The following is a 121,896-nucleotide window of genomic DNA, read 5'->3' on the forward strand; positions in this document are numbered from 1 at the left end:
TGCCCAAGAGCTTAGACTCAGCTAAAACCAGCCAGCTGTTCCAGTTTACTTTAAGTGAGCACAAACCTGCAACAGGTAAAAATGGAGAAACATTTTGGGAGTTGTTGCTTAGAGTTCAGGTCTTCCCTTCCCCATGCCCTCAGTTCCTTTGCATCAGGCTGACAGAGCTTTGGTCTCTTCCTGCAAATCACCATCAAGCTACATAGATAGGAGATGACAGACAGCTCTGTGAATTAAAATGACAAGGAAAAACTCCCAGCCATGGTCCTTAATGCCTTGGTTTCAGTATAATGACCTTGATTATTCTTATTAAATTATCTGCCCACTGCAGCGAATCAGCCAATAGAATTTCTCTCATTTCATTTGTCTCTGTGAGCCAGGGAAGAGTTTGTTGTTGACAGAATGAACCCACATTTTGCCTTAGATAATTCAGGATTGTACAGTCTAGTGTGGCAGTGAAACTTTTAATGTCCTTGATGTTTATGGTCCAAATCTTCAACCATGAATCTGGTAAAAGGTAGGAACAAAATTTCCCTCAGAAACAAGATCAATGCACTATTGACAGATACTGGATTGAGATATGAAAATACCATGGAATTGCTGCAGTATAAGTCTCTAAACAGCTAAGGAGAGAAATTAAGTTAAAGTAAGTTGCTGAGAACCAATGGAAACATTGTGAGATATCACCAGAAAACACCTGACAAAAGGGCTTAGCAGGCATTGCAATAAATTCAGAAGGATGTAGCGAACATACTCCAGGAGCAGCAGACATATGATAAAGAAGCGTGTTGAATACAATCAAATTGCAGGGTGGGCAGTGGTTGAAAAGCCAACACCTGAAAAAACTACACAAGCTCTAAGAGGAGGCAGGTGGAACAGGCTGATAATAGGACTTCAAGGTATTTGTATCGGGATTTCTGGATATTCATGCTGATGTTTCTGAATTCCTATCTCAGCCACTGAGTACGGGTGTAAACAATCAGTCAAAAGATGCCATAAGTCAAAAAATATGTCTCATTCCAACAATTTGGCAATAAGTTACAAACAAGTCTGATGTGTAAATGACATACATACATTATGTTCAAATGTTTTATTTCATTTAAATTTCATTTTTCACCCTCAAGTAGGGATTAGAGTGTGATTTTATTACTTCTGTAATAAAATCTTTCCCTAGAAACACATTCACAAGTCCAGTGCCTCACTGAACTTTTAGCCAGGCTTCAGCCAACCCAGTTAAAAAAGTTATTGGCCAAACGTTAATGAGAAATATTATGGTGTTCACATAGGACACTACAGGCAAAGCAGGTCCTCTTCACTATACTACAGAGTGAAACCCCTAGAATGCCAGTTAGTTGTTGAACTGTTCATATCACCACACCATTGTGCCTCTGGAGAGGACAATGTCTGTTCAGAAGTGCCACGTTTTCAGCACTAGAGCTGAGAAACTCCTTACGTTTTTCTAAGACTTATGTTTCAAAGCAACAGAAGTAATTTTTTTGGCAAGTATTCTCTCCAAAATGTGCAGATAATTCCTATACAGTAAAAATGAACAATAAAACTGCACTGTACCAAGAGGAAAACTTATAAAACAGACCTTGCTGGGAGAAGCTAAGCTAAATGTGTATAACCCTCTCCAGGAATGTGCCCTGCTTCAACTCCTTTTGCCCAAACCACAACGTGGTTGATGGGGCCAGAGGCTGCCCCCATCACACAGCTTTGCCGGTAGAGCACCACATCTCATACTCTTTGTTTATTTCTAAAGTTTCTATCACACTTTCTCTGGCCAATATCTTACCTTGCCTATTGTCTTTCCCAGTCTCCATATCCATTCCAAAAAAAAATATCCTCAAGTTCAGTCTTCCTCCATCTTCTCCAGTGAGCCTCCATCTTCCCTCTTTGCTTTCTTCACAAACCTCAAGTCCGCCCTCCTAGTGACTGTATGAGCTCAAATATCTGCCCAGATCTTAGATGGTCTACTGAAACACTTTATCTATGGTTCCAACCCTTGTCTAGCCTCCTGCAAGCTTGTGTCTTCCTGTTCTTCCTACTGGGTGACACATGTCAAACCTACCAAGTTACATCTGCTTTCACAAACTAGACGAATCTGCAAGTTTCTCTTTGCTTTTTCATGCAACCAGAACCAGTTTCTCTCACAACCAGGCTTAAGTTTTTCAAGGGTTTAGAGCAGAGTTTTTTCTGGAGTTTAACACATAAGGTGAAGAGTGTGAGGTCTGAAATCCCATTGCCAGATGTTTCTACCATTGTAGGGAGGATGGTGGACACACAGCTTGTGCACAGCTGCAGTTGCACTGAGACCTGACCCACTTCCCCCTGCACTTTGCCTTTGCTGTTGTTGCCAAGTTAATCTGAACCATCTGGCTGCTGCCATCTTCTAACAGCCACACCTTTTCTGCATATTTTCTTGTCATTGCTAGTGCTTTGTTCCGGTGTCTTTGAGAAAACATCTGCTCTGAGGATCCCCCTTTTATAACCTCTTTAAAACATGTCACCATCTGCTTGCTTTTCAAATCTCTTCCTTGATAACTTCACTAGTGACTGGCCCTTCAATGACCTCCCAATTCATAGCAAGACACTCAAGCAAGAGTGTTCATTCCTTTGCTTCTGTATCTATATTCTATATCATGTTTTCATCCAATTGTTTATTCAGTGTCTGGCAGATAAATGCCTCTGTTTTAGCAAATGCCTCTTCTCTTGGTTGTCAGAAGCTCTCCGCTTCCTGGCATTTATGCAGTGTTAGAAGAAGACCCCCACCACTTTTCTCCCTGCACCAGACCAGCTCCAGGCACACAGTACTTGGGTTCTGCCATCCTAAGAAACCATTTCATTGCCCCAAAGCCCATCTGCACCAAACTCCCAGATACAAACACTCTTGAAGTCTTCACTGCTTGTTTTTCCCCCTTGTCACCTTGTTTGTTTAAGTCCTTCTCTGCTGGGTACATGCCACACTCTTTTGCTGCTCCCTCTGACTGACACCTCACCATGTGCTGTTTCCATTTACTTGACCTCTTTTCAGCCTTGTTGTCTCAGTCAAAGCCAAAAGCATTTCTTTTCAGCACCACCAGGATCCACAAGAATTTCCTGTTCCTTTTTCCATATTGCATTCTCCAATCCAGATTCCCAACTTGCCTCTACTCTAAAACCTTCATAAGATTCTTGACTTGGGATTGCTTTCTCTTTCTACATGACACATGTCCACATAAAGCTCTATTTCTGCAGTGACTCTGCCACTGATAACACAGTTTTTTTTTGACTGCCTTAATTCTCCCTTTCCTCATTTCTGCCCGAGGTTCAGATATTCAATAAACAAAAATGTCACTTCATTTTTTTTCTGCACACACAAGAAACATAACAGTACTGTAAGCTCCTATTGCTATAGTATTCTTTGTGTTTTAAAACCTCACAGGTACTCCCCAGATAACTTTATAGTCTTCATCTTTAGTTGAATCCTACCATGCATTTCCCCCCCACACCATTTTACCAGTGTTTTTCACATCTTACAGCAGATTGTGTCCGATTTGCTTATGCTTCTTAGCTCCTCTCTTCATCCTCGCTACCTTAATCATAGTTTTAATACTCTGCAGTATTTTGGATTCAAAGATTGGAGGGAATATTCTGTATCAAATGTTCGTGACATCAAAAATAGGTCCAAAGAGAGCCAGGAGTGACTTGTGCTGCTCTGCTTACCCTGAGCAGTCTGTGGGAATGGGTTCTTGTTTGCAAAGAGATTCTTTCAAAAATAACTTGGTTTTGAAGACAGGGACTGAGCAACAGAAATTTGTATATTTTCAGATCCACTCAAGTGGAAAGCTGAACTGAAATACCAGTAAGTGGAAGTAAGCTGTGTATGGGACTTGACACAGTGGTTACGATTAAAGCCAATGTGTGTATGATGCAACAGTTACTTTGCAATGTATTTTACTTCATTTTCCTCCAGCTTTCTTCTGATTGCCAGACGTGGCTTTGAACATCCTGAGAACCTTTGGAATGGATTTGAGATCCCAACATGACCCTGCTAGGACCTAACTCTGTAGGGTGCTCCTATCCTCCACCTGTGTTTAGCATTTGTCTGGTACAAAGAGCTTATCCTTTAGAAAGAGCTAAATTACCTGTTTTGCATGAAAATATAGGAAGATCAGAAAAAACAGGAAAAATCCTCAAGCAAATTTCTACACTAAGGGTGATTGGCTGCTCTGTTGGATGAAGCTTTGGGCACTCCTTATGGTGAAGCAGCCTCTCTTATCTGCTCTTGGCCCTTTCATTACACCATGGCTCAGTAGGCTCCTAAAGAAAATGTTCTTGTTCCTGAAGAAAGCTGGTTGATTCAGTGGAACTGAATGGGCATTTTCTTGCTTTTCCTTACCATTTTTTTACTTAAAAAAGTAACTTTCTTTTACTTAGCATTTCATCCTTTATGCAGCAGAGGCTTAATGGTGTTTTAAATGCTCCACCCCAAAATAAGTGTGACTGCTTTTCTAGCCCAAAGAGAGGTTGGTTTGCTTTCCAGTTCTGGTGTCCAGATAGCCATCTGCTACCTACATTCTATTGGAATTTATCTTGCTCTATATTTTTTCTTTAAATGCAGCATTTTGACCACATAGGGCTTACGTGAAGCAGAAGTCTAGTATTCTCCACATTGCTCACTAGCATGGGTTGTGGAACAGATTTTTTGATATCTGGGGAAATATTCCCCACGTAGACAGACTTCTGAGCTTCAGACTGTGAAACGACTCTTTTCTTCCTCCCATGACATTTACTACTCCCCCAGCAACATATTTTGGGAACTTCCATGGCCAGCTACCTCTTACATAGGAAAACATACTTGTTTTTTGCTGTCTTTTTATTTTGAACCTATCTTAGGAAGAGAGAGTGCTAGGTTTTCTAACTATCACTTCTTTCAAAGTCACTTCTAATCTACCCATGATACACTACTATATTTGTCTTTCAAATAGCTTTTTGTTAAATTTGTGCAGCACACAGTAATTTTCTTTTACAGAACTTGCATTTCCCTCTATTAACACAGTATTTCCAGCCAACATCAAAGTTCCCTCATCTTTAACAAGCCTTCTGGGGATATAAAAGTTTTTGGCATTGCTATAAACAGTTCTAATCCTATCTATGAAACTCTTGTTGCCATTTGGCTTATTGGTTTTGAGTCTGTACCACTCTAAGCATTCATTTTATCTGAACTGCTGGTTCCCCTTTTTCTTCTCTCTTGCTAGCACTCTGCTTGACATGGTGGTGTGATTCTAACAAGATCATTGAATAGGTTGTTGTCAACCTGTTGCCTTGTTAGACAATCCTATAATAGCTGAAATTACTAAAAAGGAAGATACTGTTCTGGATGGGGTCTGCATATGGTGCGCGGTGCAAGGGTTGGAGTCCTGCTCAATGACACAACACCCAGGGCTCGCAGCATCTAAAAAGCTATTGATGCTATTTTTTTCTTATAGTGTTAGCTTCAACAAACATTCAACAAAATTTTAAATGATACCTTACAGAGTATGAGAGCTGTTCATACTGGGATCATAATGGACCAGCACCTCCTGGTGCAAAACATGTGGCTGCTGTTTGAGCGGTGTGTTGGATCTGCCCACCACCAGTCAAAAGTTACCTACAGCTTAGGTGGAGGAACTACATTCAGATCATGAGCCCAGGGATTTCCCTGCTTAGGGAGAGTTAAGAGCCATCAACAAGGATACAAAGGGAGAGCGTGTTGGATATTGGACCCATCTAAGAAATGGAAAGAGCAATTAGCCATTTGAAAGTGCCTTGTGTATACCTACTTCCCTGTTTTTTCAGGAGAAAGCACCCTTCCTGGGTTTCTGGAGGACTGAAAACCAGAGGGGAAGGGGAAGGGGAAGGGGAAGGGGAAGGGGAAGGGGAAGGGGAAGGGGAAGGGAAAGGGAAAGGGAAAGGGAAAGGGAAAGGGAAAGGGAAAGGGAAAGGGAAAGGGAAAGGGAAAGGGAAAGGGAAAGGGAAAGGGAAAGGGAAAGGGAAAGGGAAAGGGAAAGGGAAAGGGAAAGGGAAAGGGAAAGGGAAAGGGAAAGGGAGGATGTTGTTGGCCTTACTCAAGATTCTCGAAAACAGAAAAGCCATCACCATTTTCTGAAGGGAGCTTTTAAAGCATTAGGACTTATTTTGCAGCTGCTGTAAGAAAGTGAAGACAAAAAAGGAGTATTAAAAAAATAATGGAGCACATGAGGCACACCTCATGCCTCTCAAAACAGAAGCTCTCTGTCATCTCTCAGCAGCACCTTAAGCATGCCGAGAGTCCTCTCTGAGGAGGGCTGCCACAGCCACTCATGGAAAATTCACTTCCTTTTGGGTGAGGATATCACAAAATCTCCAGACTCAGGAAGGCGGGCACCTCTGAAGGCCACCTAGTCCAACCCCACTCTTGACAAGCAGTAAGTCTTGGAGCAATCCCCACAATGGGGAAGCACATCCCATACCTGGGGTCTGCTCCAGTCCTGCAGTGCCTCCTGAGGAAAATCTGTTCCCTACTGTTAAATGAAATCCTAAAGTCACAATCTGTGACCGTTGCCCTCTTTTGTATCATCTGGCGCAGTGAGACCAGTTTGGCTCTGCTGTCTTCATAGCTCCATACTCTTTCTTTGCTCACAGATTTCTGCCTGTTCAGCCAATGCTTTCCATGGTGTAGGTAGCACCCAGCACCAATAGGGGTTCGGGCCAAGACCTAACCAGGAGTCAGCTGTTGGAAACGTAATGCTGAGCTGCTGGTGGGGCCACACAGCCACCTGAATTTGTCACCTTCCCCACTGTTAAGGTAAAAATCTGCCACAGGTGGGCTGCAGCTTAGATGCCCCAGGAGTCCACCTGAGACCACTCCAACTTGTGACCTGTGTTCTGATTTTTGTCAGCAACAACTTCTTGTTTCCACTCCTGGACGTCAGCTGAAATCAAGTTATTGTGGGCTGAATCAGGTTGCTAAGGGGGTCAAAGAAGGGTGAAGGCTGGCGAAGGGGAGGGAGAGCAGTCCTGTCCTTTCCACCTCCGTGAGCTATTATACAGGCTCAGATCAAGTCAGTAGTGAGCAGATGGGTGCAGGTTAATCTGGGGAGGTACCAGCCTCTTTCATGTACTGTAGAGTCAAGCAGATGATCTGCGTGTACTAGATGTCTAAGTTACAGACAGTAAAGCTGGATGAGATGACACCCATGTTTTTCCAGGCTTTTCTAACCATATGGGTTATAAAACCCATTTGGGTTAGAAATACTGTGTTTTCATAAGAAATGAAAGTTGAGATTTCATCTAATCCAGATGCTTTCAGGAGTGGGGACTTCATTTAAAAATTTGCAATTGTATGATGAGTTGCTGATACTGAAAAGTAGACAATGCCAAATTTCTGTTTGCCAATATTTTTAGAAGACAAATTAAGCAGTGAACAGTGGTGGGAACTGCAACATTTTCCTCATTTTAGAAATGGTTGTAACTCCCCGAAATGTCCATGGGACTCACCTGCTGACATTCTTTGGCTACATTTTCTCATAGATTAATTTATACAAGCAGTTAATTTCTCTGTCTTGATGAGTTCTGGTTTATCAATGACAAATTCAAAGCGGAAAACAGATATCAATGCCCACAGAAGAATAACAAAGGAAGCCAAAGTATATGGAATTTAAATAACATGATATATTTAACCTTGTTTAATGTATGTTAGCAATGAGGACAGTGGATGTTAGATTTAATTGGATTCAGAAAAATGATGAGTCCCTCTGGAATTATTCCTGGTGAGTCTCCAGGAAGATTCACAAGTATTTTAAGAAATTAAAGGCACACGGGGAAAAAAGGAAAGAAAATACATTAGCCAATATCTTCTTTGCATCTCAAAGATTCTAGACTCAGATCCTCACAGTCCCACAAGTAATGTTCTAGGATGCTGCATTCAAACACACAAACAAACAAACAAAAGTGTCCAGTGAGAGAATTAACTTTCTCTGGGTCTCTAAGATGCTAAAATTTGTCTCTAACGTACTGTGATGCTTTCCTTAACCAGGGCCAGCTGGCTTGCTGGTGTAGTGCTCACAGGTACTGAAATACACCTCTTCTGCCACGAATCGGCCCTTTGCTCTGCTAAGTGATGCCCAAGGGGCTGTGTGTCCATGGCTGCTGGAGCAGGCCCCCATCCAGAGCAACGTGGTGCTCTCTTTGGTGTTTCTGCTACAAGACAAAGTCTGGGGGCTTTCTCACATGTTTCTCTGCAGAAGGAGAAGCCTGTGCCTGCATGGGCTGCAGCCACCACCCTGATGCTGAGGGAGTAGGCTGAACTGCAGAGGAAGGAAAGCTGGGCCGTGGGGCTGGAGGTGGGGACAGAGCTGGGAGAAATGCTCTGTCACAGCAAGTCCAGCTCCCCAGACTATGGGCAGTGGGGCATGCAACTGCTTTGGGGAGCCAAAGGGACTCCACCCAGTACCTGGTCAGCTGCTTGCATTTGTCTGGTCCCGTGCTGCCGCACTTGCTGTCTGGAAATGCTATTCAGCATGGCAGCACGGCTCACCTGACATCCTCTGTTGGGGTGTGGAGGGGCAAAGGCAAGAAGGAGAAAGGCTGTGACACAGCTGAGATGGGGTTATGGCACATTGTCATCTTTCTTGGCCATTGTGATAAAGTCTCATCACCCTGTTTACAACCAGGGCTTCAGTTTGGACTCAGACTTTTCTCCAGATTCCTGCGCCTAGACTACCTGCATCCTGCACCTGCAGTGTGCTGACCAGTATGTCTGGACAACTACCTATGAAAGCATTTTCTCACATCTTAGAATTGTAGAATCATAGAACAGTATGGGTTGGATGGGACCCTTAAAGGTCAGCTAGTCCAACTCCCCTGCCACAGGCAGGGACATCTTCAACTAGATCACGTTGCTCAGAGCCCTGCCCAACCTGACCTTAAGTGTTTCCAGGGATGGGGCATCTACCACCTCTCTGGGAAACCTGTTACAGTGTTTCAATAACCTCATTGTAAAAAATTTCCTCCTTATACCTAGTCTAAATCTACCCTCTTCTAGCTTAAAACCATTACATCTTGTCCTATTGCAACAGGCCCTGCTAAAATGTTTGTCCCCATCTTTCTTCTATGCCCTCTTTAGGTATTAAAAGGCCACAATAAGGTCTCCTCAAAGCCTTCTTTTCTCTAGTCTAAACAACCACAATTCTATAAGCCTGTCTTCATAGGAAAGATGTTCCACTCCGCTGCTGATTTTTGTGGCCCTCCTCTGGACCCTCTTCAAGAAGTCTGTGTCTTTGCTGTGCTGGTGTCTTGCCCTCCTTTCTTGATTTCTTACACCTGGAGATTGAGACACCTTATGCTCTGTAGAAAGCATCCTTAAAGATCTGTCAGCTTTGTTCTGCTTCCTTGTCACTGAGGGAAATTTCAGAAGGGGTTCAATTTACTGATTCCTTGAAGAGCTGGAAGTTTGTTTTGTCAGAATTCAGGGTCCTGACTTTACTCTTTACCTGACCCGTATCCCTCAGGACTGTGAGCTCCACTGGTGTGTGATCACTGCTGCCCATCTGCCTCAATTTTGATGTCACTGATTAACAGAGTTATTGGACCAGTAGGTCCAGTATTCCATCCACTCTGGTAAGGCTGCCTATTAACCTGGTTTAATAAGTTATCCCCAATGCATTCCAGGAGTCTCCTAGACTGCCTACAGCTTGCCATGCTACTTTTCCAGCAGATTTTGGGGTAGGTGAAGTCCCCCAGCAGGATAAGAGCCTGCAAGTGCAATGTCTCCTGTAGCTGGAGCAAGATTTTGTCAATAGCCCCCCTGATCAGGTGGCCTGCAGTAGGCACCAATTATGAGGTTCTCTTTGTTGCCTCAGTCTCTAAATCTTACACATAAGTTTTCAACCTGCTCACTGCTATTCTTCGAAGAGAGCTCTCTATGCATTTCTTGATGTAGAGGGCAGCACCTCCACCCCTCCTTCCTTGCCTGTCCTTTCTGAACAGGCTACTGACTGGAGTCATCAACAGCTGCACACTGGTTGCAGAATTCGTTCAAAGAAGTTTCAGTAATAGCAACCAGGCCATAGCTTTCTAGCAGCACGATGAGTTCCAACTCCTCCTGTGTGTTGTCCATGCTGCATGCATTTGTATAGAGGCACTTCTGCTGAGCTGTTGGCCATGTCACCTTCTTAGAAGAACACACCTTAAATCACAGAATCATAGAATGATTTGTGTTGGAAGAGACCCTAAAGATTATCTTGTTCCAACACCTCTGCCACAGGCAGGGACATCTGCCACTAGACCAGGTTGCTGAAAGTTTCATCCAACCTAGCCTTGAACTACACTGAGGATAGGACTTCCACGACTTCTCTGGGCAACCTGTTCCAGAGCCTCACCACCCTGATAGTAAAAAAATGATTCCTAATATCTAATCTAATTCTCCCCTCTTTCAGCTTAAAACCATTGCCCCTTGTCCTGTCACTGCACTCCCTGACAAAAAGCCCTTCCCCAGCTTTCCTGTAGGCCCTCTTTAAGTACTATAAGGCATCCCCAGAGCCTTCTCTTCTCTAGGCTAAACAAGCCCAACTCCCTCAGCCTGTCCTCACAGGGCAGGTGCTCCAGCCTTCTGACCATCTTCATGGCCCTCCTCTGGACTCACTCCAACAGATCCATGTCCTACTTGTGCTGAGGACTCCAGAACTGAAAGAAGTAATCAAGGTGAGCTCTCACAAGAGTAGAGGAGGAGAATCACCTCCCTTGATCTGCTGGCAACCTTTCTTTTGATGCAGCCCAGGAGAGAGATGGCAAGTGCACATTGCCAGCTCATGTTGAGCTTCTCATCCACCTGCACCCCCAAACCCTTCTCTGCAGGGCTGCTCTCAATCCGTTCTCTGCCCAGCCTGTACTTGTGTGTCCAGAACATGGTCCCCTGGAGAATCAACGCAGTTAAGGAACATATCCAACAGAAGAAGCATCAGGCACCAGTGCAGAATTAAGCCTTAATAATCTTCACAAACTTGAAATCAAGGTTGTAAATACTAAGCTGCAACACCCCAGCCTTAGCAGGAGTAGCAGGCACAGCATTCTGCTCAGGATATATTGCCAAGGAGATCTAAAAGGCCTTCAACAGTTCTAATGTTCAGTTGGGACCTGAGAGTAGAAAGTAGCAATGGTACTTATTTTCAGCTGCAACGGAGAAATCTTCCCTGGCTTTAGGAGGGCCATTTAACTCTTATCAGAGGAATGGGGCAGAGAGACCCTCACCACACCCACTTGGAGCTTTTGGTTGGGAGTGTGGAAGAGGACAAGCCACTGCTGGACAACAAGCAAAGCAAAGAATGCTTTGAAGGGTATCTTCACAATGTTTTTTACATTACTTTGCTGGCTGGACAGCAGCGTGGAGCATCTGTTTCCAGCTAGAGAACTGCTCATGGAAAATACTCTGGCAGCTGCAGAGGCTCCATCCCCCTTCCCTGTGGCCTCCCCAAAACCACACCAGTGCGGGACTGCAGCCTCCATTGCTCGGGCATTTTGCCTGTAATCACTGGCAATAGATTTATACGTGGCGTCCAATTATGTCCTCAAATTTATAATTATAACAGAGTGATTTATACTGCAAACAAAAGACCTAAGGGGTCGAAGACCTGTCTTCCTGTGTTTCAGTTAGTTTCCCTGATGCTTGCTTTCTTCTTCCACTTTTGGGGAGTCAGGGTTTGGGGGTTTGTTGGGGTTTTTTTTCTGCCAGAGAAGCTGCTTCAACTTAGCTTCACTGTACAAGGCAAGAGGGACAAGGCAGGCCAATAGGAAGCAGTGACTTGCCATCACTTGTGAATTTAATTGTTTCTAATTTATGAGCTGCAGGCAGACGGTGGCGGCAACTCATTAAAATTTCTTTAGAAAACAACACAAATATTTTTCCCTAAGGTACGTGAAAATTTTGCATCCCAAATCAAAACTGCAAGAGAACATAGCCCAGCATTGGCACTGGCGTAGCATCCACGTACAACTGACAAACTTTAGGCTCCATTGTTACTCAAAGCCTTTTCTGCATGAAGGCAACTAAGGGAAAGTACAAAAGCTCCAATGAAATCAGAAAAGCTGATGACAATGAATACTTGATCTGAAGATGTGCACTCTCTCTCACCCTGTGCAACTTCATCTCCATATCCACTTATCTTCCCTGAACTGGTGAGAAACCTCAAAGGAAAAAGAACAAAGTGAAAAGAAACAGGATCTTGGAAAAGAAGAAGAGCTGCTGCAAAATAAAGGAAGCCAGATGAGAAAATCACTGCACAGAAATGCACTGTGATTCACTACAAGGGGAATTATGGCTCTTTTGTTATACCTGGACCTCAGAAGGCAGCTATAGCTGCAGACACAGTGTGTCAGAAGCCTGGCATATATTATTACTATTACTAAATATTTCATCTTAGGTCATTTGGAACATCTGGCTCTAAATAAAATCTCTGCAAGAAGACTGAGTAGCTCTCTGGATCTCCCTGCTGACAATAGTGAAAAGGCAGATAAAACCTTTAATTCTGTTCATGGTGTACGGAATTCACCACCAATATTCTTTCACCCTTGCTCTTGGCACAGGATGCTGCAGGTGTAGAAGTCTACTGGGGTTCAAGGGACAACTTTAGAAATTCATGAATCAGAAATACATCAAGAGCTATTACACGCAAATTCACTCTTTTCTGGCTCAGACACAAGCTGCTGGAGGATGAGAAAAACCCCTTTGCATTTGCCCCAGTCCTATATAATTCCCTGATTTCCAGTATTACCAATGGTAGGACACAGCTTGCTGGACTGAGTAAACCTCTGGCCTTAACTGCCTGGTTGCTCTTATGTTCATATAGATGCATTTTATAGCAAGTCTGGTCAATTACTGGTAGATCATTCCCACACCTCCTCTAGGATCATCCTCCCATGAAAGAGCCTCTCAGGTTTTCTCTACACGGTAGTTTGCACTAGTGTAGCTATTAAGTGTTTTAATGAGCCTGATTTAGCCAATGAAAGCTTACACACAGGCATCCAGTACTGTAATACTGTAATTTGGCTTTGCTTAAACCATTTAGTTTGTTTTCCACTGTTTAAAAGAAAGCAGAATAAGCCACTCATAACCCCCGGTAGCTTGCATCTCTGCTGTCCTACCTAACCACGCAAGCTAAAATACACAGTATTTTGCATGCAACACAGGCTTTTCTTGCAGCTCCCTGGGGACACTTTGCTAAGCACCATGAAACTGCCGCTGCTGTAGACAATAATTACTTTTTGAGAGGATATATAGATGTGATGCAATGCTAGGGTCTAGGATATCATTCCACATACCCCCAGGGTGACAGCAAACCCCTCTGTGTTCGCTGGGGGTGAAATACTGTAGCAGTGACACTCAGCACTCATGCCTCAGATTCAAGCCTCTGAGGAGGTGGAAAGCCATCTTTTCTGTGGAAACACTGCTTCGAGTAATAGGATGCCTTTGATGCACCCAGGCCCCATGTGGAATGAGCACTTTGTTCCACTGCACTAAGAAAAGCAAACTTAAAACTTGGATTTTGAACTGATTTGGAATACAAGTATAAATAGGATTTATACCCAACACATGCTTCGCACCTTGCAGTGACAGAATGTGTTCAGAATTGTTCTTTCCGTTTGTCTGTCCCTGCTTCCAACAAAATGATTCAACCTCACACACCATTCAGAGCTTGAACCTTATAGGGTTGTTTTACATCCACATGCCTGCAGAGTTGAGAAAGTCTTTTGGCCATAAGGCTCTACTCAACGTCTAAAACAAAATCATATGGAAAATATATTGGGAATCTTGAACCTCTGAAAAGACAGTACTTAAAGCAGCTGGCTTCTAATAAACGAGAGTATAGAAGCGCTTGGTAAAGACTCTTTATATCCCAAATGAAGCTTCAAATTTAATACAACCCCTTTCATAATCCCAGTTTAATGTTAACCAGCCTTCTAACACTACAGGCATTATACACCCCAAGGAAACCAGATTTCCTGGGTCAATCTGCTCACTCCACCCTTATGCCCCAGAAGAGAAAGCATTAAAAGCCTCTTGGGCTGGTCCCAAAGAGCAGGCCTGTGCCAGTCCACATCATTAACAAAGAAAAAGTGGAGCAGAAACACAGTTTTTGTTGGCACCACTTTGTGTAACTCACTCCTTGGTATTCACTGCTGTGGAGCAAGAGCACAGCCACTGTGGGCAGCCTGCTGGGGAGCCAGTGAGTGGCTCACACCAAACACACCAACAAGGGCTAGTGCTCTTGTCCATTGACATCGTACCTCCATCCATGCCCTTGTCACCTGCGGGTGGGACAGCTGCCTTGCCCTTCTCCTGGCCTGCAGCTCTCGTGCAGGGGAGGCAAAAGCTGGCAGAGGCTGAATCACAGCCCTGCCCCAGGAGCAGGGAGAGGGGAGCAGATCTTGGGGGTCCCCTTCCCGGGGGCTGAGTTTCTGGGAACAGCGTGGTCCCCATCCGGCAGCTCCTGCCAGCACCGCTGTTTTCTCTCTGGGCTGCTCTTGGCTTCCTTCTGTGCAGCTGTGCTCTCCACATCAGAAGGGACTTTTCAGAGAAAAGTGAAATTAGTAAAAATTAAGATAATTGAACACATTTTGTTTGACCAGAGAGACTGCTTGTGGTTAGCAAACAGACATGAAATGTTATAAGATATTTTCTAACAGTACCCTATAGGGATGACTTGTCTGTAAAACATGAAATAAAACTGGCAGGAAACCACCACATTGACTTAATAAAACATAACATTAACTGACACCAAAAAGAAACATAGTTAAGAAGTAGAAAACTTTACAACCTCAGTTATTTGAAAAATACAGAGGTAGCCTAGCTATTAAATCAAAAGGGATCATTAGGGTAATTTGCACTATTTGGTTCACTGCTATTAAATGTAATACTATGAATGCATTGGGTTGGAATTTCTTTGACTCTATCATTCTCCTGACTACGCCTGCTCAAAAGAACATTAAAAGGCTAACTGCCATTTTAAAACCGTACAATGTTGTGCAAAACCCATTTAGAAATATTTCTAGCTGAGTCAATCAAGGCTTCAGAGTTTATGGAGCATATATCTTCCCAGTGCACAATGGTACATACATTCTTGACATATTCCACAGCTCAAAACAGGTAATTAGAGCTACTGCCTGGGTCTAACTGAGGCCCTGGAAGCAGGTATTGTTAATCCTTTCTGTCTTTTAACTGAGATTTTGCAAGAACATTTCTTCATAGAAAAGGTGAGAACAATATCAGGATGCTGACCTTGAAGGTTCACAACTATATTTTTGTACTGACATAGTCCATAGGAACCATGCAAACGAGCTAGGACTCCAGCATGGCTGGTGCTACACAGATATGAGACAGATGTAGAGCCTGGGAAAGGTTTCCTCCACATGCTGTGCTGGGCACCTGCATCAGATGCATGAAAAAGAAAAGAAAAACAGTCAAAGAAATTCTTAGGCATTTTTTAACTATTGTGGTGTTTGATAGCTCTTAAGAGGCAGTCCAGAAGCACCTCTCAACAGGAACAGCAAAAACATCAGTATTTTTCCTAAATAGGAAACCCCTCATGCCATCAGGCCCAAAAGATCATCACAGTCTCTGCTGTTCTGCCTGTCATGAGCAGCTTCCTGGAAAATCAGAGGGTGTTCAAATGGCTGATGAGGTGGAATTGATATGAAATCAAAGAGAGAGGAGAACATCACTGCTCACGCTGCAAGTAAGCCTTTGTGATGCTGCAGCTGTTACAATTTTATTTGCAATACCACAGCCCCAGCTCTTCAGTTTTCAGGTGGGGTATCTAAGGTACCAGTTTATCATTATAAGACCATCAACAAGAGGCTCAGTATAACTTTTCCTCAGCTGGTGGATGATCCCAAAGTCTTGCTGAACAAGTCTATCCCATACCTGGATGGGTCCTGACCCTGTTCCTCTCTATTGTCCTCACTGTCTGAAGTGTCTCCATTTTATCTGCTTTAATAGCACAATTAGTCATTTGTTTGCTTTTAGACACACAGCTTCCCTGGGAGAGTTAGCTATTTCTCCTTCTCTTTCTAAAGAAAGACAAGTTCAGCACATGATAGGATGTCAGGGGTGCTTCCACCACACAGACGCAATATTTGAAAGATGTGAAACAACAAATACAGCTACTGCAAACTTTTTTCCCTAAACAGCCACGGAAAGAGAAAAAGATGGGGTGTTTTGTTGGTGGTGTGTTTTAAGACTTGTACTGTGGATTATAGCAAGCAACTAAGTCTTCTAAATGGTAAAATAATATAAATAAATCAAATAGGAGAATGAAGTAAAAGTATAAGAACAATTAATGTAGCAGTACCTCTTAAACTGTTAAGTGGTGTGCCATTGTTCTAAAAAGAGAAGAGACTGAATGCCGACATGCAAAGATTTAATATGCTTTTTCCCCTAGGCTAAACTAAAGAAAAATTGGCTGCACTTTCCTGGAGTTAACAGCATGCAGGTCACATTTATCATCCTGCCACTTGTGTTCAAGAACTAGCAATTTAACTGTTCCTAAATGGGTTGGTTTGGCTCTCCTGAAACTGCAGATGGGCTGTGGTTTATATGCAATCGTATCTGCTAGAAGTGACTAATAGTAGAATAACACTGCATTGCAATCTTGCCGTTCTGGAAAGCTAGTGAGATCCTAGCCCCAAATTCTGGTGCTTAAATGCTGCTGGTAATTTCAGCAGTATTTGTGTTATTACTATGATTTATGAATATAGGTCCTAGATAAGTTACCCGCGAAAGAAAAGATAATTGACAAATTCTCCACTAGCCTTCTCAGTTGTTTTTTCCCCTCCTGGGATCAAAATTTTTTAAGAAAATGATGATTATTCTTTCCCCACAGCTATAAATTCCTCAGCCAGCTACTCTGTTACTATGCAGTCTGCTGGGCATATTCCAGAATTATTTCTGAAGTTTTCTCAGACTTCCATATAAGTCCAAAAATTCCACAGCCCTGCTCCGTGCCAGCATAACAGCCGACCCTAACCACTTGGTATAAATTTTTTAAGCACCCAGTTCTGCTGATGCTGAGCAGCCAGTTGCACTGATCGGTAAATTAAGGACACAAAATCCACATAGGACTTTGGGCAAGCGCTACCACAGTAATCACACCCATCTCTCCAGCAGCTGCAGTGTTTTGTAGCAAGATAACCTGCCCCAGAAACCACAGGAACAGGAAACATCCAGCTATCCCCACATGGTCTAGCATTGATTATCTCCAGAGAAAGCTGTGTTGTGGGGCAATTATAAAAGAGGCAGAGAAAAATCCCAATATCTGCAAAAATAAATGAACAGTACAAAGCAAAATAACACTCCTCCATCGAAGGCAAACAAATTACTCTCAGGCAAGGCAAGAATCAGCTCATGGCCTGTGCATCCCTGTTCCCTGCTGAAAGAGCAAATTAGCCAACAATAACAGTGTTTGTTTTGTTGCCATCTCAGTAGACACACTAATAGAGCTAATAGGAAAAAGAACCCTCACCAGAGAAGGGAAAGGTTAGAAGGCTAATAAAATAAATGCAGCTATTGTGCATTCACTTGGCAGTTCGTAAGGGAATGTGATTTTCTTTCCTTTCTTTTCCTTTCCTTTTCTCTTCGTCGTAGAAGAGTACACTGATGAATCCAAAATGAAATTTCAGCTTTCACACAATATTTGTTACTGAGAACCATGCTGTTACAGTCAGGAATTTTACAGATTTAGGTTTATACTTGCTACATTTCTCCCCCTTATTTCATTTCTTCTCTTGATTTTTTGAGTTTTATTTCCAATCTGCCCTTTCTCTCAAAGAGAAGCAGTGTCATCATGAGAAAATGTCATCAAAAAATATAATTTTACGGCACAGCTGGTCAGCTGCTGCCCTGTTTTGGTCTTGTCCAGCTAGGTAATTCATCATTGTTTTTTCTTCAAGCTGGTGAGTGTTCCTCTGCTTATAATCAAACACCTGCTGAAGTGTTTGACTGGACTGGGGCTTTCAGTCGACAAAACACACTTGGATAAATGGTTTACTTCTGAGCACACTCCTCTCCAGCACTGTATCAACACTGTGGTGCTGCTAAATCCAGGGACCTCCGTGTGCCTGAGAGTGAACATGCACATGGATGCACATACTTATATCCCACGTATCTGAGAGTCACCAGGTACACACAAGGCTGGAATTTCATCCTGTTAATAGCAGAAAAAACAGTACAGTGCTGGAAAAGATGTCCCTGTGGATTTTAATGCCGCCGCTACCCCCTTCTGGAAGGAGTCCTTTGCGATCCCCTGCTTTACAGCAAGGGCAAGGGCTCTGAAGCAGTAACAGCAGCGTGGGTCTGTGAACATGTGAGCACTTCCAGAGGATTTAACCTTAGAACCTGCCCTCTACCCAGGCAGGACACATGACTGAGGCAACACATCTTCCTGTGCTGCCAGACCTTGGCGCTCCTCATAGTCAGGCAGCCGTGACTGCAAAGCAAGGCAGCTGTTTTAACACATCTAAACACAGGCCACAGTACTAGAAATAGGTGATCACCAGCACAACAGAAACGGAGGGAGAAAGCAACCTGACAGGCTGCAAAATAAATTGCATGGCCACAGTTGAGAGCACTGGTTTGTTCCCAGGAACCAAGGCAGGGCATCTGCTGCAGTGGAATTCTCCCGGTTTTGTGGAAGGCTGAACTCAGGGTGGATCCTGCCATGGACTCCAACACAATCGTCAGCCAAAACAGCAGCATCTGCAACTCTTCTAACAGCCCAAGAAAAAGGCCTAGTTTAAAAATCGGTCAAATACATGAGAAGGCTCCACCCTGACTTCTTGTACAGCAGGCTGATGCAAGTAAACAGTCCCATGTCCTGCAAAGGGAGGAGGGAAGTGTTTTGGTGGGATAAGCTTGCCTTCCCAAAATATTAGAGTAGAAACTCACCATAATAGAGAATAAAGAACATCTATCAACCCAGCCATCCCTCTGCAGCAGTGGAGCTTTTTTCCTAGGCAATATGCTTGTTGTTTTAAAGGGTCCACTCCGGGGATTTTCACATTGACTGTTACTGAAGTTATGCCACAATCACAAACCCTATTTTTTACTCGTATGTACTATCTAGTATATATATTTCATAGGCAACAATACATCCTGCCACGATTTCTCTTAACTTTACTTCATTCCTCTAAAAAAACAACAGCCTGAAATTCCCCACAGAGTTAATGGGATGGTGTGGTAAGTAAATGAAGGATTAAGCAGGTGCTTTTACTCTCTGCACACAATACTAGTGAAGGCAGTACAAGGAGACCTGTAAGTACCAGGCTGACAATCACACACACAAAGGGATACTGGAAAAATAAAGCTTGTTCATAGATAGCTACAAGAAAAATTTCATCTTTGGTTGCTCTCCATATTCATGCAGTTGGTGCCAGACCATATAGGAGATGCCTTTTGGCAATTCTGTTACATGAAACAAAGCATGGGAACACAAAACTGGCTTGTGAACATCTTAATTATTTTTTTACTCTACAGAAAAAATCCATTGCTTGCCACTTATAACCTATCTTCCTGGCAACCTGAACCTCCTGCCTGCATTAGTACTGCAGCTTCTTAGTTTTCCCATGAGTTTCCTATCCAAATTCCTTATTCTGCTGAAAAAAATAAATTATATTACATCACTGTGATTCAGATGGGGATTAATTGTTATTGTCTCTAGAAGAGAGATCATCTTTTCTTTTTGAGGCTTTCTTGTATCACGTGGGATTGGTTGGCCTTGGAAAACCTGGCAGTTCCATTCACTTCAGTGCAGAGGCTCAGACTAGCCAACTAATGCCTGTTAGGCTTCTCACTAACCTACAGGCTTACGTAAATTATTAAGAGGGAGGAAAGGATTTGATCAAAGCTCTTAGACGTCTGGAAGGAGAATTCAATTTCTCATCAGGGAGAAAGACAGGAAAGGTAAAGAAAATTATATGGGAATTGAAAAAGGAAAGAAAAATATATTAAATTTACTGGCTTTAAAACACAAAGAAACACCGTGATCATCCATTTCCTATAAATTTCTGCATTAGCCAGGCCATGACATGATTGATTATGTCCAAAGAAACACATGGTTCATTCCTCTACAGTTGTAATTACAGGTATCCTCAGAAAAAGAACATTTATTTGCATGCCAACATAGCAGTATTTTACCAGCATCACCCATTCTCCTCTTGGGAATACATTCCTACACCTCTTTCCAGATGTTGGATGTGCATTCTTGTGCAAAAATACCTCAGGCATGGCCAATACATCCACTTGGGGACCTCAGACAAATACAGCATGTCCCTGTTCTCTTTATTAGAGTGCACACACTGCTACTCAAAATTATTCTAAGTCAACTTTCCTCAGAGGAAAAACTGTCTCAGATTTTTCTACAAGCTCTCATTACAACAGCAATACCCACAGCGGTGTGTTAGGGGGAGCAAGCAGACATCCGAGTCTGTCCCACACACAGCTAGTGGTCCCTAAGCCCTAATTATACAGACTATTCTTTTAATACTAATTCCCTTTCAGGCCAAGGGTTCAGGCAATGACCTTCTAGACACTCCTACAGCCCCATCACTAATTGCTGGGACAGAATTCTATGTCAAGATAATTTTCTTAATCTGTTAAATGGTACTGAAAGAATAACACATATCCCATTTGCCCATGGTTGTTTTAATCCAGCATTATTGATCAGATATTCACAGACCATCATCATGCTGGATGGGTAGCCCCTTTTGGCTCCAATTTAAAAATACAAAAAAGCCTCTCAAAATATTCAGGCTTTCTCCAAATACATACAAATCGGATGTGTTTCAGAAAGCAGTAGGAGCAGCATCATCTTTCTGTTTGCTGTTGCTTGTGTCCCTTCTGAATTATATCACCATCCTGTCTCTAAAGGGAATTGCAATAGAAATTTCCTATAGGCCTAAGAATTGAAATTTTATGTGTTGGACAAGACTGACAGTCAGGACCTCATGGACTTCTGAAGCTTTAGAGAATTAAGACTTGCCTGACACAGAGATCACTGAAATGCAGCCGACTTCTTACTCCACGACACTCCTGGCTATTAATACCATATTTTAATAACTTAACGTAAATTTTAGTTAAATATATTTGTTCAGAATTTAGTCCTCTACGTACCGACACCCCAAATTCACCTGTTTCCTGAATTCATTTTTTAATCAAAATCATAGAATGCCAGGTTGGAAGGGACCTCAAGAATCATCTCGTCCAACCTTTTTAGGTGATATATAGATTAAATGAGATGGCCCAGCACCCTGTCAAGCTGAGCCTTGAAAGTGTCCAGTGTAGAGGAATCTACCACTTCCGTGGGAAGGTTATTCCAATGTTTAACCGTTCCCATAGTGAAAAATTTTCTTCAGGAATTCAAGCTGGCTCACGACAACGTCTTTGAAAATAAGAGTATTTAAGTAGAGAATATGCTGATAATACCAGCGCAAAAAGCATAAATTGAGATTAGATGTGTTAAATTTGCCTTGGTGATGTTGTATGAGGAGAGACATATGGTGGAGTAACCTATGCAGCAAACTCTGTTATCCCTAATGAAGTTTGTGATGTTCCTTTTCCCCAGCTCCCCCCTGCAAGAAAAAGACAATTACTATGGCATTTTTACCCTGTTTCACTAGACAGTCATCAACAAGTTTACTTTCATTGTGGATACATACGTTAGATGAAGCACGTTGGGTGAGTGATGGTGTGTGTGTTTTGTTACATGTGGTGTTTTTTTCTTTTATAGTGCATGCACTTTGAAGAGCCTGTAGCAGAAGCTTGTGGTGAAAACAGTACAAGCTATGTTGACATCAGTGGAGAACCTCAGGTCAGTGACAGTAAAAAAAATGTTGCTTTATATCAGGAGTCTGTTAAAGGAGTATTTGTTTAGTGTGTTTCATGTTTGTGCTAATCTTTTTAAACATGAAGACAAATTCTGCCTCCTGATCTTCACTTTTAAGATGCATTAATTATTTTTAAGTACATTGATGTGTATTAGGTGTAGAGTTTTTTTCACTTTTAGACAAAAGCCTCTCAGGCTCTCCCTGGAAATCCCAGATTTTTTAATTCTGCTTCAAGTCTTGGTTGTGATTCTATGTAGAAATTCTGTGTACACAACACTTTTTGCACCGCTGTGACAGTTTCATGCCATAACCCAGGAATAAGAGGTGCCTATCTGAAAGATGCTTTTAAGTGTTTTGAAGTATGTAGGGTGCTATGACAGGACAGTAAAGTGCTGATGGCTAATATTGGGTATGGCCAAATATGGAGTTCTGCTTGAAATCCTTGCTCTGACTGTTTTAGTTTCTGGAAGGAATGTAAATAAAATAAAAAACAAACAAACAAACAAAAAAACTGTGGAAAAGGGAGTAGATGTCATTGGAAGCTGTGGCTTTGACTCCATACCAGCCATTACAGGAGTACTGTACACCAGAGACAAGTTGAAAGGTGACTTATTTCAGTGTAACCTTATGCTGAAAAGGACAAGGAGATTCTGCTTTCATCTCATTTCCTAAAGCAGCAATGCTTATGTGGAAACTCTTCCAGTCTGTCTTTTTGCCTGCCTTTGCCAGCTGACCAGTTCACCTAGACGTTGCGTTGTTTCCATTAGCAGGTGCTTCTCTGTAGTTTAATGCATGTAATCATCCTACATTTATGTAATAATTGCGCTAATACATAATATATGTAGTTAAGTCTAAGGTCATTATTAAAATACTGCAACAATTACCTAAACCAAGCCAGCGTTGGCGCCTAACAATCAAACATCCTACTTCTCCTGTCCTGAGCAATGGGGCCAAAATCATAGTCTGTTCTTATGAACATTTGGAGGAGTGAAGGGAGCCCATTAAATGAGAGAGCAATATCTATCTGTTAAAGGACAGGGGACAGTAGTTAATGAGGATGTATAAATTTGCATGTTGGGTATGAAGATGGTTTAAGTATGTAGTATAAGTTGTCAGTGTTGCTAGGAAGGGATTTCAGTAATGAGAATTAAATACAATGGGATGGTAGATGAAAGATAGATATTTCTCTCTCTCTTTGTGTATATATATATGGATGTATGTATTAAATTATGTGGGACCCAAGCAACAGGGCAAATTGTATACAGTAAGGGGTGGAGACTGTATTGTTTCTGGCTGAGAGGAGTTAATTTTCCCCATAGCAGCCCTCAGAGTGCTGTGCTTTGTATTGACAGGTGGAAAGGTGCTGGCGAACACCCCAGGGGTTGGCTCCTGCTGAGCAGTGCTCACACAGCATCTAGGTGGTCTCTCCAACCTTCCGCCCCCTTACCCAGTAGGCTGAGGGTGGGCAAGATCCTGTGAGGTGACATAGGACAGCTGGCCCAGACTGACCAAAAGAACATTCCATATCATATGCCGTCTGCTCAGCTATAAAAGCTAAGAGAAAGGAAGCGGGCTGGGGGGCATTTGCTAGAGCGACGTTTGTCTTCTGGAGCAACTACCATACATACTGAAGCCCTGCTTCCCAAGATGTGGCTAAAGATCATCTGTTGATGGGAAGCAGAGAGTAAATCATTTGTTTTCCTTTGCTTCTGTGTGTGGCTTTTGCTCTTGCTTTATTAAACTGCCTTCATCTTAACCCACAAGGGGTTATTTCAATCTTATTTTCTCCTCCTGCTACTGAGGAGGGCAGCGATAGAGCAGCTCGGTAGGCACCTTGCGTTCAGCCGAGGTCAACCTGCCCCATTTCAATATACTTCAATGTGTGTGACCATAATAAGTATATGTAGCAGTTCTAATAATGTGCAATATATGTAGTAATCATAAGGTCATCACTAAAATAATACATTAAACCTTTAGATACTGAATTAATTACTGTTTCATGATATGTCACCAGGTTTGTACACAAACATGATGAGGAAGTCAGCTGTTTATGGAGCAGAAGACAGTCCACAGAAAGGTTACAGGAAAGCAGTAGATCTGCCTAATTTTCTACTACAGCAATGCAAGACTGGACATGACATGAAAGGTCACTTCAGCATGACAGGGGACCCAAGAGCTGAGCTCTTCTCCACTAGAGGAGTAGCCTGGCCAGGTTCGTGTGCACCTTTTATTGGTGAGAGAAGATGAAGACAGTTCAATGATGCATCCTTTGAAAGATTGCACTTGCCCTCCTCCCTACAGCCTCCTACTCAATTCCGCATAAGGGCTAAGAGCAGTGGTAACATCCCAGTGAAGCATTCAGTCAGAAGACAGATACACAGATAGAGAAGAACAGCTTGCTGAAACACTACCTTGGTGAGCCCAAAAGGCTTTGTTTGAAACAGCTCTGTCTGTGGAGAAGCCTGAGGCTTGAAGAACACCACAGCTGCCCCAACAGACAAGAACATCAGACCTCCCCAGTAGCTGTACCTGTAGCTCTTCCCTGGGGAGCTTCTGGATTCCTGGAAATACTGACAAGTTTTCAATTCTGGACAGTTTTGACCAGGGCCAAATTTCAAAATTCCTGCAAACTGAAAGACTTAGCTTTTAGCTACCTCAAATCCAGATTTCTAGAGGCAAATTTCCAGAGGTTGCAAGATTACCCATTCCTGTTAATGCCAAATTCTGAACCAGTACAAGTCAGTCTTCCTCAGAACTATGGCATTACTGTCAAATTATGACAATGAAATTAACAGATGTTCTTTCTCCTTACCTCCTGGTTTGCATACCTCCAATGTGACAGTGATAATCTTTGCAATGAGTGTGAAAAATTTTAACCTTCTCCTAAAAATAAGGAAAACTTCAAATTCCTGTGCAGTGATCTCCTGATGCTGCCCATGTTGCAAAACTCATTGATAAAACCAGATTAATTACCATGCTACTTGCTTCTAGATCTGACTTCTTAGAGCTGGAGCTCTATGGCCAGTAGCATAAAGGACAAGCCCTTCAGATGCAAGCACTATACAGTCAGAAGGAATCCAGATACAAGGAACTAAAGCATTGCAGAGGTCACTTTGAAGCAGGACACCTTCAATAAGGGACCTCAGCAAAAGTAGGGAATAGCCAGGGAAGCAGAGATTTGGTTCCTCCTTAGAAAAAAAAAGGTGGTAAAAAAAGCAAAAGAAAGAACTATGGAATTGTAATCCAACTGAAGACAGATGCAGGATTTTCAAAGTTTTTACCTTTCCCTGGCAGGGTAAAACTCCTCCAGACGATGTTAGGTTCTGGAAGTCCCCAGCATGTCCACAAATACCTAGTGCAGCAACTGGCAACTTTGCCATATTTCCCCAGAGTTTTGGAGAAATTGATACCTTCAGAAAACTGTCATTTCTTCTGCAACTTTATGTGCAATAGAAGCCCACAACCATGGAACTTCCAGTCATTTCACATAGCCCTAATGCTAAGACTTTCCAACTGCTGCACTGTAGCAAGTTCTCTGTGTTCCAGGGATTTGTCATCAACAGAGGTGCTTAAAAGCATTGCAGTGGGACATGTCTGCCAGAGAGCTGCTTCAGTGGTGGCACAAGGCACAAGGTGGGTGTGGGTCCACCACAGGCTCTGGCAGGTCCAGGCAGCAGGGTTGCTGACTTGCCCCGGTGTTCTGTATTCTATCCATCTCTTCGGGTGTTTGAATTTCTCCAGAGCAGCAACAGCCCTGGGTAGGCAGCACAATTGTAACTACAAACCTCGGTGCCTCAGGTAGCCAGGTGCATAGTCCACAGAGTCTTGGCTTAATTACAGCAATGTAATAGATTTCCTCCCCTGTAGTTAAATCGCATCTCTGGGCTTGAAAAAACGTTCAGAACACCATGGACATCATACACCCCTACACAGACATAGTTAAGAGCCTGATGAGGCAGCCAGCTGGGGACCCTGGAAGCACCTTCATTTTAATTTGGTGTACTATCCTCTAGCCTTTGCCTGCCTGGCTTTAGTTATAGCAAGACCTATATACAATTGTATGTATTAAAATAAAGTGTCTTCTCTACAGCAGTGTTGCCCCCTCCCCACATACTGACACATAACTTCAGTGCCGGGGTAACCCTGACGATTTAGAAAGTGGAAGCAACAGCCCAAACAGCTCCTCTCTTGTGCAATTAGAGCACGCAAACAGTTCCTTAACCTGTCTCTTGGAAATTCAACTCAGAAGCCACTGAGAAGAGAGTAAAGTAGGTACACACCCCCACCTAGTGGGAAATGCACAGCAATGGTTCTTTGGGAAAGGAACAGCTTCAGCTCTAAGAGTCATACATATATATACGTACCGCATGCCCCCAGAGCAGCTTTGCTTTTTGAATTAGAGATAAAAACAGCAATGATGAAATCTGAGGGCATTACTTCTACTTGTTAAGGAGAAAGCACTCTAAGGAAAAGGCAGTTTAAGCTTACTAGGTTACCGGTATTTTACCTGCTTGGTATTAGACGCTACTGCAAACAACATTGTTGCTTCATACTGGCGCAATCTTCTGCCAGGTCAACACAGTAGGCATGTAAACTGTTAGCCGAATGGCATAGCAGCATTTTAAACCTATTTTGCTACACTAGAGAGAACTGAATTCTTGAATGCAAACCAAAGACAAGCAAGTCTTCTGTAAATAAAGAGGTTAATATGTTTGTAAGAACCTACCAGCTGAATCATTGGCGGTATTTTCTGGAGGCAGTTTGGTGTTTACTACTACTATTTTTTCAATACATGCTCTAGATAAAGGTTGAATAAATAATGTGAGGTGCAAAGTAGAAGCTGGAGGAAAAAAAGCATCTTTTACATATTACCACTTCCAACTGCTCAGTAAAGAAATCCACAAAACCCTCCTGTCCCAAGAGCAGGATGAAGGCGCCACCCTCTGGGCTGGCCAGGACCAGCCACCAGCAGCAGCCACACTACCCAACACGGAGGGACAGATGAAGAGTGCAAGAGCTTGGCTTGGCTGGCCTTAAACTACTTCAGTCTTTCCTAGTACAGACTGAAATACACACGTTTCACAAGTCATATTAGCCTTCAAATATCCTTTTACAGGTCAGAAAAACACGGCAAATGCGCACTTGTGTTTCGCAGCAGCACATTGCCCTTTGAGACCTGATTGCACCTGTTTCTAAAAAGAAGTTAAGCCATTGAATCTTTTTGTAGTTTGCAAATCAGTCTCCAAGTGCAGCAGCTTTGCCACTTGTAAGCATTTCTTACAGGATTACCCTGACACACTTTGCTCTTCCAACTCATAACAATCATTTTCAAGAGGATTTGGATTAGGTACTGCTTTTTTCTCCTCTCTTGAGAATGATTCTCATGTAAGAGATCCAGGAAAGGGTAGGGATGACTGAAGACGGTCAAGTCAGGAGGCATAGCAATTCCCACTTTCCCTTTCACCTGTCCTTTTAACCTGTAAGAAAGCTCCAGAGCCTGTGTAAGAGACTGATTCTTTTTGCTGCCTTAAATAACTTATTTTCAGATGCTGAGGCTGCAGCAAAGGCAACATCCTTCACTGCTTTATCTCACTCTCACAAGCAGCCTGGCTGTGTTTGCTGCCCAGAGGTCATATTGCAATCCTGCCAGTGGGGGAGCAAGGGCAGAATAGTACCCTTGAAGGAGCATACCCAAAACGCAGTTCCAGAACTTTCCTGTAATAAGTAGTGTGCAGGCCCAAAGATTGTAAATAATACTCTGCAGAAGGGTTCATTTGCACGCCTACCATCCTGGAAGGAGCCATTGGCGTTGGACCCCTGGGGTGGTGAACCTTTGCTATTTTTTATTTCCTATTTATTCTCCTTCTTTTCTTCTTTTTTAATTCTTCCATGTTGTCCTTACTGAGGGTTTGATAACCCAACACTGCTCCTATTCCCAAGACTTCTGCCTGTGAGAATATATTTCTATCAACTGTTGGTGTCATTTTCACCTTAACTGAGCTGCGTGCAGTCCCTAAATTTTTGGGGAGGCCTAGGGCCCAACACGGGCATCCTAGATTGGACCGCAACAGCCTGCAATACAACAAATTACGAAAGGCGTTTCTCTTCTCCAAATACTTTCAAATGAAGTAAGTGACTGGACAAGCTATTACTAAAAATTAGCCTCTTGTGACAGAAGATTGTTCTTTTGAGTTTTATTTGTTTAAGGTAACATTAAGTACATGTTTCTACTTAGGTATTTTAGTACAACAAGGAAATCCATTACCTCATTAAGTTTCAGCAAGGTGACCTATGTTTCTCTGTGCAATGGAAAATATTATTTAAAGTGTCTCCCTTTGTTGCACAACAGTTTAAAGCTTCAAAACCCTAAGTAAATACTTTTCATGGAATTAAACAAACACTTTGCTTGATTATGAAATGTTTTGTTGGATGAGCTAAGTGTTTTCTGCAGTAGAGCAACTCATTTGTAAGCCACAGGCACTACTACGAGAGTGGTATCAAGAGTAGAAGTGGTGACATTTTAATAGTCTGTGCAAGAATTCCACTCTACTTTTTGCAAGCTGCGTATCTTGAAGATACATTCTCCCAGTTGATCACATTCCAGATGGCTTTCAAATAATCAGGTCGAACATTTTTATACTGAAGATAATAAGCATGTTCCCATACATCAATTCCTAGCAAAGGAATGAGACCTATAAAAAAAAAGGAAGATAAATGAAAATACACTTTACATGTAAAGTCTTATATTGCATCCCCAAGTTGTAATCAATTTCTGAGCCTTTATGTGCAGGAAGACAAAATGCTCTCCAGCACACAGATGTGTACCGCAACATTTTTCAAAACTGTTCACTCTCTACACACAAATCTTTTGCAGAAACTGAAAGACCCGATTTAGATAAACATATATGAATGCTCTAGAATTGCTCTGAAGATATGACTGAAACCAGATAAGAGTAATTTTTAAACGGTTTACATCTTTTGCATAATTATGCAAGCATTATAATTGAAAGTTACATCATGAAAGAGTCTCTTGCCATGCCAGTTTGCTTCCGATATTTTAATTACAAATTATTTGTTACGTGCTTAATTACTTTCCTTGCCTTTGTGCTAAAATATCCTTCTCATTGAATTTTTAATGGGGAGGTTCCGTGGGTGAGGGATTAAATTTACCCACATTATGCCGTATGTGTCTATAGTAATATTATTCCTTTTTTGTCTCCCTACTGATGAGCGATACATGGACTGCTGCCAATACATTAAACTCCTTGCCATTCCAAATGGATTCTACAGAACATATTTTAAAGATCTGCAACAGGATTTGTACAACCAGACACTGCAAGCAGGATTCTCATTGGCCATGAGCATTTCTCTCTGTGGAGGATGTCCAGCCTGCCACTATCACTGTCATTATCTCTCCAAGCAAGTAAAAATATCTTCAAAAGAGATCATGGCCAGTTTTATGCTGCTTGCCTAGCTGTAAGATTTATCCCTATCCAAGGCTTATTTAATTCACACCCTCTTTACCAATATTTAGGAAGCAGATTATAAGCCTTCTGTTTTAAACCCAGCCTACATAGTAACAAGAGTTACGATGTGCATCATCCCCTCTGCTGTTGTCTGGCCTACACTGGCAGTTCTGTGAGTAGTCCCTCTGCCGGAGGAAAAAAACCTAAAGGCAAAAGAGTCTTGATCTTTCTCAATACAAGCAAGCTACTCCAGTTGCTCAAAAATAATGCAAAGGGACCCAAGCTAAAACTACCGTTTAAGAGAGCACATTTTCACAATATGTCCTATCTATTTCCCCTTTGACTAGACAAATTTAAACCCTACTGCTCTTCACAGTTTAAATCCTGCTTTACAAATGCTGTTTTAAAAACTGCAACTGTTTTTCACTTATATTAGTAGTGGCACTCAGTTTTCTTGCCCTTTTTAACCAGTAACTTCTTCTCAGCATTTGTCCACAAACCCCTTTTTAGATCTCACATATTTGCCTATGGAATCTACAAAGAGAGAGGAAGAGGGGAAGAAATCTGACCTGTTGTTCCTTGCAAAGGGTCTTGATTTGCACAAGCTGCTATTTGTAGGCGCCCATGCTCTTTGTTATAGCCAAGCCACCCCCAGCCTGATCCTTGAACACCAACTGATACAGCTGTCAGCTTCTCCTTGAAGTTTGCGAAGGAACCAAAGTCACGCTTGATGGCTTCCATCAATTCTCCTTTTAAAAAAAGCACAGAAATATCACAGAAGGTCAGATACTTAACGTCTTTCACCTTCAAAATATCATCTGGAAATATAAGGAAAGAGGAGCAAAAGCATAATTAGGCTTTGTGGGAAGGAACTGTCTAGACAAACAGAGTAGCTGCATCATTAATTAATAGTTCTGTCCCAACCTGCTTAAGAGGGCAAGACATTAGTGCAGTAGTCAAACATGCTGTCTTCAAAGATACAGTCACGATGCCATCAACAGGACATTCAGAAGTTTACATTTGTGTCTAAAAGGAAAAAGAACAGCACATATGTGGACTAGGACAGAAGATCAAGAGTTACTTTGGATAGCCAAAAGGACAACGCTAATCGTCTGGGATTTCTTTGCCTTAATACAGAGAAATATTTGACATCTTTGACACCAACATAATGAGCCTAAACGTAGTAAGAGGTGTTTAACCACTTCCCTCAGATTTTAGATTTACATCTGCTTCTACACCTGGGCAGTCTATTTGATGTGGATAAGTAGGCTCTGTGACTAGATTCCTTCTTTATTATACAGTTAAGATAACCTGTGATGAGGCAAAGGGAACAGAAACTAGAATCATTTAGTGTAACAACACACTCTCAAACTACTGCCTTTCCCCTACACCCTAGCACATTTGTGGTTGTCACATATTTGTTTGCAAAAAATCTGAAAGTACCTAGGCTCTTTTCTAATTAGCCTTCAAATTACCATATGTAAGAATACTTATATAAATACTCCAGTGCAACACTGGAGAATTCTTCGTGCCTTCCACCTTCAGACAGATGGTCTTGAAAATCCCTTGGTGATAACTGCAAGTGCATCTTAAGACAAGCTTTAGCAGGCTTCCTACAAAAGACTTGCAACATTCAGTTGAAACTGAAAGATGGTATTTTATGCTTACCAACTCACAGAAATCTCACAGAAATTGGGAAACAAAAATCAAGGCTTTAAAGCATCTTTTCTGACAACGTCACCTAAAAAAGGTCTATCAGAAATGGACTGATATCAGAACTGCTTGTTGAAATTTCAGCTTTGAAGCTTCAAAATTTTATGCTCTAGTCTTAATTAGATCAGCTTCAGAGCATCTTTGTACTTCCATGGCAGAGCCAAGTCACAGGCAGATGTCAGCTATGAATGCGGGAGTACAAAGCACCTGACGCCCAACAATTTACAAACAGGCATATAGACCTCACTCAAAACCCCTCAAGTTTATTACAAAGGCTTTTAAGTGATCTGTATTACAGGGCCTTTACATTTAATTGCAGGTAACCTGTAGATGATCACTACCGTGTCCTTCTAGAGGGGATTTCTTTAGGCTTTAACAGCTAAACTATCCCTATTTCAAACTGGCGCATGAATTCAGCCACTAGTTTGCGTGGTCTGCAGCACAATTCTTCCTTGTCTGTGGATTAAGTACGTATATGGCAGCTTAAATAGCGTAGCTCTGGAAAACCAATTTCTTATAGGAAGATGGAAAAGACAATGCGCAGCAATAGCCAAGTATTTTGCAGCATATGGGATTAGATTTAGAAATTAAAAACACTTAGCATGTGGACAGCTTATTTTGTTCTTGGCTTGCACCTGAAAAACATCTCAGAATGGTGGTAACTGCTGCACAGACAAAGTAACTCTGAAAAATCAAAATCCTTTAGATTCTTTTAAAGGGAGAAAATGGTTCAGTCCTACTGGTCCATTAAAACAGATGCAATAAACTATCATAACAAGTACTAACCTTTAGGCTCTCCTCCTCCATTAGGAGAAAGGTTTGTCCAGAAGATGGTGTGATTGATATGACCCCCACCATTGAACTTGAGTGCAGGCTGAAGTGACACTTGAGCTGTAACATCACCTAAGGATTCAGGAGATAAAAATACCTAGATAAATAAAAACATCGTTATCACCACAGCAGCCACTAAGTTGCCACTAAGCCTCCATCAATCTCCAGAATCTTTCAAGACTTAGTAGTCTACAACATGTCTACGGAAACAATAAGGTTTGTGACTGTTACCCACATTTCAGATATGCAATAAACTACATTAAAGATTTCTTTATCTGTGACCTTTTCCTATCATCTTGTAATGATATGCAATCTGCCAATATAGCAACTATCAGGCAAAACACAATACACGCGTAAGATCTACTGTCATTCTACAGCAGAACAAAGGAACTAGTAGAGCCAGAACATTTTAAGGATCCAACATATGTAAATCGCTCAGAATTACCACTGCAAGACAAGAACACCGTTCACCCATTAGGTCACTGATTTGCAAACCAAGCATATTAAACTTCTTAAACAATTTACAGGGCAAACAGTTTGTGCTTCAGAAAAAGCAGAAACAAACAGTAAGCATGTACACAAACAAAATGTTCTTCTTCCTCCTATTTTTGTCTAGGTTTTTTGGAATGAGGTATTGCAGGAAGAGATAACGACCCAGACCATTTTACTCCATATTATGGAACCTTGCATCTGAAATAGAGATCAGACAGCCCTGTATAATCTCCCTCTCCACGAAATGTTGTATTCCTTGAAGAACTGCCTGGTGCCTTGTGCCTCTAAATGATGTTGCACCACTTGAACACAAAGATTTTGAATGCTATTTTGGCTTTTAAAAGAACTGAAATGTTGCAAAGGTTTTTGAAGCTTCTTCCACCACTCCAATACATTCTCTATTAAGAAATCAGTACAGGCAGCTGTTTCCTCTACTTACTTTCAGAAGTGAGCAGTAAAAGTCTTCCTATACCAATAAATGACTCATCTTAACACAGACATGAAAGCAAGCCACAAAACAGCAGCACACCTATTACTAAGGGTTTACAGGATTCCAGGCTCTCAGCATCTCTTCATGCCTTTCAGTAACTACAACAGCCTTGGTAAGCTTCATACAAATAAAATATTTAGACGGAGCTGCTCCAATATAACTCAACAGTCGGCCAAACATACAGAATTCAATGCTTTGCTGAAATAAATTACAGTAGGACTCAATCACACACCCATGGCTTTTTTGGATTCGCTGGAAATGACACTGTTACAGTAAAGAGTTTCCTTAAGATGCAGAAACTAAACAGTTTCCAATAAACTTTTCTTAGGAATAATTTTGTCCCTACACCAATTCACTTTCACATGCAATATGTTTGTGGGGGAGGAGGTGTTCATGGCTTGTTTCATTTTGTTTTAAATTCAGAAAAATATTTAAGTTAAAAACCAGCCTGTGGCTAACGCATGATATCTGCATCTCCAGTCCTAATAACACACAGAACAACAAAACCATAAAGGTACAGGACAGGAATAAAGCATCCAACACAGTTAGTGCAAACACTGTTTATTGAATTCAAGTATCAAATAATGGATGAGACATCTCTTGTATCCACTGAAATGGCAATCTTCGGGACATTTTCCTCGAATTTTGCATGCCTTAGTAACACTTTTAAGGTACCCCAGAGCAAACAACATATCACAAGCCAGAAGCAAAAAAATAACCCAGGATGTGTTTAATGTCTTTAATCATTGTCTATTCCACTATTTCTTAGAGGAACCTATTGCCCAGGACTAGTAGGAATCAGAAACGGCACCTGACCTTTGCCCTTAAAACACAGTATTTGAGGAGCTGCCAGATAAGACCTGCTGAACTTTGCACTGGAAAACACAATGAAAAAGAAGTAACTTGCCCTTACATCACAGAACAAGTATCTTGGCATTTACAAGTATACAGAGTCCCTGGCTTTTGCTACAGCTTACCACGCTCCTCCACATACCCACAGAAGACAATTCAGTAAACCATGACAGGCAGCAGTCAGTTTCTCCCTCTACCAAGAGTCACTGGTTCCCTTGTAAAAGCAGAGAAGCAAAGCACCACAGTTCGCATGACTGTCAGAAAAGAGCAGAGGAAATTCTGATAGGCACAAGTTTTCACAGAAAATAAGTTTCAAGTTTATATCCTTCAATTAGCAAATCCTGCACATTTTCATGAACCAGGCATCAGAACCAGCTTATGCTGAAACGAAGTCCTGTGCTGCACCCCATTACAGAAATGCATACTCATTTTCAAAAGAGCTGACAACATAAGCCAACAGGACTCAACTCAGGACAGCTTTATTTGAGCTTTCTAAGCAGATATAGATAGATAAATAAGATGTTAAAGATGATCTGAAGAGAATACTTCCTATTGCTGAACAAAAGTCATTGACAAGGTTGTGATCCAGAAGAGATAGCAATTAGACATGCTGTGCAACCCAACGCTGAATTGAAGCACAGAAAGACTTTTTATCATTCTCAGTTTTTAAGTATGGAGAAAGAATAATTCTGAGAGAATGAGGTTCAGACTTTGCCCTTTCGAGACAAAATACTACACACTGTATACTGGGATACTAGCTAGAAAGTAAAGCTCAAAACACACACCTACACAAATACCGCAAGCAAATATTTGTCTGCTTTGATGATTTGCGTGACCACCACAAATTCTTTTTCTATTTGCAAAATAGTGCCTGTAAAATCCTTAAGGAAAGATTAACCTCTGCCTCTACAAAGACTGTTTCCAACACCAAGCAATAAGAGTCTGTCAAACTACAGTATTTTTAAAAAATGCCACAAAGGATTCACAACACCTCAGATGTTTCTGCTAACCAGAAATACAGCCTACACCAGTGGCTGAAGCCTTGATCATTAAACAGCATCAGTAACATCAGCAGCAGATACACTGATAGTTCAGATTCCCTCCTCAATTCTGTTTACGCTAATTAAATCTCTGGAATACAACTTTCCTAGATCCACCACTGGCAGGAAAAAGCAGCCAAGTATATTGCCTGATTCTTACCCAAATCTCATTAGTTCATTAATTCAGACTGCATAAGCTATTTTCAGGCTTGCTTAGGCACTTGAAAATCTCTAAATTTTAACAGGTAAGCAACATTCTCTATTCAGGCACACTGGTAATTCTCAAGGGCTACACGGTTCGAGTTTACTCAGACATTGACAATTCTCACTTTCATCCAAGCCCAAGCAGTTTAATTACACTGTAAAGCCACCTGGCACCACAAAGAAGTGAGTTTATAAAGTAATCACTTCTTAGAGGTACTCTTTAGAAAGATCATCATCACAGAAAAAAGGTCAGAAAACATTCCATCTTCTTAAATGTTGACAGCTGTCAAGTTTTCACAGAAATCAGCATCTTAAGTTTTAATTTGAGATCTTAACAAAAAAAATTCCATGATGGCTTGATATATATTTTTAATGTCTTACACTGGCATACAACCTACATGACCCCTTCCCTCTGATCCAGAGGAACAACTGACAGCTAAATTCAGATCTCTTCACCGGGTGTCACATATACTGATTGCACATTTTTCTTACCCTCACTTGCAGCAACAAAGATTATTTCACAAGAATCAGCAGAACATCTGATGTGAAAATCATCTAGGTGCACAAATTTTTCTTAGGTAAGTTTGTCACTGCCTTTTCATTACAAAGTATTTGTTTAGTAAAATGACTGCAGTTTCCTACTACCTCAGTCTTTGTTTCAAGTCACTAGTGTAAATATAGACTAAGATCACAACAATCAATTCATTTTCTTCTAGCTTTACGGTACTACAGAGAACAGAATTCATGCTTCTCAGTTACACTGAGCTTCCAAATATCAGCAGCACTGAGGCTAACTATGAAAAGTTACTACTAACAGCACTTCATTTTATTTTTAAAAAGAAGAAACAAGAAGGAAAGCTTGAATTAGCTAATCCAAAACTTTTAAAAGAAACTATTTCCCCTGAATGAAGGGTTATCCATTTTTTAATTCTTTATCATCTATGTCAACTAGCTTCTGCCTTATCTGTTCACTGTGGATATACAGACCTTTTGACAGCGCCTCTTTGTATTTCTCCTCTGCAACATTCAGGTTGTTCACGTAGGTAGCATGATGTTTGCTGTGGTGCAGCTGCATGATCTCTGCATTAATATGAGGTTCCAGAGCGCCATAGTCATAAGGCAAGTCAGGAAGCGTGTGCTTTTGCCTAGAGGCCAGGCATCCCAATGGTGCTATCAACTTGATCCCACTCCTAGAAGAGAAAAAATATAAGGTAGTAGTCTTATTCAGTACTTGGGCTTTACTACCGAAGCAGATTTAAACCATTACTGTTATATCAGCTGCTTGAAGCACACAGGTTATTAATCTTAGGTGAAGAAGTCAAATTTCCATTTTTCAGCAGATCAAAGCAAGCACACTCTGTAGCTTAACTGCAAAGATTAATTCATATAAGGGTTACAGATGAAAGGCTTTGCAACGCAGAGCTTCTCAAACAGAGCCACACAAACCACTGGGAAGACTCACATGCCCTCCCACACAGGCAAGGTAACGGTGGGCGTAGAAATGGCATGCCAGCAGTGATGTGCTGACATTCAAGGCTTCATCTAATCTCTATTTACTAAAACCAGAAGCTAAGATGTCCCTGAAGTGTCCTTCCCTCACTATGTGCAAGGTCCCTGTACCAGGAAATAAAAAGGCTGAAAATCCCACTCACCGGGTCCCCAGGGCTGAGGCTCTCCAGCACTAATGCCAACACACGTGCTTCCCTGTCCCTGTAGGCGGGGACTGGAAAACCACGCAGTGTGTGACAGCAGGGCAGCCGCGATCTACACGGGTAGAAACTACACAGCGCAGAAACTACAGAGGTCCCACTCACCCTTCCCCATTTCAACACCTTGCACTTGGCCTGAGACGCAACAGCAGACACAAGGAAAGGACACTCGCTAGGCCAGGTGGAAGGGCAGCTCCCTAGGCACTTTTTAAGTTTCGCTGGTGACCTTGGCATAAAATGGGTTCAAACCAAGAGCAAATCCCACGGGGTTCCACAGGGCCTGGCTGACAAAGCTAAATGGAGCCAGCAGCGCCATTCCAGGTGCCAAGAGCGCCTGGGCTGGGGGCGAGGGCACTGAGACCGAAAAAGCAGCAAATAAACTCTCGAATACTCATTTCACCAGGTCTGGGCAACATGAGGGAGCGATCTCCATCAATGATGTGCAGTGAAACAAGAGCTGGGGACAGGATGGATTTCCCACTTAGGATGGATAAATTCTCCCAGAAATCTTATGCATGTGCTATTACCTTCCAAGGCCTAATTTTAACGTTATGATGAATTTCACAACAGTCAAGTCTCTTGCTAATTTGGAGCCGACTCCAGCTCTGTCTGACCTTGCCTTTGAGATGGGGAAAGGCTGCAGACAGAGGTGGTCTCAGAGGACACATCTGATCAGCACAGATCACACTGCACACAAGGTGCTATCATCTCTGAAGAACGAACTGTGCCTGGAAAAACACAGCTTGAAACAAAACATGCTGTCAGAGGGACCTTCTGTCTGACTTTCACAAAATATGATTACTTAAACTCTGCTTTAGCTTAAATAAAAAATATTCTACTGTGTCCAGAGAAGAGCAACGAATCATAGAATCATAGAATCATAGAATAACCAGGTTGGAAGAGACCCACCAGATCATCGAGTCCAACCATTCCTATCAAACACTAACCCATGCCCCTTAGCACCTCATCCACCCGTGCCTTAAACACCTCCAGGGAAGGTGAATCAACCACCTCCCTGGGCAGCCTGTTCCAGTGCCAAATAACCCTTTCTGTGAAAAATTTTTTCCTAATGTTCAGCCTAAACCTCCCCTGGCTGAGCTTGAGGCCATTCCCTCTTGTCCTGTCCCCCATCACTTGGGAGAAGAGGCCAGCACCCTCCTCTCTACAACGTCCTTTCAGGTAGTTGTAGAGAGCAATGAGGTCTCCCCTCAGCCTCCTCTTCTCCAGGCTAAACAACCCCAGCTCCCTCAGCCGCTCCTCATAAGGCCTGTGAATAACTATTTTAGATTCTGGAAGTCAGTTTCAGTCCTTCCAAGGAAGGAATTTCAGCAGGATTACCTAGGTCCTTTCTGCCTAACTCACAGCAGCTTACACTTATCTCAAATTCCATTTGAAAGACACCAGCCCCGTAACGAAGCTGGTGAAAGGGCTGGAGAACAAGTCTTATGAGGAGCAGCTGAGAGAGCTGGGGTTGTTTAGACTTGAGGAGGCAGAGGGGAGACCTTCTTGCTCTCTACAACTACCTGAAAGGAGGTTGTGGAGAGGAGGGAGCTGGCCTCTTCTCCCAGGTGTCAGGGGAGCTTCCGGCTTGATATCAGGAAAAAATTTTTCACTTGAAGGGTCGTTGGGCACTGGAACAGGCTGCTCAGGGAGGTGGCTGAGTCACCTTCCCTGGAGGTGTTTAAAAGACGGGTGGATGAGGTGCTGAGGGGCATGGCTCAGAGGTTGACAGGAATGTTTGGACTCGATGATCCAGTGGGTCTTTTCCAACCTAGGGATTCTGTGATTCCATAATAGTATCTGCTCCTTGTATCAAAACTCTTGCTAGTTGGGAGCTCTGGAGCCAGCTCTGCCTGACCTTGGCTTTAAGATAGGAGAGGCTGCAGACAGAGGCGATGCCAGGGGACACATCTGCTCTGCACAGACCGCACCGCACGCAAGGCGTTAATATCTCCAAAGAACCAACAGCGCCCGGGGAAACACCGTTATAAAGAACCCTCGCTGCCCGAGGGACGTTCTGCCCCGACCGCCTTCCGAAGAACACAATTGCTCAGACGGAACCTCACTCTGCTTTAGGTTATGTATCAAAAAAACACCCCGCTTTCTATACCAACAGCTGCCTCCCCCCCCAACCCCGATCCCCATCCCATCCCGTCCCCGACACGGCGCTGAGGGGCGACCGCCCTCCCTCCTCCCCCGCCGCCTCGCGCCGCGGGGCTCGGGGCGCGCGCCCGCTCCCCGCCCCCTCCCTCCCCTCCTCGCTCTCACCGGCGCGCGGCGGCGAAGCGGCACAACATGGCGGCGGCCCGGCTGCACCCGCGGCGCGATGGCGGCTGCGCCCGCCCGCGGCACCGCCCCCCACCGACAGCCCCGGAGGGCGGGCGGCGCGGGGGCTGAGCGTCACCGGGTTGAGCCGGGCACGAAAGTGGGGCGGGGGTGGGGGTTGGACACACAAATACCATTCTTTATCAAGGATTCACGCGGTATTAGGAAGAGAGCTCTGTACGGAGCCGTTATCTCAGAGCTCAGCCCCGCGGTGCACGGCTGGAATCGCAGGGTGACCTTCTTGGCAAGGACCCGCCAGGATCACAGAGTCACGGGATGGTTCGGGTTGGAAGGGACCTCAAAGATCATCCAGTCCCACCCCCCTGCCATGGGCAGGGACACCGCCCACCAGCCCAGGCTGCCCAAGGGCCCATCCAACCTGGCCTTGAACACCCCCAGGGATGGGGCAGCCACAGCTTCCCTGGGCAACCTGTGCCAGGGCCTCACCGCTCTCATGGTGAAGGAATTCTTCCTTATGTCTAGTCTAACTCTGCCCCTCTCCAGTTTGTACCCATTAAGCTATCAGATCGTCGAGTCCGGCTCCTGTCCCTGCAGAGGACACCCCAACACTCACGCCCCGTGTCTCAGGGTGTTGTCCAAATGCTTCTTGGTTATTGCCAGGCTTGGAGCAGTGACTGCTTCCCTGGGGAGCTGTTCCAGGGCTCCACCGCCCTCCGAGGGAAGAACCTTTCCCTCATATCCAACCCAAACCTCCCCTGGCACATCTTGCCGCCATTCCCTCGGGTCCTAACACGGGTCACCAGGGAGAAGAGCTCAGCACCTGCTCCTCCTCCTCCCTCCGAGGAAGCTGCAGACTGCGATGAGGTCTCTCTCCCCTCCTCCAAGCTGACAGCCACCCAAGGCAAGAGATGAGTCCTAGTTTCTTCCAAGCAGGAAAATGCTTGCCAGGAGCTTCTGCCTGTGTGGGCATCACGGAGGACACAGCAGCACGGGGTAGCAGGAGTAAGCGCTGCAAACGTGCCTGGCAGAGAGATGTTTCTGCCAGCTTACTGACAGGACAAGCAGCGCTTACAAATACCTTTTCGGCTATTTTATCTACAACTTAGTTTTTCTTTTTCCTTTGTTCTTTTACGTCCTTTTCCTTTTTGTGCACATTTTGTTTCCTCAGCTTCTGTTTTCCTGGTAGCAATTCAAGGGCCTTTAGTGCTGACAGAAGTCCTTCCCACTAGTACCTTAACCCCATGGGCTAAAATGACGGGCATCGTTAAGTGCGAGTGTGCTCAAAGACCTGTCAAAAACTGGTTCTGCAGAAAAGCCAGTGGGGAGATCGCTTCCCTCAATTAGGAGGCACTCTGCAGACAAAATAAATATTAAGTAAAACTTCAATTGTATGGAAATAATCTGTTACCACAAAATGCCCCATCTTTTGGGTTTTGTCTTTCGAAACAAATTTGTATGTTCCGGTATCTTACAGAGCCCACCTTTATCAGACTATAAAAACAAGGTAGAAAAATTCAATAGGGGTGAGGTTTGTACAATATTCTTGAAAATTAAGCACCAGATCTTGGAAACTGCTAGGAAATCCACCTTGAGATGCACAGGGGGCATTTCAGTCTACTGCACAGCACAGTAGCGTGTGTCCATCCCCCTGCCCTACAAAACCATGCTGACCCTCACCTATCCACCAGCAGTGCTCTCTGGAAGTCTGAGCAATGGAAATAATCGCTTTATTAATGGAGACAATAAAAAGTGAGCTCTCCAAAATGAACAGGAGGTTTGGAAACAATATTTTCCCTTGAATGCTGAAAATATGTACAGCAAGATTTAGGCAGTATCTAATAGTAAAGAAGAACACGTTGTATTTATTGGTGATCAATAAGATGTCATCTTTTGTTAAAAAGAACTAACTACATCCAGAATTATTAAATGACTTCACATAAAGATTGACAGCCAGGCAAGAACATGAATATGCATTTTAGCATTTCTCTATGCATTATTATACTGCAAATCACTAAAGCTTTGCAGTAGTGTTCAGAGTCAACTAGGACACATTTGGTTATTAACTGGTGCAGCAACTGGGTTGCTTTCATTTTGAAAATAAAAATAAAACAAATAAAAACACCAGAGCCTGCTTAAGACACCCTCTAAGCTGAGAAAAGATCTTGCTTTATAACCTTCCTTCAAGTTAAGCTAACTCCTAGTCCGAGGGTATAATTTGTATTCCTATTTTTTTAGCTCTTTAGCTAAACTTAGTTTTTGAATAGTAAAAAATTAAAGTACTATACTCTTGAGAAACCTAAAATAATCTTTGTGTGTTTTAAGACATGAATGTCCTAGATGTGTATATGTTCCTTTCAGTTGGAAGGGGGAAAGATTTCAATTATACATTAGGAAGAAATTCGTCACGATGAGGGTGGTAAAGGTGCTGGCACAGGTTGCCCAGGGAAGGTGTGGATGACCCCTCACTGGAGATGTTCAAGGGCAGGTTGGGTGGGGGGGCCTTCGGCAGCCTGGTTTAGCAGGATGCATCCCTGCCCACAGCATGGAGGTTGGAAGTAATGATCTTTGAGGTCCCTTCCAACCCAAACCATTCTATGATTCCAAACTGACAGATTTAAGTAACAAGCTGTCACCACCTGAAAGCTCTGCATTTTTTTAACCTTAGCAGAATAGCAATTACTAACTCCAAAGACACTTTACAGCCTTCTAATTCCTTACACTAGGGGAAAATGTGTAGCATTTTCATGGCATAAGATGCTTTTGTATTTCAGAGAAAACTGAACCAGAATGCTTTTTAACATCTGTATTGTCACATAAAGTCATTGTTATAACTTATTATCAGCATTTTAATTTTCTTACAAATATTATGTATATTATTGACTATGTACAGGATCCAGGAGATACGCATACATGCACTATGGATAATCAAGCAATACAATACTAAGACCAAGTATGTATCACCAGCAGCTAGATACAGATCACCATCATAACTTTTGTTAACTAGAAATTACTTTAGGTGCCACATGCTGGTACTTTTTTTGTATACATACTTGTTACTGAAATGCAAGAAAGAAGTGACAACTACTACCTTTCAGGCAATGAGGGCTTCAATAATGTTTAAAAACCAACCAGGTATCACCAATGGAATTTACACTTCCAGTGACTACTACCAAGGGGTTTTAATATATTGAACCCTACAAAATGAGAATAGCAGTGGTACACATGACTAGGATGTCTCTTAACAAATGACAGTAGCTAGTAGTATTTTAATTACATCCATTTATCTTGGACAATACTACTGCAGATGACAATTATGTAACATGCCACTTAAAAATGACAGCACAGTGAAACAAATTCAGGTATGTCCTAGAACTCTGGAGAACTACTGCTTTCTTACAAGAATCTCACTGTTTCCACAGTGAATTTTAAGGCTAGAAGCTACTTACTACTTTTTTACTGGATACACATGAGAATTATTAGTCATCTGGTAATTACAAGATTCACAGGTAGAAAAATATTGGAACTGGACTAGGTCTACCCAGAGGTGTACTACTATTATCTTCCCTTTGAAGAATGGTTAGAAGCCAGTGTTTTTTTCATCTCCTTGCTTACATACTATCATCACTAAACTACTGGATAAAAAACCCCAAACCACTCGGGATACAGGTTCTGAGAAATCTAAGTTATTTCTACTTATGCTTAAAGGTAATTTTATTTCCATTCTCAGTTAGGATGTTGGTTTCCTCAGTTAAGCATTTAAAAAAAATAGAAGTTACATGTGGTTTAAAAGGCTAAATTCAAATTTTGTAGTTTTAATTTCTACATTTATCTATCTGATACTCATAGACCTTCCAGTTTTTTTCTTTATAAAAGCCATGTTCTGACTCTAAGGCTTACTTTTATTAACGTTCTCCTTTTCTTTTTTTTCTACCCCCTTATCTGCCAAGTATGGAAAAAAACCCAAAATAAGCACTATTAACCTGGCCTGAAATTAGTATGATGTGCCAAACACCTGAAGTTACAGGTGTGTGTACTAAGCTGCATCAAATAGGACTGACACAGGAACAAATGCAATAAAAAAGCAAGTAGTGTAAATACACTGCACACAAATAAACCATATCAGCCAATGCAGAACAATAAGGAAATTACATTATTAAAAGTTTTTATTTAGGTTTGGTCAGTACAGGTAAGATAATATTGGAGTCAGAGCAATATGCATAAACAGGATACAACAGTTCTTAAAAACTGAGTAACTATGCACACAATTCAGTCACCTAAGGAGAAAATGCACAGATGTATGGTGGGAGAAACTGTAATTAACACTGAAACTACTACAGGACTCCTTCAGTAAGTCCATCTTTTAGTGATAAAACTACTGTACTGGGCAAACTTGGCAGTCATAAACCCACAGCTATTATGACAAATCTTGAAGGTAGTGAAAGTATGAGTAAGAATGCCCTTACACAGCACAGGTTCTAGATATACACAGATTTGTACAGACATCATTTATGTTATACTTTATGGAAATAATTTCCATTTCAACTTCACATTAACTCATATAAAAATAACTTGAGCTACACAAACGTCCTTTTAGCAACATTCAACGTAATTAACTGTTAAAATTTCCAAAGTGGCAGAGGTATTGAAGCAAAAAGAAACCCACAAAAAGGCAAAATTGTGACAAGTATGCACTAATTTAAACGGCTTCTGGACAGTATCCTCTCCCAATTTAAATGACACTGTATAAAAATGCTGCAGAAAAATGTTACAAAACTGAACCCTGCACATTTACACTGGAGTCCAAACCATTCTGGACATGACGAGAACCCACAGTTCTGTTACCTTTCATGCTCACCGCTTTTTCCTCTTGAGGATCATGATTGGAGTCTGTGTCATTTGAGTGGTGAGTGAGAGAGTTTTCACTGCCAGTGGGAGAGTCTACACTTTCATACCCAGTACTGAGTTGGTTTATGTAGCTACCACCTCCTCTACCAGTTCTATCTTCAGAGTGGTTGGACAGCTTGTTACCATTCCCTGGAGAAGCTGGGAAGTCATCTTCCGTGCCGCTACCCTCCCTATAAAATCCAGGCCCAGACGTCCGCTGATGGGAGGAGCTACCATTGCTTGGTCCGTTTGCCAGGCGGCTGCAGTCTTTGCCCACAGCCTCTCCCTGGTCTGTAGGCTCAGAAGACGGAGTCCTGCTGGTACCTGGGTTGGAGGCCTGGGTCTGCTGCTGCTGGTACTGTGCCAACTGCTGGCGAGTCTCCTTCAACTGCTGCTGAAGAACTAGAATGGTACTCTGCATACCCTCTACCTCCTCATCAAGCTGGATGATGAAGTCATTCAATTCTATATAAAGAAAACACATTTGTTGCAAATACTTAATAGCCCATATATAGCTTGACTTCAAGACAAAAAAAATAAAAATCACATAACTATTTTTTATGCTATATTTTTTCAGACTAATTTTCAGCCATCAGGTATGCACTCATTTTGATACTCTGCTCCTGAAGGAGGAAATGCTTAACTCATCTACATACTTTTTATACTGTTACTTAGAATATGTAAGAATATACTACAAGTTTATTTATGGGCAAAAAGAGGAGGATGTATGGGAAACAGCTGAATTCCAACAATTAACATTTTGCTAATAATTCCTCGCATATCTACTTTTACTCAATTATAAAACTTCAACAGAAACACTGTAAAATTGACCATGAACCACTTACGTATCTAACAGAACTGAACAACTACAAAAGACTATTCAGTGACAAAAAGATGGTTTTGATCACATTTCAAGGATATTTCAGCTCTTAATCCTCTAAATCCTGTGTAATGGGACATTAACAAAATTACCAACAAAACTGTTAAGTAATTCCACAGGGTGCATTACCGCTTATGCACCAAGAAAAAGAACTTTATAAGTAGATTGCATATTGGAGTAAAACAAAACAAATTTGACCTGACAACAGTAAAAGCACTGAAATCCCTTAATCTTCAAATCAACTGCTCCACTGATAAGATGCAGCAAATAAAATGCTAGCTATTTAATTTTATGAATTTTTACAATAATAGAATATTCTTGGTGCTATGAAAAAAAAATCATTAGGAAAAGTGCTATTGCAGGATTAGTACAGTCTTTGTTCATCTGGGCAAGTATCAACTAAGATGCTAAGAATGCATCCCAGTTCTGGAGCCTGCTTTATGACACTGCATTCAACAGCTGAAAGCCTTCAAGAGTGTCCATGCTTGCTTCAATTATGAACTTGATAAACTTAGATGAAGTGCATTATCTAAATAGTTAAGAAGCAAAAGAGTAACTATTCCAACACGTCATTACAGACAGAATAGTTTACCTTAAAAACTCTAGTTATGTATTATTTTATACAGTTACTTGCACAAAAATATGGTCCTACAGGGGAGTGGAACTACCCTTAAAATACAGGCCAGGTCAGACCTAGATAATGCCAAATCAAGTCTATGCTACCTTACAAACGTCAGCTGTAAAACAAAAAAACACACCCAGGTTTATGTGGCCAAATAGCTCATGTCCCAAGACGTACTGTAATGATCTAATAACTTACTCTAACACTCTACTAAAGCCACACAGATTCTATGCAGAATTCTCAACTAAAGATTTTTTAAAATTTGCATTTCCCCCTCAAGTTACACAAGAGCTCAGAGCTTATAGGCAATGTTAATTTTGGCTTACACTGCTGTAAAATTTGGACTGTTAAAGCAATAATGAGGTATTTTTGTTCATCTGAGTTACCTAAACAATAAAATCTACTCTATAAAATGAGTCAAAGTTAACAAGCAGTTCTGTTCTCAGTGCATGCTTAGCTCCATGCAACATTAACAGCTTTCATCTTACCAATTCACCAACAACATGTGCAGGTTAAGTACTCTTTAGTAAACAGCAAGGCCTACAGTGTGAAAACTGTCAATTTCAAATACAGATGCTGCATTACTGGGGCTGCAAATCCCACCAGTCCACTTAATGTTAAGTTTGTGGGGCTTATATATTTATTTTTATATGTATACACACATACATATTGTTTTTTAATTAAGACTACCAGTGAAGACTTAAAATTGTCATATTTTACTCAATACTGTCCTTTCATCCTGGCAAAAAGTCGTACAGTATGTGTATCATCAGGAAATTAAACAGCAGAAGCACAAGGCAACTTCCATTTTCTTAAAAAAATCCCTTACCATCCTGACTGCTTTTAAGTTCCTCACTATATTTCTTCTGTAAAGCCAACTCTGCCTCAAGCTGTGCAATACGTCCTTGGGACAGCTGCCTTCCAAGCTCTTGATTCTCCTGGATAAGCATTCGACACTTCGCCATTAATTTTTTGCCTGTTTGGCTGCAAAGGAAAGAGCCATCTATCACAAAATGAATAAAAAAACTTCAGTAATTTTCCTCAAACACAATTACAGACAAAAAGGAGATGCAATTTCTGCATGTCACAATTCAAGGAACATTATGCCTCAACATAATTGTCATAGCAGAAAGTCTCCCCATAGTTACCACGTGCTGTTCCAATGCCAGTTGATCTTCTGTCGCTGTCCCATAAAGTGGAAGGCAAGTTTTATTACTGCAAATATGAATAAGCATATTGTTCTTTTTTGATACCAGTATCTGGATTATCAGTATGCACAACCTTGCAGGTGCTAATTATTAATGGAATTAAATATTTGATTAAAGATGTGCCTTGTATTTCAAATAACAAGTACATTGCATAAAAATTACAGGTGTAAACCAAATTATAAATAAAAACCTTAATTTAGTGCGCTAGTAAAATTTTAATTATTAAATTTGGGTGAAGAGAACAAAGTTGCTTGGGGAAAATATTAAACCCCATGTTCACTTTTCATAGATACATCGATTTTTCAAGAGGCTGAGGCATTCTTTTGAATGCTGCCCAGGTACTCTTGTATAAAAAACATCTATTTTTCAACTCGGTTCATCTATTTCACAGTAGCATACATAGTCTGTTTCACTATTTCTATGGTCAGCTTCTCCCAAGAACATCTTGCCTGGTAAGGAGAAAGTAAAGTGTAGTTAAAAATTTGCAGGAAATTAAGGAAAAAGCGAGTTATTAATCTACTTCCTTTAGAATGACATACTTCAGACCAAGTAATGATCACTAAGATGCCCAGTTTCTAAAAGAAAATGGGAAACAGGAAGCAACAAAATATTTTCTACTGACATGATTTTCTTTACATCACACATCTTTAATCTTCACCATAAAGACTGCATTGTAAAGCATTATAGGAAGTAGTATGCAAATTAATATATAGGCAATACAGTTGACTCCATAAAAGAGAAAAATTTAAGACTGTCTGCCCAAGTCAGGATAGCAACCACAAACCGTTCTTTTGACAGGCTCAGCAACATAATGAAGCTGTCCTCTTTTCTACGTAACTGTAAGATCTACCAAAAGGATAACCACCCAACCCAAACTCCAACAGGTTTATTGTAAATTCAATGGCAGGACTTGCATTACTTTCAAAGACCAAGAAGGTCATTTAATTTTTTGTTTGCTTGCTTTTAAACAAGTGACAAATACTGAAAGAAATTTTGTGGATTAAAAAAAGTAGAACAGGAAATCTCTGCTACAATTCACAGCCACAGTTCTCTCCTGCAACCAAGATACTCAACCAAAAAAATTAAAATAATTATTTATCAACTACCTTTTAACCATTCAAGCCTTAGACAACTTTTAAGTTCAGCCAGCTCTGCCCCATTTAACATTTTCCAACTGACTCTCCCATATCTTTCAGATGGGCTGCTCCAGAAGGAATCTGGCTGAGTAAAGTCCTGGAAGCCTGAAACTCTGCTAAAGGCAGCAACCCGTTTTCTTTCTTGAAGTGATGTCCAATGCCAGGTCCTTGAAGTTTAAATTGTGCTGACCTAATACAGTCCAAGTCGCACACTTAAGATGCAAGTTTCCTTAGAGATGTTCGTTCTTTGTAAAGCAGGACCACTTTGGAGATAACCAATGTGACGTGTCCCAAAAGTTTAGGCAGACATGCAAAGATTTTTAGCCATTTGCAAATTTCTGTTAACTGTATTCATCATCACTGCAAGTTGAAGAAGTTCACAGTGCTTAAATCGTTTAACGCTTTTCTCTTCACAAAACAATGTCAACTGCAGAATTAGCAAGTACCAGTTACCTTGGAATTGGGACAACTTTTAGAATCCCATTAATGTCTTCATGTTAACTCATGTCAAAACGTAAAATATTTATTACCTGTATAGAAATTTGCATAGTTACCTATAATGCTATTTCTTCCCATCAATTTTTTTCCAGATGCTCAGAACTAGTATGGCACCAACCTCCCCTTGAAATTTACAAAAAAGCCAACACATGCAAGAACATAAAATCCAGTAACTATTATAATACTCTTGTTAGCTGTAAAACTAAGTTTGGCATTGTATTCACATATCCTCTTGAAAATAAACACCAGAACCTGTAAGAATGTAAGTGGTTAAATTCTTCGAGACTAGTGTTTGTTGTACTAGGTTTACTGCAAGTGACAGTTTGACTAATTTTTAATCCAAGTGTACATTCCGTTTAATGACGGTTGAAATGACTTAGCACAGCCCTTCCTATGATTAAATGCCCATTTCTCCCTCCAGGCATCAGAAGGGATTGTGCTGTACACCCTTATCTATGGTTAATTCCCAGAACTAATACTCGCCTAGGGTTCCAGTTAACATGCTACCCCAAGAACACCAGTTCGGGATCTGAATAGGAGCATTATCTCTTTCTAAAGCTAGGTCAGATCTAAGAAATAAGAATAGCTGCATACAGAGATGGACAATTATAGAAATTAAAAGGCAGGAGCAGGATGCAAAGAGAATGAAAAAGCCTACATATACTTGACACGAGTAATCATTTCTTTACCTTTCCAGAAATAAAAGCAATAAAACCTTAACCCAATTAAGGAAGACAGCCTCAGTTCTTTACCAGGAAATAACTCTAATTTTCTGTATTCCAGCTACTACATATATGAATTACACACATTCACAACACTGATTTCAAATTATATGATGCATATTGGGGCACATTGTACCTACCAAAATAAAACTGTCTTTTGATACTTTTGCTTGAAAGAAAGTGCTAAGTTACTTGTCTCTCCTCAGTTGTACGTGTACATTTAGAGCCTGAGGACTTAAAAATACCAACCAGCCTGTACCTAAATATATGAAATAATTTTCTGAGCTCCGCATTAAAAAAGAAATCTGCACAGCATGCCTTTAACTGCACATTATAGTGAGCTTTACAAATGGCTCGGTAACACGTAAACCATTTCTTAATGCAAGTCTTACCTCTGTTTTGATGCTAGATCATTAAAATCTTAGTGCTATAGGAAAATCAATCCAGATGTATCACTTAAAACCGAAGTTTTTCTGTAGGTTTTTCTTTTGTTGTTAAGTCATTACTTATGCAAACAAAATAAACCTGCAGAAGTGCACTACTCTTCAATGCCATATCATGTGAAGCACAAACAGTTAAGATAACTTCAGAGTTAAAAATACGTAATGCCATCTTAATAAAAGTCATCAAAACAGTCATAATACATCACCTTCTATGACAACTGGATGTGGGGTTTTCATTTAAAACTGAATTTTCTAGAATATGACTGAGTCATAAAATGTTGCCCAACTGTTTTGAAAATCAAAACCTCGTTACTAAATAGAACTCAATTTACTAAAGAAAATAAACACACAAATGCTGTACCAAATCTGCATTTCACTTTACAAACCTCAGACATGCACTCCCAAGTGTCCCAGATCGCTACTCTCTCAAGTAACTTGGGACAACAAAACAGAGGCATCAATAGGGTAGCAAAGGCTCCTTCACTGATTCCACCAAGGAAAATATGTGCATTTAAGTTTTTTTTTGTTCGTTTGTTAAAATACTGACTTTGTTTTCAGAGAACGAGACAATGTAGAAATAACAACCTGTTCAATTCTCGTTCATCCCAGGAGTTTCACAGTACAACAGTATAACCAGCAGTCTTCCTTGAACTGTGTATTACAACTATTTCAAGGCACATTTTATATAGAAGTGCAATACAAAAAAAGCAGGTGTACAAAGGAATAAAAACACCCCACCAACACTGAAGACAGGTGCCATTCATTGTGTGCCTTCTGCATTGAGCATTTGAGATCAGTTCTTAGTATGAGATGATCAAAAACCTCTCATTTCTGCATGAAAACATGCAGTGGAATACTTATCACAACCAGTTTCTCATACATGTTAGTTGTGATCAAATGTATATTGCTTCCAACAATTTTAAACCTGCAATTAGATAGAACGGACATTTTTGTACAGTCCTAATTTTGAGGCATCCACGTATTACCAACCATCCAGAAAGCAGTTCATTATTTAGCAACATTGACTTAAGGCTCCGTCAAGTGCTAGAAAGCCCAAAGGCTTGACAGTCAAATGCGTGCACTACCACTCTCGTGATAGCAAATGGCACTCTCATGGCTATTCAAAACTGGTTACCAAGTAAACTCTTTAATGCAAAATTCACCTCATTGAGTTTTGACCCAGCAGTTCAGTGAACAAGCAGGAAGTCCACAGTCTTATTGGCAAAACTGACTTACAGTGTCTCTAAGTCACTAGGCTCAAGGTTAAGAATGAAGCATATTCCACTTCTACATTTTATGAGAATTTTACATGTTCAATTCATTATTTATAATCTCTAGGTTCTCTCCTCCAAATTGTCTGTAGACACAGTGTGCCACAGACTTAAGACTTCTGTTTCTCCCTCTATTTTCTTCAAATAGAAAAATTTTGCAAATGTCTACATGTTCTAGAAAAGATTTTTTTTCGAAGATGGCCATTTCTTCAGAATAGTCCGACGCCATCAGGCCTCTGAAGCAAAGGGGGAGAAAAAAAGCTGAAACACAAGGTTCACCTGGTAAGTTTTACATTAATCATTACAAGCTGGACAGTATAAGAATGTGGCTTTTGCCTCAAAACGTCTGAGTCTTGGTGTGGAAACGAGTACTTGGCTGTCCCACCATAGCATTCTCGTAGTGGGACTGTCAGGGAAGTCTTGACTGGGGAGTATTTGTTTTGTTTACCTATCAGGCGTAAATTTCCAGGCACTCAGTTCATTTTGGGCTTGTTCCAGTTTGTCTTTAGTCTGTTCCAGTTCACCTTTCATTTTTAGGAAAAACAAGTTGATGGCTGGGTCCACCATTGTTGATCGCAGTTGGGCAACACTAGGCTGCTGGACTTGCTTGAGGTACTGAATTTGATTCTGCATAAAATAAGACAGACAGACTGTTACTTATACAACATTAAATAAATGTTTCAAGTCACTCAGATAAAAGTAAAAATTAGTTACTCCAAATATAATATCAAAAAACTTGCCTTCTTTCAACACTAACTCAAAAATGCAGGATAAAAATCACTTTTGTCCACCTGCGCCCTATTGATATGCATATATTCACTCAATCCCCCATCCCACCCTATCAAGCCTAAAATTCAAGGCCAATTTCCCCCCCCACCCCGCCTCTGCTTCAAATCATTTTCTACGTAAGTTTAGATTTGCCAAAGCAATGATTGGAGCACTGTAATTTTCCCTTTCTTTTATATCTGCCTGCACACTTCTAGAGGGGAAAAAAAAGTATATACCATGAGTTGTGCTTGAAACAGATAGCTGATTTCCATGTAACTTCAGTGAAGGTTATTATGCAACATTACAGCTAATATCGAGAAGTAATATTTTTAAGCAACTACTAAAAGGTTTATGTAAACTAAGGTTTTTTTTCTGCAAATGCACTAAGCATTTAGATGTATTTAAATTGTCTGAAGAGATTTTTGTTGGATTTGATTCTCTTGCAATAACCACAACTCAGAATATTTCCGATTTTACAATTTATAATGCAGAAGACTTCCAATACAATCAAAACTTTAAAATAAATGAGAGGATTTATTTTAAATACAGCACTCACTAGTCAAAACTTGTATGTATTTCAATAGGATTAATTTTTGAAAGTTTCTTGTATTTTAATCTCATCATAATCAGTATTGAGATGTACTAAAAATGTTTAGAATCCAGCTAATCACTAAAATAACAGCCTACAAAGAGACTATTCATTCTTAAATTCAATTTATTATGGCCTCTCTATCACATACATTTCCTCATCAGCAAGACGTGAATAAAATCACGAGATTAAAAAAAATTAATTGGAAGTCAGTGGTCTTGCCTCCCGGTGCACACAATCTTGCAATCACACTTGACAATAACAGCATTTCACTGACAAAACAGCACAAGGAAAGTTGAAGGAAAGTCTTCCTCCACGCTCTAGTTGGCACAAGCAGCAGAGTCAAAAGCACCGTCAGTTTAACCATTTTCCTGGATACAGTTGATCTGTTATGGAGTCTTTACATGGCAACGGTGAAAAAACCTTTAAGTACCAACATCTAATTTACCTTAAAAACATGCAGTAGTGACCAGTGTCACTTTTTGACTGATGACAACCTATATTTTAATTTATCTATTGTTACGTAGCAACAATTCTTGGATTTTATTTCAACTAAGTGATTCCAAAGCTATTTCAGTAACTGAAATATTTCCACTGACTTCACATTAATTTGAAATTACCAAAATAAAAATATTTAGTTACTTGAAAGAAAACAACATCATACTTTAAGTTTTAAATAGAAACAAACTTGTGTCCAGAAAGAATTATAAAGGGAATAAAGCACTGCATACATGCATTTCAAGAAATAATGAGTACAGGAACCCACCTACAAACATTACTTGGAAACAGGAAGTCCAATTAAGATTATCCTAACTTTTCATGGATGTCTTTTTACCCACACAGGTCCTTTGCCTCTCTGAAGACCCAAGATATTGCTCACTGAATACAGATCTATTTAATCTATTGTTACTGATATATCTTTTCTATCCACTCAATTTTGACTCTTGCACTACTGAAGCATTTCAACAGCCCGTCAATTCTCTGTGAGGTCTAGCACTAGTAGAGGGTAAAACAGATAGTTTAACAGATGTCTGCACACATACAGACACTCCAGCTGGCAATGTAGTCCAGAAATATAATTAGGCTACAGCAACATGGCTCCCCATCTATTTTTAAACCAGCATCACTGAGGAAGGGAAAGACCATGTTCCTTGTCTTACACAGCTCCCTCCCTCTTCCATTGACAGCCTAAGAACTGTAATAGATTCCTTAGACCAGGAACACAAAGAATTGCTGTCAGCTGCTCCTCACTGAAGCCAGAAATGCACTAAAATACTCAAGAGTACCCAGCTCTTTCTGTGCAATGGCAATTATTTGACAGTCTCATTTGGGCATCTCTAATTCATGCTCCTAGACCAAGGAGAGCTCACTTGCACAGGCTCCACATAACACTAAAAACAGTAGTATAGAAAGAATTTACTTACTTGAGTTGAACAATCATTGCTTGTTCCCTTTACAAACTTAAAAGACCACTTATTCCTCCATCTTTTTCCAATTCAAGCTTTCTCCATCCTTCTACAATGACCTTCCCCAGTTGTAACCCCACAGTTCTCATCTGTCGGGCTTTTCATCCACCCAGACTTAGCAACCTCTCCCCGATATGAAAGCAAGGCCTCTTAACCCTTCTGCCTACTTTCTTATTTTATTCTTCCCCCTGCTTAGCTACTCCGAGCCTCCCGTTCTTGCTCCTTCTAACCACTCCTCTGTTATATCTCTTCTCCCATTGATATGCCAGATGGTAGGGGGTGGGGAGCAGAAGAGTGTCACTGTATTTGGAACTGACTTCAGGCTAGAGCTGAAAATGCAGGAATAGTAACAACCAATACCAGATCTCAGGACATACTAACACCTGACATGCCTACTGGTTGTTTTTATTCCCAAACACAACAGCAGACACTAGCTGTTATTTTTCAAAAGCCCAGATGGATGAATAGGGGTGAATTTTCAGAAAGAGAAAAACATTCTAACTCAAGGCAGGAGAACCATTAAAGTTATCTATTCAGAGGAAATCAGGTTACATGAGGTTTTGTCTGGCTGGACTTTTTTTCTTTCTTAAGACAGACAATGTTTTCAACCTCTGTTTCTTGCATATTCTTGGAGATAACTGAATCCTTCCAGCTGAAGTAATCCAAAGACATCCACAAACACCAGACCCTCTGACACAAGGAATTTAACAAATTGGAATACAAGTGCTTAACAGAAAAAAACATAAGCAAATAAGTATAACTATATATCCTTCTTATAAAGGAGAAAACCACACAGCTGTAATGTAAATCATCAAGTAGGTTATTAGAGTAATGACTACCGAGGTACTATAGTAAACTGCACCCACAGGGAGCTTTCATTAGTTATCTATTCCAAGGAAAACCTATTTGAGTATCAAATACTTCCAAATGCCTGCCCACTTACTGACCTACAGTAGCTGCGCAGTAGCTTGGGAGATGGTTAAAACGTTTCCCTGAAGTAGCAATAACTTCACCACCTCTGCCAGAAATAAAGCTTTACACAGAAGCAATAGTAGCTCACCTGCACTTCCATAATGGCAGCAACCTTTTAGGGTGTTGTTCCTGCTAGGAAGGTAACTCAAGGTTTATGCTGACAATAGGGCACAGGAGGTATTAAACAACTGAACTTAAATTTAGCCCCTCAGCCACCTTACGTTACACAGAGTCTGCAACACCAGACTCCCAGTAAGCTCCTAGCTCAAGAGAAACCCCTTCTGCTGCTAGACTTGGCACAGAGCACAAAAGCAGAGCTATGCACTGAACTATCATCTTGTTTCTTCAAGGAGTACTGAAATATAATCTGGACAACAATTCTGCTACACTGAGATGCACACCTATACTTTCAAGATGATGGCTTGTGACCTCTATAAGCTAAAGTACGTTTTGTTGTCTTATCTTTTAAAAAGAAGGGTACAAATTAAAACAACAACTTATACAAAGTCTATCATACTTTATTTTAAAACAGAGACAGTATATTTTAACTAGCAAAGTGTTTTTCACATCATCCATCACAACACTCATGTCTCTGTCAACTGCTACCATTCGAGTAATGGATGGTAGTTTTAAGTTTCTATCCATCTAAATTAGCAAGACCTGAATGTAGTCATTTACATATGAAATGTGTCCCAAAAATACATTAAGAGTAATATGAACACTAAGTATTACATGGTAAATATTAATCTTTATTTTTCAAGAAACCTGACAACATTGACAGTCAGTCTTTCTAACTGAGATGTGACAGGAAACATTAAAGGCTTACATATAACACAACTGTCCTTACTACATATTACATGGAAATATGGATTATAAACCACAGGTAACTGATAATGAAAGTTATTTTACCAACTGAAGATCAGACAAACCAAATAACTCATCATGGGGTGAATAGTTTTTGTTCATTTATGAAATTATTTAGGAATCTACAGCTTAGCTTTGCATCTCAAACATAATATACTTACCGGAAACATACTATTTAGTACTACAAGTAGTCCTCTAGAACTTGAAACTACATGCATTTAACCTTGGAAACACTTTAAAACACCAGTGTCTCCATTACAGCTTTCACCCTCCATCAAGGATGCCTCTTCCTAGGTCTACGCATTACAAGGGAGATTACATTCTTGATGTTATTCATGTGTCGATACCCAGAAAAACATAAGCCACTCGGAGGGGTTGTGCATATCTTTTGTTCTTTTTGGTGGGCTCAAGTCCCACCCTCCCCCGCACACACACTTTTTTTTCTTAAATACACTGAAATTAGAAGAATTTCTGAAGAGTTTTATTAAACAGATGTTCTGGAAAGTCTGTGTATCGCAGCTATCAAGAACTATAACAAAGTGCAGCCAAGCATTGTATAGTCTTCACGATCTTGTCAAAATTCAGCCTTAAATACTTGACATTCGTCTAACTTAGTCTTTTAGAAATAGGGAGGAAGAAAGGTGAAAATACCACATATAGACTTAGTTTTGGTGAAAAATTTCCTAATAAAAAATGGTTTTATTGTTTTTGGCCATATGCTGCTGCTCCTTGCAGCAGAATTTATGAGTAAAACTAACAAGAGAAACAGGATCAATATAGTAGTCTTATTACTAGGGAAGTGTTGCAGTATGGTACTACAACAAATCTTCATTAGCATCCTGGGCTGCATTAGGGGCAGTGCTGTTAACAGGTTGAGAGAGGTGATCATTTCTCTCCACTCAGCACAAGTCAGACAACTGAAGTACTGGGTCCAGTTCTGGGCTCGCCAGTACAAGAGAGACATGGGCATATTAGGCTGAGGCCAAAGGGCCATGAAGATGATCAAGGGGTTGGAGCATCAAATGTAGAAGCAGAGGCTGAGAGCATTAGAGCTGCAGCCTGGAAAAGGCAGCTCAGGGGGACCTTATCGATGTGCATAAATACCTGAGGGAGGGAGAAAAAACAGAGCCAGGCTCATCTCGGTGGTGCCCACTGAAAGTACCAAAGGCAATGAAAACAAATTGAAATACATGGAATTTCATTTCAGCATAAGAAAAAACTTTTTGCTGTGAGGGTGGCTGAACAATGGCACAGGTCACCTAGAGAGATTCAGGGGTCTGCGTTCTCAGAGACGCTCAAAACCTGTCTCTTCCAACCTCGGTGATTTTGTGATTCTTGCCACTGTAAAGGAAGCTTTAACCCCTCACTTTTTATGTTCATAAAAGTGCTTACAACAAACCAAAATCATCTACAGTCTTAACAGCAGTGAAAAGAATATGTACAGAGTTAAGCGTGACACTACTATACTTGACAGTTCTGAAAACCTACAGGAAAAAAATAAAGGAAAGCTAAAAGAAAATAGCAGAGAAGAGCTACAATACTAGTTATGTTTGCACAGACTTTATATTTTTCATAAGAAGTTCTCAGGAGTACATTACACAAACTAGCATAAGAAGCTTATTACAATCTTGTCTCCAGAACTGCTGAATTAAAGCAGCAGATGAAAATTACGTTAAGAAGTAAATTCAAAAAAAGATCAGAAGTCATAGAAGGTAAGTTTCAAGAAACAAAACCCAAGAAAGTCACAGGAAATGGGCAGAAATAAAGAAGACAAAGGCATTCTGTGCAGAGAACATTAGAACCCCCCAGAAGCAGATCTGCCAAATTTCAGAAGATCTCCCTCTGAAAAAGACAGTAAATCTTTCCCCTACCTAGCCAAATAGATGCAGAAACTTAAAAACACCTTGTTATCCAAATCCAACAAAAATATCAGCCTAAAACCTCCTGCACGAAACCCAGTATACTCAATCTTATCCTTACATTTCAATTTGTTCCTTCATCCAATGCTAATCAAGATTAACACTTCTGGTAAGTACGCACATTTGATAAATGCTAGAAGGTAAGCACAGCTCATGCAAGATTTAACTTGGTGCTGAAACTGAAGTCCTTCCAAGCACAACTGCTGCAGAAAAGCAACGTTAAATAACACTGAAAAAGCAAACTTTAAGCAATGGCAGTTACTAATTCAGTGAAAGTAAGTGCCCTGCTATTTCTTTGAGCACAGAAAATGGGATGCTATAGATATGAAAAACATACCACACAGGTACTGTCCCAAAAGCCAACATTCCCCTAGCAGTCTGAAAAGACTTATCCTCTCTAAATACTTACAGTACACTCCTGCATCTCCTGTTCCTTAGTAGCCAGCCTCATCACCAGAATATTTTCTCTTCGTGCAGACTCTTGCTGTTGCTGTTTCAGCTTCTCTTCAGATTCTCTCAAGCCCGTCACATCGTTAGCTAATACGAGTAATAAAATGCAAAAAGTATGTTTCATAGCTTCCTCTCATGAACATTTTTTTAAAGACAGCTGAAACAGTCCAAAAAATAAACTCAAACAGAAAGAGCTAAATAAATAAGCATGACATTGTATAAAAAGCATAAATAAGAAAAGTATCATTATGTATGATAAAAGCTTGACAACAGCTGGTTTTAAATTCATCTTACTGATCCATCCTAAAGACTTACTAAACATTTGAAAGCGTCTCCATGTTTACAAAGGAAATAACTTTTAAATTGCTTGCTTAACCAACAGCTATTAGAACTTGAAGTCTCTAACTTGGAAGCTGGAACTGTCCTGTTATCTGTAAAAAGCATTCAGGCCAGAGCAGGGAAGAGGGAACGTGTACACTATGGCAAAAACGATCCACAGTCTGTAAACTCTAAATTTTTCTGATCCATGAACATTTACGAAAGTTTATGTACAAAATACAAGGTAAAGCAGTAGAGCACGTTTCCAAATTACTCAAAAGGGAACATGTACAAGCAGCCCCACACAAACTATATCTTTATTCTGCTACCTTCCACGTATAACATGATGGAAATTCAGAATAAATAAGATTTTTATTTTTTCTAGTTACTTGAGAACAATCTGCTATAGATGTAAACCAAGAACACCAAATTACTTCAAAGAATTCCTAAAACGATCTTTTTCAGCTAATTCAATAATACTGACTACTACACCTGTATTAATTTCTAGAACTGAGAAATTTGGAACATTAAAATAATTTATCTATGTTAGGACAGTGAGATTAGAATGAACTTAACTGCTTGCTATTTAAGTGTCTCAAAAACTCAAACATCAGGGGTGACACTAGAAGAGGGATGTAACAGAAATGGGATATGCATTTGGACTGACAGAACAAAAACAAAGTCAGTGGTAGTAAGTACTTGGACTGCAAAGGCAAGTGGGAAAAAGGAAAAAGCCCATCTCTAGCTGCTAACACAACTTTAAAAAGTGAAAGGATTAGCAATTCAGTCACTTCTAGAATGCATTCAGCTTTCCTCATCGGAGACTAAGATGTTTTTCCTGTTCTGAAGTACATATAAGGTTTTAAACACCATATGACTGACATTCAAATAGTTAATTTGCCTAATCAGATCAAACACAGGGAGACTTTCAGACCTTTACCTCTACAAACTATTCCCTCTTCCATGTAGTTTACAACCCCTTAAGACAACTGAACGCACAAACATTCAGGAGATATTTTGGTAGAGGGTAGGATTTCCTTTCAAACGGAAGATTCATGAAATACACCCATTTGTGGAGTTATGTTTCAGGACTTTTTCCCCCGCCTTGTAGTCTGGGTACAGACAGTCCTATACATGCAAAACCAAGACTTTTTAGAACCTGTGTAAAACCTGCAAAGGTAAGTAACTGGCTGATAAAGTTGGGGAAGGTTGACTTACACTAAAAAAAGGGGGGGGGGGGGACTTTTTTGGTTTGTGTCAGAAAAAACAGGGACTTTTCTGACAACCAATAGATTATTACCCCTTATTTCTAACAGTTCCAGAAAGCACAGACATTATTTGAACACTATGCTTCATAAAAACACTTGGGTAACTCGTACCATCTTGAAATTTGGCTAACTTACAATTAAGATCTGTGTACTTGCCCTCCAGAGCTTGCACGTATGCTTCATACTGTTTCCACCTATTACAGAGATGGAAAAAAGAAGAATTTTCTTAAGCTCAGTTTATTAAATCTAGGCATCTCATTCCTAAGCTTTCAGAGTATACATTTATACCAAAATCAGAAAATGTCAAAAGATAACTACAAAACAGAATAAAAATCAATTCCAACTTTTAAAATAGGGCTTTTAACCATGGAAATAGTTAAATCCATCTTCTATGTCAAAAGGATAGAGGCAGCTGTGCATTACAATACTTAAAATGGACATCTTAAAACTTACTGTAACAAGCATTGGTATCAAACAGTTATTAGTTATGCGTGTAATGTACCCAAGATGCATATCATTCTCAAAGCAGAACAATTCTAACAAAATTCTGTAGTAGAAACTATAACTCAAAGACAATATTAAGTCTGTTACCAAGTGAACAAGACAACAAGCAGACAGGTATTACAATACACTAGAATTCACAGTCTAGGATAAGTAGTTACATCAGCTCATTCAGACCATACTCAAGTTATACATTCATCAACCTGAAGCCAAACAGTTGAATGACTCTTTGAAGGTACATTATTTAAGTAATTCATCACAGTCAGAAAGCCCCACATTTAAAAACAGCATTGCACTTGATATAAACCATCAAGTCAGCAGCAAACAGCGTGCAGTAAAGCTAAGCACCACATGCCTTACCATAGTTCACTGGATGATGTTTTGTGTTTTTCTGTTTCTTTTTAAATCAGTACTTCACATCTAACTACATGTCTTCCTCATGAAAAAAATTAATCTACTAGCTTACCATTACAGAAAGGGAAGGTTTTCTCTTCCCACCTCCCTATTACCCTTTCTACCTGCTCCACTTTAACTCCATAACCTAACTGCACTGCTACCTCAATCAAAAGTGTAAAAAAAAAAAAAAAAAAAAAAGAAAATCTAACTCCAGCTCATTTTTTACTATGTCTGAAAGTATTAGATCTGTAACAGTAAGATCACATCACCAGGAAAAGCAAAAGTAAGCACAAGAGTTCTTCCTCCTAGCAGCAACAATATTCTGCATCTCTTCATCTGAGGAAGAAATTGGCATCTCAAGCTAGGTAGAAGTGATCAGCTGCAGCACCACTTAACCCTTAAGCTTATCTCTCTGCTCTCAAAAGAACACTGTTGCAAACAGTTTCACCCTTTTGTCTACACTAAGATGACCTGACAGCAACACAGCTGTCATTAGAAGATTTCCTCCAGTTCCTTCATTAACACAGTTCAGTTGCTGACATACTTTACTTCCTTGGGTGTATTCCATCAAATTCTCACTTGAGTATACACAGGAGATGGATCTCTTCTACAGTGGCAACTAACCATTCCAAGTTACAGAAAGTGATTACAATTGGAAGCCTGTTTTTTATTTTCTCACTATCAATCAGAAAGCAAGTTGCACAGAATCTACACTTTGGTACTTGGACAGGAATTTTATAGCTGGAAGTAGGGGCATAATTTTAGACTTTGGAGTCTGCTATTCCTGGGGATAATCTCTAGTATGGAAACTTTCGCATAAAGGTTCACAAGGCCTAAACCACAACATCTAAGAAGTATTTTCTCCCAAGACTTAGATACTTGGAGGAAGCCAGTTTTAAACATATGGGGCCAAACTACACTGACTCTCCTAGAAAGAGCCACCACCCCAGAAGTAGCTGGTAGGATAGTTTGCCCACAAGAAGTAGAAGCTGATCATATATTAATACTCCATGTTGCACTTGCACCCTCATGTTTCTACACAGTTTAGTTTTTGTCCTATGAAATAGCAATATTTAACTTCATACCCTAATAATGCTAAAAACTTACAGTGTACAAATCCCCAAGAGCATAGAATTTATCAAAACAAACACAAAACTACTCCAGCAGATAAACAGACAATCCACAGATGCCTAATTCAGTTAGCTCCTTGTTTATATACCAGGAAATTCAGATATACAGAGACAAATTGCTTCAGTTTGTTTCTTTAAGCAGGCAGCCTATGTGACACATTTCCTATTATTTTTTCCCACGATTACACTTAGCTTTCTAAAAATGTGAAGAACATGGACAGGTTCTTCTTTAAGTTCTAGGCAATGAAAACTTCATAGTAACATTCTGCAGTTAAAATCAGAATGTACTGATGGACTACTGTGAGGATCAAGAAAACCTAAGGCTTGTTGTAGGAGTAAGGAGAAAAACATGTTTCTGATGTTTAAAAATAACTTGCTATCCAGCAAGGAATGCAAACAACCACATCTTCTAAAGTTACAAGAGAAGAAAAAAACTCCTACCGATGTATTACAAAACACTGTTCAGGATTTTGACTCTGGAAACAGTGCTTCCCCCCAAACTACGGATAATATTTGAGAAAAGACGAGAACTTTACAAAAGAGATGCATCATGAATAAGATAAAATAAAGGACGCTAGAAACAATCAAAGAGGGAAGTCACGCGTCTTCCACTATAAGTTCACTAAAATGCTGAGATAGAAAAACTGCTTTTTTCTTTACCTTAGGATGAGTTCGTCTCTAGGTAAAACCTTAAAATCTGCTTCACTAAGGCGAACCTATGGAGGAAAGGCACAACTTATCAAGCTGTCATGATTACCTGGGGAGGGCAGGCAGGAGAGGAAGTCAAGTATTTTGAAACATACCTTCTTTGGGAGAGGTTCTTCATTCGTCATTGTGAACTCTGAGGGAGGAGGAAAAAAGTTTTATTTAGTGTAGTTACTAGTATACCTGAAATACTAAACAAGTCCAAAACTCCTAGTTTGTTGGGTTTTTTTTTTAATTTGCAATATAAAGCTACTGAAATACTGGTTCCACAGAATACTGTGCCACAGCACAAAATACCATCAAGGCAAATTTGCTGCTGCAATATAGAGTCAACAGAAGCACTATTTCCTAAAAGTTAACCAAAACTTTTAGATGTCTGAGAAGTCTATCAGTAATCAGTTCTTCCTACTTAATTATGCAAAACTAGTCCCAACTTTGTCCACACTTGTTTAGATCAAACTGACACTTCTTACACGCCTACCTCTATCTAACACTGTATTTTACAAGCTAGATAATCAAGGTCTGAAGAAAGTAATTTTTACTACTATTACTTCAGTAGCTCTTTGGAATAAAAGTAAATAATTTAAAATTACCACTAATGTTTGGGTTATGTCAAGATAACATTTTCTTCCAAGTGCTTGTTCTCTTACTTTTAAAATTCTGACTAACAGACAATATTAAGCAGTTATTTTCAAATCTTTACAAATATTTTTAGAAGTGCCATGTCAAATAAACAGCTTGGATATACCATCAAATTCAATTCCTCTTGTGTGTAGGTAGCATAACAGGATTGCATTCTGCTACGTTAAATATTCACAGTTCCTTGATTTACAGGACACGACTCCTTGCCTCAAAAGGATAATACACAGTATTTTCCACAACAACAATTATACCAAAAAAAAATCAGATTTGCAAAGATTATAAACATACAACTAACAATAAATGCAAAGTTTGCTAGAGGCAAGCATCTTTGCAAAATGCTTTCCAACAGAAGAGTTGTGCATAACATTAAGATTCAACAACCTTGTAAGGCTGCTGTAAGTAACCTAGGGAAGGGATGTGTCAACTCCTTGGTTGCAAAAACTTTGCTTCATCAAAACAACACTCTTCAGTAGTCAAAAAAAAAAATCTTTTGCTCTCTTAAAGAGACTTTTACAAACTACCTTATGTATTTTTACAATGCCAAATGTACTAATTTAAGTTTTCCAAGTTATAAGACAAACAAACCCTAAGACAATAAGAAAAAATGCACACCAAATACACACCACCTCCACCTACACTAATCACTGACAAACACACAGCACTACCAAAACAAGGCCCTAGTTAAAAAAAGATAAGAAATGACACATTACAAAAAAAGACAAATTAAAGAACAGGACACCAAGTATAGTGCAGAGATGAAATTACTTCCAAGTCTTCCATAAAATAAGCGACAGAAGGAACCCATGGAAAGGTTTCCAAAAACATTCAGCAGAAGCATCTCACTGATGAATGGCAGCTTCCTGTTCCCAGTCTTCGTAACACACTTAACTGCTTCCCTAGCCAAAGAAGTACCCCCACCTCCCCGCCTCTTACATACAAGAAGTTACTCAAGTATTTTGCTCTGACTTCTGAATGCAGCTCCTTGAGACTGTTTTACCAGAAACAGACCTTAAGTGTATTCAAGCATAAGAGGCTATTGATACAAACTGCCAGTGTTTGCATCAAAAACTTTGCCATCCAAAATAACATAATAACTTGAGCTCACAGGGGGAATGCTTGTAACCTCTGCATTTAGGTTGCTTACCTCCCCCACTACAGTTTTCCTAAAGATCTTTAGAACCTTTTAACACCTTCAGTGTTTGGAAGTAGTCTTGAAGACTGAAGACCTCAGCAAGATATGTCCTTCATAGAAAGTAACATGCTTTTCAGATGCCCCCTAGAACTACAGCTAGAACTGATTAAATCGTGCACAGATGTCAAGTGTTCATTCTTGTGTTCCTGAGAAAAGCACAAGAATCACACAAATACCAAAAAAGGCGAGTTTCCCCAAAGACTCAGCTTGTGAACCTTGCAGCAGCATACAACAAATAAACATTTGACTGCTGCCACAATCACGACTAAAAGAAATCAAAAGCTAACGCTCCATCTAAGTCTCTACCTCTCATCTCCAGACCCCAAGCAAAGTTCCAGTACCCAGTTCTCTACAGCAGCACCAGACTTGGCTGTTCTAACCTCTACGCCCAGCACACCACCATTTACAAAGCCACCTCTTGCTTTCAGGGGAGCACAAGCGTGCTGGAGACTACAGCTAAAGGCCACTGCATTACAGAAATTACTAATGCCTATTATCACTTATAGTAACAGAAACATGAAAAAGCACACTAGCTAAAACAGTCTACAAGTTATTTTTGGAAAAGCTAGGTTGACCAGATCTACAGATAAACACTACCAGTCCTTCTGTACTTATGAATTTCACCTCACTACTCCCATGCAATAGCATTTTCTGGCACGTAGAGCAACTCATCAAGAGCTTTTGAATTTATTACTGCTATATATTTCTACCATTGTGCTCAGTGTTTTTTTCAGAAACATTAAGAGCATCAGGCTGACAACATCAGTTGTCACAGTGATTTGCCTTAGCTTTCATTTCATTAACAAGATTAATTTGTATGCTACAGAAATTAACACCTTACATTTATTCTTTGAATTTAATACAGTAATTTTTCAAGTACTATGCAGCAAGAGATGCTTCTCATCCCATGGCTCTATTCTAAAACATGCTCTCTCTTCTACGTAGATCAGAAATACTTTGCAAGAGCATGATGAAGTACCATTTTTCTACAACAACATTCATGTATAACTGACTGGAATTAACACAATTACATTTTGCGATTTATATGATGAACAGCTTAACTGTACTATCCTAACTAAGCACTTCAAGGATTTGGGGTAAACAGTAACTGTTACGTACCACTCCTCCTGCATACCTGCTCTTGGCACGACCAATATAAAACCATATTCCATACTCAAAATAACATAGTCATGGGCACCAAAAGAATTCTTATGTAATCTCATCAGAGTTTAGGTTTTGATGGCACTTTAAATAAAAAAAGAGCCAAAACGAGTAAGGGCATTATAATTTTGGGAACTCCAGTATTCTGTACACCTTTTACTAGAGTGTTCAGAAAGCATGGCATTTAAGGATTAAACAAACCTAAGAGACACAGAATCATAGAATCACTAGGTTGGAAAAGACCTTAAAGATCACTGACTCCAACCTTACCCGTCCACTACTAAATCATATTGCCAAGCACTTCATCTACTCGTCTTATAAATACCTCCAAGGATGGTGACTCTATCACCTCCCTGGGCAGCCTCTGCCAGTGCCTGATAACCTTTTGGAGAGGAAATTTTTCCTAACGTCTAATCTGAACCTACACTGGTGAAATTTGAGGCCGTTCCCTTTCGTCCTATCGCCTGGCACTTGGGAGAAGAGACCAACACCCACCTCACTACAACCTCCATCCAGAGAGCTGTAGACGGCGATAAGGTCTCTCCTTCAGACTCTTCTTCTCCAGACTAAACAACTAAATAGCATCAGATGCGCCTCTTTACTAGTCACCCCTGAAACAGCACTCAGTTGTTCTAACGACATGAAAGACTTCCATGGGGAAAACAACCCGGTGTCGGACTCCAAGCTCCCGAAATACAAGGGGAGAAAAGCTTTCAAATAACACCGTGAGCGAACCTCGCAGTCGCTCCAGCGGCCGCGGCCGGACCAGGGATCCCGCGTCCACTGCCTAGTTATTTAGCCGAGAGACAAAAAGGTCCCACGAGGAAAACCTCAGGCTCCCGAAACACGGTGGGGGTAGAGTAGAGTGGGGAGGAAGGTTCTAAAGAGCATTGATGGGGCAGACCTCACAGTCCCCCACGGGCTCCGACGAGGAGAGCGCGCGCCCCCCGCGCGCTAGCGGGGGGCGGGGGGGGGTGGCGGCGAGAGGCGGGCGCGCGCGCGCGGGCGTGGCGGCTGCCGAACCGGGGCCGAGCGCAGCCAAGGCCGCGCACAAAATGGCTCTGAGCGCTTCCGCTCCTCCCCCTCAGCCGCGCCGAGCGATGGAGCCGCCGCTGGGGTTTGGCGCCCCGGCCTTTCGCGAGGCGCCCGGAGAGAGAGAGAAAGAGGAAGGGGCGCGGGCTCTCACTCACCTCCCGCCCGCGGAGCGGAGGCCGCGCTCTCCCCGCACGATCGCTGCCCACGCCGCGCCCGTCACATCGAGGGCGAAGCGCCGCCACCGCTCACGCCTGCCGCCACCTCCGCGCCCGCAAACCGGCTCCTGGGGAAGGAGGAACGGCCGCTTCGGAGCCGCGCTCGTTCTCGTCGTTGTTGTTCTTGCCGCCGCTGCTGCTGCTGCTGCCCCCGCCGCCGCGTCGTCGTCGTCCCCCCAGCTTCCCCGGCCCGGGCTCGCTCTCGGCGCGCCGCTCCCGCCCGCTCTTTATTTGCGGATTTCTCTGCGCTACAAAATGGCGCCCGAGGAGGAAGCGAGCGCGCGCGCGGCCCCGCCCACGGCGCGGCTCCCGCGCGAGGCGGGGCGGGGCGGGGCTGCGCGCGCAGCGGGGCCGGGAAAGGAAGTGCGTCACGCGCGGCCGAGAGAGCAGCGGGAGCGGCGCTGGGGCGGGAGGGGCTTCCCGCTCACAGCCGTGTGCATAAAGGGTCCCGGAGGCCTCAGGCGTCTTCTGTTGCTTCCCAAGGACGAATTTCAATGTTATGATAAACTTCACAACAGTCAGAACTCTTGCTCATTTGGAGCTGGCTCCAGCTCTGTCCGACCTCGCCTTTGAGATGGGGAGAGGCTGCAGGTGGCCACACATGTGCTCAGCGCAGATCACGCTGCACGCAAGGCGCTGTCATCTCCAAAGAACGAACAGTGCGTGGCAAGACACTGAAGGAAATCCCGCTCTCAGAAGGACATTGTGTCTAGCTTTCGAAACATATAATTACTTAGGTGAAACTTCAGCTTAAATCAAAAATGTTACGCTTTTTGTATAAGCAACTTCTTCTTGAATCAAAATCTCCTGCTAGTTTAGAGCTGGCTCCAGCTCTCCTTGCCCTTAAATTAGAGAGAGGGAGAGACTCCAAACAGAGGTGATTGCAGAGGACACGTGCTCAGCACAGATCGCACTGCACACAAGGCATTATCATCTCTGAAGAAGGAACAGTGTCTGGAAAAACACGTTTGTAAAGAAGTCATGCTGTCAGAGGGACATTCTGTCTAACATCCAAAGAACACAATTACTTAGATGAAACTTAACTCTTCTTTAGGTTAACTCAAAAATATTACACTTTTTATAAGAGTAGCTACTTCTCGTATCACAGAATCACACAGAACCGCTAGGTTGGAAAAAAATGATCTCTTAGATCATCAAGTCCAACCATTCCTATCAATCACTAAGCCATGCCCCTCAGCACCTCATCCATCCATCTTTTAAACACCTCCAGGGACTCAACCACCTCCCTGGGCAGCCTGTTCCAGTGCCAGATGACCCTTTCCGTGAAAATGGGTCCTAGTGGAGCTTGAGGCCATTCCCCCGTGTCCTGTCCCCTGTCACTTTGGAGAAGATGCCAGCTCCCTCCTCTCTGTAACCTCCTTTCAGGTAGTTGTAGAGAGCAATGAGGTCTCCCCTTATCACCAGGGTGCCCCTGTCTCGCCTGGGGTTATTTGAGCATTGAATTGAAGGCTGACAGCTTCATACGGAAAATGCTGGCAAATAAAACTCTTAAGACTCATTCTGGAGTTTTAGAAAGCAAGCACCTCTAATCAGGACTGGGCGATATACAGGAGCGATCTCCATGCAGCGAAACAAATGCTGGGCCAGGATGTATTTCTCACTTACATGCATATGCATAAAACCTCTCAGAAATCTTATACATATTCTATTACTTTCCAAGGACGAATTTTAATATTATTATGAAATTCACATCAGTCAAAACTCTTGCTAATTTGGAGCTGGCTCAAGCTCTGCTTGACCTTGGCTTTAAGATAAATAAAATACTGCAAACAGGTGATTACAGAAGAAGAGGCATCTGTTCAGCATAGATCACACAGAACATTATCATCTTCAAGGAACAAACAATGTCTGGAAAACATGGTTGTAAAGAAAGCACGCTATCAGAGGGGCATTCAGTCCTAACTTTCAAAAAACCACGACTGCTTAGATGAAGCTTAACTGAACTTTAGCTTAAATCAAAATATTCCACTTTGAAATATTGCAGATATAGTCTCAACCTAAGCAGGCACCCCGGGGCAGGTGGAAGGTCCCACTGCAGGGAGGCGTCCTCCAGCCACTGCCTGTCCTGTCCTGTCCTGTCCTGACTCATCGGGGAGCGGGAGCCCTGACTGCTGGGGCTTCCTGCCCCTCTGCCAGGGTGGGGAGCGATCCCTTGCGCTCGGCTACACCAAGCTCAGCAGTATTGCTGCAAGGCAGCGGCATTGATTGGCAACAAAGTAAAATGTCTTATCCCAGGAGCTTCCAAATAAATTATACTGCATAAAAGGGTTAAGGTTGGAAAAGATCTCTGAGATCAAGTCCAATCACCCCCCACAAAACCAACATGCCTACTAAATCATGTCCTGAAGCGCCACATCTACACGTTTTTTTGAACACTTCAGGGATCCTGCTATCCTGGGCAGCCCGTTCCAATACTTCACCACTCTTTCAGTAAAGACTTTTTTCCTAAATTCCAATCTAAATCTCTCCAGGAGCAACTTGAGGCCATTTCCCAGGGATGTTGACTCCACCAATATCTGGGCAGCCTGTTCCAATGCTTCACCACCCTTTCAGTAGGGGTACTTTTTCGTAATACCCAGTAAAAACCTCTCCAGGTGCAACTTGAGGCTATTTCTTCTTATTCCATTTTTTTTAGCACATGGGAAAAATAAAGAATAAAGCATACAATATGGCCTTATTTGCAGTCTAGCACTGAGTTACTACTTTAAAATCAAATGTATTTTTCTTATTTATTACCTTGATATCTCATGTATTACTAGGATGAGTAAACCCGTTCTCCACTCGCCAGCAAAGGCATAAAGCTTCCATAGATGAAATTTGCTTATCAGGCAGGCTGCACAGATGCCATTTACTATCACACACCATGATGCTGTCGACAAGGCCCCAGAAAGCTGCTGTATTGACTTTTACTGGTAGTAGAAAGAATGTATTTGCAACAGAACAGATTCTAATGTACATGTCCACACATCCGTGTGTGTATGTATAAACACACAGAATTTCAGTGAGAACTTGGAACAGTTTGAAACCCATGCCAGCTTCAAGTGATTTGACATGGTTACCCAGAAAAGTCTAAGGTTGTGTGATTAGTGACCTGTGGGAATGAAACAACAAGACGGACTCCAGATAGATGTAAAAGCGGAGACCTTTATTGTTGGAACTTACAGGTTTATATACCTTTGCTCATCTGTCCACGCGCTTCCCATAGTGACCTGATTGGCCCAGGCCTATTGTCCACACGCTCGCAATCACCAGCATCAACATTTGGTTGGTTAACCTCCAAAACCCCACACGCTGCCCCTAAATGCTGTCTCCACCCTGATTTGCATCTCTGATGTTCACCTCTTTGTTCAGCTTCCCACTCTTACAAGGCAAGGTCAGTTCAAGGACCCCAAGTCAAAGGTATCAAACAGGTCTACCTTGGTATTACTGATCCCTACAGTGACCACAAGGACAGAGACCTTGAATTAGTTCTTTTGAAGTCTTACTTTATTTTTAAACTGAAAAAGATACACTGTGATTACTGTCTTTGGTTTCATTTGACAATATTTTGCAGGTGTTTGTTTTAAGCATTCAAGATACTAATTAACAGCTGAAGCCACCACAAGATATGGCAGCATGGACAAAGTGCTGAAATACCAGAACTGTGCTTAATATGAACATTAATGTAGCAAGTTGACTTGATTTCCTTGTGCACAATGTAAATATTACAATACTAAAAGTGTATATAAACCAAGAAATTGAAACTTCTTCCATGTGAATGAGATGCAGAGGCTGCTTCTATTTTGTGTATTTCTATTCTGTACCTAAATTACCTGACATTTTCCTTATACGAGTGGCAATTTAATCACAAGATCTCCCCATATTTGCTTGGAGTTTGGCTATTTTTTGTTACGTTCAAAAACCAGGCCTTCCTTGTGTCTCTTTAATAGTGTAGATAAAGGTCTACCTCAGAAGCACTGTGAAGTGGGGGACCATAAACCTTCGACCCGTGCCTGTTGTTTGTGTTCATGAGCATGTAGAAAATATTTCTGCGTTTTCCTTACCCCATACCAGTACTTGTTGTTTAACCTTTATCTTTACAAGTTTAGATTACATTTGTGGGAAACATGCTAGCTGAGCAAGAGACAGCCAGTGTAAAAATAATTAGTCTGCAGAACTTTGCGTTCTAGGCTCTCTTCCTTCTGCCCCTTCAAATTAATACATGTATTGTCAACCTACACTTAGAATTTTTGTTGGAGAAAATAAAAGTAGCAAATTGTGAAGAGGTCCTTTGATGCCTTTGGGAAGAGGACATTTACTTGAAATAGCCTTTTATTCTGTGTATATCACGTAACACAATGAGAACTAACGGGCCTTTTTGGAGCTACTGGAATAAATATGTTGACACCTGCACTGGGTTGTGTTTACAGCATGATAACAGGAGCAAATTTGCTTTTCAAACAATAGCTGCTAGCATAACCCCCATCAGCATTGTTTGTCCTCAGGTGAGAGAACACAGAACCATCTGTCCAAGCACTGATGAGAAAACAAAATTAATATATTCATTCCTTTATAGTGATAAGACAAAAGAGGATCCTGATTATGAATGTGTATACAGGACAGCTTGCTGTAATTAACACAAGAGATAAAAATGTTTAAGGCAAAAATATCCACTACGCTTTCATTAAGTAAATTGCGTTTGAATCTCTGTTTAAGAGGTCATCTAAGTTGTATGGTAAAATTGTTGCAGACCCTCTCTCTTGTACGTTCAGTTTTGATGGAGAAGTGAATTCAAACAAGAGGAAGAATGCCCTGATGAGGTCCTCATTTAGCATTAGAGTGACCTCTGTGCTCCAACACCCCTGCCCAGCTGCCTCCAAGTGCCACTTCTGTGCCCAGCACCTGCTTAGGGGAAACAGGTCTCTTTTTGTTTGTTTTACATCTGTTCATACTGTCTCATCTGGTTTTAGCTTCCTTAAATGACAAGGTATTGTTCATTAACTTAATTATCCGGAAACTGGAAGGCTTACTCGTTTTACTTGCTCAGTTCCAGGTTTCTTTTTTGGCCCCTTGGTTTCATATAGAAGCTAGCTGGAACAATGCAAATGCTAAGATGCTTCTAAGCTTAAAGGGATGCTGTTCGTCACCTATTTTTTGGCTCATTTTTCTTTCCTCAGTCTGTCACACTTTCACGTGGCCCTCCCCACGTGGCAGGATGCCCTGGTGCCCCAGGCATGCGCCTCCTCCTTTCTCTGTGGGACCACGAGGGCTGTTTCCCACGGCTTTCCATGGATGGATGGCAAGAGGCAGGTGAAACACTGCAACATGGGCAACACAGGCTCTAAAGAAAACTATTCGCTAGTATAACAGACTCTTAAAATAATAGCCTGGAGGTCAGGAAAGCGAGGAAATAGGAAGGGAGGTTTAGGCTGGATATTAGGAAAAAATTCTTCACAGAAAGGGTCATTGGGCACTGGAACAGGCTGCCCAGGGAGGTGGTTGAGTCACCTTCCCTGGAGGTGTTTAAGGCACGGGTGAACGAGGTGCTGAGGGGCATGGTTTAGTGTTTGATAGGAATGGTTGGACCTGATGATCCGGTGGGTCTCTTCCAACCTGGTTATTCTATGATTCTATGATTCTAAAGTGTTGTTCAGCAGGAAAAAAACCCTATTTGGTGCACTGTTATGTACATTTCGTAGTGGTTTTAAGTACTTTAATGTATCAGTAACTAAAGAAAGGCTAATCAGATCTCGCAAAGGTTGTCCTTGATTTGTAAGGACATGAGATGAAGGAAGGCAAACCCACAGTACATCTTTCGCTGGAGCACCGGGTGAGCTTTCATGGGGCACTAGAAAAGGCTACTGTAGCCTATAGGTGCAGGAGAAAAATAAAGTCTATGGATTGCTGCACTGTGAAGGAAGCGATACAGAGAGTTCCTTCAGGTAACTGTTAGGTAAAGATCTGGGCAGCAAAAAGTCCAATTTTGACATCCATGAACTCTCCTTCTCTTACAGAAGCTTCTTGAATACTAGGCTGCAGGCTTAATGCTTTCTTCATATCTCCTGGTTAAGAGATTTTTAAGATTCTTACTGGAATTATGATGTATTTTTCTACCATTTTTAAAGCAAGAAGTAATTAAACATCTTCAGAAAGCTCTTATAAGGACTTCACTTTTAATTACCAGTATTTTTTTTTTTTATGATTGTATCTATATAAAAGACTCCACGAGCAGTATGATATGTACAGCTCCACAGAGCCCATTGGAATTGTAACTCTTGTCTCCAAGACACTTGTGATGCTACCACACACCTGTGAATGGGTGTGTGCAACATAGTGGTCAGGAATCTTGTTCCTATTACGGGTTGACCACAGCAGGGAGTGAACTCCAGAGCCTCTCCTGAAGACATCCAATTTGTGACATCCAAATTGTGACTCCAGTTGAATTCTGCTTTGGGATGCTTAATAAACGCTGGAAGCTTGCAAAGTTTTTTTCTGTCTGAGGGAAGACAGCATTTTTTTATTAAACACTGATTAGATTATGAGCTTTCCCTGACAAAAATAGATTCAAGGAAAACACAGATTGCTTGTAGTGCAGCTGAGAACATTTTTTGCCTGTCAGGAAGTTGATTTCCAAGGACCCAATCAATCAGGCTGAAGTCTGAGGTTGAGGAGTTTAGAAAATGTAAATCTCATCCGCACTGGAAAAGCAGTTCATTCTTTGAGGCATATCTTACGTTCTGAACCTACCCATAGACAACTGAGTGTCCATCCACTGTTAAGAAAGCCTGGAGAAAAAAAGCTTTCTATGCCTGAGAAAGGCCCATATTAAAGATACTCAGCAAGCCTGAGTGCCCCATGTATCCTGACACAATCTCACGGTATGTGGAGAGAGGAAAAGACTTTCTCAGTTGTTTCCCAAGTGAAAAAGTAAAAGGATACTTGTTGTAAATCTTATTTGTTTTGGTAGCTGATTTGATTTTTTTAAGGAGAAAACAATGGTGACTTTGCTGTCCCTTTGTCATGCTGGCTTTTTGCTTAGACCAACCAAAGCACAGTTTCCATTCCCTGTCAGGAATAAGAGTAATTTCAAGCACCAGGTACGGAAAATCTGTATCTAAAAGGTAAATGCTTCTTAAATGCTTTCAGATGAAGAACTATAGATGACAAAAGTATCAAAGATAATTAGCTGTCTTACATAATTACTGTGGCCATGTTTGATTCCTGTCTTTGAAGATGCCGGTCTTGACACGCAAGATTAAAAGCCAAAAGAAAAATAAGGAAAAGCACAATATTCTTATTGCTATTAGTGACAGAAGTCCCAAATGTTGGCTAATTATTTGACATGAAATGTAAGTATCATAAGTCTCATATCCTACAGCAAAGGGACAGTTCCATAAAATATGAGAATGGATCAGTTCTGCTTCAAACTTACCATCTTGATCAGGTGAACACGTTGGCATCTGCTTATTTCATTGCTGTGAGAGCTCCCACTAGCTGCAGATGAAGTGGACACTGATGAGGATGTGAATAATGTTATATCTCCGTGAGTGACCAGAGGAGTACACCAGTTACTTCTGGCTGTACAATATGGAACAATGCAAGGCAACATCAGCAGGGTTGGAGAGGAGCCACATCTCCTTCCCTGAGGAATCCTGTGTGCTTTTTTTTTTTCTGTAAAGATCCCAACAAAGCAGATATTAGTACCATTATTTGTGTATAAGTTTTAAAGGCTAGAGAAATTCTTATTACAGGGAAGTTGTAAAATTAAGGGGTTTTTTTAAAATTATAGAATGATCTCATATCAAGATTTACAAATTTAAAATAATTGTTCATTGCAATATTTTTAACCTGTAAAAGGTGAGGCTTAGTTTTTATCAAACTCACATCTCCAACAGAAGTATTTTTGCAAAGATTCACTGGCCAAGTGGTAAAAAGAAGGGCTTTCACATTTTGGTAACAACACTGATCTCTCTAAAGGTTAAATTTAGAAAGCATTTTTTAGCAGGTGGTTAAATTAATGTACACTGAAATGCTCTAAATTTTTAGCCTATTTCTAATAAAACTTAGCCACCATTACCAAATAAAAATGCCAAAATCTTTGCACTTTGAGTATTTCACATAAGGCACAAGTCCATTTCATTGTGTTCACAGAAAGGTAATAAATAAACTTTGCGCAACATAGCCTTAGTCTTTTACTGATAGCAAGTAAGCTCCATGTTTGGGATTGACGTCCTAATTTTTACTGACTTACTTAATTTCTCAGAGCTTAGGTTTCCAAGAAATGGTAAAATGTACCAGCATAGGGCAGTAGTTTTCTATTGACTATTATGCTGCTCATGAACTACACTGAATTTAAAAGCACAACTGCCTAGTCATGCTTAATAGTTTTTTTCCTACATTTAAATCACTTAACTTTGATCTGCACCATACGCATTTCATAATTATTTGCCTTTGTGCAATGGCTACGTTATTTTGTTCCTCTACGTGTCCCTTTTATGCATTTTGATCTCAATCCTGGACGCTGTCCAAGCAGAGTTAAATGAGGTACTGCAAGTCTGATAAAGATACCAAGATAAAATTCACGCATCTTTGTCATTCCAAGGTGGCCCAACATTGTAGCTTGCTCCATCACTCGAGTTGCAATACAGTTCTGCTGTTTGGGGCTGAGATCGAAGGTGCAGCAGATCAGCTCATTGGGATGTGCTGGCCTGAGGTCCCTAGGCCAGCTTCACAGTCAAACTCTTCCCATCTGTTAGTGGATTAAAGGTGAAGCGCGGGGATGGAAGGGGCTGGAGCTTCAATTTATGCTCTGTTAGTATTTACAGCGCTATTTGGAAAGTTTTAAATACAAGGGAATCCTGTTTGCTAGGCTTACCTTAGGTGTCTTCTTGGTTCTGGACTTTGCATGCCTACTAATATTTACTGTTAATCTTACATTATTGATTTTGTATTTGCATGATACCTTGAAGCTGTAATCAGTCATATAGAATCATAGAATGGTTTGGGTTGGAAAGGACCTTAAAGATCATCTAGTTCTACTAGACCAGGTTGCTTAAAGACTCATCCAACCTGGTCTTGAACACCTCCAGGGATGGGGCATCCATGACTTCTCTGGGCAACCCGTGCCAGGGCCTCACCATTCTCACAGAAAAATATTTCTTTCTAATAGCTAATCTAATACTACATTAAGAATGATGTATTGGTGGCACATGGTACTGTCAATAAACTAGGTTACCTGAGTCTACCCTCATACATCTATATTACTCATTCTCTACTGAATTTTGAAAATGTGCAGAGACTACATTCAGTCACATAGGATTCAGTAACAGTATTCTTTTAAAACAATCACTGTATTGCTTAAAAGCATGTATTCCTGGTTTTTGCTTGTATGGCATATCTATTAATTACTTACTGATGAGCCTTTTGGAAAGACATCAGACATGCTTTTTCCCATTCAAATGTAATCTAAGGTCTTTGTTACTGTTATCAGCTGCCCTGAGTGTGCAGCGTCATTAAAGAAAAGCTGTTGCCCATGCCTCTTGCCAGTTAATGCATCCCTGGGAGACTGGTAGATTAGTCCACCTAAGCATTTATCTGCACACAGGACTTTTTAAATATATGCTTTTCTGAAGATATTGGAGGGGATCCTTCTCTTCCCAAAAGCTGCAAATCACAGATTTCTGCCTGCCTGCCTTGTCAGGTGTTGCAAGGTGATTAATCCAGTTGGGGTTTTCTCTTCTCACATAGATCCTGTGAAACGCCACTGTGAAATAAACAAATTGCCCATCAGCCACAAGAGTCACACAGCATTTGACCCGTGGGTTTTACTGCATAAAATCATAGAATCATTAGGTTGGAAAATACCTTAGAGATCATCAGCTTAAACCGTACCTGTCCACTACTAAACCATGTCCCCACGCACCTTATCTACCCACCTTTTAAACATCTCCAGGGATGGTGACTCAACCACCCCCCTAGGCAACCTGTTCCAAGGCTTTACCATTCTTTTGGTAAGAATTGTTTTTTTCTGAATATCCAATCTAAACCTTCCCCTTGCACGATTGGAGGCCGTTTCCTCTAAGGAGGGCTTCTATTGGATTAAAACAGACAAAAGGATGGGACGTGCCAGGTGTGGGCAGTCTGCGGGTGCCGGTAACATTGCAGGTTGGGGGTGTTTGATTTAAGCAATTACTCCTGTTGGGGTTTTCTCTGCTTACATCGCATGTACCTTTTAGATACAGGTTTTCTGTACTTTGTGCTTGAAATTTCCTTTATTCCCAACAGAGAATGTAAATCGTTCTTTGTTTCATAGAATCACAGAAACATTAGGTTGGAAAAGACCTTAGAGATCATCGACTCCAGCCATACCTGTCTACTACTAAATCATGTCCCCAAGCACCTAATCTACCTGCTTTTTGAGCACCTCCAGGGATGGTGAATCAACTACCTCCGTGGGCAGCCTGTTCCAGTGCTTGACAACCCTTTCTGTGAAGAAAATTCTCCTAAGTGGTGTCCCTCAGGGGTCCATACTGAGGCCAGTGCTGTTTAATATCTTCATCAATTATATAGACAGTGAGATTGAGTGCACCCTCAGCAAGTCTGCAGATGACAGCAAGCTGAGTGGTGCAGTTACCACAGTGGAAGGACGGGATGTCATCCAGAGGGACCTGGACAGGCTGGAGAAGTGCGACTGTATGAACCTCAGGAGGTTCAACAAGGCCAAGTGCAAGGTCCTCACCTGGGTTGGGGCAATCCCCATTCTCAGTACATGATGGGGGGTGGTGTGATTGAGAGCAGCTCTGCAGAGAAGGAGTTGGGGGTGCTGGTGGATGAGAAGCTCGACATGAGAGGGCAATGTGCGCAGTTCTGGAATCCTCAACATAAGAAGGATATGGAGCTGTTGGGACGGGTCCAGAGGAGGGCTACAAAGATGATCTGAGGGCTGGAACACCTCCCGTATGAGGACAGGCTGAGAGAGTTGGGCTTGTTCAGCCTGCAGAAGGCTCCGAGGAGACCTTATAGTGACCTTCCAATATCTAAAAGGGGCTACAGGAAAGCTGGGGAGGGACTGTTCACAAAGACCTGTAGCGACAGGACTAGGAGCAATGACTACAGACTGGAGAGGGGCAGATTCAGACTAGACATAAGGAAGAATTCCTTCACTATGAGGGTGGTGAGGCCCTGGCGCAGGTTGCCCAGGGAAGCTGTGGCTGCCTCATCCCTGGGGGTGTTCGAGACAAGATTGGATGGGGCCTTGGGCAGCCTGGGCTGGTGGGAGGTGTCCCTGCCCATGGCAGGGGGGTTGGAACTGGATCATCCTTTAGCTCCCTTCCAATCCGAGCCGCTCTGTGCTCTCCTGCCCGCCCTGCCCTGACGCGGCCCCAGCCCCGCCCCCCGCGCCAGGGGCGGCCCCGCAACACGCCAGGGGCGGCGCTGGCTCCGCTCTGCCTGCCGGTGTTCCCGCCGCTCCCATCGTCTCCACTCGTCTCCCGTCGCCATGGACGCGGACCCCGTTGTCTTCGTCTCGGCCGTCAGGACCCCCGTTGGTGAGAGGGGCCGGGCGGCCCCGCTGGGCGGCGGGTGCGCCCCTGCCCGCGGGCACTGGGGCCGGTGCCCGGCTCCCTGTCCCCATCCCGGTGCCCGGCTCCCCCTCTCTCTCTGTGCCCAGCTCCCTCTCCCGGTGCCCGGCTCCCCCTCTCTCCCCCGGTGCCCGGCTCCCTGTCCCCATCCCGGTGCCCGGCTCCCCCTCTCTCCCCCGGTGCCCGGCTCCCTGTCCCCATCCCGGTGCCCGGCTCCCCCTCTCTCCCGGTGCCGACCCCGTTTCTCCCCGCAGGCTCGTTCTCGGGGGGGCTGGCGGCGCTGCCGGCACACGAGCTGGGCGCGGCGGCGGTGCGGGAGGCTCTGCGGCGGGCCGGGCTGGCCCCGCACGAGGTGTCGGAGGTGATCCTGGGGCAGGTCCTCACCGCAGGTACGGGCCGCGCGGTGACGCGTCTCCCGGCGCTTTTCCTTGCTCCTGGCTGGCATAGCGAGTCCTTCCCATAACAAAGGGCTTCCCCGCGCGCTCCCGGTGACCAAACCCGCCGCTGGGCTTTTGGAAAGGATGGGGGGGTGCCATACTTTATTAATTCTTTTGTTCTTCAAAATCCCTGAAGTAACTAGCAGCGTGTGCATGAAAATCATTTTTTTTCCCTTTGTTACAGCATCCCTTCTCCCACGCCAGTCATCCCCTCTCATAAATTAAACATCACGAGCAAGGATAACCCTCAGATTTAGGAGCGAGGCCCGTGTTTGCGTTCATCTGTGAGACTGACCTCGAGATCTGTGATGCCACTTGCTTGTAGATAAATATTTTGATCTAATGCGAGTGCAGCTGATAGGGAATTGTTTGCTTTGAAACTGTCCCCTGCTTTCTCTGGGGTAATGTTTAACTGGCAGAGTCATAGGGCAGCGATGAATTTTAATGATGGAGGAAGAAATTAAAGGGAAGAAATACTTTTGTCTTACTTAAAGCTGATCCAGATTCCTGTATATTTTTAGCTCCTGAATCATAGAATCATAGAATGGTTTGGGTTGGAAGGGACCTTAAAGATCATCCAGTTCCAGCCCCCCTGCCATAGGCAGGGACACCTCCCACCAGCCCAGGCTGCCCAAGGCCCCATCCAGCCTGGCCTTGAACACCCCCAGGGATCTGCTTTGCATACAAAGAGCTGGCATTGCTTTGACCTAGGGAGATGCAGATGAAGAATGTTTTCTTTGACTATAGTGCTCCTATTCCATCTGTCAGGATTACAGCAATGAATGGAACTTTTTGTGACTGCCCTTGCATAATTGTGCTTTTGGTTTCTATTGGAACTTCCCCTATAAGTTGTCTATTGGTGGTGTACAGGAGATGTCAAAAAGAAACCCTTCAGCGAGTAGCAATTTAAATTAACTCTCATCTTATATGTATACAACAGGCTAGGGCTAATTTGAAATTGGTGTTTCATCTGACCTGCCATCAAAAGCAGAGTCGCAGATATAAAACTGTTAGTAGCAAATCCCTGATCTTGCAGGTATTTTATTGATTGACAATATAAATTAGAGACATAATGGAGCTCCTATCTCTATCACCAACTGAAAACAGGAATGAGCTCAAAATTTCTCAGCCTGGAGAAGGCTCCGAGGAGACGTTACAGCGACCTTCCAGTACCTGAAGGGATTACAAGGAAGCTAGGGAGGTGCTGTTCAGAAAGGCTTGTAGTGATAGGACAAGGGGCAATGGGTATAAACTGCAGAGGGGCAGATTTAGGCTGGACATAAGGAAGAAATTCTTCACCATGAGAGTGGTGAGGCACTGGCACAGGTTGCCCAGGGAAGTTCTGGATGCCCCATCCCTGGACATGTTCAAAGCCTGGTTGAATGGGGCCTCGGGCAGCCTGATCTGGTGGGAGATGTTCTTGCCCGGAGCAGGGGGGATGGAACTGGATGATCTTTAAGGTCCATTCCAACTTGAACTATTCTGTGATTCTATAATTCTATGATTTCAGTGGAATCTGAGTATCCATTGTGAAAAGTGACAAGGCTGTTTAAGAACAGACAAAGGGGAAGGTGATGCCTCTTCCCACAGGTGCTGGCCAGAACCCTGTCCGGCAGGCAAGTGTTGCTGCGGGAATCCCTTACTCTGTGCCCGCCTGGAGCTGCCAGATGATCTGTGGATCTGGCTTGAAAGCAGTATGTCTGGCTGCTCAGTCCATACTGACCGGAGACTCCAGCATCGTGGTTGCAGGAGGCATGGAAAGTATGAGCAAGGTAAAGCAAACAGTTTCACTCACATTGCAGCACTGACTTACAGGTAGCAAACAGCATGAAGTTATGTTGACACCATGTATTTCCAGGCTAATCCTCTGGAGGCAGATTGAAAGAGTAGCTTCACTTTCTGCACTTCAGAATGAATTTACACATAAACAATTAACTTCAGTAGTTGCTTTTTTCTTTTATAAGAGACCTGACACTGTAGCTACTGAAAAAGTGCCATGTAAACACATATCACATTTAAAATTCCATTTTAATTTCCATCTAGCCCTGTTGTGGTGAATGATTTGATTGTGGCAGCTGGCAATAGACGAAGAGGAGGGGTGTTCTTAGAAGCCCAAAGGAATAACTGGCAATATTATTGTTCACCAAACAATTTGAGCTTGGAGAGGAAACAGAGGGCTTTCATTTCAAGGCCTTCAGCCCAAGACAGTCTCTGGACTGGTGAGCTGATCTGTAACTGTCACGGTTTAGCCCCCAGGCCAGCTAATCTTGGCAGCTAAAACCATGCAGTTGGGCTCTCAATTCCCTCCACCCACTCACAGGGAAAGGGGAAAGGAAAATGAGAGGAAAAAGACTTGTGGGTTGGAAACTAGAAGTACAGCTTTAATGTAATAATAGTAATAATAATGACTAAACATCACCACAAATACTGTGGAGCAGACATGGGGGAATGGGTCCACAGCTAGGAAGAAACTGGATTCAGGAGCGCACAGATCTGGGGTTAGGGGCAAACAGAGAGACAAGGTCCTCACTAAACGTTGGCCATTGCAGAAGAGAGCGAGACACTCGTGATCTCTCAATTTTATAGTGAGTGTGATGTATTTGGGATGGGATACACTGTTGGTCAGTTTAAGGTCACCTGTCCTGTCTGCCCTGCAGGTGTGATCCTTTTTCACCAGCTCAAGGATTGCCTTGGTTACTATAGGAATAAGTATAAGCATTGGCCTTTCTGCATACCAATGCCCTGTGTTATCAGTTCTACAGAGAAACTCTCAAAACCCCATGCAGTTAGCTTTCAGAAAATGAAGTGATTTAGACAAGACTGAGTTAGAGTCACAAAACTGAGTCTAATTTAACTCAAACCACAAGAAGAACAAAGGAGTGACCTCTTCTGCCAGGGCTTGGTAGCTTCCCATGCTGAGAGTGATGCTGGCATTGGCTGGCAGCAGAGCGTGACCAGGAATCACCTCGAGCAGACTGGTAGGATGGAGGACCCACAGCCGTATGGCCCCAGGTATGGTTGATTCGATCTGTGGGTAGAAAATGTTTGGTGCTTGATGATCCACTGCTGGAGAAACGTACAGGCTAAACAGGCAGACTCTGAAGGGAGAGACAGAGCAGACAGACCGGGAGACTGCTCGTATGCGGGATGGTTACCTGCAGGCACAAGGCATGAGTCTGTCTCTTCAGCTGTCTGGCTCTGTTGTGCACTGGAGATATAAAACATCTAATTGTTTCTGAAATACCTTCTTGCAGGCTCCTCATGTCATTCATATGCGAGCTGGTGTGAGAATGGGAGAGGCTTCCTTGCAGGACACGATAATCCTTGATGGTCTTACAGATGCTTTTTATCAGTATCATATGGGTATAACAGGTAAGCGGTGACAGACCAGAGAATGAAATGGCTAAATGACGAGTGGGAAAGAATTCACTGATAGGAAATTTCAGAAGTTGGAAGTTTCAAATAAGGTGTTTCAAGTTGTCCTTAAATTGTAGTTGTGAAAAAGAAAGAAATTCCTAATACTGAAAAGTATCAAAGGCATTTTCTGCTGCATTTGTAAAGCTGCTATTTTGGGGTTTTTTTTATATGAGCTAATATCTCTGCATCTCTTTTGCATCTAAGCAGTTTCATTTAATTTCAGGAAAAATAAAATAATCCATGTATGTAACTGAAGCATTCAGCAGCACAGATTTACACTGGGGGGGAATTACGTATAGCGTGGACACACATGGTTTTGCAACTTCAGGTTATTGCACCCCTGGAAGGGAGAGTTAGCTTATAAAACAGAGTAGCCTCAGAACTTGGTCCCTTCTCTGAAGTAGCTTTAGAGAGATCTGAGTGTAATATTCCGGAGAGGCAATAAACTAGGAAGGTTTGTTTGCATTTTTATTTAGCTTCATATACCATCTGGGAGGAGATCACACACAGAAGTTTTCACCCTCTAAAGAAAACATAGTAGAGAATTGCGAGCAAACAAAACGAGGGAATTGGAATGTAAACTGTGCAACAGGCTTAGCTGCTCACTACAGAAATCATTAATGACTGCCTTTGTTCCTACAATTTTACAACTTCAAATTGTAGCTTTTTCTGATGGCAACTTGCATTTTGTTCCTATTTCAGCTGAAAATGTGGCCAATCAGTGGCAAGTCAGCAGAGCGGAACAAGACCAACTTGCTGTACTGTCACAAAACAGGGCAGAGGCAGCACAGAAAGCTGGCTATTTTACAAAAGAAATTGTTCCTGTTCTTGTCCCTTCTAAGAAAGGTAGGTGTGAATGGATAGCGAGAGCTGATTTTAAAGAAAAATCTGTTTTCTGCTGTGTCTTCTGTGATCAGTGGATGGTTTCCTAGTTATGCAGCCTCTTCTGGAAGCTGCTCAGCAAGTGTGTAGCCTGGTGCTCTCTTTCTCAACTTCCAGTGGTTATTTTTTGCAGTAAGACAGAAACAATGCAAATATGGAATACCTAAATGTAGCTCTCTGCAAATAACTATCTGTTTTGTTGGAGATGTAATTATTACCCAGGCCAATGGCTGAATTAACAAAGGCTTGAATTTGGTACCAAAATCAGTATTTTTTTGTTTCATTAGACTCCTGCTGCACCAAACTTAACAGTCACATTGATCTGGTAAACCTCACCTGCCTACTAAAATCCACAGTGACAATAATTAGGGCTAGTAGTTAATTAACTATGTCAGGTTACATACATTATGTATGTTTCTCTTTAGGTCTATTAGTGATATAAATAGAACTATGATGGCGCTTGAGCCAGAGCAGGGGAATCCTGCCAGCTCCCTGTGCGATGGATGCAAAACTTGAATTTTCCAAACAGAAACCAAGAATCAATTGTTCCATGTTTGCATTCAATAGACCCCGTGGGAAACATTCTGGCATCAGGCTGGTTACAAACTAAAGAAGGGCTTTCCCTGTACCAGTTTAGAGGATAATATTTAATGACACGTGACTGCTCTTTGCAATGAGGTTCCTACAGGTACCATTTGGAAGGTAGCTTTCTGCATGGAAGAGAAGCCATTGGCTTAAGAACAGCAGGAACAACTTTTGTACAACTAAACAGAATTTGAGTCACTAGGATTTGTTTCAGGATACCCAGCTGTCTGTTCTGCTTGGAGCAGCTGGAGGGAGCTTCAGCAAATTGCAGTGAGTTTGAAACTTGACTCCAGCAGAAGAATGGTTTGTTGGTTAAAAGGAACATGGTGTGTATTCCCAATCAGCCTGTTGTTTGTGCCAGCTTTGTGTTTGAGGCGTGTGTGATTAGACCCTCCATTGAGTATAATGCTCCGTTTTGCAGGTCCTGTAGAAGTGAAAACAGATGAGCACCCTCGACATGGGAGCAACTTGGAAACGATGGCAAAATTAAAGCCCTGTTTCCTGACAGATGGAACTGGGACTGTAACAGCAGCTAATGCTTCAGGTTGGTTGTATGGAGAAGAAATGTAGAAGATGTAGAAGACCAAAATGGAGAAGAACAGTAGCTGCTTGTGGCTCAAGGCAGGGTCTCTGTAAGGGGTTAGGCTGCCCTGTGGTTACTGCTGAATGTGTTTTGCAGAAAAAGGCAACGTGTTTCAGAACATAGATAGAACTCAAATGTAACTGTGGTGGAGGACTTCCTTTCAGATGAGTTGTCTGTGGTTTGCTTGCTCTCTATGAAGCAAGTGGTTGGACCATACCAGTAATATTTGGTGGGCTGGAACAAATAGAAACTACGTCCTCTTTTCAAAGTGAGCTATCTAGTGGTTTCTAATACTGCAGGTCTGAACAAAGTTGATCTTAACAATTCATTTTTGGAAATGTTACTCCTGCGGGACTTAACTCTCCTGCCACTGGCAGCTTTGAAACGCTTTCCTTGGGCCTTATGCTGCCTCTTCCAAAGTCAAATCTAATCTGCTCGTTTTTCAGGTTGTGCCTCAGACACAGGTAGATGAAGTGCTCAGGGATATGGTTTAATAGTGGACAGGTACGGTTGGACTCCATGATCTGAAAGGTCTTTTCCAATCAAACCTTTTATGATTCTATGGATTCTTCCACCTCCTGCTTTCAAACAAACCACAGACATTTACATCAGTATAGAGGTGTTACCCGTTTTAAGTGTTTGTCAGAGGTCAGACTTGGCTGATGTGAACAATACTGACCAAAGCCTATAAAAACTTGTGATTTTGTCTAGATTGTGAAGTTGTGTAAGCAGGAAAAGGGAGTACAGTACAACAGACACAAGTCGTTTGTCATTCCACAGGTTTAAATGATGGAGCTGCAGCTGTAATTCTTATGAGGAAATCAGAAGCTGCTAGGAGAGGTCTTATGCCTTTGGCTCGGATTGTATCTTGGGCTCAGACAGGTATCGATCCATCTATCATGGGAGTAGGGCCCATTTCAGCAATAAGGAAAGCTGTAAGTAATTGTCTGTGTGCCTATTATTTAAAACTTCTTGCTTTTCATTTTCTTGCCACGTCTTGGTTTTTCTATATTCTAAGGAAGACCTAGTAGGAAAACTAGATTAATTGAAAACAAGACTTAAAATAGCAGAGACTATACAAGATTAAGATTTCTAGTGCTACCAGGCTAGTGCCTTACTTGTTGGGAAAAAGAAAAAATGTACAGGTGTATGAATGGAGGTCAGAGCATAAACTAATTTAGTTTGTGAAAGGCCACCTAGATAACCTAGGAGGCTAAAGATCAGATTTCATGGATGTGTGTAGTAATTTAATTTGGGGATGGTTTGGTCCTGCTACGCATGGGTCTGATGCTATGACTGGCCAGGTTAATTTTCGGATTGCTGCCTGATTGTATTTGCAATAGTACCACACTGAGGGAAGGGGCAGCGAGTGCATCTGCATTAGCAAACTCAATGGTGCCCATTGTGTTTTGGTTTGCCCTGCAAAAAGTTTGGAGGATGCCAGCTGGATTCCTTTCAGATGAAACAGAACAGGAACGTGCACTCCAGAACCACATCTAATCTGCTCAGGCTTTCTTAGTTTTATGTATGCTCTGCAAAGGCCTTAATTCTGTTCATCTCTGAAGAGTCCTGGCAACACAAAAGCCCAGCTCGAACTCTCCCAGGATCTGAGGCTTTTAATGGGAAAATCAGAACGGCAACGCTGAAGCTTTTTCTTATCAAACTGTTCTTTTAAATGAAGAATGCTATAAAGGTACACACAATACACATTTTTAGTTTAAACTGAAGAACAAACAAGCTGTATTTAACAGTACCTATAATTTTATAGGTACCATGAAAAAGGGGCACACTACTTCCTTCTTAATGTAAACTTTATAGTGTTACCAAACCCTTCACAAGCTCCATGTCTTATCAGCTTATCTCTTCAGAATATCACAGCAGCACTTTATAGTGAGAAAATGAGTAAGCTGTGCATATTAGTGTTCCAAGAACACTGTAAATCTTCAAGACAGGACTTCCCCAGATGGCAAACCATTTCCACCGTCTCTATAACATCCAGTTGAAAGAGGCCCAGCCGCCTCCTTGACTATAGTCTTGGAGGTGCACCAGCCTGGCTAGCTGGTTGTGAAACATCATTGCTGCAGACGATTCTACTGTTAAAGCATTGTTATTAGAAACAAAATGAGTAGAAGTAAAAAATCTAAGTATATGAAACATGCCTAAGCCTGTACTGAAGTAGCCAATGCCACCACAAGTTTCTCAAGCGAAAACATGAACCAACCTGCAATGGCAGGAAAGACCAAACAAATTACAGTTCACAACCATCACTAACAGTCATTGTAAAAATCTGCATTAAGCAGAGAATCTCTAATTGAACCGTAGTGATGTCTGAAAAACTTTTGTTAAAACTTATTTTTGAGAAGTGCTTGCTCAAACACACGTGTTCAATGGTTCAATTCCAACAACTACACCACCACCACGTGTGTTGTATTAGTCAAGATTTTTTTAAGAGTACCCAGTGTGTTACAGCACATTGTACTGACTTGCTAACACTGAAGTTTTGTGTGTTGTCCTCAAGAACTGCCATCAACCCTGGCTCTGAAAAAAAATTTCCTGGTTGGATGGGGCCTTGGGCAGCCTGAGCTAGTAGGAGGTGTCCCTGCCCTTGGCAGGGGGGATTTGAACCTCGATCTTTAAGGTCCCCTCCAACAAAAAACATCCTATGATTCCGTTGAGAAGTGGTGGCTTCAAATCACCCAGCTTAAGTCTTACGAAGATCTTCCTCTGGTGCTGAAGACTTGAGAAACACTAAAGCCTATATTTATTTTGTTTTCTCAGCTTGACAAAGCCAGCTGGACTTTGGAACAAGTTGACCTGTTTGAAATAAATGAAGCCTTTGCATCACTCTCTGTTGCAATATCAAAAGAACTGAAAGTAAATCCAGAAAAGGTAATGAATATATTTGAGGCCATCTTGTAATTCAAGGTTGTTCTATTCTGTGCGTCTGGGTCCTCTTGTCATCACTTTGCATACAAATCCACTGCACGGAAGGTGTAGCCTGTGCAGTTAGGAACAAGGTGGTTGGTGGTAGTAAAGCAAGGCTGCAGCAGAGTAGCAAAAGGGGATGCCTACTGGGGTTTCCTTCCATTTTGCTTACAGCCATCTAGGGAACTGCTCTAGCATGCTTGTCATTAACATCAGAATTTGGACTTGCTGCTGGAGGTGTTTGCCACTGTGTTCTTCCAGCTATGGCAAAACCTGAGTGTTACTCAAGTTGACCTCAATTAGCATTTTAATTCTCTTCAGAGTAGGTATTATTTATACAGAAGAAATAATATAACAGCACCTGTTGCATGCATGTTCAATTTCTCTATGAAATGGAGTTTCAGGTTTACTCACACTGAAGGCCTGTATCCAGTAAAGTCCTTCATGTTGAAACTCAACTAGGCTAGTTACATGATTCCTTAACTTGACCTTCTCTCTGGGCTTTTTTCCTCTCTAGATTAATATCCAAGGTGGAGCTATTGCTCTTGGTCACCCTCTTGGCGCCTCTGGTTGTCGCATCCTCGTTACTCTTCTATATGCACTGGAGCGAACAGGTGGAAAACGGGGTGTTGCTGCTCTCTGTATAGGAGGAGGAATGGGAATAGCCATGTGTGTTGAGAGATGAACAAACAGCTACTGTTAACTAGCTTGGAAACAACTCACTAATAAACTTTTAATTGTGGAGATTTTTTTTGCTTTGCCTAGAATTAATTACTTATTGCCCCATGGTCATTGCCTTGCCAGAAGATTAGTGGCTACTGCAGACCCTCTTGCTAACACACCCTCGAGTTTACACTCTCAATGCAAGGACCAACCTCACTTTCAAAAAATTAATTGTTCGCAAGAAAATAGCAGCAGCATTCAACCACTTGTTTTATTAACATTTTAGTTACAAGAGTGGGAAATGTGAGTTAGACGAACATAAATAAATCCTAAGTTATTCTTCAAGTGCTCCAGAGTGAACTGCATCCTCATAGCACCCTCTCTCTTCTTTAGTTTCAGGGTGCAGTTTAATAAGATCATCAATTCGAAGAATAGTAATTGCAGCTTCTGTTGCAAACTTTAGGCTCTTAGTTTTAACCACCGTTGGTTCAAAAACACCAGCTTGCTTGTTATCGCGAGGTTTTCCATTGATCAAGTCAAGGCCAATCCTGCAAAGAAAAAATAGTCAGACGGAGAGGCAAAATAAGTAGAAAGGTAGTTGGGAGTACACTGTTTAACTACTACTGGGTCCCAGTGACACATACCTAGGACTCACGGAGAGAGGGAGAAAAATTCCACCAATAGCCTACACCGTTTTCTCACAGGCAAATCGTGGTTCAGTGTAGTGGCATAACAAATTTCCATCTATATAATCAATCTACTTCATGCCTTCTACAGCTGAATACTTACCATTTCAGATTTTTGCGATCCGGGTTAACTTGAGCCTCGTTGTGGAACGCTCTCAGCTTTGCAACGAGATCTGTTGCATCTTGAGCGGCATTTACTGCCAACGTATTTGGAATTACTAAGAGGGATCTTGCAAATTCTGCTATTGCAAGTTGTTCACGTGATCCCTGGAATAAGGAAAAAGCTTTTAAACCAACTGCTGCAACAAAAGATCTCAAATTACAGCCATGATCAAGAGGGTCAATAGGAGGGGTTCTGACAGGCAAAACCTATTTTTAGAACAAAGAACTCTATAGTCTCATTATCAGAGAAAGAATAATTCATAGCCTCCCTTTTAAAGAAGCTGCTTACGCTCTTTAACATGATTAGGTTTTCATGAACCACAGAACTGACTTATAGCAAATGGAAACAAATGCTTGAAAATTCATATTGTCCTTTAACACACATGTGCTGTTACTTCTTTGCACAAGACTTACCATGCTAGTTGCATAATTTTCGAGATATATTGAAAGCGCTGCCTCTACAGCACCACCACCCGGGACAACAGACTTGGATTCCAATACCCTTTTAACCACACACAGAGCATCATGTATAGATCGTTCCATTTCATCGCACATGAAGTCATTAGCTCCTCGCAAGATAATGGATGCTGAAGTACGAGCCTTTGTACTAGGGGAAAAAAGGAATGCAAAGTCAGCTGTGTTGAACAAAATATAAATTACAACTCTTCTTGCTTAATTATTTTTCATCCAAAGCCAAGTTCTGTTCAGCTAGATTCTTTGAAGCTTTAAAAGAAAATCTTAACGTTGTTATGCACCCTGTAGGATACAGAACCACCAGGTTGGAAGAGACCTCCAAGATCATTGAGCCCAACCATTATATGTACATAAATACATACATAGTAACTTAGTAAATTAATATTCCTAATATGCAAGAATCTAGTTTGAGTATTAGCCTTTTAGAGAAAGCTACCTGCAAAAGCACGATAGACAAGATTTTCTTCCATCAAACAGGGAGAAAATGAAATGAGATATTAAAAAAGCTCTCTTTTTGCATAGCCAGCAAGTGAGCTAATGATGTGACTGCTTATACTGTAACGCTGGCAGTATCTGTGCCATGGTGAACATATTTCATTCACTCACAAATAAGACTATAGAAGCTGAACACTGAGAAGGGATTCTGAGGCAGTAAAAAGTTAATATCCAAGGTATGTTCTTGTTAAACAAGCATTAGGTTGTCTATCTAGCAAACCAATTGTCTCATACATTATGGTTGATGACACAGTGTCCTGCCCCAGAAGATATAAAATACTCATACTTTCACCTCTAATTTGCAGTGGACTTGCATATTCTTTCCCATGTGCGTAACTACTCGCAGCATGGAAGTAAATTAATGAGATTATCTCAAATTTAAAATAAAGTACATGCAAAACTGAGCATTATTTTAAAAAGTATCCTTACTTCTTGATTAAAATCAGCTCATCATCACAGATTCTTTCTTGGATCACCTCTTCAGCCTGTCCCAGCATTGCTGCCTCAAAGCTCTCCTCACCTTCAAGGTTTGCAAGGGTTGAACAGATGGTTGCTTTAACAAACAAACAGAAGGGGAATTAGCATTCAGTTCCAGCACAAGCTTTGCAGACTTCCCAGAACAGGCATACAGGAAGAAAACCAGGAAGTGACATCAGAAAGAAAAGCAGCATAAGTAGCTTTTTCTTAAATTCAACAACACTTCTAATTCTCAGGTAACAATTCAATACTCTGCAGTTTATAATCAATACCGCTCTTTTTGCTCAACTTTTACAACACTTTTCCACAACTAACATGAGCTCCTGGGCTCAACAATCACAAAAACGCTTGCTTGCAAATTTAAGAATTGATAGACAAAATCAGTACATGACCAGATTTGTATTACGTATTAATTAATTAATTAGCATTATATATTAAATGATTTAGAAGTTCTTAATTAGTCCTGAACTGTCTAAACAATGTATTGAACGCAACTTTCCAAACAAAGGCTTTATAAATTACATGCGCTAATAAAGACTTTAAACGAACACAGACTCTGGCTCTTATTTCCACAAGAGGACAGTCTTCCCAGTGCAAGGGCAGCATTCCTCAGCCCTCCCCCACACTGTAAATCTTCAGCAGTCAAATCCTACTGTACTCATACATGGCTTGCATGTTAAGAAGATGTATTTTAAAAACTAGTTAAGTAAAAGCTGTTGTTAAGGTATTAGTAATGAAAAAAAAAAGTAAATAAGATATTTTTTACGTATACATACCTCCAGATGCCTTAGCAATCCGCTTAAGGTCCCTTTTTACAACTCTTCGTACTGCCATAGCACCCGCATCAACAAAGTATTTCAGGCACATATCATCAATACCTCCAGTGGTGAGAATAACATTGGCACCGGTGGCCAAAATCTTCTGGATCCTTTCTTTGGTAATATCTGACTCTCTGCAGGGATAAAGTCAAAAGTTGCAAAAATATCTTTAAAAATATACAATCACATTCTGTTAACCCATTTCCTGAAATCTTAATGTGAAGCTCTGCGAGGAGAGAGGGCCACTTGAAAACTGACTTCAAACTAGTTCTGCCTCCAGAAATAAAGACTTCTACCATTAATTTTTGGTATTGTTGGGAAACATTAACATTTAAAACATTTTTACCTCCTGTAATTTTTACCTCCTGCTCAGCCAAAATTACATCGAGCCACCTCAACAGGAGAGAGCAAAACATGCCTGTGAAGCCCCACTGCTTCAGTTACTCAAGCTTACACACACCTCTGCCTTATCTGGTCCAGCTTCTCAGGGTCTGAGATAACAATCTGAACACCAAGCTTCATTTTTGCTTTCTGCAGACTGAAGTCAAGGCATGCAATCTTTGCATTAACTATTCTCTTGGTCATACCTGACAAATGAAAAGAAAGTAAAAGGATTTTGTCACATTGCCTTAAGACAACATCAGGTTAGCGTTAGAGATTAAAACTACTGCTACTTTCAGATTTCTATTCAGTTGGCCTCTCCACCTCCAGTTCTGCTCCAGTACAGAAGTTGCTAATAAAAACTTTCACAGGGAATTTTTTAAAAAAAGTCTCTCCCATAATCTGTTTACCTTTTCACAGACCCCAACCCCAGAATGTGAATGACCATGAAAAGTTTACCCATCAGTCTCCCATCCTTAGCTCTGCTACATGCAGGAATTCCCTACAACTTAACACTGGGAGGTGCTAATATTCCAGAATATTCACAATGTTGTCAGGCTACTACTAGGGAAACCACAGTAACTTACCAACACTTTGGGGATCCCTATTAGCTAGACCTTAGCCTAGAAACCACTGGTGAAGCGTTAGGTTTTTGCGTTCCTGTTTAATTGTTCTGGAATTAAAACCCCACAATTTGCAACTAATGCAATTAGTAAGAAGATCCACGCAGGAAGACTAAAGAGGACCGAGTTAACAAACAAGCTTCATGAAACTTCGCATATTCTTACCCTGTGAGCCCACCACGCAGTTCAGAGCGTAACCGTTCACAAGAATGCTCTCTTTTTGGCTGCGGCCATGTGCCTTCAAGACATTAACAGAGTTGATTGGATACCGAGCCTGACCCTTCTGGTCTGTGTATTTAACTGCCAGTGCAGCATCCACCACCATATTAGCAAAGAAATCACCATCACTATAATGCTGTTAAGGTTAAAACTAAATAAAACTACTGTTAGGCTTAAAAAGTCACAGGTAGCACCCAAATTAAGAGTCAAAACTTGTCAACAAAGATTTCACAACTTCAGAAAGGCACAGAAGTGCTAGCTTTCTTCATCTCTGCCTTAGAGAAAGGAGTAATTCTTAAAAGCTGAAGCACTGGTAAGAAAACTAGGACAGGCTAGGGTGATTCTCACATCTTACACGTCTTTTGTTCCATAACAAGAATACTTATGTCAGTCTGCATTCCCTTTTTAGCACAAAAGCTAAAAATACAGATTTTTCTGTGACCATGGAGTAAAATGCAACCTCCTTTCCTCTAGATTTGCAGCCCAGGTACCAGACTTCTGTAACACATTCTTCCATTCACACAACTCCTTATCTAGTCTCACTAACGTGACACGTCAATAAGGAAGCAACGCAGTTAAAGCTATTATATGCTCAGCAAGGTTGAAATGACTTGAAGAGACTGAACGTTCTTCACACCCGTTATAAAAACAGCTTGAATACTACACCCCATTCATTAAAAACTGCTGCAAAGGAAATTAGCCTTGCTACTCAAGCTCTCCAATCACTCTCGCTTAACTAACTGGATCAAGTTAAAGGATACATTCCTATAATTTTAGAGGACATTGATGTTTTAGCAGCATTAATTAGGCACTCCCTGCCCAATTCATCTGTGTTAATAATAAGATTTTCATTGATGTAGCGAACCGCTTCCCTGTAGAATAAAGACAGAAATTTTACATGTTTTCAGCCCTTGTTACCTCAAAGAACACAAATAAATGCCTTTTCTAAAATAGCTATATGACATTGTTATTGCAGAAATAAAAAATAAAAAACCCCAAATCAACAAAACCCCAACCAACCCAAAAAAAACCCCTGCCCGAACAAAAAAAAAAACCAACTTATCCCCTTTGCACCAAGAAGTCTGTCTTAATGCAGACAAAAATACAGAAATAAACAAAAAGCACGCAGTTATTGTACCTTAAAAAATGCAATGTACTTCAACTTAGTTTCTTACTTGCAAGCAAGTCGGTATCCACCAATAATGGAGGTAGGATGAATTTTCTGTTTCACTAGCTCATCTGCATTTTTCAGAAGTTCTGCAGCAATAATTACCTGTTTGAAATACAAACACCAGACACATGTATCTCAAGTAGCTTTCCAATGTCCACTCGTGTAAGCAAATATTTGGAACCCAGAATTCTAAACAGTTTCTGACATCAAGAGCCACCTGAATCCGCCTCCGCACCAAACTGCAAAGTCTCAGGTAAGTTTTCAACACTTTGCATCCTTATTAGTCGAAAAACTTGAATTTCTCATGGTTGTTAAGAATTCTGAACCTTAATTCAGAATCTATTACAACAAATAATGAAATTGCAGCAGGGAAATGACATTCCAGAGCACCAGCTGTGTATAGATACTAGCATCTCTAAAAAAGCACAAGTCTAATGTTTTATTCTGTAAATGCTTACATTGTCAACCGCAAAGCTTTTAGTTATGTACCATCAGTTGTCACTGCATCAAGAGTCATAACAGACAAATCAGAAGATAATGAAACACTGATTTTTGGTTTATCTGCCTGTAAAACTTTCTACCTACCACTGAGGTTGTCCCATCGCCAACTTCTTTGTCTTGCAAGTCTGCCAGCTCACAAAGAACTTTTGCAGCAGGGTGTTCCACTTCTAGCAACTTCAGAATGGTGGCACCATCATTAGTAATGGTTACATCCTAATTTTCCAAAAACAAATGTTAAAGTATCACCAAAATATACTTCAGGTTGATTGTTGTCTTTCATAACATTGATACAAATGAAAGCTAATTATTCTTTAAAACTGTCCATAAAGTAAGTATTTATACCAAATGTTTACCACTTCCTTTTAATCAAGAGTCCCATTCTTACAATAGAAGGGTTTCCAGTGAAGAATCTGCACCTTCTTTTTATCAGGAAAATCTTTATGTTACAGAACATCATCAAACATTTTGCACATGCTAGATTAACAGTAGTACAGCGAAGACCCTGTTAATACAGTTTTCTATTACATCAGGCTGTAAAATGTCAAACTTTCCTCATTTGCTTGAAATATTTTTAAAATATAAACTGCGGAATACAGCCTTTAAATTGCAATGGAATTACAAGAATTCGGTTTTTGTTATTTCTTATCATGTTCAGATCAGGATATACAAGTCAACACCATCACAAGGCGTGACTTAAACGGTGCTACTCTTTACCGTGTGTCTGACCAATGCTTATAAGTGGTGACAAGAACTTACATGTAGAAAGGAGACAACTGTACCACAAACTACAGTACTAGATTGAACTAAAATGATGTACCTTACATTATCTGATGTTCAATTTGACTACTCTCCTCCCCCATACCTCCTCTCAGAATCATGGAAAAAACTAGGCACGTGCACATTAGACCTTCGAAGCACACTAAGTGGAAGCAATTTTACAGAGGAATGCAAGTCCTCCTGACATTTCCTGAGGAAAGCTTACTTACCCCAATATCATCCACCAGCATCTTATCCAGACCAACTGGCCCAAGAGAGCTCTTCACAATATTGGCAATAGCAGATGCAGCAGTAACTGAATAAATGAAAGAAAAAAATATTACCTTTCCAAATTTAAGGCGATTCAGGTTTACAAGTAAACGTGCCAAGAACCTGCGATTCAAAAAGCTGAGATAAAGACACTCAATTCAGGACTAGGTTTCAGCCTAACTAAGCTAGTAATGGCTTGCTGACACTAAAAATAAAACCTGTGCCAAACCTCACTCTTCCCTCCAAGCTGGTTCAGCTAACTAACCTGGCACAACCAACCTATCAGAAAAAGACTCTTTTCAGAAAGATGGAGAGCGCCACTGATTTTATAAGAGCAGTGGTGGCTGTAGCTTAGCACAGGTTGGCAGCACTGTTTCCTCTAGCAGTAGCAAGTCATACTATGGAACTTTGTTCTCATTTACTCCTTAGTTCTAAAAAGCTATAGAACAATCATCATATATCAATTAGTAACACCTCTTTTTGTCTGGATCAGGTCTGTGACTGAATAAATACTCATTATATAAAAAAGCGGGGGTTTTTTCAGTCACTACAGAAGTAACATGAAATCTCTAACACAGTGGCTTGTTTAAATGATGTTCTGCCAACTTCATATAGGAAAAAGATACAACCAACCTTTTCCTTCAGACCGTGGCAAATTTTTCTTTATCCCACAAGCATAGCCACTTAATCCAGAAATTGAAAAAGCGGTAGTAGAATGGGAATAGCTACAACCCAGACTTTCACTTTGAATGTCAAATAATATAAGTAATTCTTTTGTTTTGAAGGACCAACAGCAGCTTTCAGAAAGAAATAACCTTTGTATCAAAGATGCCATTACTGAGTAGAATCTCAGCCACAGATTATTTTCATCGTTAAGTATTCTGCCTGAAGCATCGTCAGAGCCACACGACTCTCACGATCATCAAGAAGCAGGTCTTCAGCTTCTTCCTTTGCCTTTTATATAGCCAGAAACCGAGAACGCTTCGAATCTGCAGTATTCCCCAAGACTCGAGATAAAATCCTGAGAAACGGCAAACGCTTTTGAGAACCTGGCCAAGAACAAATGGGGCACGGAGCCATCTGGCCACCGAGACGCCCAGGGTGGGACCCTCTCTCTCGCACAGGAGACGTGCCACCCACCCTCCCTCCACCCCGACAACAGTGGCCATACCGAAAATGCTGGTAAATAAACTATGACTGGTTTTGGAAAGGAAGCATCCTTTGTCAGGCCTGAGAAACACGAGGGAGCGATCTTCATCAATCACGTGCAGCGAAACAAAAGCTGGGGATAATGTATTTCCCACTAACGTACGCTTACAGGCATAAATTATCCCAGAAATATTATGTATACACGATTACTCTCCTAGGGCTAATTTTAATGCTATCATGAACCTCACAACAGTCAAAACTCTCGCTAATTTGGAGTTGGCTCCAGCTGTGCCTGACCTTTCATTTGAGACAGGGAAAGACCACCAACGAAGGCGACTGCAGGTTAAGTGGGAAATCTATTCTGACCCCAGCTTTGTCTCCCTGGAGCCCGGTCTAAATTATCTAATTTTTACGACTGTGGAGTTTCATGCTAACGTTAAAAGCGTAAGATTTCTGGGAAATCTATCCCGTCCCAGCTGCCCATCGTTAATGGGGATCGCTCCTTCGCGTCTCCCGACCCTAATAAAGGCTGCTTCCTTTTTAAATCCCCAAAATGAGTCTTAAGAGAGTATATCTGGCGTCACTATGGGTCTCGGCGCCCCCTCAGCGGCGGGGTCGGGAAGCGAGGCCTCTCCCGGTCCGGGGGGTGGGGGGAGAACGGGCGGGGGCCGGGCCGAGCCGAGCGAGCACATGGCGATGGCGGCGGCAGCACCCGCGCCGCCCTGGCTCTGCCCTGTCTCTCCCCGCGGCCCCTCCCCACTCCGCCGGGGCCCCCCACCCGTACCGTTCTGCGTGCGGATGGCGTCCCCGCTGGTCCTGTCGCCGAACACGGCCAAGGGCCCCTCCATCGCCGCCATCTTCCGCCGCGCCCCGACACGGACGGCAGCCCGCCGCGCCGCAAGGGATGATGGGTACACACCCTCCCCATACACACACGGGAGGGGGAGGGACAACGGGGACGCGTTAGGGGGCGGGGCCAAGACCGTCCTGACCAATCACAGCGCGCGGCGCCAGCCCAGCCTCAAGTCGCGATTGGCCCGCACCGCCCAGCCCAGCCGCGATTGGCCCGCGCCGCCCGACAAAGCCCCCAACGCGGAAGAGGCAGGGAGGGAGGCTTCCAGGACGTTCTAGAAGGCGACGGGGCGGGGGGGAGGCGGCGCATGCGCGTTGCCGTGGGGGTCCCGGGGCGGCGCTCCCGCCGCCTTAGGGGCGGTGTTCGGAGAGCTGGGGAGGGCGTGATGCAAGGACTAGCTACTGTTCCAAAAAGTGGGGAGTTTCTCACTTTAGCTAAAGCAGAGTTAGGTTTTATCTAAGCAGTTGCGCTATTTGAACGTCAGGAGGTCCCTCTGACGGCGTGTGTGGTTTCAAGCAGTGTTTTTCCAGGCGCTGTTCGCTCCAAGGAGATGATGGCGCCTTGTGTGGGGAGCGATCTGTGCTGGCGTGTCCTCTGCCACCACCTCTGTCTGCAGCCTCTCCCCGTCTCAAATGCAGGGTCAGACAGAGCTGGAGCCAGCGCCAAACTAGCAAGACTTCTGACTATTGCGAGGTTTCATAACAACGTTAAATGAAAAGCTAGAATTTAACTCTGCTGGATACGCTTATACCAAAAATGCCAGCAAATAAAACTCTCTAAGACTCGTTTAGGAGTTCCAGAAATAGAGCATCCTTTATCGGGCCTGGCAACATGCAGGAGTGATCTCCATCAATCATGTGCAATGAGACAAAGGCTGGTTACAGAACATATTTCCCCACTTACGTGCATCTGTATAAATTTTCCCAGAAATCTTGCACGTATTCTATTACTTTCCAAGGTCGAACTGTAATGTTATGAAACTTTGCAATAGTCAAAACTCTTGCTAATTTGAAGCTGGCTTCAGCTCTCTCCTTGACCTTGGCTTTAAGGTAGATGAAAACTCCGAACAGAGGTGATTACAAAAGAAGAGGCACAAATCACACTGAACACAAGGCGTTAGCATCTTTAAGGAACAAACAATGTCTGGAAAACGCCACTGTAAAGAAAACATGCTATCAGAGGGACATTCTGTCCAACTTCCAAAAACTACAGCCTTGTAGACAAAATATAACCGTACTTTAGCTTAAATCAAAATATTCCACTTTGAAATATTTCAGATGCAGTATTAACACAGTACTTGATTTGTTGCTTGTTACAACTAGTCAATCTTCAACAAGCAAAGCTCCTGTTACAAGCGTATTTTTTCTAACTGCAAGTTGGGCATGATTTATTGCTTAAGCTTATTCATTAACTTAACTCATTGCGAGAATTGACTGATAAATTTTGCTGCAGCTGGTTTCTATGTTTAATTATCTTGTAATATAAATCTGTCTTGTATCAAGACATAATATGGAGACGCTCTCCAGACACAGATGAATAACCTGAAAAAATAAACACTCTCAGAGTAGCAAGAATTTATGGATGTGCTTAGTTGTCTTTTAAGATGAAGTTGTCTTAGGTCAAGGGATAACGCATCTTCAGGCTGCGAGAATTTATTGATGTGCTTAATGGGCTTGTGAGATGCAGTTGTCTTGGGTCAGGAGATAAACCGAAGAAGTCTCCACAGGAGGCTGGATAACCTAAAGAAATAAACATTCTTTGAAGACTTACAAGGTTGTTTGTCTAAAACTAGTATATATACCAACTACATTTGTAAGATGGGATGGCTTGTTTAGAAGGGCATCCGATTCAGCGCTGAATGGTAAAATAAATGCATTATATAAAAATGCTTTGAAGACTTTGTCTTTTTCAATGTTTTACCAGTGAATAAGCGTTTCTCAAATCATCAAACATAATGACTTACAGAATCACAGAATAGTTTCGGTTAGAAAGGACCTTAAACGTCATTCAGTTCCATCCCCTGCCATGGGCCGGGACACCTCCCACTGGATCAGGTTGCTCAAAGCCCCATCCAAACTGGCCTTGAACGCCTCCAGGAATGGGGCAGCCACAGCTTCTCTGGGAAACCTGTGCCAGCGCCTCACCGCCAGGGAACGAGAGAGCGATAACGCGCTTCTCCGAGCGCTTCTCCGAGCTTCTCCGGGCGATGTGACCGGCGCCACCACGTGCTCCCCTAGGGCCCGAGCGACCGGAAGCGCTCCCCGCCCTTTCCACTTCCGTTTTCCGGGGTGGAGCGGTGCCGCCCTGTCCAAGATGGCGGCGCGCGGGCGGCGCTGAAGGGCGGCGGGGGCTGCCCATGGCGCTGCGGGGGCGGCTGCTGCTGGCGGCCCGCGGGCTGGCCGCGCCCGGAGCGGGTAAGCTCGGCCCCTCGCCTCTCCCCCGCGGCAGGGGCTCCGCGTTACGCCACCCTGCCCTGCTCCCGGCGGTGCTGGCGGGGGGTCTGGGCAGAGGCCCTGCCCGATGCCGGTGAGAGCTTCCCGCGGCCTCTCTGGACTGAAAAGTTGCGTAGCAGAGCGAGTTTGCGAACCTCGCTCCGCTCTGCAGTTTGTTGCCTAAGTTGGTGACCATAATTAGCCCGGCAGGATCGAGAGTTGGGCTTTATTAGCTTAGAGACGGCTCAAGGGAGACCTTGTAACAGTCTTCCAGTAATAAAAGGGGGCTTGCGGGAAAGATGGGTTTTTTAGCAAGGAGTGCAGGGGTAGGATGAGGAGGGATGGCTTTAAGCTGAAAGAGGGGAGACTCAGATTAGCTATTCAGAAGGAATTTTTTACAATGAGAGTGGTGAGACACTGGAAAAGGTTGCCTAGGGAAGTCGTGGCTGCCCCATCCCTGGGGGTGTTCAAAGCCAGGTTTGGATGGGGGTGGGCCTGGGCACCCTGATCTAGTGGGAGGTGTCCCTGTCCATGGCAGGAGGGGTTGGAACTGGGTGATCTCTAAGGTCCTTTAAACTATTTTATGATACTATGGTTGATGATTTTTACTTTGTTACTTGGCAGCGCTGTCATTCATTCTTTGTGTAGGTCACTCTCAGTATTTTTTAAGATTTATTGCTGGGGGTTTCTAGGGCTATGTGAATTTGTATATTTTTGAACCACTGCTAAAACTAGATATATTTTTAATTTTTTGCTTACGGATCACCTCACAAATGGAGACACAGGTTGAGCTCTGGTGATCCATCTGTTTAGTGTTTAAAAAACAGTAAAAAGCTAATTTTGCCATGCTACTTTTTGCAAGCTGCATCGTTCTGTATTTTATTTATTCTAATGTCTACATTATATTTTTTTAACTTGGGTTTTTTTTTCCTGCTTTCCCTCAAGGTCTTCGTTTTGCTTCGACTACTGCCAGTCTGAAAACTGAGACAGAAGTGGACACAAGCGAAAATGAGATTGTTGCCCCAGACTTCACTAACAGGAATCCTCGGAACTTGGAGCAGTTGGGCCTGGCTCGGAAGGAGCGTGGCTGGAAGACGACATGGCCAAAGCGTGAATTCTGGCATAGGTGAGTCAGAAAGTTACCAGCAGAAATTGAGACTCCAAAATAAATTTAGAAAAAACCAAACCAACAAACCCACCAGGTGAAATTTCTACAAGATGCACTTTTTGTGCATCTTACTTGTTCTTAATAAACTGGTATCTTCTATGGTCAGAGAACAGTAGGCTATCATCATGTGCAAGTTAGAATATGTATTGGAGATCTGTCATTAAGGTAGCACAATGTTGCTTAAGCAACTGCTGTTTACCTTAGGATTCTCCTAGTCCTGTGCTGACGTGCATCGTTGTTTCATTTAAGGCACCAAGTAGTCTGTAGCGTTTTGGGTTTTGTTTTTATTTTTTTTTTAAGAAAATGCTGGTTTCTTGTCCTCTGGGAAATAAGTTCTTTTTAAGCTGCGGATTTCAAATCGCTGTTTTGTTCTTGAGGGGAGAACTACGTTCAGTTTGTTCTTACCTGGAAACTTCATGTTGTTTCAATGTAATAGAAAACGGTTGCAGCTAGCACCCTGTTGACACCTGTTATGGCTTATGAAATATTGCTCGAATGCTTGCTGATCGTGATGTGTAAGCGGAAGCCTTTAAGAGACTGTGTAGCAAACCTAAGGCTCCCTTTCTGCTGGAGCAGTTTCTCTGATCTAGCTCATAAGCACCCACGCTGCGCAGGTGTACAGTGCTCAGTTTGCAGCAAGCTCTGGCATGAGGTAGTGTAGGATCGTCAGCTCTGTAACTGCTGTGAAGTTCCTCTTGGAATTTCACTCTGTTGAACTGGCAAAGTGAATCCTATTTTATGTTCTAATAAAGTAAGCAAAAAAACCCTAGATATGATAATAAAAGCAGAATCGAGAAATCATTATTGTATTAACAGCTCCAGTACATTGACGTTTATTTTATTTGAGTCATTTATACGTTTAACCATTTGAATGTGTTCTCTTTTTAGATCTGGAAAAGACATCACACCCCATGTTATTTCTTTCCTTCATCCAGATTACGGCTTGAGCGGACGCAGCATTATGTAGAAGCCTACGTTGAGCGCTGTAATGGGGATGTTGTGCTATCTGCCTCTACCCGAGAGTGGGCCATAAAGAGACACCTGTACAGTCCCAAGGGAGTGACAGCATGCAAAAACCTTGGCCACGTAATGGCACAGCGCTGTTTGGAAGCAGGAATCAACTTTGTGAACTTTAAAGCTGTTATACCCTGGGAATATCGTTGTGACTCGGCAAGTACCCATCTCCTGACACTCATTTGGCCTTTTTTTTCCTTTTTAAGCATTAATTTTACTCCTCTTCACCAGTAGCTTTTGTATGTGGCTTGGTAGTCCCTTCTCACAATGCTCAAAAGGGTAATTTTGATGAGATGCAATTCCTGGCATTTTGCTTCAGTCAGGCTGTTAACCTCTGCCCTTTCACATAACGTGCCCCTGCTGATACCTTTTCTTTGTTCTTATTTGGGTCTCTCTGTCTTTTAAACAAGATTCAGGAATTCGTAAAAGCTATGGAGGAGGGCGGTGTTGTTCTACGGGAGCCACGAAGAATTTATCAGTAAAATGGAGACCATCAGGAAAACTTCCGAAAGAAAAACTTGCTTCTTTAGGTGTGTGTACTGGCACAGTGAAGGTCCGGAGCTGGAAGATGTTGTAGCATTGCATCTTAAAATAAAATATTTTTAAATGCATGGAAGTGTGTGTCATTTCTTGATCGGAGAATCTTCACCACCTTTGTTTTATGGTTCAACCTGATCAACTAACAGAATTTACTTAAGAATTTAACAATTTTAAAGTATGCTTCTTTCATCTATTTTATGATTCTAGGCTGAACTCTTTGAAATGCTTGCCAGTCTAATTTAGCAAAATGCAGTCACCGGAATGCTCAGAAGCATAAGGAATCGGAGTGGTGAGGTTGGAGAAGGCCTTGGAGGTTATGTCAGTCCACTACTCAGTCTTATCCCCGAGCACCTTGTCCACTTGTATTTTAAACACCTCCGGGGTGCTGACTCAGGCGGGGAAGTGGTTTTGTGCTAAACTCGGTAAGAAGATGACATTCCCCTAGCTCATTGCAGCTTTCCCGCACCGACCCCTCGAGTGCCCGACGGAAGCCGCCCTTCCCGTCTCTCCCAAGGCCGTGGACGCCGCCCCTGGGCGCGGCGCAGGCGCCTCCGGTGGGTCCGGCGATGGATGCGGGGCGGGCGCGGTTCGAGCGGCTCCTGCCGGAGCTGCGGGAGCGCGTTGGCAGCGCCGCCTTCCTGGGTGAGCGGGACCCGGGGGGACCCTGCCCGGCGCTGCGGGGCCGGGGGGAGGGACGGCGAGACCTCGCCGCCGGGGGCTGCGCCGACCCCGAAAAGGCCGGCAAACCAACCTGCTAAGGCACTTTGGAGCTTTAGAAAGCGAGCGTCCTTTATCGGGGCTGGGCAGCGCGAGGGAGCCCCCGTCGATGAGATGCGGCGAGACCGGAGCTGGGACAGGATGGATTTCCCACTTACACGCATGTGTATAAACTTTCCCAGGAATCTTATGCGTGTGCTATTGCTTTCCAAGGTCTAATTTTAATTACGAACTTCACAACTCCTGCTAATTTGGAGCTGGCTCCAGCTCTGCTTGACCTCGTATTAGAGAGGGGGAGAGACTCCAAACAGAGGAGATCCCGGAGGACACGTGTGTTCAGCACAGATCACACTGCACGCAAGGCATTATCATCTCCAAAGAGGGAGCAGTGTCTGGAAAAACACTGCTTGAAAGAAAAAAATGCTCATCCTGCCAAAGGGGTGAGGGAACAGGAGGCTCCGCAGCCACAGCAGCCTTGCTACCTGTGGGTTTGACACACAGGTTATGGGGAAGAAGAGTGTTTGAGAGATCCTTGTCTTGATGCTGGTGGATTGCATGCTTCATGTTTCTGATGTTTTTGTGTTCTTTCTACCTCAACAGCTCTCGACCTGGAATTTACTGGCTTATATTCGGATTTCCCACCAAATAACAAGCCCAGGTAAAACTGTTGGACTTGAAACCTCATAGACCTTTTACAGCAGCCTTCCAGTACTTAAAGGAGGCTTACAGGAATGCTGGGGAAGGGCTCCTTACCAGGGAGTGCAGTGACAGGATGAGAGGTAATGGTTTTAAACTGGAAGAGGGGAGATTTAGATTAGCTATTAGGAAGGAATTCTTTCCAGTGAGGGTGGTGAGGCACTGGCACAGGTTGCCTAGAGAAGTTGTGGCTGCCCCACACCTGCAGGTGTTCAAGGCCGGGTTGGATGGCGCTTTGAACAGCCTGATCTGTGGAAGGTGTCCCTGCACATGGCAGGGAAGTTGGAATTGGTCTCTTCCAAACCAGACTTTTCTATGACTCTGTGAAATACAAGGGAGACTTGCAGCTCTAGCTCTGAGAGAACAACCTGTGCTTTGCAAACCTTGTTTCCGCTTCCCATCCCCCAATTCTGGTTTTGTTCATAGCCTGTTTGATTCTGCTGTGGAGCGATACCTGAAGGCCAGACAAAGCGTTCGGCGCTTCACCGTTGCTCAGCTTGGTAAGTGCTGTTCTGGCAGAGAAAACGATCTCCCCAGGTGCCAGTGTTAACAGGCCTTTTGCCAGCTGGCGAGCCCTACAGGTAGCTCTGGTCTGAATTCACTCTTTACAGAGCCATTTGTTTGCTGTGGTAGGGTTTGCTTTTTTGGTTTAATACTGTTGGCTTTTTAATATGTTAAATAACCTGAAGTCAGGAGGGCTGTATACTTTTTACGAGAAGAGAGGCAGTCACTGATCTCTCTGGTGACTGATGATAGGACCCAAGGGAAAGGCAGGAAGATGTGCCAGGGGAGGTTCAGGTTGGATATTAGGAAAAAATTCTTCACGTTCTGAAGAACTTTTTCTTCACTGGCTGTGGTGGAACAGCTCCTCAGGGGAAGCAGTCACGGCGCCAAACGTGGAAATATTCAAGAAGCATTTGGACAACACCCTCAGACACATTGTTTGAATGTCGGTGTTGTCCTTTGTAGGGCTGGAGTTGGACTAGATGGTCCTTGTGGGTCCCTTCCAACTCAGGACATTGTATGCTTCTATGATTTGTAAAGATTGCATATACAAATACAGGGCTTTTTAACCAGAGGATGCAAGCAAGAAGTTGGTGACAGCAGCTCCTATTCAAAGCTGTGCCTTTGGTACAGTAAGGGAACTATCAGAGGGGAAAACGAAGGCTGTTATTTCTGATAAAATAATTAAAAAAAACAACCCAAGAGAGGGCCTGTGGTGGTGGTGGTGATGGAGGCAGCTATTGACAGTTAAGAACCAGTTAGAGGTCAAGAAACTAGCTCAAAAAATGTTTAAAATATTGTTCAAAGCCTTAGGCTGTGTAAGATCATACTGTGTTTTTTAGGGATTAATAGAAAAAAGCATAACTTCCATAGCAAAAGACACATTTCAGTCCTCTGTGATGCTTTGCTCTATCCAAATGATTTTGTAGTGTAGTTGGACCCATAGACCTGTGTATGTATAGTTGGAGATTTTCCTTACCCACTCACTTCTCACCCATTGCTCAATCTGTTTACTATTTAATTAGACTTGACTCGTGTTCCCACTTAGCCCAAAAAGCTGTTCTCCATTCAGCTCTCAGGGAGCTGGGGAATGGCCTGGCAGTTGCTGTGAAGGTTTGCACGATGGCATTAGTGATTGGAAAACATGGACTCCGTCAAGGAATTCCCACATCCCTTATCTAATTTTCCCATCTCTAGACATCCAGCTAAACATTGCCATTTCAACACAGGTTTCTCTCTTGCAGGGCTGGCAATATTCTCAAAGGAAAATTCAAACAAGTAAGTAAAAAGCAGTTTCCTGTCATAATGAAGACACTGCGGTTGAGATTGTACGCAGAATTCTCTTGGAGAAGTTATGCAATTTCTTGTAATTACCTTCTAGAGAGATTTTTCTTTTCTTTGTAGGTATGTGGTGCATTCATACAATTTTTTTCTCTTTCCCTCAACATTGGGAGTTGAAGATGTTGAATTCACCCTCTCTGCGTCTGGCATTCGGTTCCTGTCTCATTATGGCTTTGACTATAATAAGGTGTGTAATCTGTCTGCCAGAAATCTAGAACAGAGGACGTCTGTGTGGTTACAGGAGAAATTAGGATTAATATCCCTAAATTCTACATTTCTGGGGTAAATAACATCTTGCTAAAGTGGGAATGCTTCATGTGGTTCATTACCAGTAAGGACAGCAAGCGCTGTTGTTTCTGAACTGTAGTAGAGGCCATAACCACGTCTTTGCCAGACTAGGACAGATTTTCCCAGCTCAAAAGAAGAAAACCTATATGTGTGGTAAGGTGAGAAGAGAAGTTACTGAGCAGACCCCAAGGGGAGTCTTTACTAGCCATGAAGGTGGGTAAGTCTCAGTTAACCTGTATTTTAACGTGTTTCCCTATTTCTCATAAAATTCAGACTACATCATCACATAAGAGCACTGTTTAGTGATTTTGGACAGGAAGGCAAAGTGTTGGGTCTTGCACTTGGGCCGCAGCAACCCCACACAATGCTAGAGACTTGGGGATGAATGGCTGGAAAGCTGCCTGGTGGAGAAGGAATTGGGGGTGTTGGTCAACAGCCGGCTGAACACGAGCCAGCAGTGTGCCCAGGTGGTCAAGAGGCTAACAGTATCCTGGCTTGTATCAGAAATAGCATGGCCAGCAGGACTAGGGAAGCAATCTCCCCCTGTACTTGGCATTGGTGAGGCTGCGCCTCAAATATTGTATTCAGCAAGAAAGACTGGTGCTAAAGCGTGTGGAAAGAAGGGCAGCAAAGCTGGTGAAGGGTCTGGGGCACAAGTCTTGCAAGAACTGGGGCTGTTTAGTCTGGAGAAAAGGAGGCTGAGGGGGAAGACATCACTCTCTACAGCTACCTCTACCAAGGAGGTTGTAGCGAGGCGGGTGTTGGTCTCTTCTTCCAAGTAACAGGTGATAGTAAGAGAAGAAATGGCCTCAAGTTGTGCCAAGGAAGGTTTACACTAGATATTAGGGAAAAAATATCTTCATTGAAAGGGTTGTCAAGCCCTGGAACAGGCTGCCCAGGGAAGTAGTTGAGTAGCTATCCCTGGAGGTATTTAATAGACCTGTAGATGTGGCACACAGGGACATGGTTTAGTGGTGGACTTGGTGGTGTTTGCTTAATGTTTGGGCTCGATCTGAAGTTCCTTTCCAACCTAAATGATTCTGTGATTCTTCTATGATCTCATTAAAGGAAAGGTAAAAGCAGAGCAAAAAATTGATTACACTTGACAAAGTACTTTTCTTTCTTCCATGCATGATCACGTCTTCCTTTTTGTAAGAATTTATCTTGGATTACCTACAGTTTGTATTTTCTAAGAGGATGCTCTGAGAATGAGGAACACCATCATCTCTCAAGTATATGCTAGTTTTGGACCTAGCTCACCTGCTGTTCTGAAGTTGCCGCAAGAAAGTTCAGGAAAGAGAGTAAGCAACCTGGCATTTTTTCCTCCTCCTCAGTTCCTCAAAGATGGAATCCCATACATGAATGAGGCACAGGAGGAGATCTTTAGCAAGCATCTCTTAGCGGGTAGCTGGAAAGCCAGCAGGTGAGTGCTGTTCAGAGAAGTAGCTCCTCGGTACTGAGAGTGTTTTATCTGTATTGACAGCTCCCCTTCACTCATATCCCGTTTTGTAGGACAGTTAAGCCTATCGGTCTGAACGCCTTGCTGCCAGCTGCTCCAGCATGCTGTGGTCTGTCTGAAGGAAGACCGAGATCACAGGATACAGTCTGGAGAGCTGGATGAATGTCAGGGAAAAGATGGTTTTGCTTTCCCACAGCAAGGCACAGGGCTCTATGTGTAAAGAGATTTTTTTCTCACACTCCACCTCTTTGTCCCTGATCCTGCTTTAGTGCTCTGGACAGGGATGTGCTGAAGAAGGCTATTGATGAAGTGACCCATTGGATAGCTGAAGCAGAGGAAGAGGAGACTATGATTCTGCAGGATCTGAGTGGTATGAAACGGGTGCCTTCCTTAGGCACCTGTGGGCTCCAAGTGGCTTCATCACTTCTGAAATGCTGGGGCTGCTGCTGTCCTTTGCTGCCTGTTCTGTTAAACTGCTCTGTTGAGAGTGAAAGGGCCTGTGCCCATCCTGCCTTTACAACTCTTTGCCCCTGGCTATGCCTCAATTCCTGTCAGGCATTCGTTTTCTGCTCTGTTGGGCTGGTATGTCTTGACGTGGTGGGTCTTTCTGTAGTGGAAGTAGACGCCTAGGTGCTTGGAGCATGCTTTGTGGTAACTAACTTCCATTTTGTGCTTCTTCAGAGCAACTGGAGAATTTGTGGTTGCTCTGGATCAGGACAAATTTTGACTAGTTTTAAATCCCGGGTAATCTGTTTTTCATTTGTTTTCTTCCCCTTGGAGAAGGGCAAGGTGGGTCTCCTTGCAGGGTTTGTTCCTTCTCATGTGAAACAACAAGGAGGCCCATGGAGACACATCTATACACCAGTGGGGAGAAGCGGGCCACTTAGCACCTGCATTAGCTTTTGGGAGCATGATAGCAGAGCTGCGGAATTTCAGTGCTCTTTTGGAGGACCTGGGGGACAGAGAATTGTAGCAGAGATTATTTTGTAGGTTTGCTCACAGAACTGAAATCTGCTCTAGGTCAGGGAATGAAATACAGAGAAAGGTTAGGAAAGACAGAAAGTGTTTCAGGCTTTGTTTGTTGATGAGGTTTTTTGCAAACTGTGAAATACAGGGGGTGGAGAGCATGCTGTGTTTTGCATCTGCTGTGTCAGCTATTGTTGAAATGATACTGATACTTTAACAGGGCCTGGCAACAGTGAGCACTTGGAACCAGAAGGCATTTATTTAAATAAGCAATGAGACTGTTTAGGGTGTCTTTCTGGATGGGTTAGTTCCTTATCAGTAATGGTGGAAAATGCATTGGTACCTCTCACCTGTGCTTGGCTTCTTGGTGTGTTGCTCTGGAACCTTCCAGAACAACAGTCTTTTTCAGAGCAGAAACCTTCCTTCCTCTTCTTTTCACTTAGTCTTTTCCTTTCTTCCGTGTCCTCACAAAAGCTTATTTGCTGGAAATTCTCACTGTGCTGGTTTTGTTTGTTTGTTTTGCTATTTTTTTTTCTCCTGTCATTCTGTGTGGTAATGTACCAACATCATACAGAAAATACTCCTGATTGTACCCTTGGGGAGAAATAGCTGGTCAGTCCTTCTGTCTAGCAAAATGTGTTTTCCTAAACAGACTTGTCTGCACCTCTGAAGGTTTTGCTGCTACTTTTCTTTTTTTTTTTTTTTGTGTCTCAGGCTACCAAGTGTTTGAAGTTCAGCTGGTTCTGAGACGGGCTCTCCAAAATGTTTGGACAGAGCCTCTTGGGGATGAGAAGGTGAGATGGAAATGTGGACCTTTTGAAAAGAGAGTTTCTATCTGGACAGATAGCACTGGTACTCTTGCAGAGGCTCTGGAATGTCGCTCCTATAGCCACAAAATACCTTGAGATGGAAGTGCTTGTCCTTGGGGCACTTCTGGAGGGCCCCTCTCTGTGTCTCCAGACTTTCATTGATCTCTCCTTCAACACCTCCACAAGAATATACAAGTTCTAGCTCTTTTTTTGTGGTTTTCCTTTGGTGACATTTGCAGTGTAGTTGCCTTGAAGACTTTTACTCTGTCAGTTATATGACTATAGCTATTTGCTATTGCTGTTTTACACTTGATGCAACATTTTCTGAATTAAACCTGTTGCTGTGGACTTCTCAGAACACAGTCTGGGTATGGTACCGGTCAGTCGCTTAGAAGTAGGTTACAGAAATGTTTTCTTTTCATTAGTACCGTTTTGGTCTGATAACCAACATCAACAGAGTGACAGATTTACCCAGCCTTCTCACTTGAAGCACAGCCTTTGGGGACTCTGTGTGACTGCTGTTTGTTTCTGGTTTTCGGTGCCATGAACTTGCCATATTGGTGTGACATTAAACTGAATTATGTTTGCTTATGCTGAAAAAAACCTGTGGTAGAAACATTTCTCTTAACAAGAGAAGCATTAATAAGACACTCTTAGAGCAGGTTTCCTTTGTTGCTAGAGCACTGACCTCCATAAGGAAGAGAAGTGAGACAGTTCTGAGGTTCCAGGGGATGCAGTCATTCTTCATCCTTCAGAGCCTAGAAGCTAAACTTGTCCTCAGCAGTACTGAACCCCAGTAAGCAGTGTACATGCTGCTAGCATGGCAAACTAAGGTAGCCAATGACTATTCTTTTCAGGTAATGGTGAAAAAAGTGAGTCCACAGAATCGACAGCTTCTGGAGAGCTCTCCTTATGACTGCTGCCAGAAGGAGCGCATTCTCCTGTTTGCCCGGGGCTTCACCAACCTCTTCCAGACAATTGTTGAAGCCAAGAAGGTAGAACGCCTTGTCTCTACCCATTTTTTCATCTCTTTGAGTTGCTACACTGAGGGATGATGAAAGATAAAGTAGTAATTTGTATTAAATGACTGAGCACATTCAGTGTGATCATCCTATTTAGTTGTCAGTAAAACTGAATTATTATATTGCAATCATCATTAGAAAAAAACGCGTGTTAAACCCACTTGGAAAGCATGCTCAGAATTATAGAGCCAAACACAAGATTTCCCTGTGTTACTATTCTATTGCACCTGCAAATCAAGTGCAGCAAGGATAGAGGGAGTGAGAACCCATTCTGCAATGTGCTTCTTATGTCACTTAAGAAAATGCAGGAGTCTGCAATGTGGAAAATCCTTTTTTATACAGCACAAATTGCCATCTAACAAAGCCGAGCAGATTCTTGTATTTTGGACAAGTTATGCTTTTAAGCATGTGACAGACCAGTTTATTGGACCATGTGGGCTACTGGTCTGATAATGTGTTGAAATTCTTATATTCTGTATACATACTATTGAATGAATTTCCACTTTAGAAGGCTATGGGTGATGTGCAGGCAAAGGCCCTTCCTCCCCTTGTGAGTGAGCCTATAAATCAGATCGCTGGAAGATTTTAGCAGTGTTCAGCTGAACTAAGAATCCACCTAGCTCCTTAGGTCTACTCAGGCTAGAATGCTGCAGAAAAAAAACACCCTTTTCGGAGAATCCACAGGTCTGATTTCCTGAAAGCAGTAGTCTTCCTGTGAGTTTTGCAGTCTGAATGACTTTTGGGTGAGCGTTTGTGGGTGCCGTCTAGCAGAGGACAGCTGTTGAGTGTGCCTAAAATTGGTTACCTCTGAGCTCTCTTCAAAAGTGTGCTCCAATGGGCTGTTATGTTTACATTCTTCCTGTAGCCCGTGGTGGGACACAACATGCTGATGGACCTTATGCATCTTCATGACAAGTTCTACAAGCCTCTTCCAGGTAATGCTGTGTGTAGCTGCTGTCCCCTGGTTGCTGCCTGGACAATGGGACAGTAAGCACACAGTGGTCATTTGCCACCCCAGGCAGCTGCAGTGCTTAGCTGGCAGCAGTGGTAGTTGCCTCTTCTGAGCTGTAACTGCCGGAGCTGTGTATTTTTTTTTCTGAATTCACCTGTTTCTCTTACTCATTTGAAATACCACTGGCTTTTCCTCAGTTTTATGGTGTCTTTCATGTCGTGTGTTCTGCTTTCAGAAAGCTATGAGGAGTTTAAAAGGAATGTTCACAACCTGTTTCCTGTCCTCATAGACACCAAGGTTGTAACAAAATCCCTCTGGAAGGTGAGATGAAAATGTCTTGTTTGCAATTAAAGCTTGTCTTTCACCCAAAAGAGAGCATATATTTTCTCAGTGACCAGTGGTTACAGAACTAGTGGTTACAGACCAGTTCTCAGTGTTGCCCTGAGACATTCTGATTTTAGGTCTCATTTAATGAGTCAGCAGTATCAGTAAATGAGCTCACTTACCATGAGGTCTGTCTTGATTGTTTTTCTAACGTGTTTTTCTTTTATAGACATATTCGTTTCCTCGAGTATCTAATCTTATGGAGGTGTATGCGGTTTTGTGCCGGTAAGTGGTGAGCTGTAAAGCTTTTAGCAATCTTTTTGTTTCTTGGGAAAGATATCAAAAGGCAGCAATTTCATATATTCATACTTGTCCTCCTCTCAAATGTTTGTTTTCAGTTGCTTTCTTTGTAAATTTAAGAGCAAAAGATTTGCTTATCTTTCTTAGAAAGTAATTGTGCAGTAAATTATTTATTCTAAGTCGCTTCTCATGTTGTACCATCATTAATTCATTAGTTTCAAGTTTGAATTGCAGAGAGCCTTATGTATAACTTTAGAGTTTTGTGTTGCTTATGTCATGTTTTGAAATGAGTGTGTTTCAGTTCTTGTTTTTTCTTTCTTTTATTTCAGTCATTCCGTGGGTGTCTGTTTATTATTCTGTCCTCCAGAGTTTCCCGTTCAAATAGAACTACCTAGTTAACCCCCTTCCTTGGAGTTCTCCATTGATTTTTAGTTCTGCTCACATTTTGGTGTGCAGTTAGAGCAGACTTGCTGCTTAGAAGATTTGATGGGGGGAAATGGCTAAGGAAGTATTTAGGAGTTAGTTTTCAGGAAGAGAATTGGTAGATATTATTCAGCTAAGTACCCTAGCCTTTTCATAGAACACTACCAAAGTTCCTTTCAAAGCTATAGGTCACTGGAGAACATCAATTTGTCTCCAAGACAAAAATCTTACACATCCACTTGTCTTCAGCAGCGGCCAAAATTCCAAAGATCCAACGTGCCCAGTGATAGCTCTTGCAAGTGACTGCGCAAGATATGGTATGTTCTTACACATATCTTCAAAGTCAGGTAGCTCAGAAGGGGTTTGGGTTGCTCTGGACATTCACATGCAAAGCATGAGTGAGTGCTGGTGGGTCTGCTGAATTTGCAGCGAGCTGCCAATACACACTTTTGTCCAGACCTGAAGCCTGGGTTCCCAAAATGTCATGTGTTCTGCTCGTCCCTGGTAGCTGCTGAGGGTATGCAGGGCAGATTTGCATCGTGCTGCTCACACAAATGGTGTTCACACTGCATTGGGCTGAACTGAACATGACTTGGGGCTGTGAAGAGTCAGTAGCCCTCAAAAAGGGGGAGGGGGGAAACAGTGGTCCTAGAATAGAAAATAGTGGGAGCTAATGGCAAGGAGGTCTCAGAAAGTAGCAGGAGCTTGGTGACTGTTGCAGGGCTAGTGGTTGCTGCATGTGCAGGAGGTTGTATTCAGTGCATGGTGTGATACAGCCTGCGAGGCAGGCATTTTCTGGCTTCTCCTGGCAGCCTGGTGTCCTGCAGCACAGGGCTTCCTGTGTTTTGAAATGGTTCCCATACTATCAGCAATGTGTGCACACAATTTGGTTTAGATCTTCAAGAAAGTTATTATTATTTAAGGCACATATTGCTAAGCTTTTCAGCCATTCATGTTACTACTGTCTTTTTGTTGGTATCATTTTAAAATGCATGGTAGAAGAATAGACTTTCTGTGGGATGTAAAGATTTCAAGGTGAGGAAGGAAGTGGAGCTGGGGTTGGGGGGGAGCTGCAAAACAAAACAATGGATCTTATGAATGTTAGGATTCTGCACTGGAGTGCTTTCCATGGTGTGTTAAAAATTTTTACTCCCTTTTGATTTTGTTGGACATTTACAGCTGAGAAGGAATCACCTCACGAGGCAGGCTATGATGCATTTCTCTGTGGTTCAGGTAAAATGCTTCTTAAACACTTCTTCAGAGTTTATGTAGGGACTTAGCAATTCCTTTCGTGCTCTGTAGCTCTCTTGATGCTAAGAAATATTTGTTTATATGCAGTCTGTTGCTCTTGGTAGCTTAGCTGCACTTCAGTGAAGTTTTTGCTTTCTATTTGTTTAGCTATGTTCCTTTAGCTTTGTTCTAATGCCAACTCATCATTCCTCCTTCTAGTTCTTCTGAAGTCAGCTCATTTGCTACTCTGCAAATCCACAGTGTAAGTGATGTTTAAATGTTTACTGAAAATTGCATTACGTGGATGGGTCCTACGGAAAACAATCATCAGTTCGCTCTGGCTGACTTTTAGTTTTGCAGGCTGGTCTTGCTTTTGGATAAGAGAAAGTGTTATTGGAAATGTCACTGTTCTAATTAGATTTTTATTTTATAAATCTGAAAGTAGTGGATTTATGTCAAAGCCGACATTTAAAAAATTAAATTTAGGGCCATGCAGTGGCTCAGGGGTTGGGAAACTATGACTCTTTTATCCTTGAGCATGCTCTCTCCAGTTCAGTTCACTCGGGTAAGGGTCAAATCATTTTCCGTTAGTTTCCCTTTTTGAAATCTGTATGATTCAGTTAAGTTCCTAAGAGACAACTGTTCAAATCCCTTCCTTTTGCTTGCTGATGTTTGACTTCTGTAGAAGATGCCAAGATCTGAAATATGTATTTTGTTGCTAGTTAAACAGTTTTTTCAGGAGCTGTGCGCTCCAAAGACGCTGTGCAGCAGTGCAGTGCTGGAGAAACAAAACTTTGTTCCATTTTGTTTTCTGATGTAGCGATGCAGTGGAGGCTGATTCTTCTTTCTCTCAGTATCTCACCGTGTTAGCCGAGTGTCTGAACAGAGTGAATTTCATCCGAGGTGGCGTTTCAAGCATTGTGCGTATGAATTGCAAGTCTGTGACTGCTTTGTGTGGTGTGTAGGTCAGTAGCCTATTTGACAGCTTCATGAGAGGAGAAAAATCCACCAGTGCCTGCGTCAGAAGTTGCCATCATACAAATGATACAATTGACCTTTCCAAATGGCAAATTAGGTGAATTTTTTTGTTGTGAAATATCTTAATATTGTTATCCTGAAAGAGGGCATTAGTCAGTTTATGTTGCCCTAATTCTTTCTGCTCTGTAAGAGAGCAGATACAGAGCTTGCTGCATCTATGGTGGTTTCTCCATGGTAATTGTGACAGTTTGCTTTTATGAGTTATGTTTAGAAGAATTTTGGGACAAAAGAAAAATAATTTTACACCAACAGCTGTATTGTACAGTCTGTCTTATTTATGTTGCATTTTACCTATTTTCTGATTATATTAGTAGTGCTTGTATAGTATTTCTGAACCTGGATATGTCTCAGTATTATGTGTTTTCCAGAATTTTTCTGGGGAAGATGCTCCCTGCCAACATCCTCCTCTCTTGGTTGTCCGTGTCCAAGGCTGGCCAGGTGTGAATGAAAAGCAGATTTACCAAGAGTTTAAAGCTCTCTGTAGCTTCGATGTCAGAAGGCTTTCAGCGAACCAGTTCATTCTGCTCTCCAATAAATTTAAGCAGTAAGTGACCAGAAAGTCTTAATTTACTGTCTCGCTGTGATCCAAGTTTTCATGTCACCCTCCCTCTGCTGTGACAGCTCTTGGATAAAGAGATTCCTGTCCTGAGCTGTAAGCAGATGCTGTAAGCAGACTGCAAGCCGTTGCATTTGACATCTGCTCTCGTTACAGGGTCAGGCTTGTTCTGCAAGATTATAAGCATCACCCTCATCTGCGGGTTTGCGTCTATCGCCACTGGAGGCATTCTCCGGGTGTGAACTGCTTGCTGCAGTGAGTTACAGAAGTCACGGGAGCAGGGAGGGGGAAGAGCGTTCCCTTCGGGGTGCCTGGCCCTGTCACAGCAGCAGTGTGCTGCTCTTTTGCAATGTACTCCTGTCAGTCCTTTGAGAGACCAAGGGGTTCAGAAGCAGGTTGGCTTCCTGACTGCTGGGTGGCTGCTTGTGAGCTTTCAGCCCTGGGCAACTGGACATTAATCTTGATTCTGATTAACCGGGGAATGTTACCCCATGGATAGCACAGAACTATGTCGGTGCTATCGTGACAGACAGAGGGTTATCTTAATGAGCTGTAGGGCTAGCTCTAATAAGCTTGAGGAGACAGGGACAGTGTCTTCTAGGTGTGGGATGGATGTGTATTTTCTCTATAGCAGAGCTGAAACGTTGCATTGTTGTTCTCTACAACTACCTGAAAGGAGGTTGCAGAGAGGTGGGCGTTGGTCTCTTCTCCCAAGTGACAGGCGATAGGACAAGAGGGAATGGCCTCAAGCTGCATCAGGGGAAGTTTAGATTGGACATTAGGAAAAATTTCTTTCCAGAAAGGGCTATCAAGCACTGGCAGAGGCTGCCCAGGGAGGTGGTGGAGTCACCATCCCTGGAGGTGTTTAAAAGGTCGGTAGATGAGGTGCGTGGGGACATGATTTAGTAGTAGATAGGTACAGTTGGAATCGATGATCTCTTTTTTTCCAACCTAATGATTCCATAAAGCTCAGTAGTAGGAGAGAATTCCAGATTCAAAGTGCATCCCTCTCATGAGGTGATAACAGTGACACTTACAAAGTGCCTTATTTCTGGCCTGGCATGATTTGGAAAAGAATCTTGGTGCTTAATAAGAACAAAATTAAGCCCTAAATTTTACTAACCTAACAGCATTTTATTATTCTTGCCCTTAGAGTCTCTGGTATTGTGGCACTGTGGTCTCTCTTGGCCTTTGTACTTGGAAGAGCTCCTTGCTGTTCATTGTAAAGGACCGCCTTACAGTTGAGACATGTGGAACATGGTTCATTTTGGGTTTGTCTCTGTTTTGTTTTGTATTGTTTCATTTCATTCAGTAAACTATGAGCAAAAAAAAAAAACCCCAAAAAACTATGAATAGTGTTTTTAATTGTTTTCTTCGAAATGTGTATGTAAAGAGGATGTGTTGGTTTCCAGTTTGTGATATTTGGTAATCTGTTCACAGCATAGTCTTCTCCTGAAGAGGAAGAGATGGTTCTGTCAATGCCTGTCTTACTTTTGATCCTCTGTCTGTTCTCCGCAGCTATTCCTAACCCCACTTTGTTCCCAGTACTTGTGCTGCTGCATAAAACACATTTCTGATGAAGTTTGGTAAGTTATGTAATGAAAGAGGCTATTTTTAGCTTTAGTTGTAAAGAGGGGAAATGTCAGTGTTTACCAAATGAAAATGGTCAGAGTTGATGGACAAACCACTGTTGGGACTCCTGAAGGATTCTGGGGAGTAGTAAATAATTTGCAGTACTGTCAGTGTCGTGCAGTGCAGTGGTAATTTCAGTGGCAACAGAGCTGATGATAGACACAGATAAATGGAATTTATCAACCTTAGTATACACAGGTCAGGTGAGTTGGCACACACTTCTGATTGCTTCTGGTGCACAGCATGTGAGCAGTCCTTTATCCAAAAACACCAGGAGATGTGCTTTGATCCATTTCTCTCATAGAAGCTGCTGTGTTTGTCAGTGCGGCGACTGTGGTCTGCAGAACTTTTTCTTATTAATTTCCTTCTCTTAAAAACAACCTGCTGATCCATGGTTGCCAAGTAGTGATCCCTGGATTTCATTAGTCAGACCTAATTGGATGGGGCCCTATGATAACCTAATACATAGAATCTGCCTTTAATTGAGTGTAGAATGGGAGTTGCTTCAGGGGACCTTAAAGCAGCAGCACGATATTGCGATGTGCCTGAAGATCATGTGCGCTCTGCCGCTAACGGTTTGCTGCTTGCTGCTTTTTAGGAGAAAAGGGTAGTGTATCTTCAGATGTGGTTCTCAAGTTCTGCACAGCTTGTGGTTTACAGCTCTTGTTTCATAAGCCAGCTCCTAGCCAGACAAGTAACTGACTTCTTGATGACCTTTTCTTTTTTTTTTTTGGTAACCCCTTCAGTGACAGGTTTCTCTATTGCGGTCTTTTTTCAAATACCAGTATAAGTATCTCCCTGTTTATTATGTAATGTTTTTTTTGTCTTCTGGCATCATTGGACACCTCCCTCGTGTCCTGGAGAGCACAGGCTCTGCACGTTGTTTAGATTTGGGGAAATTTTCACTGCATGTTACATGCAGTAGCATACACTTTCCCATAAAACCACTTCTTGGTATATCATCTGGGAAACATGTTGTTCTCTGGGGTCCAGATTCAGCTAGCTTCTTAAACATGGGGTAGATGTGGCCTCACTTGCATCTAATCTTTACAATCTGGGGATCATGAAGATGTAGGTGATGTTACCTTTGAGAAGCACAATGGTTTTTAAGGCAGCACACACTGTGAAGGAACAAATAAATTGTTCTGTCTTCAATTTTTTTCTCCCCTCCTCCCATTTTCTTCTCCAAGGGGCACACAGACATATAATGAACTAGTTCCCTGTAGTACTATTCTCTCTCTTGGTTCACCCTCTAGAGAAACACACTTCCTCATGGAAGAAATAGTGATCTTTCACCCCTTTTTTGAGAAATAGGCCATGACTTTTCCCTTTCCAAGGGACAGACCTTATGTAGCAACATAGTATAGTGAATCGAGAGGCCTGGGTTTCCTGCATTAGAGCTGGGACAACTTATGAATAACTGCTGTAGATCTACTAGATATTCCTATTATAAACCAGTGAAGTTTACATGCAGAATAAGTACATGAGGAAGAAATGAGAGCAAGTTGAATGTATTCTGATCTCCCTCCAAGGGGAGAATTTACAGAAACAAGTTGCCTGTCTGTAATAACCTAGGGTCACTTGCTGCTCAGAGCCTTTAAAAGACATCAATCAGATGTATTTGCAGTTAATTCCCATGAAACGGATTAGCTGGGGGCTAGTCTAACAAATCAAAGCAGCAACTTTTATCTGTGGGAACAGATATACAAGTTTTTCTGAGCAGCTATAGATTAACAAGATCTTCCTGAACCTGCCAATCTGGCCATTCCAACCTCAGCTGTTGCTTTTGCTTCAGACTAGGGAATTGTTATTAATTGAAGCTGGGAGTATCAAAAGTAGTTCAGGTTATGCCTGTTCCTGCATGTCTTCTGTGAGGAGCGGGGGCTACTTTTGATTCTTGTGAAGTCAATTCAAGGTGGTGCAACCTGCCTTGTAACTCTGGCTCTGAAGTGGTGCTTGTCAAAGTTGCTGAGTGGCTTTGAGGACTGGCAGCTCATAACATCAAATCTGCCTTCCAAAGACAGTGATAAAACCACAGCAAAGTCCCTAGCAGTAGTTATAGCACACCTGCTGCTCAGCACTATGAGAAGCTTGTACTTTAGCAGTAAATCTTGAAAGGATAATTCCAAGCCTCAGTGAAACAAAATGTTCAAATTCAAGTTGTGAAGGTGTGCATTTAAAGTATAGCCCTGCAAATGGAGCATTGCAGATCAGAATATATCTGTTTCCAAGAACAATTTGATTTTTTATACTGATTTTTTCTTTATATGTTAAAAATTAAATATGTGTGTTTTGACATAACATCTCTACTCATGTGGAAGGCCTCTCAGGGCACATCCTGTTGCAGAATACCTAGAATCGTAGGATCACCAGATTGGAAAAGACCTCTGAGATCATCAAGTCCAACCTAGACTGGAAGTCTTGCAATGGAGAAACTCAGCACTGCCTCAGGTTGAAAGAAGTACGACCACACCAGGCTGTTGTTGAGAAATTTTATCATTAATTTTGAAAAAAGTCCCCAACAAACACCAGTTATGCAAAAATGTCTATGGATCCATACAGGGAAAAGGCAAAACTGTGTAAATATTCCTTAAAACATCATTCTGCTTTTTGTGGCTTCAGTGGCAATATGCTAGATACACTTTGGCATTGGAGGAGAGCGCGATTTACCTCTTAAAAGTCATGGCATTCTTTTTGTATAGAAAAAGGTTTTCTAAACGTATGTTTTCTAGTTCTGTGAATCAAAAATTTTTCTTAATGTTACGCGTTCCGTTTGTTCAAAATACATCATAGCTGAAAACCTGGGTGTATCTTGGAATGGCAACGCTCCATATGTCTTGCTGGAAGAATCAAGAACTATAGCTCGATGCTAAGTGCTGGCATCGCTCACCCTGTTGGAGTGAGGTCGCCTAACAAGCCAGGTTGGCTTTGGCTGTGTTGCAGCGCTGCAGCTGGATCAGAACTTTGCTGATGAAACAACTAAGGAAATTTCTGTATGCCTTAGATCTGGGAAAACCCTGCTGTACAACTGCTCTATTAACACATCTTTGTGATGTTCTTCATCTGCAGCAACAGATGTGACTTTTATGCTCTAGTTTAATTTCCCTTTTTCTCCTAGGTTTTCCCAACCAGCCTCTCTCCACTAGTTGCTCCACTACTTGAGGGGGCAGTGCATGAAATGGAAATGCTGTTGCTATATTTCTTCTAACAACCCGTATGTTTAAGGAAAGGGGGTGATGTTACCCTGTCTGACTCAAGGGACCCTCAGAAGGGGAGCATTGCATTGGCCCCCTCCTCTCTGTAAGGTAGATGTGTTAAGGAAATACAGACCAGAGATGCTGGGGAGAGCACGAATCTCTAAATCTCTTGGTTTGTTAGAGGAGCAACGGGTCGGAGGTGCGCTGGAGGGGTGGCATATCTCATGGCAAGGTTCTCTTACAAGTGAGATGTCTGGCTTGTAGACCTGCCACCAGGACTAGCCATACACCCCCAGGAGCACCTATGGAGTGATACCCGCACGAGTATATGTAAGTTGAGTCACCTTCCCTTGGAGGTGTTTAAGGGACGGGTGGACCAGGTGCTGAGGGGCATGGTTTAGTGTTTGATAGGAATGGTTGGACTCGATGATCTGATGTTTTTTTCCAACCTGGTGATTCTATGATTCTAAGCACTGTATGCTTTGTTACAAAGGTTGTGCCTGAGCAGTGCCAAGCCCTACGTGTTCCCCCAGAGGCACATGGAGCTTGTGGGGCAGAAGGTGGCCGAGGGTGGCTACGGGGCACAAGCTGGGGCAGGCAGAAAAAGGAGGCTCCACAAGGATGGAGACAGGAAGGAGAACATATATGGGCAGAGGTGATGGAAAGAAGATTTTCTTCCAGAGGTCCCTGGGGAGCTGTGAGTTCGTTGCAGGGCAGGAAGCCATGAAAAGTGGAGAAGAGTTGTACTGCCAGGATGCGTGGGAGACAAGGGAGAATTTATTGCCTCAGTGTCTCACCCAGATCATCCAGGATTTCTTTTGCTGCAGAAACTATCTTGTTCAAGGTTGTGATTTGAACCAGTTTTAAGAAAACCAGTACTTCAAGTATTGCATGAGCACCTTGCAGTTCACGTTCAGGGAGAGAGCACGGGGCAGTACCAGCTCTGAGAGGTACCTAAGCTGGTTCAAGGTTGCTTTTAAGCGCAGGCACCGCATGCTTCTGCCACACATTCAGACCCCTACTCTGCAGCTTGGTCAGGGGAAGGAGACACGGATCCTTGGTTTGTGGGAATTCAAACGTGCTTTTCCATTTGGCATCCTAACAAGCAGGTGAGAATCCTCTTGCAACTTCTCCCTAGCCAGGTGAGCGTGTAGAGGTGAACGGACAGATGTTTCACTGACGAAAGATGGCGATGGGGCTCCTCACCCCCGCCTCCACATAGGAGGGAGGACAGCCAAAGGCCCCTTCCAGATACAGGAGTGATTGATGCTGGTTCTTTTGTTTCTGGAGCAAGTGTGCTAACCCACAAACCTATACAAGACCTTCTGCAGCCGAGCTTTAAAAGAAAATGGCAACAGCAAGTGAGTTGGCAAAGAATCTAATGCCAGTGCTGTGAGTTAGCCTTGCTTCTAAAATACCTATAAGGTGGAATCTGCAAGAGGTAGAGGTTACGACACAGGAGAAACACATGGCATCTTGCAGAAACACATCCAGTTAAAAAGGGCAATGAATAAGTGTTATTTAAACGTGAATAAGTGTTATTTAAACGTGAATAAGTGTTATTCAGCACCACTTGGGCATATACAAATCGAGGAAACCCTGAAGCAGTTCTAAGTCTGGATCTAGTCCGACCCACTGACACCGCTGGAGTTCACCTACATTTCTAAGCAGTGGAAGAGTAGATGGTAATCCTAATTCTGTATTTTGAAGTAATACAAACTATTTTATTTGTCCAATAATACTTAGCAGTAGTGATCAGACAGAGCTGTGGCATATTCTGAGCTTGCTCTAGAATATGCTGCTAGAAATTTCTGCTTTGCCTCCAACTTTGGTTACGAAAGGTCATGCTCTCTGTATTTTCTCATTGTTTAGCAAGCTGCTTGCTTACAAGTGCAGCCAGCATGACCAAAACAGGCAGTTCACTCACCCTCTGGAGCTCATCTGTCCCGTGCATCAAACACGTACAATGGGCTTTGCTATTCCTACATAAATATGAGGGTTTGCAAACCCACAGGCTCCCACAGGCTGCCTGTAGTGCTCAAAGCTTGCCCCCTCCCCTGGGATGTGGGACTGAAGTAGCTCGATGTAATTGTTCCGTAGGGTTGCTGGGTCATGGGAACTGATGCCACAGGAGACATGCTGGGCTCCTGGGCCTCCCCGGCAGCCCTTCAGCCTCCAGCAACTGGGCAGCCTCCAGGGGATGGCCTGGGGCTAGCTGCTCAGTGAGGGGTGTCTGGAGGCTGTCTGCAACTAGAAGCATCCCTGTGGATGGGGGATGCTCCTGCTCCACAGCTTGCACTGGTGACTATCCTACATGTACCATAATTTAGCATAAGAGTGTGGTCATGGAGAACAGAAGCGCAACCATAGCTCTTCTTAATCCCATAGGCACCTGTTGCCCTCTTCAGACTCCCAAATACTTGCACAGTCTGGGTGGCACCTCCAATTCCACACCCACTGCTGAGCTCAGCCTCCCTTTACCTGTGTGCTTCAAGTGGCCTCACTGGGGCACTTGGAAGAACAAATGGCACTTGTTGGTGGCTGCTGGCCCATGGTGGGGTCACTGCACTGAGGGACACTGTGCCAAGCAGGAGGCAAGGCTGCGGCTGTGCAAGGCACTTCTCTGTCCCCTTGCTGCAGGCAGTTCCCAAGGAACATATACTTGTACTACAGCAGCGGTCATTTACTCATAGAATCATAGAATCACCAGGTTGGAAGAGACCCACTGGATCATCGAGTCCAACCATTCCTATCAAACACTAAACCATGCCCCTTAGCACCTTGTCCACCTGTGCCTTAAACACCTCCAGGGAAGGTGACTCAACCACCTCCCTGGGCAGCCTGTGCCAGTGCCCAATGACCCTTTCTGTGAAAAATTTTTTCCTAATGTCCAGCCTAAACCTCCCCTGGCGGAGCTTGAGGCCATTCCCTCTTGTCCTGTCCCCTGTCACTTGGGAGAAGAGGCCAGCAC

The 121,896-nt window shown here is 42.3% G+C and overlaps 6 protein-coding genes and 1 non-coding gene across 10 annotated transcripts; 3 read left to right on the forward strand and 4 right to left on the reverse strand.

Annotated features, from left to right (window-relative positions):
• Window positions 1-28,052: 28,052 nt before the first annotated feature.
• SOD2 (superoxide dismutase 2) lies at window positions 28,053-39,027 on the reverse strand. Its single transcript, XM_069852182.1, has 5 exons — window positions 38,939-39,027; window positions 35,949-36,151; window positions 31,839-31,955; window positions 29,909-30,088; window positions 28,053-28,565 (listed from the first exon to the last, which is right to left on the reverse strand). The coding sequence occupies exons 1-5, from the start codon at window positions 38,965-38,967 to the stop codon at window positions 28,420-28,422; spliced, it is 675 nt and encodes a 224-aa protein (XP_069708283.1). The 5' UTR covers window positions 38,968-39,027; the 3' UTR covers window positions 28,053-28,419.
• A 4,074-nt stretch (window positions 39,028-43,101) lies between these two features.
• WTAP (WT1 associated protein) lies at window positions 43,102-66,391 on the reverse strand. Of its 2 annotated transcripts, XM_069852183.1 has the most exons (8): window positions 66,152-66,386; window positions 62,065-62,102; window positions 61,922-61,977; window positions 59,370-59,428; window positions 57,608-57,735; window positions 51,069-51,247; window positions 46,172-46,326; window positions 43,102-44,305 (listed from the first exon to the last, which is right to left on the reverse strand). In XM_069852183.1, exons 2-8 carry the CDS (start codon window positions 62,092-62,094, stop codon window positions 43,722-43,724), a joined length of 1,191 nt encoding a protein of 396 aa, XP_069708284.1. In that variant the 5' UTR covers window positions 62,095-62,102; window positions 66,152-66,386; the 3' UTR covers window positions 43,102-43,721. The 2 variants fall into 2 exon arrangements, 1 of the variants encoding a protein (XP_069708284.1); XR_011337002.1 differs by lacking the exon at window positions 43,102-44,305 and having other exon boundaries at window positions 46,190-46,326; window positions 47,657-51,247; window positions 66,152-66,391.
• Window positions 66,392-77,651: 11,260 nt separating this feature from the next.
• ACAT2 (acetyl-CoA acetyltransferase 2) lies at window positions 77,652-87,363 on the forward strand. The gene is made up of 9 exons (XM_069852186.1): window positions 77,652-77,757; window positions 78,045-78,179; window positions 79,818-79,999; window positions 81,482-81,599; window positions 82,347-82,490; window positions 83,533-83,655; window positions 84,475-84,629; window positions 86,473-86,583; window positions 87,137-87,363. Exons 1-9 carry the CDS (start codon window positions 77,709-77,711, stop codon window positions 87,302-87,304), a joined length of 1,185 nt encoding a protein of 394 aa, XP_069708287.1. The 5' UTR covers window positions 77,652-77,708; the 3' UTR covers window positions 87,305-87,363.
• A 165-nt stretch (window positions 87,364-87,528) lies between these two features.
• Window positions 87,529-96,403, reverse strand: TCP1 (t-complex 1). The gene is made up of 12 exons (XM_069852185.1): window positions 96,249-96,403; window positions 94,276-94,361; window positions 93,374-93,502; window positions 92,793-92,890; window positions 92,379-92,489; window positions 91,564-91,745; window positions 90,855-90,981; window positions 90,353-90,528; window positions 89,529-89,652; window positions 88,545-88,737; window positions 88,072-88,235; window positions 87,529-87,830 (listed from the first exon to the last, which is right to left on the reverse strand). Exons 1-12 carry the CDS (start codon window positions 96,319-96,321, stop codon window positions 87,617-87,619), a joined length of 1,677 nt encoding a protein of 558 aa, XP_069708286.1. The 5' UTR covers window positions 96,322-96,403; the 3' UTR covers window positions 87,529-87,616.
• LOC138718452 (small nucleolar RNA SNORA29) lies at window positions 94,903-95,038 on the reverse strand. Its single transcript, XR_011337091.1, has one exon. It is a non-coding gene; the product is annotated as a small nucleolar RNA SNORA29 (small nucleolar RNA).
• Window positions 96,404-98,631: 2,228 nt separating the features above from the next.
• Window positions 98,632-101,542, forward strand: MRPL18 (mitochondrial ribosomal protein L18). Its single transcript, XM_069850988.1, has 4 exons — window positions 98,632-98,731; window positions 99,695-99,875; window positions 100,853-101,087; window positions 101,342-101,542. Exons 1-4 carry the CDS (start codon window positions 98,674-98,676, stop codon window positions 101,411-101,413), a joined length of 546 nt encoding a protein of 181 aa, XP_069707089.1. The 5' UTR covers window positions 98,632-98,673; the 3' UTR covers window positions 101,414-101,542.
• Window positions 101,543-102,037: 495 nt separating this feature from the next.
• On the forward strand, window positions 102,038-115,424 carry PNLDC1 (PARN like ribonuclease domain containing exonuclease 1). Of its 3 annotated transcripts, XM_069850989.1 has the most exons (19): window positions 102,038-102,113; window positions 102,789-102,846; window positions 103,311-103,384; window positions 104,633-104,666; window positions 104,793-104,916; window positions 106,352-106,440; window positions 106,746-106,846; window positions 108,157-108,236; window positions 109,109-109,246; window positions 110,139-110,208; window positions 110,461-110,546; window positions 110,779-110,834; window positions 111,522-111,589; window positions 112,452-112,505; window positions 112,722-112,764; window positions 113,323-113,422; window positions 113,909-114,084; window positions 114,253-114,351; window positions 115,250-115,424. In XM_069850989.1, exons 1-19 carry the CDS (start codon window positions 102,038-102,040, stop codon window positions 115,320-115,322), a joined length of 1,599 nt encoding a protein of 532 aa, XP_069707090.1. In that variant the 3' UTR covers window positions 115,323-115,424. The 3 variants fall into 3 exon arrangements, with proteins under 3 accessions (XP_069707090.1, XP_069707091.1, XP_069707092.1); XM_069850990.1 differs by lacking the exons at window positions 114,253-114,351; window positions 115,250-115,424 and adding an exon at window positions 114,131-114,251 and having other exon boundaries at window positions 113,909-114,099; XM_069850991.1 differs by lacking the exons at window positions 114,253-114,351; window positions 115,250-115,424 and having other exon boundaries at window positions 113,323-113,467; window positions 113,909-114,027.
• Window positions 115,425-121,896: the final 6,472 nt, after the last annotated feature.

Source organism: Phaenicophaeus curvirostris, chromosome 2 (assembly GCF_032191515.1).
Source record: "Phaenicophaeus curvirostris isolate KB17595 chromosome 2, BPBGC_Pcur_1.0, whole genome shotgun sequence".
In the NCBI taxonomy this organism is placed as follows: Eukaryota; Metazoa; Chordata; class Aves; order Cuculiformes; family Cuculidae; genus Phaenicophaeus; species Phaenicophaeus curvirostris.

Excerpts from the sequence above, each read along its gene's own strand:
- WTAP (XM_069852183.1), bottom strand. The coding sequence starts at position 62,094 with ATGACGAATGAAGAACCTCTCCCAAAGAAG. Across the intron at positions 59,429-61,921 it reads AGAGACGAACTCATCCTAAG|GTGGAAACAGTATGAAGCAT; the intron begins GTAAAGAAAAAA and ends TCTCTGTAATAG. Across the intron at positions 46,327-51,068 it reads TGGAAATTTACGCCTGATAG|CCAAACAGGCAAAAAATTAA; the intron begins GTAAACAAAACA and ends TTTCCTTTGCAG.
- ACAT2 (XM_069852186.1), top strand. The coding sequence starts at position 77,709 with ATGGACGCGGACCCCGTTGTCTTCGTCTCGGCCGTCAGGACCCCCGTT. Across the intron at positions 77,758-78,044 it reads GGCCGTCAGGACCCCCGTTG|GCTCGTTCTCGGGGGGGCTG; the intron begins GTGAGAGGGGCC and ends TTCTCCCCGCAG. Across the intron at positions 83,656-84,474 it reads AACAGCAGCTAATGCTTCAG|GTTTAAATGATGGAGCTGCA; the intron begins GTTGGTTGTATG and ends GTCATTCCACAG.
- SOD2 (XM_069852182.1), bottom strand. The coding sequence starts at position 38,967 with ATGTTGTGCCGCTTCGCCGCCGCGCGCCG. Across the intron at positions 36,152-38,938 it reads CGCTTCGCCGCCGCGCGCCG|GAGTGGGATCAAGTTGATAG; the intron begins GTGAGAGCGAGG and ends TTTCTCTTCTAG. Across the intron at positions 31,956-35,948 it reads CAAAGAGGCGCTGTCAAAAG|GTGATGTTACAGCTCAAGTG; the intron begins GTCTGTATATCC and ends CTGAATCCTTAG.
- MRPL18 (XM_069850988.1), top strand. The coding sequence starts at position 98,674 with ATGGCGCTGCGGGGGCGGCTGCTGCTGGCGGCCCGCGGGCTGGCCGCG. Across the intron at positions 98,732-99,694 it reads GCTGGCCGCGCCCGGAGCGG|GTCTTCGTTTTGCTTCGACT; the intron begins GTAAGCTCGGCC and ends CTTTCCCTCAAG. Across the intron at positions 101,088-101,341 it reads GGGAATATCGTTGTGACTCG|ATTCAGGAATTCGTAAAAGC; the intron begins GCAAGTACCCAT and ends CTTTTAAACAAG.
- TCP1 (XM_069852185.1), bottom strand. The coding sequence starts at position 96,321 with ATGGCGGCGATGGAGGGGCCCTTGGCCGTGTTCGGCGACAGGACCAGC. Across the intron at positions 89,653-90,352 it reads GATTGCTAAGGCATCTGGAG|CAACCATCTGTTCAACCCTT; the intron begins GTATGTATACGT and ends TGTTTGTTAAAG. Across the intron at positions 88,236-88,544 it reads AAAATTATGCAACTAGCATG|GGATCACGTGAACAACTTGC; the intron begins GTAAGTCTTGTG and ends TCCTTATTCCAG.
- PNLDC1 (XM_069850989.1), top strand. The coding sequence starts at position 102,038 with ATGGATGCGGGGCGGGCGCGGTTCGAGCGGCTCCTGCCGGAGCTGCGG. Across the intron at positions 104,667-104,792 it reads TCAAAGGAAAATTCAAACAA|GTATGTGGTGCATTCATACA; the intron begins GTAAGTAAAAAG and ends TTTTCTTTGTAG. Across the intron at positions 106,847-108,156 it reads GATTCTGCAGGATCTGAGTG|GCTACCAAGTGTTTGAAGTT; the intron begins GTATGAAACGGG and ends TTTGTGTCTCAG.